The sequence below is a fragment of the Sorex araneus genome, chromosome 8 (assembly GCF_027595985.1).
Source record: "Sorex araneus isolate mSorAra2 chromosome 8, mSorAra2.pri, whole genome shotgun sequence".
NCBI classification, from domain to species: domain Eukaryota; kingdom Metazoa; phylum Chordata; class Mammalia; order Eulipotyphla; family Soricidae; genus Sorex; species Sorex araneus.
Genome location: NC_073309.1, coordinates 12,302,682 through 12,443,240, shown reverse-complemented (window position 1 = coordinate 12,443,240; position 140,559 = coordinate 12,302,682). Strand labels below are relative to the sequence as shown.

At 54.6% G+C, this 140,559-nt stretch overlaps 2 protein-coding genes and 1 long non-coding RNA gene across 3 annotated transcripts; 2 read left to right on the top strand and 1 right to left on the bottom strand.

Moving 5' to 3' along the window:
• Positions 1-20,176: 20,176 nt before the first annotated feature.
• Positions 20,177-33,914, bottom strand: LOC129406749 (uncharacterized). Its single transcript, XR_008631205.1, has 4 exons — positions 33,604-33,914; positions 24,241-24,357; positions 20,480-20,631; positions 20,177-20,380 (listed from the first exon to the last, which is right to left on the bottom strand). It is a non-coding gene; the product is annotated as an uncharacterized LOC129406749 (long non-coding RNA).
• A 220-nt stretch (positions 33,915-34,134) lies between these two features.
• On the top strand, positions 34,135-48,678 carry ZFP90 (ZFP90 zinc finger protein). Its single transcript, XM_004600572.2, has 4 exons — positions 34,135-34,462; positions 38,453-38,579; positions 38,811-38,906; positions 45,974-48,678. The coding sequence occupies exons 1-4, from the start codon at positions 34,430-34,432 to the stop codon at positions 47,605-47,607; spliced, it is 1,890 nt and encodes a 629-aa protein (XP_004600629.2). The 5' UTR covers positions 34,135-34,429; the 3' UTR covers positions 47,608-48,678.
• A 29,860-nt stretch (positions 48,679-78,538) lies between these two features.
• CDH3 (cadherin 3) lies at positions 78,539-130,955 on the top strand. The gene is made up of 19 exons (XM_055145608.1): positions 78,539-78,622; positions 78,969-79,100; positions 94,802-94,852; positions 95,227-95,472; positions 95,574-95,679; positions 116,319-116,404; positions 116,857-116,982; positions 117,154-117,309; positions 117,407-117,551; positions 118,513-118,688; positions 119,029-119,157; positions 119,983-120,168; positions 122,875-123,116; positions 123,303-123,448; positions 124,560-124,784; positions 126,854-127,060; positions 127,952-128,082; positions 128,645-128,791; positions 130,225-130,955. Exons 1-19 carry the CDS (start codon positions 78,539-78,541, stop codon positions 130,432-130,434), a joined length of 2,931 nt encoding a protein of 976 aa, XP_055001583.1. The 3' UTR covers positions 130,435-130,955.
• Positions 130,956-140,559: the final 9,604 nt, after the last annotated feature.

Below are 140,559 nucleotides of genomic sequence, written 5' to 3'. Positions count from 1 at the left end.
AGGGAGATAACTGAGGGGTAGTGCTCATACTTTATATGTGGGAATCCTGGGTTCAGAATCCAGCACTTTGTTCTCCAAACAGTTCCTGATCACTACTGTGTATGGCAGGTCTCACACAGACACAGACACACACACAGACACACACAGACACACACACACACATACAAAAGCATCCATTCATTTTGTTTTGAAAGGTACAATATGCCCAAATAGTATTTCAATGAAATGGCCACATAGCATTCCATTGTATATATGCTATAGCTTCTTTTAAAAAAAAAATTATTTGGGGGCTGGAGCGATAGCACAGCAGGTAGGGATTTTGCCTTGCATGCGGCTGACCCGGGTTCGAATCCCAGCATCTCATATGGTCTCCTGAGCACCGCCAGGAGTAATTCCTGAGTGTAGAACCAGGAGTAACCCCTGTGCATCGCCGGGTGTGACCCAAAAAGAAAAAAAATTATTTTAATTTTTAAATTTTTTTTTATTTTAATGAATCACCGTGAGATACAGTTACAGACTTACAAATTTTTGTGATTATGTTTCAGTCAAACAATGTTCGAGTACCCATCCCTCCACCAGTGCACATTCTAATGTCCCCCATGTCCCTCTCACCACCCCCTGCCTCTGTGGCAGGCAATTCCCTCTTACTCTCTCTCTCCTTTTGGGTATTATGGTTTGCAATATAGGCACTAAGCAGCCATCGTGTTTAGTTCATAGTCGCTATAGCTTCTTGATCCATCATGTTGATGGGCATTTAGGTTGATTCTGTTTGGGCTGCCATGAGTGAAGCTGCTGTGAGCATAGAGCTGCAAATGTCTTTTCCTGTGAGTGTGTTCACTATCTGTGTGTGCTGGCTCTCTGCCAATGAATGGTTTCGGGAAAACACGCGATGTGTTCACTTTCATTTATTTAACTTTTGGGTTTGGGGGCCACATCTAGTAGTGCTCGGGGACTACTCCCAGCAATGCTCAGGTGAACATGCAGTGGTGGGGCTGGAACTTAAGCTTTCCACATGCAAAGCACACACTCAAAGCATGTACTCAAAGCACGCACTCAAACATTGGAACTCTCTCTCCACCCCACTTTAATTTTTTTAAAAAGGAATCTCTGTACCATTTTCCACAGAGGCTATACTGGTGTTCATTCCCACCAGCATGCTATCAGGATTCCTTATCCTTCCAAGATGGTTTTCATTCTTTCAACAGTGCTCTCATGAATGTGAAGTAATGTCTTACTGTGGTTTTGATGTGCATTTCCCTCAGAATTAGTAACGTTTGGTATTTTCTCATGTGTCGGTGACCATCTGTATGTCTCCTTTGGAGAAGCATCTACTCAAGCCTTCTGCCCACTAAATTAAAAAAAATATTTGTTGGCTTCTTGCTTTATTTTCTGCTATTGAGTTTTATGAATTCTTCATTTATTTTGGCTATTAATGCCTTGTCAGAGTATGATGTGCAAATATCTTCTCTCAAATGTTAGATTTAGTGGTTTTGGTAGTTTATTTTTGTTCTCTTTGGAGGGGAGGGGACACTTGAGCACACTTGGCTGTGGCCAGGGCTGCTCCCAGCATGGTGCTCAGGGGTCTGTGTGGTGCCGGGGAGGGAACTTGCGAGCATGTGTGCAAGCCCGTGGAGCCGTCTCCCCAGCCCTTCTAATTTCAGAGAGTCCCATTTGTTTATTCTAGCTTCTCTTTTCATTACCACTGGAGCTTCGTCTCCAAACACATCTCTGATGGTGAGGGCCTGGAGTGTATCTCCTACTTTGGGTGCATGAATACATAGTCTCCTTCTTTGTGTGTTGTGATTTGGAGTCTCCCATCTAAGTCTCTTATGCATATTGAGTTACTTTTTGTGTATGGTGTTAGTAGTGGCCTATTATCAATTTTTTTTTGCATGGTACTGTCCAGTTTTTCTGGAGCGATAGCACAGCGGGTAGGGCATTTGCCTTGCTCATGGCCAACCCATATTCGATTCCTCTGTCCCTCTTGGAGAGCCCAGCAAGCTACCAGAATTATCCTGCCTGCACGGCAGAGCCTGGCAAGCTACCTGTGACGTATTCGATGTGCCAAAAACAGTAACAACAAGTCTCACAATGGAGATGTTACTGGTGCCCACTCGAGCAAATCGATGAACAACGGGATGACAGTGCTACAGTGCTACTGTCTAGTTTTCCCGGTGTCATTTGTTGAAGAGAATTTTTTTCTTCCTTCTATGATGCTGGCTCCTCTATTGGACATTAGATATTTGTGGGTTTATTTCTGGACCCCCTCTTCAATTGGTCTGTGTGCATCTTTTTCATTCCAGCACCTCACTGCTTAATTATTATTGCTTTGTGACATAGTTTGTAGCCATGGAGCATAATGTCTCCATTTATCTTCTTTTCTCTCAGCATTGCTTTTATTTTTGTGTGGTTCCATACAAACTTTAGAGTCGCCTTTCTGTTTCCTTGAAAAATCCCAGTGAGATTTTGTTTGTTTGTTTATAGTTTGGAGACTCCCAGTGCATGGAGTCTCCAGGGCACTTTCATTGGGGCTCAGGGACCATGTGGTGCAAGGGAGCACACGGGATCTGGTGCATCGGGTTTGCATCCTCCCTCTGTACTCTCCCTCTGGCACCTTCATTCTCACCCCCCTCAAGCAGTGCTGAGAAGGCCCAGTGGCCCCGCCAGTGATTCTCAGCCAGTCTGGCAGAGAGTTCAATGCAGAGGCTTGAGGATGTGGTTCTGCTCAGGCCCTGTGGTGCCAGAGATTATAGAACCTCCACGGTCACACCCGACAGTGCCTGGGGGCCTCTAGGACTGCATCCAGTGATGGTTGGGGGACCATGTTGTTCTGGGGTTCAGGTCTAGTGCATTCTAGGCATGTGACCTCATGCCTTTATTATCTTCTGGCCTCTCCACTGGTATTTGTTTGTTTGTTTTGGGGTCACACCCGGCTATGCTCAGGCTTACTCCTGGCTCTGTACTCAGGAATTACTCCTATTGGTGCTCAGATCATATGGGATACTGGGATCAAACCCAGGTCGGTCGTGTGCAAGGCGAGTACTCTTACCACTGTACAATGACTGTGGCCCCTCTGCTGATATTTTAATAGGGAATGCATTTAATTTGTAAATTTCTTTCAGTAATATTTTAATGTTTATGATAATGCTTATTATTTTAAGAATGTTTATTCTTCCATGCTAGGAACATGTTCTGCCTTTTTATTTCTTTGTGGCTTTTTAAATTTTATTTATTTTGGTTTTGGAGTCACACCTGACTGTGCTCAGAACTTACACCTGGCTCTGCGTGTAGGGATCATTCCTGGTGGACTCGGGAGACCATATGTGGTTCCAGGTATACTCATCCTGGGTTGGCTGCATGCCTTACTACCTGTACTATCTTCCCAGAACTGACTTCTTCTATTTCTTTTTCTTTTTGTTTTTTTTGGGTTACACCTGGTGAGGCACAGGAGTTACTCTTGGCTTTGCACTCAGAAATTATTTCTGGCAGTGCTCAAGGGACCATATGGGATGCTGGGAATCGAACCCGGGTGGGCCGAGTGCAAGGCAAACGCCCTACCCGCTGTGCTATCACTCCAGCCCCCTACTTCCTTTTATTGTTTTTTGGGGGGCACACCCGGTGATTACTCTTGGCTCTGCACTCAGAATTACACCTGGTGGTGTTTGGGGAACCATATGGGATGTTGGAGATCGAACCCATGTCTGCCGCATGCAGAGTAATTACCCTGCCCATTGTACCATCACTGCAGTTCAAATTTGTTACAGTAAAATGTCTAATAATTTTCAAAATGTGTCTTTCACCCCCATTGTTAGGATTATTTCCAGGTATTTTATCTTTCTTGATGCAATCACAAATGGTATTGTTTTTAAGCTTACCTTTCCATGGCGTCCGGAGCTACAGTACAATGGGTAGAGTGCTTGCGTTACACTAGGCCAACCCGGGTTTGATCCCCAACATCCCATATGGTCCCCTGAGCCCTCTAGGAGTAAGTCCTGAGCATAGAGCCAGAAGTAAGAAGTAAGCACTGAACACTACTGGGTGTGGCACCCCCCAAATTTCCCTTTCCTCAACTCATTGTTTGTGTATAGAAATGCAATAGATTTATGCGTATTGATTTTGTATCCTACCACTTTACTGAACTCATTAATTATTTCTACTGAACCTTTCTTGATTGACTATAAACTTTAGGATACAGTAAGAAAACAAAACAATAAAGAGAAAGGTTTTCAAAAGAAAATTAAAGATGAGAGAAATATGACAGTCCTTCAGAACGGAGGCCACCGGCTCTGCCCCCTGACAAACTGAAGCCCTGAAGCAGGTTCTTCTTGGGCGTAGGACAGGGAGGGACCAACAGTTCCCTGGAATCACTCCCTGAAATTAGTGTCCAGCTTGGCATCATGTTGGGAGGCTTGGTTGGCATTGCCACTGCCCCCGGGGCTGGAGGCATGAAACAGGACCCCAGCAAAGTCAACAAGGGGTGCCCCTAGGTCAGCACTGAGAAGACCCATCTGGATTAGAACAGGCTAAAGTCGCACAAATTATGTCCCAAATTCCACAGAAATGAAAAAAAAAAGTTGCACAGACAAATGACTTCAGTTGGCTCCACCCAGATGTGGGAGAAGACTGTTCCGGGCTAGCCCTGTTCTGACAGGTACCCCAGGAAGCGCCCTGGCACCCACGGCTGCCCAGCTCTCGGGACCACCCCGCTAGAAGGCAGCTGACCGAGGCACATTCTCTGTAGGAGCGCTCATGGAGCAGCACCAGGACGGGAGGACAGAGCCAGCGGGGAGGGCACTCACCTGGCATATGGCCGGCCTGGGTTAGATCCCTGGCATCCCACAAGGTCCCCCCGAGCACCACCAGAAGTGACTTCTGAGTGAAGAGCCAGGAGTAACCCCCGAGCAGCACTGGGTGTGGCCCCCAAAAAACAACAACAAAACCCCAACAAATCCAGGGTCTGTGTTCCTTTGGCCACCGCTGGGGCCTGACCTTTCTGGATCCTGCTGCTTTGAGCTGCCGTCACCGTGTGACGGGCTGCTTATTCATTCACTCACCAATGTCATCTAAGTGCTGCTTTAGAACTCATGGTGACTCGGGCAGGTTGGGAAACCCTGTAGTCCCCACCGAGGGATTTAGATGGAATGTATGGGAGGGACATGGATGGTGACCAGGTCGGGCTTATATGTTAGGTGTGGCAGCCAGCACAAGGATGCTTAGATCTAGCAGGCTTTCACCGTGGGCAGAAAGATGGTAAGAAAGGTCCAGTGGGCGGCATCATGGGAGGACCAGGGAGGGAGGGCTGTCGGGATGCTGGGCCAGGACCCGGCACATCTCATGGCTGCCCGCTCTTTCCCCTCGAGGTCTCGGTGACACTGCCCTCCCCAGTGTCCTCTGAGGAAGGAGGGAGGCAGAGACGTGGCTGTTAGGCTCAGCTGTTAGGCTGTTAGGCAGTGTCTACCCCTGACCAGCCTTTACCTCCCCCCTGAGCAGCCCTGTCCCCACTGAGGTGAGGATGGGGACCTCAGTGTCCTCCGAAATAGCAGGACATCACAGGCTCACAGCATGGACAAGCTCACATTATTGCCAGAGAAACAAGGTCCTGGGGTCCCTTCTCAATCAGCGAAGGGCTCCTCTTGACCTTAACTTTGTGCCTGGAAGACGGAAAGGACACAGTTTCTCACGGAAGGCGGGGAGGGAGGAAAGGGGAAGACAGACTGGTGGGAGGTCAAAGGTCTCGGTTGTTTGTTTTTTTTTTTTTTTTTTTTTTGCTTTTCGGGTCACACCTGGCCATGCACAGGGGTTACTCCTGGCTCTGCACTCAGGAATTATCCCTGGCGGTGCTCAGGGGACCATATGGGATGCTGGGAATTGAACCCGGGTCGGCCGCGTGCAAGGCAAATGCTCTACCCTCTATGCTATTGCTCCAGCCCCAAAGGTCTCGGTTTAATGCTGGCTGTGCTCCCTGAGAACTGGCATCCTGTGAGCTTTACCTGGACACACACCGTGACCAACAGTACCACCGGGCCACTTCTGTCGTCTAGCGTGACCTGCGGGAGCTCCTTCCCTGGGTGACCTCAGAGTGGCATTTGCTTCCCGTGAGTGTGCAGGGGCAAGGGAGAGGAAGGCTGGGTGGGCCCAGGGCAGAGCCACTGGATTTGTGTGATGGTGCAGGAAAGCATGTGTGTGATGACTGCAGGGCGGGGCAAGCCGGAGTCCTGGGTTCCACCCCCTGCCCGCCCCCGCTGGGCCACCATGAGTTGGCAGGGCCCCAATCATGAAGGCTGCAAGCTGGAGCCAGGATCTGTGTTTCCTGTGCCCTGCGAGGCTCCCGGCACCAGGCCCGGAACCCAGGAGCTGCAATGGAGAAAAGGGACCTGAGAGGTTCAGGGCAGCTGCCCCTGCTCAGTGGTGGCTTTTGACCACTTGCTGCCAAGGGCTTACCATAAGTGAGGCCCCCCCAGTCCGAACCGGAGGCCCTGCCCTGCCCACAGGTCCCAGCCAGGGCAGATTCGATTGGATCATGAGGCGTGGGCTCCTCTGGCCAGCGCTCCTGGCCTGGCCGCTGCTTCCTACTCTTTTGATTGTGAATCTCCAGAAATTCTAGTCTTAGTTTCAGAGCCGGGAGAGTGCTTGGAGGTGGTCACTCCACCCTTTGTGTGACCTCAAATGAAACGGAGGCCCACAGAGAGCGGGAAAGCACTGCAGCCCTGGCCAGGAGTGGCTGAGTTGGCCCAAGCGAGCCCCAGGAGTCCTGTGTGATGCCAGCTCTTAGCACGCTGAGCCACATGACCCAGGCGTCCAGTAGTGTGACTGGGATACATCTTGGCCCTCTGCCCCGTGCGCTGAGCCGAGGAGAGCAAAGAGCCTGCCTGGTCAGGCCGAGTCAGGGGCTGTGGCCTTCCTGCCCAGCAGGCTGTGACAGTGAAAGCAGCCGCCACACTGGGAAGACGGGCCCTGGGCGGAGTGGAGGCAGGAGGACTGGTGCCCGGTGGTACTGTTGGTGATGAGCCCACCAGCCCTGGACACTCACTGCAGCCAGGCCCGGAGGAGCCCTGAGAAGGAGGCTGGGTGAGGGGTGCTTGGCGCCAGGCCAGCTGGAACACGGAGGCACCCTTGGGCCCAGCGCATAACTTCCTGCCACTGCCTCAGAGCACTGGAGCAGAGGGGGCACCCCATAAATCTCCCGTGGCTCTGCTGGGAGGCCCCTGGGTGACTGCAGGGCTTGGGGTGAGTAGGAATGCGGAAGATGTGGGGTGCATGGAGCTGGGTTCTGCTCGGTCGGTAAACACTCCCGCGGGCCTCCTGGTGCCAGGTGGTGTGCAAAGTCCCGTACGCTGTCCCCTCGCTGAGGCGTGAGTCACCCCCTCAGCTTTCTCCTTTCTTCTCTGTGTACCGCCTGGCGGGGGGCAAGTAACCCCCTGCCACCCCCACCACACACACATAAACACAAACACACATCATGAATCAGGAGGAGAGAGGAGGGCAGGAGTGAGTTAGATGCACTCTTGGTCCCCAGATTTCCATGTGATATAGAGGAGGTAGTAGTAGGAATTTCACTTTCTTTTTCTTGGGTGGGGCAGGGGTGGGGGGAGGCGCCTAGTGGTGCCTGGGGGCTGCTCCCTGCAATGCTTAGAAAACTCAGTGGGGTGGGAGATCAAACCTGAGACCCCAGCATGGAAAATCCCTTTGAGTCTGTTCTCCAGCCCCTGAACTTGGCTTTCCCGAGGGCAACCCAACACTTTCGATAGCAAGAATCAGGTCCTTCTGGAGCGGAGACATAACTCAGCAGACCGTGTGCATGCTTTGCAGCTGGATTTGTCCCCAGCTTGGCATGGACCCCCTGCCCTTCCTCCCCCAAGCACCACCGGAAGCAGTTCCCAAGCACTGCACTGGCATGACCCCAAGTACAAAGAGTCCATTCCTCCCAGTGCAGGCAGACGCTGCCCCGCCCACTCCCCTCATGCCTTCCGACTCCTGGCTGGAACCCCCTGCTTCTGTTCCTTGAATATCCTTCCTGGGGCCCCAAACTTTCCCGGTCCCCTGCTCTAGCTCCATCCCTCAGCTCCTCAGGCAGCCTTCCCTGCTGCTCTGGCAGGGGGCCGGTGTGGCTGTCTCTGGAGGCGGAGGGAGGAGAACAAGGCTGGCGCTTTTGGGTCCAGATGGAGGCTGAAGGCTGCCAGGGCTCCTGGGAAAGGAGGCCTCAGGGGGGCTCATGTGTCTGGTCACTGGGCTGGATGGTCAGTGGAGTCCCCAAGAGAGCGCCAGCCCAGTGCAGCCAGAGAGGCTGTGGTCAGCGGAAGGGACCGGAAGCTGGGGGAAGGCCTGGGCCTAGGGCTGAGACTCTGGATGTAGAGACAAGGGCTCAGCCCAACCTTGGGACTTTTGGCGCTAGGAACAGGAAGCAGGGTGGGAAGATGGGACTTGAGTAGGTGTCCCCGAAGAGCCCACTTGGGTCTCCAGGCTCCCCCGGCACCTCTTTTCTGACAAGTTTGGAGGGAAGTTCTTGGGATCCCTGACATGGGCAGGTGTGCCCCATCCCTTACTCCCAGCCCTGCACCCTAAGGGGGCTAAGATTGAGTGTAGGTATTCTCAGCCCCAGCTGTCACAGCCTCGCCTGCGTCACCACCTGGCCTCATAGGGATCATCCTAGGGGTGACACTGAGCATGCTAGTCAGCACCCACTCATTTAAGGCAGAATGGGGTTCTGAGCAGAGACCTGAGCCCCTCTGGGTGCCCTCAGCACTTTGGGAGAGCAGGGTTTGCAAAAGGTTAAAAAATAATTTTTTAAGGACAAAACCAGGGTTAGAGAGATAGTTCAGGAGGTTAGGTACTTGCCTTTCACGTGGCCAACCCTGGTTCTATCCTGGCACCACATACGCTCTCCCCGCACTGCCAGGAGTGACTCCTGAGGAAGAAAAGGACAATACCAAGTGCTGGCCAGGGGGTCAGGGTGCAGAGCCATGAGAACTCCCAGCCCGGTGGAGGGAATACAGACGGCACAGCCGCTTGGGAGGGACTTGGGCGTCATCTTACCAAGCATACACATTTCAGACTACCCAGAAATCCCACTTCTAGATATTTACCCATGATAAATAAACTCAGACTCACACAAAATCCTACCTGCGAACATATATCGAGGCCTTATCTATGATCACCAGGGGTTGCCAGGGCCGAGGGATGCACCTCGGAGTGGCGGCATTGACTCCAGGTGGCACAGGGGACCTTCTGCAGTGGTGGAAATGTTTTGTATCTTCTTGTGATTGCATGGCTGGCACTTCTCCAGCCGTGGAGAGCGGCATATATTACAAAGGGTGGGTTTTATTGTATGTGGAGAATACGTCATTAAGCCCGGCTAGGAAGTGCTCATTCATCACAGGCCCGTCCCCTGCCCCTGCCAGGCCCTGCCCCAGGACTCTCTCGCATCCCTCCCCTCACCTGATCGCTCATCCAGCAAGCATCTATGGACACCGCCAGCAGGTGCAGCACCACATCTGGTTAATCCTCCCCGGAGCCTCCCAGCCACGGCAGGAAGAGGCGGAGCCCAGCCCTGGGGCCCGCAGCCAAGCGTGGAGGTTCTCTGCGGTGCCTTTCCACGGGGAGAATCGTTTCTCGCTTTGTCAGCCTTGCATGGGGCATCTGTGACCAATGCCAGGGGCAAGTGTTGGCCGGTGGCTGCTCAGGAGGGATCTGCGTCCCCTCCCCCAGCTCTAAGCACGGAGCTGGGCTGGGGTGGGGGTTCGGGACTCAGAGCCCAGGTACGTGTCCTGTTTTTTTTCGAGGGGACTGGTTCTCCCTTCCGGACTGTGTCTGAGTCTGCCCTGCTCCGCGGGGGTGGCTCTGGCTTCTCTGGTGAGACCCCAAGTGTGAGAGCCCCTCGCCAGATCAGTGCAGCATGGCTTCACACGCACAGCTCACTGATGAGCGGGAGAGGCGGGCGGAGCAGAGCTCGGTCCTAACGCATCTACCTGAAGACACTGTGGCGTAGAGATGAATGACAGGTTGGACGTTGTGTGATGCTATTTACGTGTTTGAAAGACACAAATGATGCCGTATGTTGTTTGGGCTACGAACTTAGGTCATAAAGATACAAAAGTGGGGCTGGACAGGCACCAGGCCGGAGTGCAGGTTTTGTATGCAGGAGCCCCAGGTTTGACTCCTGGCAACCTGTGTGTCCCCCGCCCCGGCACTGCCCAGAATGGTCCCCAGATACAACCCCAAAACAAAACAGAGTATCAAAACATAAACAAGAAAGAAACCTACTTGCTTCAGAACTGAGTCAGGTCCGAGGAGACATTAGCAAAAAGAAAAAGCAAATATGGCAAAAGGCCAACACATAGATTTAATAAATTAGAGATATATGAATTCAATAAAGGAGTATGTGACACTGGTTTTATGTGCTTTTGGTTTAAATATTTTATTTTAAAACAAGTCAGAGGGCCTGGAGTGATAGCACAGCGGGTAGGGGGTAGGGCGTTTGCCTTGCACACGGCCGACCCGAGTCCGATTCCCGACATTCCACATGGTCCCCTGAGCACTGCCAGGAGTGGTTCCTGAGTGCAGAGCCAGGAGTAACCCCTGTGCATTGCCAGGTGTGACCCAAGAAGCAAAAAAATTAAATTAAATTAAAAATAAAACAAGTCAGAGGGTCTAGAAAGACAGTACAGGGGTTAAGGTGCTTGTCTTGCACAGGGCTGACCCAGGTTTGATTCTTGGCATCACATATGGTCCCTTAAGCCCAGAGTAAGCCCTGAGCTCTGCTGGGTGTGGTCTAACTTCCCCACCCACAACACACACACACACACACACACACACACACACACACACACACACACACACACACACACACATACAAGTTAAAAACAAACCAGAGGGTTAAGAAGGTAGCTCAGGGGCTGGAGAGCTAGTACAGTGGGTAGGGCATTTGCCTTGCATGCAGCTGACTCAGGCTTGATCCCCAGCACCCCGTATGGTCCTAACCCTGAGCACTACCAGGAGTGCTTCATGAGTACTACCAGCTACGGTCCCCAAAATAAGCAAAGAAACAAAAGAATAATAATGAAGCTCAGCAGTCTTGGACTTGACCCAGCACCACAAAAATAATAATAACAATAACAGTGAGACTAAATTCTGAGAACTTTGTGCTAAGTTAAATAAACCAAATACAAGGGACAAGCATTGTATGAATCCACTTAGATGAGCTACCTAACTTAGAAATTCATAAAGTAGATGGCGGCTGCCCAGGATAGAGGGAAGGAGGAGGAGAGGCATGGAAAGTGGTCAAGTAAGAGTTTCAGTTTGGAAAGATGATAAAGTCTTGATGGTAGTTCGTAATGACAATTATGTATCAACATGCCTGCAATTAAGACACTCAACTAGGTGCTTAGAAATGGGTAGAGGAGCGGGCAGGAGCAATAGAATTAGCAGGTAGGACGCTTGCCTTGCACATGACCAACCCAGGTTTGATTCTCTATGGTTCCTCAAGCGTTGCTAGGTGTAATTCTTGAGTACAAAGCCAGGAGTAACCCCATGAGCATTGCTGGTTGTTTTCCAAAACAGAAGGGTAGGAGGGAGGCGGTTAGAGGGGCTTGAGAGAGCTGATGGGCTGCGTGCAACCTGGCACTGCAGGTTCCCTGTCCTGAATACTGCTGGGAGCAGCCTCTGAGCACTGACCCGGGAATAGCCCCTGAGCACCAATGTGTTAACCCAACCCCTCCCCTGCAGAAAAGGTTACATAGTAAAATTAATGCTAAATAAAAGAAACAAATAAAAGTCAGCACTATTCGGGGCTGGAGTGATAGCACAGCAGGTAGGGCATTTGCCTTGCACGCGGCTGATCCGGGTTGGAATCCCAGCATCGCATATGGTCCCCTGAGCACCGCCAGGAGTAACTCCTGAGTGCAGAGCCAGGAGTAACCCCTGTGCATCGCTGGGTGTGACCCAAAGAGCAAAAAAAAAAAAAAAAAAAAGTCAGCATTATTCACAGTAGCCAAAATCTGGAAGCAACCCAAGTGCTGGAAAACAGATGACTGGATAAAGAAACTTTGGGCTGTAGGGCCATGGCGTTTGTGGCTACCTGGGCAGGTAGGGAGAGTCTCACGCCTAGTGAAGACAATCAGGAGAGGGGCAGATACAGAATGCTCCCCCATGTGGGATATAAAGGAACGTAGCAAGGGAGTTGCAAGTGGCCAGAAGCTACAGAGTCTAAGCACTCGGCTAGAAACCCACCTGGGGGCGAGAGTAGTACAAGGGCGACCAATCTGTCATCCTGTATGTTCCCATGAACCCCACCAGAAATGCTCCCTGAGTGCAAAGCCAGGACTAAGCACTGAACACCAGGGGGGGAAAAAAGGTGGAGGGGGGAGCTGAGAAACTTTAAAAATGAACTTTTTTTTTAATTTTGCTTTTTGGATCACATCTGGCAATGCTCAGGAGTTACTTCTCAGGAATCACTCCTGGTGGTGCTTGGGGGACTATAGGGATGTCAGAGATCGAACCCGAGTAGGCCGTGTGCAAGGCAAAGGCCCTACCCGCTGTACTATCACTCTGACCCAAAAATGAACATTAAAAAAAATTTTCTTTTAACAAAAGCAACCGCTGTTGGAGAGGATGTGGGGAGAAAGGGACCCTTCTACACTGCTGGTGGGAATGCCGGCTAGTTCAGCCCTTTTGGAAAACAGTATGGACGATTCTCAGAAAACTAGAGGTTGAGCTCCCATTTGACCCAGCAATACCACTGCTGGGAATATATCCCAGAGAGGCAAAAAAGTACAATCGAAACAACATCTGCACATGTATGTTCATCGCAGCACTGTTTACAATAGCCAGAATCTGGAAAAAACCCGAATGCCCCAAAACGGATGACTGGTTGAGGAAACTTTGGTACGTCTATACAATGGAATACTATGCAGCTGTTAGAAAAAAGGAAGTCAAGAATTTTGTAGTTAAGTGGATGGGCATGAAAAGTTTCATGCTGAGTGAAATGAGTCAGAAAGAGAGAGACAGACATAGAAAGACTGCACTCATCTATGGTATATAGAATATCAGAGTGGGAGACTAATACCCAAGAACCGTAGAAATAAGTACCAGGAGGTTGACCCCATGGCTTCGCGGCTGGCCTCACGTTCCGGGGAAAGGGCAACTCAGAGAAGCGATCACCAACTACATTGTAGTTGAAGGCCATGTGGGGGAAGGGAGTTGCGGGCTGAATGAGGGCTAGAGACTGAGCACAGCGGCCACTCAACACCTTTATTGCAAACCACAACAGCTAATTAGAGAGAGAGAACAGAAGGGAATGCCCTGCCACAGTGGCAGGGTGGGGTGGGGGGGAGATGGGAGTGGGGAGGGTGGGAGGGACGCCGGGTTTACGGGTGGTGGAGAATGGGCACTGGTGAAGGGATGGGTTCCCGAACTTTGTATGAGGGAAGTATAAGCACAAAAGTGTATAAATCTGTAACTGTACCCTCACGGTGATTCTCTAATTAAAAATAAATAAATTATAAAAAAAAATTTCTTTTTTGACTTTTGGATCAGACCCAGCAACACTCAGGGGTGACTCTGGGCCCTGCGCTAGGAACTCCTGGTGGTGCTCAGGGAACCATATGGGATGATGGGGATCGAACCCACGTCAGCTGCGTACAAAGCAAAACACCCTCCCCACTGTACTATTGCTCTGGGCCCCTCCAAAAATAACTTAGTTTTAAAAAACCACTTTACCGTGGACGGTAGAGGATAGGCTGCAGGGGGGACACGGGTGGAGGGTGTGGTGCCAGCACTGTTGGACACTGTGTACATGCGTGTCATCCTCTGAGCACCAGAAAAACCAGGGCTGCCTCAATTAAAAGTAAATAAACAAAACAAGCTGAATAGGCAAATCTTTGGAGAGAGAAACCAAGTAGTGATCTAGCGCCGGGTGGGGAATGCGGAACGTGGGGGCTCAGAGCCGAGGGGCGCAGGGTTTCCTTTGAGGTGATGACAGTTTTCTCAAGGGGCTTGTGGTCAGGGCTGCGCACTCTGCAGCTCTGTGAGAAGCCGAGCCCCTGGGGGCTCATCTCTGCGTTTGCACAGAAGTGCTGAGGAGGCCAGGAGACTGCTCAGAGGGCTGACGTGCCCGTTTCGCTGCAGACACCCCCGGTCCCTCAAGCACGGCTGGGAGTGACCCCCTTAGCACTGAGCCTGGAGTAGCTCCATGAGCACTGCTGAGTGTGGCCCAAGATCCAAACCCGAAACCAAGCTGAGCGGGCGGGGAACGCCTGTCCGTGAGGGTGCCTGCGGTATGTCCATTCTGAACCCGGCTCTCGGGCCTGCCTGGAGCGCTGCCAGCCTGGCTCCTGGGGCCGGAAACGTTGCCACATCCGCGCGGCTCTCGGAGGGAAGCAGTCTAGCCTCTGCAGAACGAGGTTAATGAGAATCAGCCGCAGGCTCCAGGGGTTTTCAGCCTTAATTAATACTTGCAGGGCCCCGGGTGATTGCAAAATCAGAGGTTCTGTAAATCGGCGCAGCAGTGGCCTTATTAGTACCAGCGCATTACGCTTGCGTGAGAAAGGACCCCGCCCTCTGTCACCTACTGAGCTCCCTGGGGCTGGTCCCGGGAGCCCAGACAAGGCCAACGCTCTCTCCCGCCGCCCCTGGTCTTGCCTGGCCTACTTGTCCCAGCCTCTCTCTGGGGTCTTCGGAGTCCAGCAGTCGGAGCCCTGTGGCTGTCTCGGTTATCCCTGCACAGAAGGCTGAGGCGTCTCCTTTCTTTCAGGAGTCTCAGGCCCCTGTCACAGCTGCCCCCATGGAGACTCCGGTTCTGCCTTTTGTCCCTGGAACCATCCCCCCCCCCCTCCCGTGCCTCTGCTTAAACCTTTCCTGCCTGAGGGCTCCGTCCCGGCCTGCTCTGGCACCATGGCCACAAACCACTCTCCTGGCTCCTTCCTTGCTCCTCTGGGTCTCTGCTCAGGAAGGCAGAGAAGCGAGGAGCAGCCCCCACGACTGTGCGTGCCCGATCTCTGAGCTGGTGACAGCTGGACTTACGGATGCTGCATAGGCATAACGAACTTGAGGCTCGTTGCCCAGGTGACCTGTGACCTCGGACATTCTCAACCCAGAGAACACAGACCCCCCCCTCGACTCTTGCTGACTCTGGCCCCTTCTGGGGTGTGGAAGCCTTGAAGCGGCCCTGTCATGGGTACCCCGAGCAGGAGCTGCCAGCCTCTCCCCACAGGGGATCTCGTTTCTGGGCCCTCTGTGTTCCTCCAGAGACGTGGCGTCCTCACGGGGGCAGCTCTTGATCCCTGCCAGACAGCCCTGAATGTGACGGTCCTGGGGTCTGGCTCCTGGGGTGCTTCCCTCTTCTCTCCCTTCCTGAGCCTTCCCCTCACCTCCTCCCAGCTTCCTGTCAGGCTTGAGCAGTGCCAGGGGGTCATGGAGCCCCTCCCTTGGCCAGGACAGTCCCCCTGGCGGCTGAGGCACTCCTGTGTCCTGTGAGACCTCGGGCAGGTGGGCCACGGCTGCACAAGCGTGGGACGGAGTGAGCGGGTGGAGGAGTCCTGGCCTGGTAGAGGCCAGTGCCCGCGCAGCCTCAGCTGACCGCTTCTTATGAGCCTGGATGTTGTGGTTCACATTGAAGAAAACATCCTGACTGGGCGACCAGCACCTGAGAACAGCTCGGGTGACCCCACCCCAGCCTGCTCCAGCCGCCCACCCCACAGGCGCCAGAATTCCTTCCCCCAGTGCGTGTGTGTCCAGCCCCACTGACCACCCCACCCGAGATCCAGCCGCCTCTCGGCGCTCCCAGTAGCTTAATGAGGGGGTGCGGGTCAGACCAACCCCGGCCGCCCGGACAGCCAGCTTTCTTCTATTTATAGTTCAACTTCTCTGCCATTACGGCAGCTCTAATTTGAGAGCTCTTTTATTATGTTCGCTTTATGTTCTCTCCATGTGACGAGTGGAAAAAGAAATGAAAGGAGGGATCGTGGTGTGGGCTTAGGAAAAACCGGCTGGGGTGGGGTTGAGGGGGCTGGCAGGCTGCGCAGCCACGCTTGCTGCCTTAGTGACGTGGCTGGGGGTCCCAGGGCCTGCCTTGGCTGTGCTGGTGGGGTGCTCACGGTGCGGGGTGCTGCCGCCTGGCTCTGCCATTTGCCTCCTGGCTGTCCCTGGACAGGTCCTGCCTTGCCAGACCCCATCGTCCTGACCGTTCTTTTTTTTTTTTTTTTTTTGCTTTTTAGGTCACACCCGGCGATGCACAGGGGTTACTCCTGGCTCTGCACTCAGGAATTACTCCTGGCGGTGCTCAGGGGACCATATGGGATGCTGGGAATCGAACCTGGGTTGGCCGCGTGCAATGCAAACGCCCTACCCGCTATGCTATCGCTCCAGCCCCCATCCTGACCGTTCTGATGGGACAAAAGCTGGTTGTGCTTCTTGGCGGGCTAAAGTTAGAGCCTCTTCTTTCTGTTTGTTTGTTTGGGGGCCATACCCAAAGGTGTTACTCCTGGCTCTGTGCTCAGATAACTCCTGGCAGTGCTCAGGGGGATCATACAGGATGTCAGAGATGGAACCCAGGCGGGTCACACACAAGATAAGCGCCCTACCCACTGTACCATTGCTCTGGCCCTGGCACAGCCCCTTGGAGGTGACAAAGGACAGTTTGCCAGAGCAGGGAGGCGGAGGCCCAGAGCTGGCCTGTTCCTGGTGCCCCCAATCCCTGTGTCCTGGCCCTGTGCAGCCCAGGGAGCCTCTGCCCCAACTCAGCCCGGAGGCAGGGGAGCCCGAGCGAGCGGGCCAGGAGGAGAACAGTTCTGTCTGGGGTGGGGCCCATCTGCTGCCCCCTCGGGAGAGGCAGGAGCCAGGCTGGTCGCACCCACACGAGCACCGTGTGGAGGGTGGCCTGGCACTGTCGCCGCTGAGCAAGCTGGGCTTATTTTACCCGGGTGGGACAAGGGTTTCTCTCTCCTTGTGGTCTGTGGCCTGCGCGTGTGGCGTGAGGCTGCGGTGGGTGGGACACCAGTGGGCCCTGCCATCCCCTCATCTGACCTCCGGGGCTCAGCAAGCTGCGGAGCTGCCTGTCATCCCCCAAAGGTCTGGCCGAGGGGACAGGGCAGGGCCAAACCTCAGCCCCTGCCTGAGGACTTGAACTCAGGCAGAGGCCAGAGGTTGGCCTGAGAGCCAAGGTCATACACAGGGGTTAGGGCAGAGTGGGGACTTTTGTGGAGGGACAGCATTTGCGGGCAGCATCGGTGGGTGAGATGTCCTGCAGTGACATGTGAACCCGACACCTGGGCTCAAGTCCAGCCCGGGACAGCTTAGCACTCCGTTCTTCTTGCTTGGCGATCGAATGTAGAGTGGGGACCGCCACCATGCCGCATACCAAGGGTCGGGGGCTCAGGGGGAGCTCAGGGGGAGCGTTCAAACTGGGCGTGGCCCTATGCCATCGCCTGTGGCCCCGCCCTGCCCTAGCCCTGCGCTCCACCTGAAAGCGTTTCGAGAAACCGCCCAAGAAACAGCTGGCGACTCTGGTGGATAGAAAGCAGCTCTAACCGCACTGCAGCCTGGGTCTACAGCCCAGAGCCCAGGCCTGCTGACCGGAGAGAATTCCAGAACAGCGGGGCCAGTGCCCTGCCTGCACCTCAGCCACCCCCAGACTCTAAAGTGAAAGAACCGCTTGCTTGAAGGCTGGCGCTAGTTGGGCTGGTTCTGCTGGAAGCCCACAGCATGCTGCCAGACCTCCCGGGAAGAGGAACCCCACATCAGCGTGCCAAGACCGAGGTTCAGGGCACGGAGGGGCCAGGGGGTCAGGGGCCCAGGACCAGGCAGTTGCTTGGTGACCCATGCAGGGAGCGACAGCTTTGCTTACCTAGCTGAGGGGGGGAGGGAGGGAGCCTCCCCAGGGTCCAGGGTCGGGGGTTGACAGAGGAGGCCCTGGTGCCCCCTACCCAGCCTCTCCCACCCTTGGTGCGGCCCCAGCTGACTGCTGAGTGCAGAGTGGGGTCCACTTCAGGGCATCCTCGCGGCTGCCACTTGGAAGCTAGAAGATGTGAGTAGGTGGGTGGGAAGGAGGCGGGTGATTATGCAGAGAAGAGAGTTTTCTTGATATTTTTCTGGAAATGTGCGTGGAGCAGAGGCAGCAGTGGGAGAGAGACAGGGAAGGGGGCATAGTCTGAACAGGAGGTGTCTGGAGGGGGTCTCGCCTGTTTCTCTGACCTCTTGTGGGGAGCACCTGTGACTTTGTGGGACCCTCCCCCCGGCTGTAGCCAAACTGAAGGACATCTTGGAGCTGGAGCGATAGCACAGCGGATAGGGCGTTTGCCTTGCATGCGGCTGACCCGGGTTCTAATCCCAGCATCCCATATGGTCCCTTGAGCACCGCCAGGGGTAATCCTGAGTGAAGAGCCAGGAGTAACCCCTGTGCATCACCAGGTGTGACCCAAAAACCAAAAAAAAAAAAAACCAAACTGAAGGACATCTTGGGAGTGATGAGTCCTCGTGTGTGCAGCACGTGGGCACTTACTTATCCATGGCAGAGATGCGGGGCACTCTGGCATTTCGCGTTTGGACTTTCCCTGCACCCAGGCCCTTCTTTCCAGCTTTCTGTCCCCTGTGGTATGGGCCCGCACCGCCCCGGGATCCTGCATCCTTCCCCAGGCTCTGAGAAGCAGCTTTGAGGTGGTGGATGGTAGATTCCATAACGACCCGGCTGTGAGTAAGCGGAACATTTCTTCAGGCTATTTCTGTCTAATTATAAATATTTGAGGATATTAAACTCCCAGGTTAGGCACCAAGGGTATTATTTGAGCAGTGGTTGGCCGCAGCACTGGGAAGGCAAACATCTTTTCATTCCTCGCACCCCCCTTGGCGCACTTAGAATATTTTATGGGATTCAAAAGAAAAAGTTTCAGTCGAGGAAAAAAATAAAAAAGCTAGAAGCAATGTCAGTTGCTAATATTTCTAAATACCTCTAAATCAGAAAAAAAAAGTGGGGGATGTGCCCACTTGACTTAATTGTGGTGGGTTTGTGATGCATTTTCTCTATGGGCCCGGAGAGCAATTACCCAACACCCCACCTGCTGCTCGTGGTGAGGAAACGCTCCCGCACCTTGGAAAGCACTTACTGCTTCCAGAACACGCTCACCGCCTCGCTTCCCGCCGAGAGCCCGGGACCCCTCCAAAGGGCTGGTCCTGGTGCAGGGGCATCTTAATGGAGCGGGCTCGCTTTGGTTGGGCTGTGGGGAAGGCCAGTGGCCTCCCGAGACCTGTCCAGCCGCCTGGCCCCACCCAGTACGTCCCCCACCCTATAATACAGCCATTTCCTAGAGACATATGTTCAGCCTCTCCATCCTGTTCTTTCTGTCCACACCCCCCGCCCTGGAGAGGGGGTCCCACATGTTCCAGACCACCCAAGGTCACGGTTGCTGTGCCCTTGAACACCACCCCTCCCACCGGCGCCCCCCACCCCCGTGCTGTCTGCTGAGCAGGGAGAACCTGCCATGGCTTTCCTCCTGCTCCCCTCGCCCTCCCCAGATCTGACGGGCCTCGTGAGAGGCCGGGGACGCCGTGGGACGCCCAGTGCTTCAGGGGAAGATCCAAGATTGCATTTTCTGGGCGATGCGGGCAGCCGGGCAGGGAAACTTCCAGAACCGACGGCTCCAAGTGCTCGCACTAAGGTGGCAGGCGACGGGCGATCCATCAGGGAAGCTTCGCTCCCAGATAAGGCGCAGATCACCCTCGCGGGGCCCGGCTCCGGCGCTCCCAGGCCTTGGGATGGTGGCGGAGGAAGATGCGCAACCGGCCTGGGGACCAGCCCAGGAGGCCCCGACCGCGCTCCCCGTCCCGCCGCTTGCGGACCCCGGGCGCCCCCTGGAGGCCATGGAGGCCACAGCACCGTCCCAGGAGGGGGCCGGGCACTGTCAATAGCAAAGTCGCCCCGGAAAAATAACGGTAAAGGGCAGGAACAGAAACGTTTGTTTATTTGTTTGTTTTTTGTTTGGGGGGCCGTATCCAGTAGTACTCAGGCCTTACTCCTGGCTCCAAGCTCAGGGGTCACTCCTGGCGGGCTTGAGGGACCGTATGAGGTGCTGGGGATCCGCTGCCAGGAAGGCAAGCTCCTTACCCACTGGACGGTCTCTCGAGTCCCCAGGAACAGAAACAGTTGAAAGGAGAAACAAATGACCACCGAAATATTGCACTGGTGTTTACTCAGGCTGGGCTGCTGTTAGCACACAGTTGCAACAACTCCTTGAAGTCTCTGGACCAGGGCACTGAGAGGGGTGCAGGGGGGCTGGGGGCGGTGTGGAGTGTTTCCGCCATGCAGATCTGACCACACAGTGAGACATGACCAGGATCCAGGCCCACGGTCTGGCCCTAGAGCTTCTGGCCTTACCACACGGGTCTGACTCTTGACCTGTGAAAAAAAATGATGTTCTAGTTAAAAACCAAAGTGCAAACCAAATCCACTTTTAAAAAATAATAATAATAATAATTTAGTTCACAAGTTGGATACCTGTTGTGAGCTGCGTGGTCCAGAACCTGAAGCCCAGGGCCAGGGAGGTGGCGTGAAGGGCTGGCGCACGTGCTTTGCCGTCTCGGATCCCCCGCCCCGCAGGGTCCCTCAGCGCCTACAGAACAGCTCCAAGCACTGCTAGGTGTGGAAAACTACAGACAATAAACAAATGTGAACAAACAGACAGGCATGGCGGCACGAGAAGCGCTGGGGTGGGGGGGGGCACGTTAATCAGGCGATGTGGACACAGGGAAGCTACTGAAATGAGTTGGTCAGGTGGGTGTCTAAGGACAGAACACCTGAGAGAAGGCGGCTGGTGATCCTGCAGGTGGTGCCAGGTGGGGGCAGGCCGACGGGAATCACTCCTGCACCATAGGGGGTGCCGGGGATCAAACCTGGGTGAGCCGCGGGCCGGGCTCTTTTGAGGACCACTCACGCCACCGCCATACGAAGGAGTGAGTTTGTTTTCCAGACACAAACACAGGCCAGACGGCCAAGGGGTCAGGTTCACTCCCGGGCCCCGGATTTCTCTTCTCCCCCACTCTCGGCTTCTCTCTCCCCACCAGTAGCCTCGCCCCTCCACTCGGAGTGTCCTTTGCCGTCTCCTGGCCTGTGTCCTGCTTTGGCTCTGCACATTCTGCTGCTCTCGCCACCGCCCGGCTTCTCCCTTCCCTCCTGCAGCCTCGAGGCTGGAGCTCCTCCTCCATGTCCCCAGGCCACTCTGGCAGAGCCACCGGCTCTCCTGGCCCATGGTCCTGGCCTGCTCCAGCCAGCAGGGCCCAGAGGAAGGGCACAAAGGCGGCTGGCAGGAGGCTGGCAGGAGGCTTGCCCGTCTCCGAGGGACCTGAGAGGAGCAGGCTCCTCCCAGAGACCGTCTTCACAGGTCTTTCCCTTTCTCCTCTTTGGCCAAGTTTGAGTTTCATCTGTGGACCCTTGTCATGCAAGCCTGGAGGTCTTCCAAGGGTCCCTAGAGAATCCTCAGGTGGGTGAGAGTCAGTTCGAGTTAAACAGTAAATCATTCCCTCCTCTCTCTTTAAGCTCACCTCTCATTTGCCAGAAAGAGAGGGACAGACATAGAAAGATTGCAGATTGCACTCATCTGTGGAATATAAAATGGCAGAGTAGGAGACTAATACCCAAGAATAGTAGTTTATAATACCAGGAGGTTGTCTCCATGGCTTGGAAACTAGCCTCACACGCTGGGGGAAAGTCATCTCAGATAGAGAAGGGAACACCAAGTAAAATGTGATTGGAAATCCCGAGCGGGGAGGGAGATGCACGCTGAAAGTAGACTAGAGACTGTACATGATGGCCACTCAATACCCCTATTGCCAACCACGACACCCAAAAGGAGAGAGAGAGAGAACAAATTGGAATGCTCTGCCACAGAGGCGGAGTGGGGTGGGGGGGATACTGGGTTCTTAAGTGGTGGAGAATGGACACTGGTGGAGGGATGGGCTCTCGAACATTGCATGAGGGTAAAACAAGCACGAAAATGTGTGAATCTGTAACTGTACCCTCACTGTGACTCACTAATTAAAAAATCAATAAATTATAAAAAAAAATCTCACCTCTTATTTTAAAAAAAGAGAGCGGGGAGAAGCATCTTTAATAAACATCATCCATTAGATGAGAGCAATGGTTTTGGAATATTGCATTTCTTCCAGAATCTCTCTCTCACTCTCTCTCTCTCATACACTCTCTCACTCTCTCTCACTCTCTCTCTCTCTCTCTCTCTCTCTCTCTCTCTCTCTGAAGAGCATGTGGTCAAGAGGAAATTGAATAAAATCCTTTGATCAGCCGCAGTAGTATTTGAATCACTTAATTTAGGATCTGACAGCCACAGAATACTTTATTTTTCAGGCCAGTTTTAGCTGACCAGAAGGGCTGGCCCAGCCCAGCTCATGTTTAATGAATCACCTCATGGCCTGACCATGGAAAGTTTAAGGAAACCATTTTTCTGGGGCTTTTCAAACACAATCAAAACCAATCTCCAGGGGCTGGAGCAATAGCACAGCGGGTAGGGTGTTTGCCTTGCACCTGGCCGACCTGGGTTCTATTCCCAGCATCCCATATGGTCCCCTGAGCACCGCCAGGAGTAATTCCTGAGTGCCGAGCCAGGAGTAACCCCTGTGCATTGTCGGGTGTGACCCAAAAAGAAAAAAAAACAATCTCCACACCCTGCACGCCCGGGGTGGGGCCCGGGGCCCGTCCTCGCAGGGCTCAGGGCTCCGGAGCGCCTGCAGGAGCTGGGTGCGAGAGGCCAGGAGCTGCCGCTCCCGCCTGTGCTGGTCATCCCGGGCTCCAGCTGTCCTGGCCAGGAAAAGGCGTCAGACCAGATTAGCTGGCAGACACGTGCGGCTGCTTCAGCGCCCGCTCTGCCGCCTCGGGCCTGCCCACACCCACAGAGGGGCAGAGGGAAGCGGAGCCCCTGATTGAAACGACCCCTGCACCCCCTGGATGCCATCTGTTCCAGGGCCACTTTTAATTGCCCGTGAAGTCCCAGGAAAGGGCCAACACGAGACCTCTCCTCTGGACCCTATCCAAGGTCGACTTCATCTGTCCCCTGGCAGGTTTCTCCCCCTGCCACCGGGCAGCTGTCGCTGGACTGAGCCCCCCATGGCGCGTCATTCTGGCCACCACAGGGGGCAGCCGTGTGTCTGCGTGAAGCCGCCAGTGCACTGCTGTCCACCTGCCAGAGGAGTGCCAGGAAGAGCAGCGGGAGAGGCTGTGGGCAAGGCAGGGCCTGAGCCCTCTTGGCCCTTTCGGAAGTGGCACTGGGAAGGCAGAACCTGGGGCCAGAGAGACAGTGCGGCAGGCCAGGCACAGCCTTTGCATGCGGGTGGCCCGGGTCCCATCCCCAGCGTCACGTGGTCCCTCAGCACAGAGCCAGGAGTAGCTCCAGAGGTGGTGGGAAATGTTCCTACTGAATCCAATCCCGAACACCCTTGTAGCTCATGTATCTCCTGGTGACTCAATTTTTTGTTTTTGGTTTTTTGGATCACCCCCGGCGATGCACAGGGGTTACCTCCTGGCTTTGCACTCAGGAGTTACTCCTGGTGGTGCTCAGGGGACCATATGGGATGCTGGGAATCGAACCCGGTTTGGCTGTGTGCAAGGCAAACGCCCTACCTGCTGTGCTATTGCTCCAGTCCCATGGTGACTCAATTTAAAACAAAGTAGCTCCCGAGCACCACCTGGTACCGCCCCCGCTCCCCCACCCCCCCAAAAAAAAGAGGAAAAGAAAAGAGGAAGGAAGATTCTGAGCTGGGCCAGTGCACAGAGGAATCATCCATTTTCCCCTGAATTCCAGTTTGGGGTTTCAGCAGCAGCATGTTGACGTCATGTCGGAACCATAACAGCCCTGGTTATTGGGGGAGGACATCCCTGGGGGTACAGGGAGGTCTTCGGGGGCACCAGACTGTCCCAGCCCAGGCTGCCTCTCCCTGCGCACACCTGTAGCTGCTCCCCTGACTCTTCCCCCCCCCCCCGACAAGCGAGCTTCCCCAAATCTGAACTCACACAAGCATGGCCTTCATTCACTGCTTCTGCTCATTACATGCAACCTAGTATTCGGAGAGTGACTATCGACACAAAAAAAAGATTCCCTTTTGTCACCTTTGTGGGGGTCTTTGGGCAGAGAGCCCCGTGCACCTTGTCAAAGTTGGGGCAGCCACAGGACTGTCGGGAGGCCCCATCTGGAATCTAAACACCTGCTGAATGGGACCCGGAGGGGCTGGTACAGGACAGAAGGCTCTCACCTTGCAGGTTTCCACATCCAGGACCCTGGTTCAAACCCCTGGCACCTCTCATGAGCAGCTCCAGGGTCAGCCCGTGCACAGAGCCAGGAATAACCCCCGAGACCTCCAGGTGTGACCCTAAACAAATAAAAATGAAAGGAATGGGAAGGAGGATATAATGTGTGGAGAGGCCACTGGAGGGCCCCCATCACCCCCTTGGCACTGTTTGCACCCCCTCCACCTCCTTCAGGTCTGGCTTCCTCTGTGTGCCCAGGGGCCCCTTGCTGCCCGCCTGGTCCTCCAGCCTGGACAGGGCCCACGTGCGTTCTCCTTCCAGGCTTGTTGTGAAAATGAATGAGAGAAGAGACTGGAGAGTAGAAGCTCTTTGGGAAATAATGACGCTAATAGATCTTTCTGACCTAGATTCAACTGGAGATCCCAGGAAATATAGAGGAGTGCGGACTGGAGATGTGGTCTGGTTGGAGGAAGATGAATCTGTTTTGAATTTACGAAATAATGAAGTACATTTCATTAGAGAAAAAATTAATAAGGTAATTTATGCATAGCCTGGTAAACATGACTCATAAAATAAGAACTCTCAGACAATTTGTCTTTGTCTCCCCTTGTCCTTTAAATGTTCCCTACAGAGCTACTTTGCCCCTGGTCCCTTTAGACAGCTGGTGCTCCAGGGCTGTCCGGGCCTTGTGCTGACAAGTGACCGTTGGTGATGCTCTGGGGTGGCACTTGAGCCGCCACATGCAAGACGAGTGCCTTGTCTCCTGTCCCCAAATCCTTGATGAAACCTAAGCTAAGCCCCAGTGATGTCTTCTCCCCTGCCAGCCTGAGCCATCCCCAGCCGGTTCTTCCCCTGACTCTGCTTCTCCTGACCTGTGGGTCAGGCTCTGAGACTGACCTTAGAGCCCTGTTTGGTTTTCATATCTGTGGCACTTTAAAGACTTTCTCAGGGGACCCATAGAGGAGAATCAGGAAGCTCCAAGTGGTCTCGGAAGACCTTGGTTCCTCCAAGGAGGTCTTGGTTCCTCCAAGCCAGGCTGAGAGGAAGAAGAAAAACTGAGCAGAGGAGGAGGCTGGAGGGAGAAGGCCAGAGCCTCCTTAGGAGAATGCTTAGGGCCTGAGGATCACCCCAGCCCAGGGGCAGAGTCGGGCTTCTGTGCTGGGTGGCCCAGGAACAGACAGATGGTCTCGAAGGCCAGTCAGGGCCCTGGGAATGTCCACGTCGCTGAGCCAATCTGAAAGGATTAAATGGCAACAGATAAATTTAACTGAACGTGAGTAATGGGGACACAAAGGGGAAGTGAAGAGAAACAGAATATTTCAGCAGCAGAAGGAAATGAGAAGAAAATGACTTCGCAGTGAAATGTCAAACTTCTGTGCCTGGAGGAGCCGTAATCTGGCTGTGGCAGGCTCTGGAGCGGGGGAGTCTGTGGTTCTCTGAAGCAAAGTTTCATTCACTCGAATAACATATGGCCAGACTTCTCTGGGACAATGTCGGGGACAGAACTGGCAGTCAGAGAATCCTGGTCCTTTGAGCAAGGGGCTGTTTCTGATTGTTGTTTTATAGGGAATACTGTGCTTATATTGTCTCCTATCATTCAGAGAAGTTGTTAAGGCTTGAGAATTATGGCTGGAGAGCTAGTCATAGGTTAGTACTTGCCTTGTACATGACCAGCCCCACTTAGATTCCTGGCACCAGATATGGTCCCCTGAGGACCACCAGAAGTGATCCCTGAGCACAGGGCCAGGAGTAAGACCTGAGCACTGCCTGGGTATGACTCCCCCAACAAAAAACAAAAGCTTGAGATTTTAAGAAAAAGAACAAAGAAGAGGGACTGACTGGGAAATGGTTTAGTGACACAAAGCACCTGCTTTGCCAGTGTGCATTCCGTGCCTGGGGTCACCCGCCTCCCCTGAGTGTGGTCCCAGCAGTTCTGCTGTCTGGGGCCCAGATCATCTCCAGTGCACAGCGACCAGATGTGTGTCAGCATCACTGCCCAAGTGCAAGACCCACCGCCGAGCACCGCGGCACAGAGATGCGCAGGCGTCATGGCCAGGACCCCTGGGCACACATGTCACACCAAAGTGAGCACTTGGGCCAGACTGTGTGTGAGCACAGCTCAGGGAGTGTGACCCCGGCAAGCACGTGTGCAAGTGTGGCAGCTACAGGCGTGCAACCAAGTGTTCAAGCACCAGCCTGCCAGCGCCAAGGCCAACTGTGCATGCACCAAGACCAAGCGTGTAAGTACCATGACTATGCAGGTAAGCACCGCAGCCGAGCCTGTGACTGGCCCCCTTGGCAATGACAAGGGGGAAAGGAAAAGGAAAAAGAAAAGACTGGGCTGTGCTTGCCCCTGTCCTCGGAGAGCCTGGTAAGCTGGGGAGAGACAGGAGGACAGAAAGGGGATGGGGTGTGAAGAGACAGGATGAGGGGGACCAGCCCCCCCCCTCAACACACACAGAGGCGCTGAAGACTGCACAGCTCACCTCAGCTTACTGCGGCAGGAATCGCCCGGACTCTGCTCCTCAGGAAGCCTTCAGTGTCCCCTTCTCCCGGGCATGCTCGGAGTACCCTGTGCATTCAGCCGTGTCTGTGTGGCTGGTCATCTCCCCACTGAGGCCGGGGTGCCCCGTCATGGCACCTGACACCAGTGTCTCCCCGGAGTCTGGCCAGGCCGGCCTGGCCCATCTGGGGAAGTAGCCCCAGAAGCTGAGGCTTCGAGGGGATCAGGGGATCCACATCACATCAGATACTGCACCCCAGAATCCGGAAGTTCCTTGGGCGAGACCCTTTCTAAAACCACAGGACCCTAGCCCGAAAGAGTGGTTTCGGGAGTGGTCTTGGGACTGGGGGGACAAAACCAGAGAAGGTGAACCGGCTAGAAGGATGTGGGGCAGGAGAGGGAGTGTTCGAAAGCCAAGGTCCTGGGCTGGGTCTAACAAAGGAGCCAAGAAGGACACAGCCGCGTCTAGGATCACGGAGCTGCCCACGGAAAAGGACGGAGCTGCAGGTGTCCTCTATGTCCGCTAGGGGGCTACAGAGGCCAAATCAGCGGGCGGTCGCCATGGTTACCAGGGAGCCAGTCTCTCCATCTCCAGGAGGTGGGACCAGGTGGAGAACTATCCGTGCGCTGCGTCCTGGATGCTAAGCAGGGGTCTGTGGCCCTCAGTGTAGGCAAAGGTCCAGACAAGGACAAAGTTGACTTTCACCCTGTGTTTTCTCACCTTCGTGCAGGTCACTTTTTCACCAGTACAGCCTGACAGGAAAATAAAAATAGAGTAGGGCTTTTGATGAACCAAACTAAATCCTTCCTTTTACCTTTAAAATAAAAACCCAAAAAAATAAAAACCCAGGGGGAAACACCAGGAAGAGCATTGTTGAATACTGTACAACGGTAGTCCTGGAAACACAGCTGAAACAATGGACGAGGAAGCTGATGACGCAAGCGATCAGAGTGACTCTGGTGCGGTCTTGTAATTTTCACCTGTTTTTTTCTTCTTTTGCCTTCAAAAAAGGACTATTTTAAAACTTAAATGGTTTAAAACCTCAAAACTCCCCTGATGAGTTTTGGGGTTTTTTGTTTGTTTGTTTTTAATGCTACAGCATATCCCCCTTCAACCGATCTCAGGTATCTTTTGCTTCCTGCATCATTTTCTTTCTTCTCCAAGAGGGTTTTGCCTCTTTGGGCTTCTGTTTCCTCGATAAGATGAAGATGCTGGGGGCTGGAGCGATAGCACAGCGGGTAGGGCGTTTGCCTGGCACGTGACCGACCCGGGTTCAGTTTCCAGCATTCCATATGGTCCCCTGAGCACCGCCAGGGGTAATTCCTGAGTGCAGAGCCAGGTGTGACCCAAAAATAAAAAAAAATGAAGATGCTGACCTTGCTGATCTCAAAACCTATTACTCAATAATAAATCAAAGCCCTTTTTGAACTCCGTGGTGCCACCGGGCATACAATTATTGGGCATGTAAGATTCTGTGGGCGGGAGAGACCACGTAGGTGTCAGATGTCTCTGTAGTTGGGCCCTGAGTGGCTCAGTCTGAGGGCACCCTAGCCAGAGCCCTCGTTTTCTTGTCTGGGTTGCGGTGTTGGACATGAGCTGTCAACAACAGCTGCCCCTTAGAGCCGCAGGAGGCCGAGTCGCCGGGAGGGGGCGCTCGAGCCCGAGCTCTGCTTTGGGTCTTCCGGGAAACTCCATTAGTGACCGGTGCTTGGTCTTAGGGTAAGGGACCTGGGCTGAGACTCGCTCCCCGGGGATGGACTCGCAGCTCGGCCTGGGTCTCGGTGGAGGATTGACGCTATGGTGCTCCCACTCTACCCCAGGCGTGTCCTCCCAGTCCCCGGGGTACACGGAGGAGCCTCTCCAGGGACGGAATTCCTTCGGGCTGATGGACGCAGAATGTGGGGGCTCAGCCAGTGACCTTGTCCATCGCCTGTCCCAGGTTCCCCTGTCCACGGGAGCATTTCAGGGACGCTGCAAGTAACTGGGACGGGCGGTACTCGTGGAGAATTCCCTGGCAGAAGACCCAAGAGGGAGTGAGAGAAGAGTTGAAGATGAAGATCAAAATCCGCTTTGTGAGGAAGAGGCCAAGTCCACGTGGATGGTAAAGACACGGAGATGATGGAGAAGGGTTTTCGTGAGCTAGAAATCCCGACTTTAGCCCCCTCTGGGAAGTGCTGTGGCACCGGCGGAGGGGTGGCCGCTGGCCCAGGATCAGTGGATAATGCTTTGGGCCACCACTCGGGCCTGGAGACCTGGGCTTGGTTCCCTGGCCCATCTCCTCGAGTCCTGCCAAACTGAATCTTGAAGCTGATCTGTTCTGCGGCGTAACTGACGCCCTGACAGTTGTCATGGAGACAGGCGAGCTAGGAGAGACTGTGCCTCCTGATTGGCTGACAGTTGTGTTAGCGCCCCGCCCATGGTATCAAGGAAAATCTACCACTAGGAAACAGTTCCTGAGCTGTCTGCATCTACTGGAGGACCCCACTCCACACCCCGACTCTCAGCTGCAGAGCCAGACCCCGAGGGGAGCCTCAGACCCTCCTGTTCAGAAGGCCAAGTGCAGCAGAGTGAGGGGTTTGCAGTAAATGTCATAGTCATTTGCTGCCCTGAGCCCATGAGAAAACAGGTTTTCCCTCAGTTAACGCCCTCTTTGCACCTTCAGATGCAGGCCAAAAATAAAAACAAGAAAGGAAGAAGAAAATGGACCACCCAAACCCACGTCCTGGGGCTCTTGCTCACACTTTTCTCCTTCACTACAGGGGAAATCTGGGGTTTCTTTCTTTCTTTCTTTCTTTCTTTCTTTCTTTTTTTTGGTTGGGTTGATTTGGTTTTGAGGGGCATGCCTGGCAGTGCTCAGGAAACACACCTGGTGGGCTCAGAAGACCATATGTGGTGCTGGGGATTGAACCAGGCTCAGCCACATGTAAGTCAAGCACCTTACCCTCTGTACTATCACTCTGTCCCTAGGAATCTGTTTTTATGTTAAGTGTCCCTTTATTTTCCCTTAAGGATTTTTCATCATCTTCATCAGTTCTGAAGTTTCTCCACTTTCATCCTTTCAAATATTACCTCAGTCCCCCAACTCTGCTTCCCCTCATGGTTTCCTTTTGTCCTTTTGTGGATGATTTCCTCCAGTTTGTCTTCATTTCACTGATTTTCTCTTCAGCTATATTTAATCTATTCTGTGTTAAGCTTTAACTTGCTATACTTTTTTTTATTTCTAAAAGTTCTATTTAACTAGTACTCAGCTCTGTTTTATAATAATTTTTGATAATTTTATCCATTCTACTGTAGTTCATTGAAACAAGGTTTGAAGTATATTAGACATATTATAAATGCAAAGAACTCCCTAATTTGAATCGATGAATCTAATTATGTCTTTTTTCTTACTGTCATACATGGTTCTTTATTTCCTAAGTCTTTTGGGGGGAGGCTCCTGAGCAGTACTTATAAGCCCCAAAAGCCTCCCCACCCCACACTTGGCAATTCTTGGCCAACTGGGCTGTTGGCTCAAAGCAAGGGTTTGAGGGTGTGATGTAACTCAGCTCCTCTAATACTGGCCACACACCCAGACAGTGTTAGGTGCCTTCAGGGCCACACCTGGCCACACCCAGCAGTCCTCTGAGACTTCCAGGACTGCCCCTAGCAATGCAAAGGGGACCCTGTGGTGCTGGGAATCCAACCCAGGTCTAGCACATGACAGACATGTGCCCTAAACGCTGCACCATCTCCCAGGCCCTTTTTCCTAAGACTTCTTATCATTTAAGTCTGAGGTTATATTTTGTGTGATCATATTTGGGGAAGTTCTTTGAAGCCTAGGCCAACCCGGGTCCAATCCCCAGCACTCCATATAGTACCCTGAGCTCTTCCAGGAGTGATCCCTGAGCACAGAGCCAGGAATAAGCCCTGAGCACAGAGCCAGGAGTAAGCCCTGAGCACCACCGGATGTGGCCCAAAAACAAATAAGCAAAAAAAGTTCTTTAAAGCCTAAGCTGAAAGTAGGTTACCCCCCACAGGATTTGTTTCTGCAAGAAACAGCACCATTAGGCTGGGATTGAGATAAACGAAATTCTCAGCTTACAGCTCTTTAGAGCACCCAGGGGCTGTGAATTTTCAAAGACATCAAGTTGTGGCTCCAAATTCTCGGGGGAGAGATATCCCCCTCTTCCACACTCCACCAAGGATTGAAATAGGCAATTCACCTTGCAGTTCCAAGAGTTATTGGCATTGTATGTCTTCTAGAAACCCTCCTTGGGATGGGACCTGGGTTTCGGTGGCTGGTTCTGAAGCTTTGAGGACTGAAAAACTGCTCATTTGGTAAAAGGTTCCCAGGTGACAGCTGGCTCTCAGGATTCCGGCTGCCATTCTAAGTCATCAATTTTGCTTTGGTTTTGAACCTCCTTACCATTGTTCCACCTCATCAATGCATTAACAAAAGAGTTTAAAAAATGATTTATCCAGCATTAACTCTGCTCAGCTACACAGCAGAAACGGAGAAGCATCTGTGGGTTCCTTAGAGGGAAACTGGGAGATCTCGCGTCAGCTGCTCCCAACCTCCTCAGCGCTTTCTCACGTGCAGTTCATTCCACTGCCCTTCACTGGTACAAGCTGTAACTTCTCCTCAGGGGCGAAAGCCCAGTAGTGTTTAATGCATCCACTTACTATGGAGAGGAGACCCCCAGCCCACTCTCCAACCTCCTGTCTCCATGCTTGGGGAGGCGCACAGGGACCCTGACCCTGCTGCTGTCAGGAAGTCTTCCTTTTCTTTTTTTTTTTTTCTTTTTGGGTCACACCCGGCAATGCCCAGGGGTCACTCCTGGCTCTGCACTCAGGAATTACCCCTGGCAGTGCTCAGGGGACCACATGGGATGCTGGGAATCGAACCCGGGTCGGCCGCGTGCAAGGCAAACACCCTACCCACTGTGCTATCGCTCCAGCCCCGGAAGTCTTCCTTTTCTTTTGCATCCTGCTAAGAGGGCCCTGATTGTGGGGACAGAGCAAATTTAGCACCCCTCATTTTTGTAAGACTTTTGAGTGTCTAGGAGCTGGAGAGACAGGACAGAGGGTAAGGTGCCTGCTTACACATGCCGACCCTGGTTCAATGCCCATGAACATATGTGGGGTGCCCCCCAGCACTGGGATCACTTCTGGGCACCGCTGGGTGTGGCCCAACCATGCCCTCAAAAGACTCTCAGATGTTATTTCTCAAATGTTATGTCTCTCCTGAGAAGTAGAACTTATCCTCAGTCGAGTCCCAGTTACTGAAAAGTTTCTCTTATGCCCTCAGGATGGCAGTGAGTGACTCTTTCATCGCAGAGTAAATTCTATCACTTAACAAAGGCTTCAACATCTTGCCCCTGGGCTGGACATGGTGGGAAGGGGCGTCTGCCTTGAACACGGCCAACCGGGTTTGAACACCAGCCTCAGCACCAAGAGGAGTGACCCCTGAGCAAAGAGCCAGGAGTAAGCGCTGAGCACAGCTGGGTGTGGCCCATAACCCCTCCCCCACCAAAAAGAAACCAACAACCTTGCTGCAACAAAGCCCCTCCTTACTTGCCCTCCCTCACTGCTCACACCTAGCCCCCCCACCACTCCACTGCAGTGACAGCAAGTACCTATTTCTTTTCTTTTTTCTTTGTTCTTGAGCCATACCCAGTGGTACTCCGGGGTTTCTCCTGGCTCTGCACTCAGGGGACCATATGGGATGCCAGGGTTCCACCTGGGTTGGCTGTATGCAAGGCAAACACCCTATGTCTCTGGCCCTGAGGACTAAGACACAGCCAGCTCTGCTCTATCTCAGGGACTTTTCCCCCTGAGACCCTCAGTCCCTCCAGCCTGGACATTTTCCTTAGGTTCCAGAATTGCCTATGCTAGTCTAACTACTATGTCACCACTTTGGGCAGGTCTGTGAGCCAGCTCATTCCTATTGCCCAGTTATACTTTTTGCTAGCTCCAGATGGGAAAATTAGGTGGTTTAAAAAAAAATTCTTTGGGGGCTGGAGTGATAGCACAGCGGGTAGGGCGTTTGCCTTGCACGCGGCCGACCCGGGTTCGAATCCCAGCATCCCATATGGTCCCCTGAGCACCGCCAGGGGTGATTCCTGAGTGCATGAGCCAGGAGTGACCCCTGTGCATCGCGGGGTGTGACCCAAAAAAAGCAAAAAAAAAAATTCTTTGGGGGGCATATCCATTGGTGCTCAAGGATTATTCCTGCTTCTGCTCAGGGAACACCCCTGGTGGCGCTCAGGGGACTAAATGAGGTGCCTGAGATCAAACCCTGGATGGCTGCTTGCAAGGCAAACGTTCTAGACCTCCAGTTCTACCCACTGTTCTAGGCCTCCAGTTCCAGTGGGGATTTTTTTTTTTTAATTTAATCTTGCTAAAGCAGTGTAACTGGCATTCTTTGGTTAAAATACACATTCTGCTATGTGATTGAGTAGTACTCTACACAGGTTGGTGAGGGGCGCTGGCAAGGGGCTTGGGCCACACCCATAGTACTCAGGGCTTACTCCTGGCTCTGTATTCCTCCATCACTCCTGGCAGTGCTGGGGAATCATATGTGGTGCCCAGCATGGAATCCTGGTTGGCTGCGTGCAACGCATGCACCTTACCCTGGACTATCCTTACCATTATACTACCCTTACTGTGTACGATTCTTACGGCCCAAGTCCAAGATTGTTTTTTATTACTTGTGATATGCAAACACAATTCTGTCATTTTAACAGTTGTACTTGTCTTTCATCTATCTGTGTCACTGACAAATGATCCACAAGTACAAAATCATGGACCCATGAAAGGAATGAAATAACATGGCATTCGCGCCATTCGCTTTTTGCACGCTACTCAGGAGACAACGGGTTTTACCTGGTTGCTTTCTCAACTCCTGTACGAGTACATATTTCACCAAGCATCTTAGGGAGGGTCCAGGTTGTCCGCATCCTGACCTTCCGACGTGATGCCAGGGTGAAATAGCGGAGACCACAGAAACTGGGCCAAGGAGCAACGTTTGCCCCACCGCTGTCGCCCTGAGAGCTGAAATCGTACCAGAGATCAACTTGTAAATACGGTCACGTTTTTATTGTGATCTCGTCCACGGGTGTCCTTGCCTGTCTGATCTGTCTCTGTCGCCCGTAGCAACATGCCTGTGGCACCGAGGGGCGCCCAAGAGCTTCTACTGGAACGAGCGAACAGAAGCACACCCGAAGCCCAGCCTCGTGCAGCGCCTTCAAACCCGCGGACCCGAGGGAGCCCCCGGTCCGGCGTTGGCGCGCGGGGGCCGCTGGGAAATGTAGTCCGCACGGGCGGGGCGAGGCGAGGCGCGCGCAGGCGCACTTCCGGCTCGGCGCGGCCGCTGCGGCCATTGTCCGGCCCCGGTGCACCTTAAAAGGCCGCGCTGGGCCGTCCCCTTCGTGCATCCGCCCTGGAGCGGCCCGAGCCTGCAGCGGGGGCGCCCGGAGCCGGCGGGGCCCTCGGGAGGCGGTGACACCCGGAGCGGCGCGAGCCGCCGCGGCACCGCCCCGGACCTTGCGTGCGTGCGGGAGGCCGCGCCCACCGTCCTGCGGGTGGGACTGGGCGTGGCCAGAGCCGGGGTCGGGGCGCCGCAGCCCGTCCGGCCCGGGGGGCGCGGCCGAGGGGGCGGGGCACCCCCTCTCTCCCGGCAGCCCGGGGGCCCGGCCCGCAGCGCGCAGGAATGGCCCCGAGGCCGCCGGCGGTCGCGCCCCAGGTGAGCCGCGTCCTCCCCCCCACACCCCCCGCCCCGGGCGAGGCGGGAGCACTCGTGGGGAGCAGTGGTTGTTCCCCGCCCCCCGCCGGTCCTCCGGGCCTGGCCAGATCCCGGCTAGCGGAGTTCCCCGGTGGGGGCACGCGGGGGAGAAGTGGGGGCCCGGGCGAGGTGGCCCCGGGGGGGAGGAGTGAGAGGCGGGAAGTGTCCGAGCGGGGCGTGCGATTCCTGGAATTCCGTCCCTGGGGAGAGGAAGGAAGCGGGAGGGCGGGGGCCGAGCCCCAGGCTGCGGAGGAGGAAGTGAGAGGGGACCCGGGCCGGGCGAGCGCGGGGCGCCGCCAGGAAACCCCCTTCCAGATTGCTTCCCCGGCAGATGCTCGCGCTCAGCTTTGTCTGCTCCGGGAGGACGTGTCCCGCGGCTCGCGGGGCGCTCGTCCTAGTGGCACCCCCCCCCCCCCGGAGTTAGGGAACTTTGCTGCGCGGTGGCCACAGACAGACCAGTGGACAAAATATTTGCAGGCCTGTTGGAAGAACAAAATGCGCTCCTGGAGCTTCCAGCCCCGAAGGAGGGTTTGGGAAAGATCCACTGAGTGAGGAGCGGCCCCGGGAGAGGGCGCGAAAGGGAGAGAGAGATGAGGGGCCGAGAGCGGGACACGAGGGAGGCTGGCTCTCTCTGAGATGCTCCCATCTGCAGGAGGGGGAGGGAGGGATGTTCGGAATCTTCGGGGCCAAGAGACCCGCGTAGAGCACACGCCTGGCCCGTGTGGGGGTCCTGGGTTTGGTTCCCCAGCACCACACACCCCGTCTGCCCCGTGCCCCTGGGGATGACCCTCCACCCCGGAGATGGAGCCCCTCCAACAATAGCAAGAGGGGCTGGAACGATAGCACAGCGGGTAGGGCGTTTGCCTTGCACGCGGCCAACGGGGTTCGATTCCCAGCATCCCATATGGTCCCCCAAGCACCGCCAGGAGTAATTATTGAGTGTATGAGCCAGGAGTAACCCCTGTGCATCGCCAGGTGTGACCCAAAAAAAAAAAAATAGCAAGAATTTTTTTTTTTCCTGAATAGGTAAAATAGATTTCTGTAAAAAATAATAGGGCCGAAGAGATAGTGCAGCAGAAGGCACAGTGCCGGGGCTCGTCCCCTGAGCACCGCTGGGTGTGGCCCCAAAGAAACAAAACAAAACAAACACATGAAATGAGTCCTTTTTTTTTTGTAGGGGACATGTTTGGGTGGTTTTTGTTTGTTTTTAATCTTGTTGACTTTAGAACATACAGGAAAAAGAAAGACTGAAAGATGAGGCCCAGGGACTGGAGCAATAGCACAGCGGGTAGAGCGTTTGCCTTGCACGCGACCGACCCGGGCTCGATTCCCAGCATCCCATATGGTCCCTCAAGCACCGCAAGGAATATTTCCTGAGTTCGAGAGCCAGGTGTAACCCCTGTGCAACGCTGAATGTAACCCAAAAAGAAAAAAAAAAAAAGATGAGGCCCAGCTTCCCAGGCTGGGATCAGGCAAAGGGTAGGTGAGAAACAACCACCAGCTGTAGTGTTTCCTTCCCTGTGCTCCCCCCAGTCCTTAGCTGTGCTGTTCGCCCACCCAGCTGACCCAGCTGCTACTGATCTGGTGTCCTAGAGCTGCAAGGAGGGAGGAAAAGGCCATGATGGAGCCAGTTACATTCAGAGGGCAATTAACTGCACTGTACTCATTAGATGCTGTTGTCTGGTCTTCGGCTTTGCAAGTTTTCTTAGTTAGAGTTTCCTGCGTCCACTTTGAGAGGATTTCTCCTCTAGAACTGGTGTATGTGAGCTGGAGGAAATCTCTGTATTGGCCACTAGGTTCTTGTACAAATGTCTGCTCTTGGAAAAGAACATGTTGGAAGTGTCCTTTCACCCTTGTCTTAAAACTCATTTCTGGCCAGAAAGATAGTATAGCGCATAGTGCTTGCATGCGGCCAACCCGGATTCAATCCCCAGTACCCCATGTGGTCCCCAGAGCCCCACCAGGAGTGAACCCCGAGTGCAGAGCCAGGAGTAAGCCCTGAGGACCACTGGTTGTAGCCTCTCCAAAATGACAATGGAGACTCATATCTTCAGGTGATTGTGTATTAGAGGAGGGAAAAGGGGACCCCTGAGATCCACCATTATCACAGGAGCTGAGATTGAACCTTCTCAGTTTAGTGTTTGCTGTTTCTGGCTGTTTACTTTGGGCTCCACTGTTTGGTCACTGTCTTTTTTTTATGGCAGCATGAGAAAGGGGAATATTTAATTCCTGCTTTTTTGAGCCATACCCGGTGATGGCCAGGCTGTGCTCAGGGATCCGCCCTGGCAGGGCTCAGATGCAATGCCAGGAATCGAACCCGGCTCAGCTCTGTGCAAGGCAGACACAGTCCCCACTGCTCTGTCTCTCCGGTCCCAGCTTCTGGTCAGTGTTGAAAAGGGAGAAGAGGTCTAGTTCCATCTGGAAGAAGGCGAGCAGTGCATGAGGCGTCGTGGATCCTTCGATCATGGTCCACGGTGTGACCAGAGTTGATCCTGACTTGGCACGCCCAGAAGTGATGGCGCGAACCCAGGGCTCGTGCGTGAAGCTTGTGCTCCAGCCCTTGGGAGCATCCCCCGGCCCTGGCAGGCCTTCAGTCTGGTGAGCCCCCAGACTCCCCGGCTGCCCTTCCTGTGCCAGGCACGTTCTACCTCTGGCGATCAGCAGGTGCCTAACACAGGGTCATGACCTTCCGAGCACACAGTGAGCAGGTGCCGTGACAGGTGTCCTGGGTTGAACGAGCCCCGGGAGGGCGGCTCAGGGGATGTGGGAGCACTCAACTGCGGTGGCCTGGCCAGACCCTGGGGCAGAATGGCGGGGAGCCCCCCGGGCATCTGCGCTGCAGAAGAGAAGGTGCCTGCGGCTCCAGGGGGCTGCACGCTTCCTGGCCCGGGCAGAAGCCAGAGCGGGACTGAGGCAGTCGGTGGGGGCGAGGTGGTGAAGGGCGCCAAAGCACACATGAAGGGATCTCCTTTTTATTTACTTTGTGGGGACACACCCAGCGGTGCTCAGGGCTTCCTCCTGACTCTGCACTCAGGGTTCACTCCTGGTGGTCTCGGGGAACCATATGGGGTGCTGGGGATGGAACCCGGGTCAGTCACTTGCAAGGTGAGTGCCCTCCCCACTGTACTATCACTCGGACCCAAGGAATCTTATGTTTTTAAACGTGAAAGAATTGGTGAAATGTTTACAGGCCACCTACCCTTAAGCCGGCCCGGCCTGATGTAGCCAATAGACTTGCTCTAAAGAAAATGCACCGCAGTCACAGCACTTGCCTTGTTAGTGGCCTGACCTGGGTTTGATCCCCGATACCTCATACAGTCCCTCACGCACCACCAGGAGTGACCCCGGAGCACAGAGTGTTGGGGCTTAGGGGACCGTATGGGATGGGATACTGTATGGGATGCCAGGAATCGGCTCCGGGTTGACTGTGTGCAAGGCCAGTGCCCTGCTGCTGAACCAGCTCCCCAGCTCCCTCTTCCCCAGTGATGCTTTGAGCCCCTCCCCATAGTTCTGGAAGGCTCCGGAGGGCTTGAGGTGGTATTCTGAGGACACCTGTGTTGGGAATCAGAGGCACGTGCGGGACCATTTGGGAAACACCCCAGTCCCACGTGCTGGTACTTCCTCTTCCCTTTCTTCTGTCCACGTTGTTACTGGGGTCACCAGGGACCTTATACACACACACACACACACACACGTGTGCAATGCACTCACGCAGAGATGCGAGTTTGTAGCGAGGGGAGGGGGTCACCCCTCAGCTTACAGTGCTAGCTCTGCCTTCCCACAGTGCTCGTAGGGGTGTCACCCGCCTTCACGTGCATTCTGACTGTGTTATCCTCACCGGAAGGCACTGTGGCGTTCTCAGGGCCTGTTGTCTCCGAACCCCAGCGCCATCGGGCCACACTTGGCACCTGGGCAGCAGCGGGCACTGAGGTCAGGGCCTTCTCCCTGCAGGAGTCCGTGACATTCAACGATGTGGCCGTGGACTTTACCCAGGAGGAGTGGGACCACGTGGCCCCCGAGCAGAGGCGCCTGTACAGGGAGGTCATGCTGGAGAACTACAGCCACCTGGTCGCGCTTGGTAAGCTCCTCCCTCAGCTGCTGGGGCCTCTGGAGGGGGTCGGGGTTGACTCATTGTCTGTGGGACCCTCTAGGAAGAAGGCCTTTGGCCGGCGGGCCGCTTGATTGCCTGACTCCTTAGGTTGCCCCCTTCTTCCCGTCAGCGTTCCCGAGGGCCTAGATGGCGTAGTGACTGCCGGGAGGGTTCTTTCTCCTCTTAGCAACCGCATCTTGTGTACTTGCCCCTGAGCAGGATACCAGGTTTCCAAGCCTGCGGTCATCTACAGGTTGGAGCAAGGAGAAGCGCCGTGGACGCCAGAGGAGGAAATCCAAAGATCTTTCTGTCCAGGTAAATATCTGAGTGAGCATCAGTCACGGCGGGTTAGTGCAGGCAGCGGCCCGCCCGGAAGGGGGCGCCCGAGAGCGGCTGCCCGCCCGGCTCTGCCAGATGCCTGGGGTCTCCCTGTGGTAGTGGGATGTGCTCCACCTGCTGAGGCCAGCGGGGAAGTTTCCTTTCCGAGACAGCCCCTGTCCCTCACTCAGGTACCGTCTCTCCCTCTAGGGAACCCTCCCTCCCGCTTTGCTCTCTCTCCGTCTGCCTTCCTTGGAGCGGGCGCCCTTTGACTTTTGACTTGTCTGCCTGTATCTCCTCTGCCTGGGCCGCCGCCTCTCACCCAGCCTGGAGCCAGTGCCCACCCGAGTCTCCCTCCGCTCATCACTCGGGCTTCCGGCTCCTTCCCACCACAGCAGGCCCCCCGCCCCCACCGCCCCCTCCTGCGTCCATCCTGGGCACTGGCCCCTGTGATTCACGACCTCCTGACCCGTGCCCTTCCCTGGCTTCCAGTGTCGCTCGCTGAGAGCTGCTGGACTTTAGGACTTTGGCTGCTGCCCCCCAGGGAATCTGCCTGTCCTTCCCCATAACCCTCGGCCCCTCGATGGGGCAGGTCTTTATCCTTCTCTGGAGACTCAGAAACTGTCCTTCCTTCCACTCTGGTCACTCTTTTGCATCCCACAGTATCTCTCCATGCCTAAACGCTCCATGAAGCATCTTTCCTCTCCCTTGCCCGTTGCCGTTTCTTCCCTGGACTTTACCCAGGAGGAGTGGGACCACGTGGCCCCCGAGCAGAGGCGCCTGTACAGGGAGGTCATGCTGTAATTTCCTAACAATTGTTAGAAATTGTTAGGAAATTTCTAACAATTTCTGTTAGAAATTGTTTTGCATTTCTCACCCCACAGCACGGACAGCTGTGGGGTCCCATCCTGTCCCGCAGGGAGGACCCTTCGTGGGGCTAAGGATGGGACGCAGCCGAATGAACAGACGCAGAGCCAGAAGGAGGAGGAGAGAAAGAGAGAGAGAGAGTTTATTCTACTGCAGTTACAATACTTATACCTCTTGGTGGGAGGGGGCGGTATGCATGCTTGGACCCCCATAGGAACAATAGTAAAATGCAGATCAGGCATGGGCGTTGGCTAGTGAGAGATGAATGGCGAACTGATAAGATCAGTAAGGTCAGCAGTGGTGACCTTGTTACAGGAATCCCAAGTAAGCCTCCCCTTGACTAGAGGATAAGAGCCAGCCTTGTAAAATGGCTCCCTACAGACAGCAGCATCGGTTTGGGCTTTCCATCCGGGGTATTTTCCTTTTTTGAGCATGTGTTAGATTTATCTGCTTTTAACTGCTCCCCCTCTCCCCCCGTGGAACCCTGAGCTGAGCCCCAGATTAGACCAGTCCTAGTCCCAGTCAGAGCTGCTCACACTTACCTTTTTTTATTTTTTCAGAGGTGCTCAGGGCTTGTTTCTGTTAATCATTGCTCTGCACTCAGGGATCACCCCTAGTGTGACTTGGGAGATCATATGGGGTGCTGAGGATGGAGCCCAGGCTGCCCTCCCCACTGTACTATCACTCCCGTTCTTTTCCTTTTATAAACCATCTTGGTTCTTTGTTCTGTTTTATTTTGGGGAGGATGGGCTGGAGCGATTGCACAGTGGGTAGAGCGTTCGCCTTGCATGCGGCTGACCCAGGTTCGATTCTTCCACCCCTCTCGGAAGAGCCCGGCAAGCTACTGAGAGTATCTAGCCCACACAGCAGAGCCTGGCAAGCTACCCGTGGTGTATTCAGTATGCCAAAAACAGTAACAAGTCTCACGATGGAGACGTTACTGGTGCCTGCTCTAGCAAATTGATGAGCAACAGGATGACAGTGATGATGATTTTGGGGAGGAGTTTAGGGATCAAGCCCAGTGGTACTCAGGGACTCTGTGTGTCCTGGGGATGCTCTGGGGACCATATTCAGTGCTGGGGATCGAACCAGGGTCGGCCGCGTGCAAGGCAAGCATCTTGACCCCTGTCCTGTCTCTTCGGGGCAGCGTTTTTGATCGTAGCTGTCCAGTCAGTGGCTCTCCTGCTGCGCAGAGAGCGTCGTCCTGCCTCGCCACTATCTCACTGACAGCCAGTTCATGGCCCAGAAAGGAGCTCCAGCTGCAGTGGCCACTCCTCTGTTCCCTGCTTGGCCCAGCCCTGACAGTCAGGAATCTGCTTTCATCTTGCTCGGGAACCTCATCTCTAAGTGAAATCATATCATTGCCTTTCGTAGCCAAATATGCCGAGTGACTTCTTTCACTCGGCATATTTTCAAGGTTCATTCATGTTGTAGCATATATCGCTACTTAATTCTCTTTTATTGTTCATTAATACTGCATTTCATGGATATATTATATTGGTTGTTCATCACTAGATGGCTCATAATGGAATTTTTTTTTTTTGCGGGGGAGGTGCACACCAGGAGTGCTCAGAGCTCATTCCTCACTCTGCACTCAGGGCTCACTCCTAGCAATGTTTGGGCGACTATATAGGGTCCCAGGATTGAACCCAGGTCAGCCTCGTGCAGGGCCGTGCTTCCCCTGTCGTGCCGTCTCCAGCCCTCCAGAAGGGATTTTAGCGCTTTAGCTCATAAACCACCACAAACCTTCCTGTTTTTCCCTTTTCCCAAGATGGAAAACAAATTCCCCTGATTTAAAGGTCCTTATTTTATTATTTAATCTAGTAATAGATTAAATAGATTAGAATTATTTGATGTTAGATATTCTAATGTCATTCCAGTAGCACTGCACTGTTGCACTGTCATCCCGTTGTTCATAGATTTGCTTGAGTGGGCACCAGTAACGTCTCCATTATGAGACTTGTTACTGTTTTTGGCATATCGAATACGCCATGGGGAACTTGCCAGGCTCTGCCATGCGGGCGGGATTCTCTTGGTAGCTTGCCAGGCTCTCCAAGAGGGGCAGAAGAATTGAACCCAGGTCAGCTGCGTGCAAGGCAAACGCCCTACCCGGTGTGCTATCACTCCAGTCCGTCATTCCAGTATTATTTTTATTTTGTTTGTTCCTGAGGTTGAATTTTCAATGTTTTCTGTGAGTCCCTTACCCTTTTCCTCATCAGATAATGCTTGTCCAGAGCCATCTGTTCTGTAGATTCAAGGTCTAAGAAGCCCAATTTAAACTGTTGTATGTATTTCTTCCTTCCCTGACCACACATGAATATCATCTCTACTATCCAAACTCTGATAAAACATAATCTGGTGGGGGTGTGCTGTTTGCTGTGTGGCAGATGCTTGAGTTATGTCTGTCTGTGGGCTTGCAGGCCCCTGGAAACAAGCCTGTGAGGGTTCGGGAGCCGCGTGCTGAGCCTGTGCTGATGAGCACGTACGGACCATCAGAAGCTGATCGGGTGTGCTGGGAGCAGAACTTATTAATTCATTCACATTGCTGAACTCTTCCTCACTGTCCCTCTGAGTTTTCTAAAAGATGGAAGGTATTCTCTGTTTCGAAGTAAGTCTTGGTCCAGGGTAAGGAATTTGGAGGTTTAAGCCCCTTCTTGCTGTTTTTCCTCTAACGCTTTACTATGAAAAAAATCTCACACACTTGAAACAAATGACAGTGGGCATCGCCTCCCTACCATCCGATTCTCTCATTATTGACACTGATTTATTTGGTGTTGGGGCCAGTCCTGGCGGTGCTCAGGGCTTACTCCTGGCAACACTCAGGGGACCACATGTGATGCTGGGGATCAGAGCTGGTAGACTATGTGCACCAAGCACAAGGCAAGCTCACTACCCACTATACTATCTCTCTTGCTCCTGTCTTTAGCTTTTTGGGGGGTGGAGGGTGGGGGACCACACCCGGCAGTGCTCAGGGTTACTCCTGGCTCTGAGTTTGGGGCTCAGGAATCGTGTGGGATGCCAGGGATTGAAAACAGGTGAGTCACGTGCACAGCAAGTGCCTTAGCCGCTGTACTATGGCTCTGGTCCCAGTAAACTGCCCTTTTGTTCTGCATATATTCTTTTTCTCTGGGTGGCCACACACAGTGGTACTTAGGGACTACTCCCAGCTCTGTGCTGGGGTGAGGGGTGCTTCTGGAGCTACTGAAAGGACTTCTTAATTGCTTCTTATTCATTATTTATATCATTTTGTAACCAACCACTTTGCTGTTTCCATTGTTTTCGAAAGCTTTTTAATGAAGTCTTAAGGGTTTTCTATGTATTATACCTCCTACAGACTGGAGCAATAGCACAGCGGGCAGGGTATTTGTCATGCATGCGGCCAACCCAGGTTCAATTCTTCTGTCCCTCTCGGAGAGCCTGGCAAGCTACCCATGGCATATTTGATATGCCAAAAACAGTAACAACAAGTCTCACAATGGAGACGTTACTGGTGCCTGCTCAAGCAAATCAGTAAACAACGGGACAACAGTGCTACAGTGCTATGTCACCTACACACAATTGTAATGGTTCTCACATTTATTCCAAGATCAATTTCTTTTATTCTTGTTATCTAATTGCTCTTGGGCTGGAGCGATAGCACAGTGGGTAGGGCATTTGTCTTGCACACAGCCAACCCGGGTTCAATTCCTCCGCCCCTCTCGGACATCCCAGCAAGCTACCAAGAGTATCTCGCCTGCATGGCAGAGCCTGGTAAGCTACCTGTGGTGTATTCAATGTGCCAAAAACAGTAACATCAAGTCTCACAATGGAGACGTTACTGGTGCCCACTCGAGCAAATAGATGAGCAATGGGATGACAGTGGTACAGTGAATTGCTCTTGCTGGCAGAAAGAGTATAGCAGGGAAGGAGCTTACCCAGTCTACCCAGATTCTTATTCCCGGTACTACATATGGCCCTCTGAGCTCTACCAGGAGTGATCCCTGAGCACAGAGCCAGGAGTAATTCCTAAGTACTGCCAGGGGTGGCCCAAAATTTAAAAAAAAAAAAAAGTAAAACAAAGGGGCGAAGAGATAATAAACTGCTTGCCTTGCAAGCAGCTGGCCAAGGTTCAATCCCCAGCATCCCTTATGATCTCCGTGTCCCACCAGGAGTAATTTCTGAGTGCAGAGCTGGGTGTGGCCCAAAAGTATTTTTTAAATTTAATTAAAGTAAAATTTTTCGTGCTAAAACCTCTAATACAAGTTTTAATACATATTATAGTGAACAGTCTTCTCTTGTTCCTGATTTTAAATAAAAAGTTTTGACTTTTCTCAACTGAGTATAATATTCATTGTGTATATAGTGTAGCACTATAGCATTGTAGCACTGTAGTCCCTTTGCTCATCGATTTGCACCAGTAATTAACATCTCCATTGTGAGACTTGTTACTGTTTTTGGCATATCAAATACACCCCAGGTAGCTTGCCAGGCCCTGCTGTGCAGGCGGGATACTCTGGGTAGCTTTGGGGGGGGGGCCTCCAAGAGGGATGGAGGAATCGAACCTGGGTTGTCCGTGTGCAAGTCAAATGCCCTACTCGCTGTGCTATCGCTCCAATTCGTATATAGTGTATAACCTTTTATTGTGTTAATATATTTTCCTTCTGTTACCATTTTATTGATTTTTATCAAAGAGGTCTTAATTTTTAAAGTATTTTTCAGCATCTAATATGGTATAATTTCGCTTTGCTTTTATTGATATATTGTATCACACTGATTTTTGTCTGTTGACCTTATGTGCCTTGAATAAACCCCACTTGTTTATGACATGTGATACTTTTGATACATTGCTGAATTTGATGTTAGTATTTTATTAGGAATTTACGCCTTCCATTCTTGAGAGAAATTTGTTTGTAACTTTCTTGTCTTGTGATGTCCTTCTCTGATCTCAATACAAGGATAATGTTGGCTTTATTAAAATGTTGGCCTTATAGAATATATGTGGGAGTATTTTGATTCTTCTTATAGCAGTTCAGGGGCCATAGAGATAGTACAGCTATAGGGCGCTTGCCTTGCACACAGCCAACTGGGGTTCGATTCCTGGTATCCCATATGGTTTCCTGAGCACTGCCAGGAGTGATTCCTGAGTTCAGAGCCAGGAGTAATACCTGAGCACTTCGTGGTGTACCCCAAAAAACAGGAAAAAAAAGAAACCAGTTCATACCAAAAATTGTATTTGCTTATATACCATCCTGATGGTTTTGATAAAGGTTTACCTGCCCAATCCAAACCTCTGTTGATATAGAATATTTTTATCACCCTCCAGAAAATTCCTTAACATGTTTTTAAAGGTTGCAACTCTTATAACCTAGAAATATTCTGCTATTCTGGTTAGACAGGTGTTGGAAGATCAATTTAATAACAGGTTGAATCCCTTTTGGTCATTAGGGGTGATTAGTGTGACCCAGCACTCAAATAGACTTAAAACCCACTCCCAGTTATAAGGGCAAGGATTTGCCTCCTGAAATACTGCTTTTCCTCAGCTTATGAAGGATCATCCTGCATCTTCAAGCTCATTGAAGAATTGCTTTAGGGGCTAGAGTGATAGCACAGCAGGTAAGGCATTTGCCTTGCATGCGGCCAATTCGGGTTCGATTCCCAGCATTCCATATGGTCCCCCAAGCACTGCCAGGAGTAATTCCCGAGTGCATGAGCCAGGAGTAACCCCTGTGCATCGCCAGGTGTGACCCAAAAAGAAGAAAAAAAAAAAAAGAATTGCTTTAGTTAAATTATTGGTTGCAGATTTGCTCTCCAGGATTTAGAGCCCTGGATCCCCAGACATGTCTTTTGAGAAATTCTAAATGAATTCTGTTCAGAAATGTGGTGCTTGTGAGTCACAGGAAACCTGGGGAGCAGGTAGGATTCTGTATGGTGGGCTCCAGCCCCGCTCCATTCGTCTTTCCATCTCCCACCTCATTCTTGGCCCCAGTTCTCCTCCGGGCTTCCTCCCCCTGCACTTGACCAAGGCCTTGTGGACCTTCAGTCCACACTACCCTCACGCTTCACTTGCTTTGCTTCATTTTGATCTTTTCTTCAAACTCTACCACCAATTCAAAGCAGAATCCTATATAGTCTTTGTCTTTGTCACGCCTTCCTTCACCTCTCGCAATTTGTTTGAATAAGAGTGACTAGTGGAGTTTTGTACTTTGGATTTCTTTCAGACCGGAAGGCCAGGCCCTACGCCAAGTCCTCAGATCAGCAGCAGAGCGTATTTGGTGTATCCTGTAGCGCAGGTGCGCCCGTGGCGAGAGATGCTTGGACTGTTACTAGCCAGTTCGAGAGGTGCCAGGAGAGCTGGAAATGGTACCTGGGGCCAGTCGCCACCCTCCAGAAGATAATCACCCCGGAGGGGAATCTGGAACGCAGCAAAAACGGTGAAAACTCTAGCTCGAACACCGAGCTGGTTGCACAATCGAACACGCCTTCCGAGTCTGCCGAGCGTGGGACCCTTGGCACCTCGGACCCACTCAACCCGAGTAACAGCCTTGCCAAAAAGAAACCTTACAAGTGTAATAAATGCAGAAAAGCCTTCATCCACCGCTCGTCGCTCACCAAACACGAGAAAACTCACAAGGGCGAGGACGCCTTCCCCAACGGGGCGGACCCGGGCCTTTATCCCGGGAAGAAGCACCACGCGTGCACGGACTGCGGGAAGACGTTCCTGTGGAAGACCCAGCTCACCGAGCACCAGCGGATCCACACCGGGGAGAAGCCCTTCGAGTGCGCGGTGTGCGGGAAGGCCTTCCGCCACAGCTCGTCGCTGGGCCAGCACGAGAACGCGCACACGGGCGAGAAGCCGTACCGCTGCAGCCTGTGCGGGAAGGCCTTCCAGCGCAGCTCGTCGCTGGTGCAGCACCAGCGCATCCACACGGGCGAGAAGCCGTACCGCTGCAACCTGTGCGGCAGGTCCTTCCGGCACGGCACGTCGCTCACGCAGCACGAGGTCACGCACAGCGGGGAGAAGCCCTTCCAGTGCAAGGAGTGCGGCAAGGCCTTCAGCCGCTGCTCCTCGCTCGTGCAGCACGAGCGCACGCACACCGGGGAGAAGCCGTTCGAGTGCAGCATCTGCGGGCGCGCCTTCGGCCAGAGCCCGTCGCTCTACAAGCACATGCGGATCCACAAGCGCGGCAAACCTTACCAGAGCCTGGACTTCGGCCTGGATTTGAGGCCCGGCCCGTCTCCGGCGCCAGACGGGAGCCCCCCGGCCGACGACTGCCAACCCAGCAGCGGCGGCGGCGGCCGAGGGGACGACGCCAGCCCCGCCACCCACTCGCCCGACGGCCCCGACGGCTTGCCCGGGCCGGGCCCCCCGGACGGCGACGGCGAGCCCGCGTTCGGCCAGCCCCCCGCGGCCCACCCCGGGGAGAAGCCCTACCAGTGCAACGTGTGCGGCAAAGCTTTCAAGCGGAGCACGAGCTTCATCGAGCACCACCGCATCCACACCGGGGAGAAGCCCTATGAGTGCAACGAGTGCGGGGAGGCCTTCAGCCGGCGCTCGTCGCTCACGCAGCACGAGAGGACGCACACCGGGGAGAAGCCCTACGAGTGCATCGACTGCGGCAAGGCCTTCAGCCAGAGCTCCTCCCTCATCCAGCACGAGCGGACGCACACCGGCGAGAAGCCCTACGAGTGCGGCCAGTGCGGCCGCGCCTTCCGCAAGAAAACCAACCTGCACGACCACCAGCGCATCCACACCGGGGAGAAGCCCTACGCCTGCAAGGAGTGCGGGAAGAACTTCAGCCGCAGCTCGGCGCTGACCAAGCACCAGAGAATTCATATGCGAAACAAGCTCTAGGAACCTGGGAGTGGACGAGTGTCAGAGGCTTCTTAGCCGAGAGAATGCTTAAGATGTAGTGAGTGTGAGCATGTGTGTGAGTGTGTGTGTGTGTGTGTGTGTGTGTGTGTGTGTGTGTGTATTGTTTGGGGAGGAAAGAATTACAAACATAGTGTATAACCAGCTGGAGATGGTATGCCTATATATTGAACTTTATAAATCTTTTTTTTTTTGAGGGGGGTCACACCTGGCGATGCTCAGGGGTTACTCCTGGTTCATGCACTCAGGAATCACTCCTGGCGGTGTTCGGGGGACCACATGGGATGCTGGGAATTGAACCCGGGTTGGCCGCGTGCAAGGCAAACGCCCTACCGCTCCAGCCCTGAACTTTATAAATCTTTTAAATGTGTGTGTGTGTGTGTGTGTGTGTGTGTGTGTGTGTGTGTGTGTGAAGAGATCACCAACTTTGAAAAGTTGAACTTGTGACTCTGTTTACAGCCTTTTTTGAAACAAATACAACTCCTACAGTAATGACCAAAACTCATTTTTAAAGTTGCTCGACCATTGCATTCACCTGCAACTCTTAGATCAAACTGACCTTGGAAACCAGCTCCACCTCCTCGAATTCATCTTTCAGAGTGAGAGCAGCTGGTCCCACCACTTCAGTGTACAGATGAGGAAACGGAAAGCCAAAGATGTGAAGTGGTTTGCACAGCGCGATGCAGCTTAGAATGACAAAACTGGGGGACAGTGCAGGTTCCTGTACTCTCGGCTTTGTGATGCTTTTAAATAAATTATATAAACCAAACTATGCACAAGCATTTAATGAATACTGCTGAGAACTTTGGGGAGTTTGCGAAAAAATCAGAGGTGGCAAAGCATGCAAATTTCTCACAAATTCATTTCAAACAACTGTGTTGGAAACTCATAAACCAAAATGTTCACAGAAACTATAAATGACTGAACTGGTGGGGTTTTTACTTTTACTAAGCAGTCTGATTATACTTTCAGTTGACACACATCAGTTCCCTAAAAACATTAGATCCTCTCTGTGCTTTTTTATAATACTTCCAGGAAAAAGCACTGACCCAGTCTTCTTTCTTATCAATGGGAAAATGACACAAGACTAAGAGGGAAAAATTCCTGAAATTAGTTTTACTGCAAAGAGTTTTAAATTCAGTCACTGCCAATAAATCAGTATTGAGAACCAGCACGCAAAGCCTCATTCTGTGTGCCGAGAAAACATTTCCCCATGAAAGGTTAACATCTTAAGCTTTATGTTCTTTTCCATCAGTAAAAACTATTGAACCCAAATATTCTACTCCAAATGCCCCAAATGCCCCAAATGCCTCTGATGGGCGCTACCAAAAGACTTTTCAGAATCTTTGTTGGTTCATTGACTCCTACAGTGCAGATAAGTTTGAAATCAACCATGGCTATTGGCCTTTCGCATGTCTCCAGTAAGTTCCCCAGACATCACAATATTGTGGTAAAATAGTCCGTGCGGATGAATCTTGGACAGGGGGGTGGGGGTAATGGTGATGGTGACGCTTCCTACTGACTTCTTGGCTTGCCAGGTAGCAGAATCCATCGTGCCTGTCTCATTCGGCCCAACAAAGCAACTCGCAGACTGACTTTGATTTTTTTTTTTTTTTTTTTTTGTGGAATTGTGTGTGGTGTGGGAGCTGAAACAGGAGTTCAAGCTCATTAATTACCCAACTCGAAACACTTAGTTTCCACGCTCCACGCTCAGAACACACACAGTGCAAAGGCCAGGCTTGTGTTGTCTGATCCTGGTTGGCCAATGGGTTATTCTACTCAGACCCACCCTCCTAGAATGCCCAGAAGGAACCCATTTTGCTGATGATTATTTAGGGTTCTCCAGAGTATACTATGCAAGAAAGCCATGAATCGTAACACTACCCCCCACACACACATGGAAGTGTTTATACTCTGTTTGAACTTGAACCTGACACACATCCAACCAGTTTCTGGATCTCGGCACATCTTCACCCTCAGGGAAGGAGCCCAAGATAAGTTTGAGTAATTGGTAGAGCCGAAAATGCTCCTGGCCCTCTACGCACACGCCATGCACTCAGGAACACCCAGCGCTCTGCACAGTGTAAAATGCGTCCTTGTAACGTTATCATACGAGTTCAAAAAAGAGCTTTAGTGAAGGGGAGTGAGTCTTTTTCAATCTTGAGCACGTGACGGAGATCCAGAAATGGTGCATCCGGGAAGAGGAGCCGACGGCTGAGTTCTCTGCAGAGCTGGGTAAGTGACGAATAGCTGTTTCACATCAATTGCTGCGTTTAATCCTCGCAGCACCCGCATTCTGGCTCTGCCCTTTCCAGCTCTTTCCCCCTCCTTCCTCTTGTGACAACAGGCCCTGCTTGTGCTGGCCACAGGAGCACTGGGACACAGCGACAGTTCTGGCAGCAGGCACGTGCCCTGGTTGAATTAGCCAAGGCCCTTTGCCAGCACCTTCGCACAGCAGACTTGGCAAGGAGATAACTTTGGGGTTGCCAGGCTGGAAAGGGAAGAGAGGTCTCGGTGGAGGAGAGAAGGAAGCTGCATGATAGTTGTCTTATTTCCTTTTTTTTTTTTTTTGGTTTTGTTTGAGGCCACACCTGGCAGTGCTTAGTACTTATTCCTGGCTCTGCATTAAGGGATCGCTTCTGGTGGAGCTTGGACCATCTGGGGTGCTGGGGATCGAACTTGGGTCAGCTGCAGGCAAGGCAAGCTCCCTGCCGCTGTGCTGTCTCTCCTGCCCCATGTTCTTGTTTCTAAGTCCCGAGGGACCTTGGCTTTGGGCCTCAGTGGGCTCCCCGCTGTCTAATGACTCGCTGTGTTGCGTCAAGCTAGATTAGGTTTCAGTTGCTTATACTGAAGAAAAGACAGACCTGAGAGGTGACACAGCAGCTTCGCCTGCAGGAGTCCCAGGTTCAACCCGGCATTGTCTCCCTGGCACCATCAACCCTTGAACACGGCTGGGTGTCGCCCAGAATTGAAAAAGGAGACTAAACCGAGAAAAAAAAAACGAATCCAAACTCAGTTGGCCACGTGTCAAGTCAGTGCCCTACCCCCTGAACTATCTCTCTGGCCCAGGGGTCAGGAAATGTTTACCCTATATTCAATTCTCCAAATTCACACCAAGCCCTCACACCCCAAGTATGTCATTTCCTTTCATATTTTAAAGAAATTCTTGTATCTTTAAAAAATCTTCATCATGACAGGGTAGATAGTACAGCAGGTAAGGCGCTTGCCTGGTACATGGCTGACCCTGGTTTGATCTTTGGCGCCCCTTAATGGTCCCCCAAATATCACCAGGAGTGAGCCCTGAGCACCAACTGCTGCATGTGGCAAAAACACATTTGCCAAAAACAGTAACAAGTCTCACAATGGAGACGTTACTGGTGCCCGCTCAAGCAAATTGATGAGCAATGGGATGACAGTGACATATTGCTACATTGAACAAGACCCTACTCTTGTGATAATGTTTAAATGGTTGATGGTATTAGTTCTTATAGTTCCATTGAAAACTTGCATCTTTTGAAGTGCTCTCCTTTTTCTTTCTAGAGAGTCTTAAAAGAGCCAGAATGGGGGCTGGAGACATAGTACAGTAGGTAAGCAGCTTACCTGGTGTGTGACCAACCCAGGTGTAATCCCCAGAACTGCATATGGTCCCCTGAGTACCACTGGGTGTGGCTCCCTCCCCCCCAAAAAAAATCCAAAATGAGATTAAATATTTAAGAGGAGGTTATTCACGCAGCTTGACTGCCCAATGGCAAAACTAATCCAAGAATAAACTGGCTGTGGGGATGGAGAGGATGCAGTAGATAAGATGCTTGCTTGCTTTGCAGGCAGACAACCCAGTTTCATCCCCAGCTCCCTATGTGGCGATCCCTAAGCTCAGAGCCAGGAGTAGCCCCTGAGCATCGCCTGGTGTGTGCCAGCACCCACAGCCCTCCCCCCCCAAAAAAAGATAGATGCAATAACAATGCAGGTGTCTCAAAATTGCAAAACAAAGCCAGAGAAAACTGTTTTGCACTTGGGTGTGTGTGATGAAGGCCCCAAGGTGGAAGTTACTGTTCCACCCAAGTCTCTGGCTCACCTCTGGGCCAGGTGGGCAGCAGGAAAACACTTCTCTGGCTAGTAGGTGTGTTGGTGGCAGCAAAGCTCAGCTCTTAGGACTGCCGTGGGCTTTGCACACCACTCAAGTGAACGCTTGCTCCTCTCCTAGGATGCAGTCTGCTCTACACCAATTAAGTTGGTCTCCCTTATTTACAAAATGTTATTAATGATGGTGCTGGGAGAGCGTACAGTGGGTAAGTCCTTGGTGTTCAGCACTTACTCCTGATGAGGCTTGAGGGACCATATGGGGTGCTGCGGATCTTTATTATCAATTTTTTCCCCTTTGGCAGTAGCCCCGCTGCTCTGGGCACAGTATTGGACTGGGAAATGCAGCATGAGCTGTGCAGGTCCTATATGAATTCTCTGACCTGCAGTTGTCTTTAAAAATAAGCGCTTCAGGGGCTGGAGCGATAGCACAGCGGGTAGGGCGTTTGCCTTGCACGCGGCCGATCCAGGTTCAAATCCCAGCATCCCATATGGTCCCCTGAGCACGGCCAGGGGTGATTCCTGAGTGCAGAGCCAGGAGTAACCCCTGTGCATCGCCAGGTGTGACCCAAAAAGCCAAAAAAAAAAAAAAAAGCGCGGGGCCGGAGCGATAGCACAGCGGGTAGGGCGTTTGCCTTGCATGCGGCCGACCCGGGTTCGATCCCCGGCATCCCATATGGTCCCCCAAGCACCGCCAGGAGTAATTCCTGAGTGCAAAGCCAGGAGTAACCCCTGAGCATCGCTGGGTGTGACCCAAAAAGAAAAAAAAAAAAAGCGCTTCAGGGGCTGGAGCGATAGCACAGCTGATGTGAGGAGTGAACTGAGTTCTTTGCACCTAGCCAGGCTTAATAAACTGTACCTTGATGACAAGTCCCAGGATGGAGGGGCGCGGTCTGCCGACCTCTGGCCTGCCCTGGAGGCTGGTCCTTCCCCTGGGAGAGCTGTTGAACCTGTCTGGGGTCCCGCGTCATTCATGAGAGTGGCCACCAGGGGGCGGTGCGGGACCACAGGCAGTACCTGGGAGCTCATGAAGCCCTGTTCTCTTTCTGCTCTCCGGGAAAGGATGCTGGAGTTCACTGGTACAGAAATGACGGTCTAAACTCTCAGAGCCTCCACCACAGCTTCATGCTTCCAGTGGGCAAAGCGCTGGGACACTGACCACATATAGGGGAGATACACAAATCCCAGGCATCCTGATGGCAGAAGATACCAGAAACTTCTCCAGGGCAAAATGAGTTTTTCAAAAATAAGAAACTGGGCCTGGAGCGATAGCACAGTGGGTAGGGCTTGCATGCGGCCGACCCGGGTTCAATTCCCAGCATCCCATATGGTCCCCTGAGCACCTCCAGGGGTAATTCCTGAGTGCAGAATCAGGAGTGACCCCTGTGCATCATCGGGTGTGACCCTAAAAGCAAAAACAAAACAAAACAAAAAACACAAAAATGGGGGCTGGAGCAATAGCACAGTGGGTAGGGCATTTGCCTTGCACGCGGCCAACCCAGGTTCTATTCCCAGCATCCCATATGGTCCCCTGAGCACCGCCAGGAGTAATTCTTGAGTGCAGAGCCAGGAGTAACCCCTGAGCATCGTTGGGTGTGACCCAAAAAGGAAAAAAAAATTAGAAAAAAACCCACAAAAATAAGAAACTCGGGGCTGGAGTGATAGCACAGCAGGTAGGGCATTTGCCTTGCACGTGGCCGACCTGGGTTCATTTCCCAGCATCCCATATGGTCCCCCAAGCACCGCCAGGAGTAATTCCTGAGTGCATGAATCAGAAATAACCCCTGTGCAATGCTGGGTGTGACCCAAAAAGAAAAAAAATCAAAAATAAGAAACAAAAACAAATTCAAGCCAGGGATTGGAGAGATAGTGCCAGAGTAAGGTGCTTACCTTTCCTCAGCCAACCCAGCTCAACCCTGAGCACCCCAACTGGTCCCCCAAGTCCCACCAGAAGTTATCTCTGAACACAGAGCCAGAATGCAGCCTTGCTCACAGCCAGGTGTAACCTCAAAACAGAAACAAAACTTCCGAAGGAGATATTTTTAAAACTACTATCCACAGACCCAGAAATTGTTTGAATTTGGATTAACCAGTTGCCATTACACTATCATTTATATACAAGCACACATATTTTTCTTGCTTTTTATTGGGGTGGGGGGAGGTACTGTATGGAAAGGACAAGGCTATTCTCCCAGGCTTCTCCCCCGCGCAGCCGTTCGGCCATTAACAGCTAAGAAATTCAACACTGGTATATGCTTCAAAGTGCAATTTCCCCAGTTTCTCTTGTATGATTGTAGGTCATTCTGTGACCTGAATTGAGTCAGTGTTTTTGGTTTTTGTTTTCCGGGTTTTGGGGTCATACCCAACGATGCTCAAAGGTTACTCTTGGCTCTGCACTCAGGAACCACTCCTGATGATGCTTGGGGTACCATATGGGATGCTGGGGACTGAATCTGGGTTGGCCACATACAAGGCAAACACCCCACCCACTGTACTATGGCTCGGCCCTGGATCCAGCCAGTGTTAATCATTTTTGTTTCTTTCACTTCTGTTTATATTCCCTCCATCTTCCCTTCATAGTTTCTTCGTATGTTTTGTTTGTTTCGGGGCCATGCTCAGTGGTGCTCATGGGACCTTGTGGTGCCGAGGACCGAACCCCAGTCTCCTGCGTGTAAAACTCCTGCACTGGCCCCGATCTCCCGACCCCCATCGTGTGACTGATGATGTTATGATGACCAGAGGTCCTACGTCCCTGGCCGAGGTGCTCACACGTTCAGTTGTGTTTGCAAGGCTGGGGAGGGGGGTGGCGGGCACATCACCTGTGGCACTTGCATGCAGCTCTGGGGGGCTCCCCGAGGTTCACACTCCTTTAGTTCCCGGGCTTCCACGTGTGAGCGTTTGGTTGCGTGTGCTTGGGGTTTCCGTGCTACTTGCACATATGCCCACCAGGGGTCGCACTTCCTGCTCTTGGCGCTCCCTCATCTTTTCAGCTGCGGTGCTTGCAGGGAATGGACCCTTTGGTGGTCCCTGGGCCGGGCCGCGGTACACTGAGTGTCTGAGTCACTCTGCTGAGAGTGGCCTCAGCACTTTTGTTCTTTTTTAGTCTCTTCACTTTAAAAAGTATCTCTCTCGGGGCTGGAGCAATAGCACAGCGGGTAGGGCGTTTGCCTTGCACGCGGCCGACCCGGGTTCGATTCCCAGCATCCCATATGGTCCCCTGAGCACCGCCAGGAGTAATTCCTGAGTGCAGAGCCAGGAGTAACCCCTGTGCATCGCCAGGTGTGACCCAAAGAAGCAAAAAAAAAAAAAAGTATCTCTCTCTCCCTCTCCCTCCCCTCTTTTCTCCACCCCCGCAGCCCTGCCTGCTCTGTTGCTCCCTGCTCCCCGCATGGGCACCCGGGGCGGGGGCAGCTGAGCTCAGCCTGTTGGAGCAACAGTCCCCACCTGGCAGAGCTTCTGAAGAGTGACGGAAACGCTCCGCAATCACAAGGCCCGAGCCCACAGGGTGTGTTTTAGAGAAAGGCGAGTTTGATTCTCCCGGTGCTGCCCCGAGGGTGCTGGCTGGGCTGGCACTGAGCACCCTTTGTCTGGAGAGGAGGAAGAGGCGGGAGGGGCGGGCACGGTTGGGGGTGTGGGGGGACCGCGAGGCCCTTTCCCAAGCCGGTTCTGCAGCCCCCCGCGCCCCTCCCCCCAGGCCAGCGCCCCAGCGCCCAGAGACCCTGCGGGTCAGCCGAGAACTGAAGGCCTTGACTGGGGGGGCTGCAGGCTTGTGATCTTGGACAAGGAACCGGTTTTCTCGGTCTGTCCCTCTCCCTGGAGGGGGCGGGGAGGAACCCGAGCTCCGTCAGTCGCAGCGGGGGCTGGGGGGGGGTGCAGGGCCGCGCGGCCCTTTCATGAACTCCCTCATTGATTTATTTCCTTTGACTCCCGGTTTCCCCGCCTGTGCCCCTCGGGGCCCCACACGGTTTAATAAATACCTTCGGATTTGAATGCTTGAATGCGGCTTTATGAAATGCGTAGTGTTGTTTCATGTGAACGGAATTAACTTTTTTTAATTAACTTTTTTTGCTTTTGATTTGGGGCTGCACCAAGCTGGGTGTGGGGCACTCCTGGCCCTGCCCGCAGACTGGACTCGGGGTCTCTGGCCCCACCTTCTGTCTCCTACCCTGGCATCAGCTCCCAGAATGCGCCCCCACCCAGGATTTCCTAGGATTCTTTTTATTTGGGGGCCACAGCCAGTGGTGCTTAGGGCTTGCCCCAAGCTCTGTGCTCAGGGCTGGCTCCTGGCGACTGCATACAGGGATCTAGCCTGTGCTGCTGGCCGTGTGCAAGAGCTTTACCCTGAGAACCGTTTCTGGCCCAGCTCCGGGACCCTCCCCACACGCATGCGCTCTGAGGGGGTGCATTGGCTACAGCAAGGCTCCTCTGGCTTCCTCCTAGGTCTAGACCCACCCTCAGGGAAACAGCGCCCCCAGCCTCCTGCCCAGTTAGCACCAGCCTGGCACCCAGGTAAGGGACCCGGCTGGAAAGATTCTCCTGGAGCCCCCAGATAAGCTTAACTCACGAGGGACCCCAGTCCAGAGTCCGTCCCGAACTCCCAGCCCACGGACACTGGGAGATGTCAAACAGCTGGATTGGGACGGCTCGTAGGGAGGGAGGTGCTGCCCGCGAGCACCACCAGGGGTCGCTCCTGAGCTCAGGCGGGGCCCGGAGTCCCGCGGAGCACCGCAAGGTGTGGCCCAACGCCGCCTCCCGCGACCAGAGAAAGATGCTCAGGGGGTTTTGATTTTGTCTTTAGTTTGGAGTTGGGTTTTGTGGGGGGCGGTCATTTGTTCCAAGGGCTCGGGTCATTGGTGCCATTTCCCCCCTATTCAGCTGTGTGGTTTGTAAATCTACCCATTTTTTCGTGTGGGACTTGGACAGCAAATCCCAACCCCAGCCCCAATCCAGTAGCTAAGAATGTCTCCTGGGCCCAGGTGGAAACGCCGTTCCCAGCCGAGCAGGCCAGGCCGGCCGGACTGGGGGTGAGGGGGGGGAGCCCCGAGGGGGCGGGCCTTCTCCAGCTGCCTGAGGAGGCCCAGTTTAATGAAGGCACTTTGACACGTATGTGCTAGAAACTTCAAACACCTGCGTGCCCTTTGACTCATTTGCACATTCCCCAGGAGCCCCAGGAATTTGTCCTCAAGGGGAACTGGTCAAAGAGAGAGAAAACTGTCTGTCTGTTTGTTTTTGTTTCCCTGGGGGGGAGGAGTATCAAAGGGGCTGGATCTCTACATGTGCTTTAAGAAGAACTTCTCATGCTGCGGGAAGATGTTTAGAATTCCCTTAAGCCGGGTGGAAGATCCACTTTTTTTTTTTTTTTTTGCTTTTTGGGTCACACCCGGCAATGCACAGGGGTCATTCCTGGCTCTGCACTCAGGAATTACCCCTGGCGATGTTCAGGGGACCATATGGGATGCTGAGAATCGAACCCGGGTTGGCTGCGTGCAAGGCAAATGCCCTACCCGCTATGCTATCGCTCCAGCCCCAGAGATCCACTTTTGTTTTGTTTTGTTTTGTTTTGGGGCCACACCTGGCGATGCACAGGGGTTACTCCTGGCTCTTCACTCAGGAATTACCCCTGGCGGTGCTCAGGGGACCATATGGGATGCTGGGATTAGAACCCGGGTCAGCCGAGTGCAAGGCAAATGCCCTACCCGCTGTGCTATCGCTCCAGCCCCCCCAGAGATCCACTTTATAAAACAGAATGATGCCATGTTTAAGGTGAAGGAGTCCTTGGAGAGACACGTGTGGGTGCCCGCTGGGGGACCAGCCTGAGGTTGCGCCCATCTCACACATGAAGAGACTGAGCTCAGGGCACAGAGAAGCGGCACAGTAGTTCCGACCCACTTTGATTCCTGGTGCCACTGGACCAACCAACATGGCCAGACGTGGTTCTGGAGGTCCTTGAACACTTCTGGGGTGGCCCTGGCGGTCCCCATCAACTTGGACCCGGGCACTGTCCCACCATGTTGGCCTGGTGTCACTGGGGACAGTCCCTGGGGCCCCCAAGCATGCATGGAGGCTGCCCTTCCCCCCAGATACACCAAGGTCAGTAGGTGCATCAGCTGCCCAGGCTCCCACTGGTGTCAGTGACGGAGCCAGGCCTGGGTCCCGCTCCCTGGACCTAGAGCCCCGCCTCTTCCCACCCCTCAAAGACTCCTACGGTCACCCTCAAACATAATACAGAAGGAAGATCTTGGATGACTCTTCTTTTATCTGTCATTTCTGATTTCTTGTGCAATTAGCATTTTTGGTCTTGTTTGGGGGTCACAGCCCGTGGTGCTCAGGACGCACCCCTTGCTCTGCGTCCAGAGATCACTCCTATCGGGCTCGGGGACCATATCAGGCTCAGGGGATTGAATCCCGGTTGTCTGCACGCAAGGCAACCCCCACCTGCTGTCCTAGTGCTCCGGCCCCTTCCTCCCCCTTGAGCTCTGAGCAACAGTGCTCCTGTCACCTGGAGGGGCCATCCCATGGCCCCGCGTCCTCCTGGGGAGGCTGCTCGGGCGTGGAGCCTCTGGCTCAGACAGGAATCGTGCTCGCTCCTGACGTTCTTTGCTTTTGTTTTTGTTTGGGGCCACCCCCAGCAGTGCTCAGGGATGACTCCATGCTCAGTGCTTGGTGTTGCTCCTGGTGGTGCTCAGGGGACCAAGCCCAGGTCTCCTGCATACAAAGTCCACCCCCCACCCCATGGAATAAACTCTCAGCCCCATGCATGATTTTACTTTGTATTTCGGAGTCTTGGGCCAGACCTGATCCTAAGCACAGAACCAGGAGTAGGCCCTGGGCGCTGCTGGGTCTGCCCCCAAACAAATAAACAATTCTTCCAGGGCCAGGAGAGAGCCCGGCACTAGAGCACATGCCAGCACTCAGAAGGCCCGAGTGCGATGCCAGGCATGGAATGGGCCCCCGGGTGCCCCCTCTCAGCAGCAGGCCAGGCCAAACCCCCCAGGTGTAGCCCTGGGTCCCCTGTCAGATGTGGTCCCTGTTTTATTTAATATTGTTTTTTTTGGGGGGGACACACCCAGCCAGTGCTCACGATTTATTTTTTAAGTGCTCGTGGGCCCTTGGGCTGGGCCTTGCAGTTGTCTGGGGGCTCGGTGGGTGTGTGCTGACTCGGGCTTCGGGGCAGCAGGATTTCAACCTGGCCAGGAGCTGAAGCATCGAGGACTGTGGACCCACTTCTGGGCCCAGTTTCCAGGTGGGAAGCCGGGTCCCGCGGGAGGGCTCCGGCTCGTGCCAGCTGCGGGGGGCACCGAGGCCCTGGCTCCCGCCCACTGCCCGGCGCCCGGCGCCCACCATCCAGCTCGGGTGTCTGCAGAGTGGCGAGTCTTGGCAGAGCACTTTGATGGTGGTTACTCAGCCGGAGCCCCGGCTCCTCCCGACGCCTAATAAAACCAAGCCCAGAAGCGCCTTTGATGTCTCCATCCCCAGCCTGCAGCCTGGCTTCCTCCTCACACTTTGAACGCAGAGGCCCCTCCCCTCTCCGCCCCTCAGTCAGCTCTCCTGGGGGAAGGAGGGTGGTCTGGGGGCTCTGGTCCCCTTCCCACCCTCAGTGCCTTCAGCAGGCCCCTGTGAGGGTTCTGGGGCTCCCCCCAGTTGGCATCTGTGGAGGTGGCCAGGGGAAGCTCCTGCCCGGCTTCTCTGGAGATGCTGCTGGAGGCTCCTCAGATGTGAGACAGAGAATCCCCATGTGCGCCCCCAGCTCCGCGCCCTGCACACACCCGAGAGTGGGGAACCTCCGTGTCCACACAGCGGTGTCATTCTGAACAGCAGAGGCAGCAGGGTGCAGCCCAGCACCAATGAGGACAGGTGGCAGGCGGCAGAGCTGGAGAGCAATCCCCTCCCGACCCAAAGCTTAAAACCATTACGCGGGCTGGAGCTATAGCACAGCGGGTAGGGAGTTTGCCTTGCACATGGCCAACTCAGGTTCGATCCCCAGCATCCCATATGGTCCCCCGAGCACCGCCAGGAGTAATTCCTGAGTTCAGAGCCAGGAGTAACCCCTGAGTACTGCCGGGTGTGAACCAAAAAGCTAAAAAAAAAAAAAAAATTATGCAGGGCCGGAGCAATAGCACAGCAGGTCCGGTGCTTGCCTTGCACACTTCTGACCCAGGTTCTATCCCTGGCATCCCACATTGGTCCCCCAAGCATTGCCAGGAGTGATTTCTGAGTGCAGAGCCAGGAGTAACCCCTGAACATTGCAGGGTGTAGTCCCTCTTGCCCCCCAAAAACAAACAAAAAACCCATTATGTGGAGGCCAGAGCAATAGTACAGTGGGTAGGACATTTGCCTTGCATGTCGCCAACCCAGGTTCAACCCCTCGTGTCCCATATGGTCCCCCTCTGTACCGCAGAAGTAATTCCTGAATGCAGAGCCAGGAGTAACCCCCTGAGCATCGCTGGGTGTGACCCAAAATGAACAAAACATTATGAGAAGGGAAAAAAGACAGACACCAATAGGCCCCGTGAGGCGGCCTTCCATCTCTACGAAACGTCTAGAATAACTGGCCCTGCAGGGCAAGAGGCAGTGAGTGGTGGTCTGGGGCAGGGCAGGGACTGGAGAGTGATTCGAGTGGCCGCAAGGGCCCTTCCCAACAGGGGGATGGAAATGTTCGACATGGATTGTAGTGATGATTGCACAACTCGGTGGCGGTAACCATGAACTGCATGCTTAACATGGTGAGTTTATGGTATGTAAATCGTGCCTCAAGAAAGCTAGTTTTTGTAATGCTCAAAAACCAGTGCATAATGGGTGATTTATCTGAGTGGATGGAGCCGCTTAAACAGGGACACCTGGATCTCTTGCTCACCCTGGCCTTGGATAAGACAGTGAGCTCTTGGGGGCTCAGTTTGCCCCTCTGTAAAACGGGGACAGTACCTGTCTTTCACAGTGGATATGACAAACAAATCCTAATGGCACATGCTGAGTCTTGAATTGGATCGTTATTAGGTAAGGAGCGATGTCTGTTTCGTTTTCCCCATTATTTTGTTTTGCTTTGTTTGGGGACCACACCCAGTGGCGCTCAGGGCTTCCTCCTGTTGGGTTCAGGGAACCATATGTGGTATGGGGAGATCCAGCCTGGGTCAGCGGTGTGCAAGGCCAGCGCCCGACCGCTGGTCTATGCTCCAGCCCACCATGGTTATTGCTCCGTGGGGTTTCCAGACACCCCCCTTTGGGTTTGGTTTTGCTCAGGTGTCGGGGCTGCCCGGCAGCTCAGTGTTCAGGGGTCACTCCCAGAGCGCTGGAGGAAACCATCCGATACGGGGGGGGGGGGGGGGCGGGGATTGAACCAGGGCTCCGGAAGGCCACGCATGCGCCCCAGCCCTTTGCGCTGTCTCCTGCCCGGCATGCCTCTTGGAAAGACGCTCCAGGTGTCACTACAATCAGACAAATTGGGTCATAAGACCTGATCCAGCTTGATGCCACTTTCCTCCCCAGAGACTCTTGCCTGCACATCCTTGTTTTTTTGTTGGTTTTTTTTTTGGTTTTGTTTTTGCTTTTTGGGTCACACCCGGCGATGCACAGGGGTTACTCCTGGCTCTTCACTCAGGAATTACTCTTGATGGTGCTCGGGGGACCATATGGGATGCTGGGAATTGAACCCGGGTCGGCCGCGTGCAAGGCAAACGCCCTCCCCGCTGTGCTATCACTCCAGCCCCTTGCCTGCACATCCCTAGATTTCCACTGCTGGAGCTGGAGCGATAGGACAGCAGGGAAGGCATTTGCCTTGCGGGCAGCGGACCCGGGTTCTAACCCCAGCATCCCATATGGTCCTCTGAGCACTGGCAGGAGTAATTCCTAAGTGCAGAGCCAGGAGTAACCCCTGAGCATCACCGGGTGTGACCCAAAAAAGCAAAACAAACAAAAAACAGATGGTCCGCAGGTGTGGGGCCTCTGCAGGATTTCCCAGCTCCAGCCTCCGGTGCTCCCTCCAGCAGCCTTACAGCAGGGCTGGCTGCCTCCTCTGCCCCAGAGAGGCCAGGGTTTGTTTGGGGGTCACACCTGGTGGTGCTCACTCAGCTGCTACTCCCAACTCTGTGCTCAGGGGTCTCTCCCAGCATTGCTTAGGGGACCACAGATGCCGGGGATCAAACCTGGGCCTCCCACATGCAAAGCACGAACTCCAGCCCCCACTGCTGCCTCCCTGGCCCGTGGAGAGGCTTCCCCAAGAGCACACAGCCGCTTCCTGGCCAGACGGTGCAGGGACCAAGCTCCTGTGCCCTCCAGTCACTGCGCTGCTCTCCGCACTGTGTCGTAGCAGACACTCCACGCTGTGTGACTATATCAATAAATACCATATGAGGGGGGGGCTGGAGCAATAGCACAGTGGGTAGGGCATTTGCCTTGCACGCGGCCGACCCAGGTTCAATTCCCAGCATCCCATATGGTCCCCTGAGCACCGGCAGGAGTAATTCCTGAGTGCAGAGCCAGGAGTAACCCCTGTGCATCGCCGGGTGTGACCAAAAAACAAAAGATAGATAAATAAATAAATAAATAGCATATGAGGGGAACGAATGTATAAGCTGCCTCTTAATATGTTCTGGCATCTAGAAAGTGCTGTCAGGGCTGGAGTGACAGTATGGCAGGTCGGGAGGGCTCTTGCCTTGCATGCGGCAACCCCAGGCTCAATTCTCAGCAACCCTTATGATACCCAAACACCAGGGGGGATCCCTGAGTGCAGAGTCAGGAGTAAGCCCTGAGTACTACTGGGTATGGCTGCCACTAAAGCAGAACAAAACAATAAAAACCCCAAAGTTTTCTCAATGATTGATAGTAGTGGTGAACATTTACCCCTCATTTCTTTGTGATAAGCCCAGCATTGTTTTAAGTGTTGTAATCACGTAGTGCATTATATTCTCATTACACGAACACATTTAGAGCCTTATTCAGAGTATTACAACAGGTGGCATACACACCGTTACCGTTCTGCAGATAGGGAAACTGAGACGCCAGGCCGTGAGGTCCTTTGCCCAAGATCACAGAGCTAGCAAGGGTTAGATTCCAGATTGAGCTCACGGCAGGGGAGCGTTGAGGATTGTGCTTTATCTGCTACCCTGTGCCACTGCGTGCTCACCCAGGTGTTCTTGGTGGGGTGGTTTATAACACAGAGAAATGGAGAACAAGCCACAACCCCAGCAACGGGCACTGGCGGATAAAGTATGGTGTTACTTTTGAACAAAAGACTTATTATATTCAGTGTGAAGCTACAGAACTTTCAGTGACATCGAAGAGGGTTTGGACCGGAGAGATAGTCCAGTGGGTAAGGTGCTTGCCTTACATGAGCCCAACCCCGGTTCAGTCCCTGCCACCACCGCATATGGTCCCCCGAGCATAGCCAGAGTGATCCCTGAGTGCAGAGCCAGGAGTAGGCCCTGAACGCTACTGGCTGTGGCCTCCTCCCCACAAAAAAAAAAAAGGTTTCAGGGCCAGAGCCATAGCATAGCAGGTAGGGTCAACCCGGGTTCGAGCCCCATCATCCCATATGGTCCCCCAAGCACTGCCAGGAGTAATTCCTGAGTGCAGAGCCAGGAGTAACCCCTGAGTATCCCAGGTGTGACCCAAACCTCCACCCCCAGATAAAAAAGACCAAAAAAAAAAAGGATTCATAACATTTTAATTGGAAAAGCCAGATTCAAAAATAAAATTAGGGGCTGGGGATGTGGCCAGGTACAAGCTGTACATGCATGAGGCCCTGAGTGACCCTTAACACCGCTAAAAGATCGCAAAAAAGTAAAGAATGACTTGCTGTTCACAACCATGTGCATTAGGGATACAGTTTGCCTGAACAAATCTCTGCTGTCAAAGGGAACATGTGCTCACCCCTGGGTGGGGGCTGCACGTGACAGCGGGCGTAGGACACTTCTGGGCAGGTCATCCTGTCCTTCCTGCTGGGTGTCAGCCGCATTCAGGTCACGTATCTGTCACTTTTCTGTATGTGTGCCATACATCAACAGAAAGTTTAAAAACAGATGCACTCAATGTTCTTGATTTTTGAAATATTTATAAATATATATATGGATGAAAGAATGGAGGGACCCTAAGTTGGAGTTCATTTTATAAAATAACTTACTTGTATCATCAGAATTGTCCAGATCAAGAAAGATCTCAGGAAGAACTGAGATGCTCTTCTAACTTGAAGCAAGCTATGAGAGTATAAAAACTAAATATAAAGCAGGATCCTGGAATAGCTCCTAGACTTGGGGGGAATATGTATATATGTATATATATGATATATGCACATATAATATTACATATTTTATTACATATACACTATATTATTATAGTGCATATCTAATATAATATTACATATACACTATATACAATGATATATATTATATACATGCTTATGTGTTATATACAAACTGTGCAGAAGATATCTGTATAGAGTATATACATATATATGCATATATGTGTGTACACACACACACACACACACACACACACGGGTGTAACTCAGGAATCACTCCTGGCAGGGCTCGGAGGACCATAGAGAAGATGCCGAGGACTAAACCTGGTGGGCCTCGTGCAAGGTCAGTGCCCTGCCAGCTGTACTATGTCTCCAGCCCCTGATTTATTTATTTTTATTGATTCAGAGTCTGGCAAGCTACCTGTGGCGTATTCAATATGCCAAAAACAGTAACAAGTCTTGAAATGGAGATGTTACTGGTGCCCGCTTGAGCAAATCAATGAGATGACATCGAGGGATGACAGTGACAGTGACATATTTTTACTTTCTGGGTCACGCCCAGTGGTGTTTAGGTTCTACTCCCAGCTCTGTGCTGAGAGCCAAGCCCAGACATACACTCCACCCATTGAGCATCTCTTTAGCTACCCTGCTCCATACCATTCTTTTGGTTTTGTTTTGGGGGGTCACACCCAGCTGTGCTCAGGGCTTACTCCTGGCTCTCAGGAATTACTCCTAGCAATGCGATGGGGTCCATATGGGATGTCGGGATTGATCCTGGGTTGACTGTGTGCAAGGCAAGTGTCCTACCCGCTGTAATATCTCTCCAACCAACACCTCCACACACCACACTTTTTTTGGGGTTTTTTTGTGTGTTTTGGTTTGGGTTTTTTTTTGCTTTTTTGGGTCACATCCGGCACTGCACAGGGGTTACTCCTGGCTCTGCACTCAGGAATTACTCCTGGCGGTGCTCAGGGGACCATATGGGATGCTGGGGATCGATTGAACCCGGATCGGCCGCGTGCAAGGCAAACACCCTACCCGCTGACCTTTTTGTTTTTTTAAATTGAGATAGGATTGACGTAGAACATCAGCTTCATTGCCAACGTACAACATACAGAATCCCTATATGCTGAGAAAGGAGCACCCCAGGAAATTTAGTTGGCATCTGCTATCACCCAGTTGTCAGTTATTTCCTTATAAAAACTTTTAAGACCACTCTTTGGGCCAGATAGTATAATGGGAAATGCACTTGCCTTGCACAAAGCCGACCCCAGTTCAAACCCCCAGCACTGCATATGATCCCCTGAGCACCACCAGGAGTGATCCCTGAGTCCAGGGCCAGGAGTAAGCCCTGAGCCCTGCAGGGTATAAACTCCCTACCCCACCACCACCACTAATTAAGAGAAAAAAATTCTACTCTTTTAGTGACTTTCAAATATGCAGTACAGTATTGTTAATTATAGTTGCACATAGCACCCTGACATTAAATCTGAACCTTCTGACCCCCTTCTGGCACTCTCCACACCCCCTGTCTGGCAACCACCAATCTGCTCTGTATCTGTGAGTCTTGCTTCTCCCTTTTTTCAGATTCCGCGTCTAAGCAAGAATCCGCGGCTGTCCTCTGGCTTAGACACTTCAGCCTGAGTGTTTTTCCACACCCGCAAAGTGAACACAAGGTAATTTTATAATCAGCGCAAAACCAAAACCTGAAATAAAAGTTGTTACCATTTCCTAGCAGCGGCAGGGAGCCACCATTGCAGCTGGACTTCCCCTCCCCTGCTCCCCCACCCCTGCCCACCAGGTTGCATTCCTCACCTCTTCCCCAAGAGCCGTAATTAAACTCTTACTCTGTAATTGCCACTTCATGTCTGCAGCAGGCAGGATGCGGCAGAGCCCATGGGCCTCGTGCCCTGTGTAGTGATCTCAGGCTCCAAATACCCCACGCGCACATGTGTGTATGTGTCTGTCTGTGTGTCTGTATGTGTGTGTTTATCTGTGTTCTGTATGTGTGTGTGTCTGTATGTGTGTATCTGTGTGTGCATATGTCTTATGTGTGCATGTCTATGTGTGTGTCTGTTTATGTGTGTGTATGTATCTGTGTGTCTGTGTGTATCTGTGTGTGTGCATATGTCTTATGTGTGCATGTCTATGTGTGTGTCTGTTTATGTGTGTGTGTATCTGTGTGTCTGTATATGTGTATCTGTGTGTGTGCATATGTCTTATGTGTGCATGTCTATGTGTGTGTCTGTTTATGTGTGTGTCTGTATGTCTCTGTATCCATGTGTGCATGTATGTCTGTATGGTTTGTATGTGTCTGTGTGTATTTGTGTGTAGACATGTGTCTGTGTGTGTGCATGTCTGTGTCTATGTGTATCTGTGTGTGCATGTGTGTCTATGTGTGTATGTCTCTGTGTGTCTATATATGTGTGTGTCTGTATGTATATATCTGTCTTATGTGTGCGTGTTTCTGTGTGTCTGTTTGTGTGTGTATGTCTGTATATTGGTGTGTGTGTCAGTGTATGTCTGTGTATTCACGTGTGTGTCTGTGTGTATATCTGTGTATGTTATGTTTGTATGTGTGTGTCTGTGAGTGTCTGTGTGTGTCTATGCATGCACATTGTGTATCTGTATGTGTGTATCCGTGTATATGCATGTCTGTGTGTCTATGTGTGTGTCAATATGTGTATGTGTGTGCATGTGTGTGTATCTATATGTGTGTATCTCTGTCTGTATGTGTGTGTTCACGCGTGTGTGCATGTGTTTCCCTGCTCCTACATCTCCTCTTTCAATCCTCACCATAACTTAGGAGGAAACTGGGGCCCAGGGAGGTCGAGTCACCCGGACACTGCCAGGTGTGTTAGAGCTGACATTTGAATCTAGAGGGGCCTAACACTGTGTCCTCAGTGTCGTATTGGAACCCCCTCCAAGGTTCTCACCGTAGTTGGCTGTCAAAAACCAGACAACCCTGCAGTCGGAGCGATAGTACAGCAGGTAGGGTGCTGGCCTTGCATGTGACTGGCCTGGCTCGATCCCGGGCCCTGCATGTGGTCCCCTGAGTCCTGCCTGGAGTGATCCCTGAGTGCAGAGCCAGGCAGAAGGCCTGAATGTTGCCGGGTGTGGCCCCAAAACAAAAACAAAAGCCTGCACAAGCTGGGGTGGGAGGGACAGAGCATCGGGGGTGGCGCTTGCCTTGTACTCAGCCAACCCAAGTTTGACCTCCGTTCCCTGCCTCCCCAGTGATTCCTGAGCACAGAACCAGGAGAAAGGGACTGAGAGATTGGACGGTGGGGAGGGCGCTTGCCTTGCACACAGCTGACCCACGATCAATCCCCGGTATCCCATATGGTCCCTTGAGCACTGCCAGAAGCAATTCCTGAGCACAAAGCCAGGAGTAACTCCTGAGCATCACCAGGTGTGGCCTCAAAACAAACCCCCCCCTCAAAAAAAAGAACCAAGAGTAACCCCAGAGCACTGCCACATGTGGCCCCAAATCAAAAACAAAAACCTCGACAAGTTTATCGGCCTCTGCACTCACCCTTTATATAAGTCAGCAGCTCCCCTGTCTAATCCCTGGCCGCTGGTTCTGGCTCAGCCCTTTCTGGGCAGCAGAAGGCCGGGGGTGGGGGTGCACCCCCTCCTGGGCCCCAAGACACCTTGTACACCTGTGCCATATAAACAGGCCCGGGGCCCTGGAGCCTCCAGGCCCAGCCGCCCAGGGGCTCAGGCGAGAGTCAGCCCGAGGCCGAGCCCGGCTAAGCACAGCCAGCCTCACGCAGACTTGCGCCTCCGTTTGAAGGCTTGTGTGCTTTACTATAGAGACTCACAGTGCAGCCGCTGAGAGGGGGCAGGGCTGGGAGCACAGGTGCCACCCGTGGCAGGACCAGCTTGTTCCTGCACTGCAAGGTCCCTCAAGCACTGAGCCGGGAGCAGACCTCAGGCACGGCCCAAAACCCAAAACAAGTTCTAAACAAGTGAAGATCATCTTCAGGGGGCCGGAGACATAGTACAGCGGGAAGGGCGTTTGCCTTGCATGTGGCTGACCCAGGTTCTGATCCTCAGCATCCTGTATGGTCCCCTGAGCACCACCAGGAGTAATTCCTGAGTGCAGAGGCAGGAGTAACCTCTGAGCGTCTCTGGGTATGACCCAAAAGGCAAAAAAAAAAAAAAAAAAAATCTTAGCTGATGAGCTATATCAGAACTTTTTTTTTCTCTCTCTCTCTCTCATTTGGTTTTCGGACCACACTCGGAGGTGCTCAGGGCTCATGCCCAGTTCTGAGCTCAGGGATCACCCCTGGTGGGCTCAGGGGACTATATAAGGTGCTGGGGATCAAACCCACTTTGCATGCAAGGGAAGCACCTTCCCCACTGTACTATCGATTCAGTCCCTCTATCAAAAATTCTTAAACATTTCCCATTCACAAGCGCTATTTGCCTTGAATATATATATATATGTATATATATATATATATATATATATATATATATATATATATATATTCGCTTTTTGGGTCACACCCGGTGATGCTCAGGGGTCACTCCTGGCTCTGCACTCAGGAATTACCCCTGGCAGTGTTCAGGGGACCATATGGGATGCTGGAAATTGAACCCGGGTTGGCCACGTGCAAGGCAAACGCCCTCCCTGCTGTGCTAGTGCTCCAATCCCAGCCTTGAACATTTTTTTTGTTTTTACTTTTTGGGTCACACCCAGCGATGCACAGGGGTTACTCCTGGCTCTGCACTCAGGAATTACCCCTGGCGGTGCTCAGGGGACCATATGGGATGCTGGGAATCGAACCCGGGTCGCCCGCGTGCAAGGCAAACACCCTACCCGCTGTGCTATCGCTCCAGCCCCAGCCTTGAACATTTTTATGTGACCGCAGGTAAATGGGCATATAAAATAGATCTGCAGATCAGACGCTAATAACAAGTCAGAAGGGAATGAGTGAATGCGTGCACTGATTTGTGGTCCCGAGGTCACACGTGGCAGTGCTCACGGCCTAACTGCACCCAGTGTGGCGCTTGGCGCTTGCTCCTGGACACGGGACCGTCGGGGCCTCCTGCCTGCAGGCCCTGGCCGCTGTGTGCTGAGCCACACCCGCACCCTGCTCTGGACCCCCGTGTCCGGATTCTTCTGCTGAGCACAGTGCTCGGGAGATCCGCGCAGACTGCGGCGGGTCGGTCCTCGCTCCTGAGAGATTCTAGCGGGTGGTTCCGGCCTTTCTCCCTTGGTGCCCCGCAGGGTGTGCCCCACCCCCCTGAGATATAGATTTGGACTCTGGCAGCTGGGGAGATAGCACAACAGGCTGTGAACTTTTTTTTTTTTTTCTCATGCAGGAGGCCCCGGGTCCGGGATGGATCCCCAGCACAGCCTCGGGAGCAGCCCCTGAGGGCCAGGCAAGGCCCCCGACCAATGAGAACCACCTTTCCGTGGCAGGGAAGATGGCACAGGGCTTGAGGCTCCTGCCCTGCTTGCGCCCAACCCCGGTCCAAACCTTGGTACCACATGGCTCCCCAGACCCTGCCGGGTGAAGCCCTGGAGCCCACCCCCACCCCCGACGTCACAGACTGAAGCAATGCAGCGGCAGCCTCAGCCCCCGGTGAGCCGAGTGTCCCCAGAGTCACCCTAAGCCCCACCTGCAAGCCCCCCCCACCCTAACTAGGCTTTCGAGAATCTTGTGAATCAGCCGGCTTGATGCTACCAGCCGACAAGCCCTCTAGGGAAACGGCGCATGCGCGTGGATTTTCATTTCCTTTTTCTTCTCTCTGGAGGCCCAACAATGCCCGGGGGTCCCTGGCGCCCAGGATCGAACCCTGAGCCCCACCCATGCGAGGCACCGGATCCCTCTCCTGGCCTTTGTTTCGGTTGTGGGGAGGTCGTTTGGGGGCCACTCCTGGCAGAGCTCTGACGCTACCCCCAGATCCACACATGGGGGCTGCCCCCAGCGGTGCTCAGAAACGGTTTTGACCCCAGGCTCCCGCCTGCAGAGCATCCGCTCAGCCCGTCGGGCTCTCTCTGGCTCAGGTCTGTCTGTCACACTACATAAAATCACCTATTATTTTCTGTTCTTTGTGTGTGTGTGGGGGGGGGGGGGCGTTTGACCATATCCAGTGGTGCTCAGGGTTTATTCCTGGCTCGGTGCTCAGGGATCACTCTTGGTGGTGCTGGGGGATGAGGGAGAGCCGATGCAGTGCCAGGAACTGAACTGGGGTCGTCAGCATGTGGAATAAAGGCCTTAACCCCTGCACCAGCTCTCCAGCCCTGATTGTCCGTTCATACCAAGAGAGCGTGAGGCGTGAGGCAGGGCGTTTGGGGCTCTACGCTACGGATGAAGTAACTGAGGCCCCGAGAGTTTGCATCACTTGCTCAAGGTCACACAGCCGGTCGTCTTCCTGCTCTAGCGGGCCTCCCAGGGTTCTTAGGAAGGGCTTAGCAAGGAGGCCTCCTGGGTGGAGGAGAGACCGAGGGGAAGAGACCAGAAGGGGTCAGAGATGACAGAGGACACTCGGAGGTCGACCGAGTGGAAAAATATTCGTCAGTCAAGGAGTGCTGAGTTACGGGCAGAAGGTTCGAGCCAAAGGAGTGAATAACACGTGATGGAACTGGGCGCATCGACCCATGGCAGAGCAAGTCCGTAAGTGCATTTCCTGCGAGCCGGCCCTGCCCTGAGCCCCTGCCGCCCCTTCGCAAGTCGGCATTTTCCAGAGGGGAAAAAAAAAAATTCCACCCCACCCGTCTGGGCAAGTGGTGCGCTCCTCTGGGCACTTAGGGCCTTCTGCGTCAGCAGCTCCTACACCCGGGGCTCCGTGCGGCCTGATTGATTGACCAGGCTTAAAAGGCCGGCGTTTGAATTTGAGAGCTCAGGCCCCCAGCCTCTCTAGGTCATCAGCAAAGACCAAAAGGCCTGGCAGGAACGCAGGGTTATTATTTACTCGAGAAGACATTATAAACCACAAGAACACAAGGCCAGCAGGCAGGCACGGCCACCTGGTCCCCTGGGCACGGCACGCTGTGTCCTCAGAGATCCTGCTGGCCAGTGTGACTCATCACTCAGTCTGCGGCGGGCGGAGCAAACTAACATTTTATGTAAACTGGTGTTAGGGAAACATTTTGCATGCAATTTCTTTCTCTTGCGGGGGGATGGAGGGGTGAGGGGGAGCACAGCCAGCGATGCTCAGGGGTTATTACTGGCAGTGCTTGGGGCATCTCATGGAATGCCAGGGATTTAACTCGGATCGATCACATGCAAGGCAAACACCCTACCCACTGTACTAATGCTCTAGTCTCCCGAAAATACTGTTTTATTTAAACATTTTGGAGTACCAGAATTTGAAATACTTGAGATACCTCAAGTCAGGGACTGGAGCAATAGCACAGCAGGTAGGGCGTTTGCCTTGCATGCGGCCGACCCAGGTTCAATTCCTCCATTCCTCTCAGAGAGCCTGGCAAGCTACTGAGAGTATCCTGCCCACACGAGAACCTGGCAAGCTACCAGTGGTGTATTCAATATGCCAAAAACAGTAACAAGTCTCACAAGGGAGACGTTACTGGTGCCCGCTCGAGCAAATTGATGAAGAATGGGATGACAGTGCTACCTCAAGTCAGGACTGTTCCTTCTGGGGCCAGAGCAATAGTACAGTGGGGAGAGCGTTTGCCTTGCACATGGCCGACCTGGGTTCGATCCCCAGCATCCCATATGGTCCCCTGAGCAATGCCAGGAGTAATTCCTGTGTGCAGAGCCAGGAGTAACCCTTGAGCATTCTGGGTCAAAAAAAGACTGTTACTTTGTTACTTCTGGGGCCAGAAAGGTAATACTGTGGGTAGGATGCTTACTTTGCACACAACTGACCCAGGTTTGATCTCTGCCATCCCATATGGTCCCCCAAGACCCCCAAATCCGCCAGGAATGATTCCTGAGCGCAGGGCCAGGAGTAAGCTCTGATCAATTCTAACTGTGCCCCCCTACCCCCAATTTTTTTCCAGAAAACCCCTCACATACATACTTACAAGTGATGTTTACCAGCCATCAGACACCCCTTAGCCCAATGAAGATGACGGACAAAATTAACTGTCACACTAGGTAAGGGATAGGTTTGAGGACTGTGGCACGGGAGAGTCATGCCACACCTCAGGCCGTGTAGACTTCAGGGCAGGAAATCACTGGGCGTGTGGGGAGGTGACTTCATGGGTGCGAGTACTGCCAGCCCTGCACAGTGCCCTGAACACAGGAGAGGGAGGGAGGGAGGGAGGGAGGGAAAAAGGAAGGAAAGAAGGAAGGAAGGAAGGAAGGAAGGAAGGAAGGAAGGAAGGAAGGAAGGAAGGAAGGAAGGAAGGAAGGGAGGAAGGGAGGGAGAGAGGGAGGGAGGGGAGAGGGAAAGAAGGAAGGAGGGAAGGTGGGAAGGAGGAATAAAGGAAGGAAGAAAGGATGCAGGAGAAAGGAAGGAAGGAAGGGTGAAGAAGAAAATCCTGGAAGAAAAAGAATTCAATGAAAATCAAAGGTTGTGCAACCAATTAGAGCCACTTACGCTGAATTCCACTCAGATGTGTGTTTTGGCGGTTCGTAACAGGTGTCTGGCCGCCCTCATGAGAGAAACGCCAATAAAGCAACAAGGTGCAGCTTTTCACTACTGAAGAGGCAGAGCCCAAAGGAGCTAGAAGGTTCTGTGTTGGTGGGACTGTCATTAAGCCCTGGGCCATGGAGTGACACCAAGCTCTGAGCCTGGAGCGGCCCCTCCCCAGCGCTGTTGGAGAACCCCAAAACCAAACCAAACCAAAACTCTGGTTTGGTCCCCCAGCATCAGCAGGAGTGATCCCTGAGTTCAGAGCCAGGAGTAAGCCCTGAGCACACTGGGCATGACCCCTAAAAATAAGAGATTAAAATAAATAAAAGTATTATTCAGGAACCAGAGAAATTACAGGGGTTAAGGCACTTGCCTTGCATGTACCGCGATTCGATGGTCCCTTTTGCGTATATATGTGGATAGATGAGATAATTCAGGGCCAGGGATAGCCCACGGGTGAGCGCACGCTTGGCAGGTAGGAGTCCTAGGGTTCAACCCCCAAATACCAGCAGGAGCAACCCCGAGCACGGAGCTGGGAGTAACCCCAAGAACCTCTGGGTGTGGCCCCCAAACAAAATTAATTTATGATATGAAGAAAACATTCAGGGGGCTGAGCCCTGGCTTTGCATGTGGGGGGCCCCCATTCAGTCCCTCACACCACCTGGTCCCGAGTGCCACCAGGAGCCTGTGGGCTCTGCTGGTTACAACCCAGGATCAAACCCTTCAGTCTGCTCCTCCTTGGCCGCACTCCACGGCCATTGCCTCGACATCGTCGTTCCGGTCACCCCCGATCCTGTCGCCTTACTTCCTCACTTCCCTCTTTGTGTAGCTTCAGGTCCACGTGGCTTCTCCCTCTGCACCCGCAGCTTCCAGCCCTTTACCGTTCTCATCTGGGATGGAGCACTCTCTTTTATTCTTTTTTTTTTTTTTTGCTTTTTGGGTCACACCCGGCGATGCACAGGGGTTACTCCTGGCTCATGCACTCAGGAATCACTCCTGGCGGTGCTCAGGGGACCATATGGGATGCTGGGAATCGAACCCGGGTCTTCCACGTGCAAGGCAAATGCCCTACCCACTGTGCTATCGCTCCAGCCCTTGAAGCACTCTTTTTTTTTTTTTTCAACTGAATCACCATGAGATACAGTTACAAAGCTTTCACGGTTGAGTTTCAGTCATACAACGATTGAACACCGACCAGTGCACATTCTGCACTACCAATGTCCCCAGTATTACCCCCCTTTCCACCCCTCCCTCTCCCCTATGGCAGATAATTTCCCCCCTACTTTCTCTCTACTTTGGCGCATTATGGTTTGCAATGTAGATACTGAGAGGCCATCATGTTTGGTCCTTTGTCTACTTTCAGCACACATCTCCCATCCCGAACGATTCCTCCAACCGTCATTGACTTAGTGACCCCTTCTCTATCCCATCTGCCTTCTCCCCCAGCTCATGAGGCAGGCTTCCAACTATGGAGCAATGTTCTTGGTCCTTGTGTCTACTGTCCTTGGATCTCAGTCTCATATTATGTCATTTTATATTCCATAAGCGAGAGCAGTCATTCTATATCTGTCCCTCTCTTTCTGACTCATTTCATTTAGCATGATACTCTCCATGACCATCCACTTATAAGCAAATGCCCTGACTTCATCTTTCCTAACAGCTGCATAGTATTCCATTGTGTGGTTAGAGCACTCTTACACCAGCTCCTGAGTTCTGCGGCCCTTCCCCACCCCCCCCCCCATGCCGATGGAAGAAACTCAGAAGCCCGCCGACTGTTTCAATCGCCTGACTTTTTTTTTTTTCCTTTTTGGGTCACACCTGGCGATGCACAGGGGTTACTCCTGGCCCTGCACTCAGGAATTACCCCTGGCAGTGCTCAGCGGACCATATGGGATGATGGGACTCAAACCCGGGTCAGCCAAGTGTAAGGCAAACGCCCTACCTGCTGTGCTATTGCTCCAGCCCCTCAAACGCCTGACCTTTAATTCCGGGCGGATGCCCCAGGCTTGCTTGCCCACCTTCCGCCCATTGGCTCTCCCCCTCTTACCTCTCACAGTTCTCTCCCTGACGAACACTTCCTCCACCACCCCTGCTCAGTCTTTGCTGGTGATTTCACCTGCCCCGTGTGCACCTGTGTCCCCACTTCCAGACTGGCACGCCTTCTTCATTGCTGTCTCTGTGACTGGCCTGTGTGAGCCCCCAGTTAGCGCCAGACCCTCACTCAGCCTAGATCCTAGCCCCCCTGCTGCCATGCCCGCCCACATCCGCTTCATCAAGCCAGTCCACCCACTCTCCCCCCGCAGCTTCCAAGGCACAATGTCCCCTTCAGCGTTAGAGAGAGCCCGCAGACCTATCTGAGGGCCGGGTGGTGGGTGCAAATAACAACCTGAGCACCGGGAATGTTTGTGGTGGAATCCAAGGCGGCAAGTCTAGGTATTCACTAGAAAGTTCAACTTTTTGGTTTGTTTGAACATTTCTTGTTTGTTTTGGAGCCACACGTGGCAGTGCTTAATGGAGACTCCTGGTGGTGCTTGTGGGACCATGTGGGATGCTGGGGGTGAAACCCAGGTCAGCTGTGTGCAAGGCAAATGCCCTGCCTGCTGTACTTTCGCTCTGGCCCTCCCTTATTTGTTTGTTCTCTACCCCAGCAGGTGGATCTCTCGGAAAGCTTGCTTGGGAAGAGGCTTCCGAGCGTCACTTTCCGTTCTTTCTCGTGCCCACCCGGATCCCAACCCTCCCAACCCCTTCCCTTTGCTGCCGCAGTGCTCAGGGCTCTGCCCTTGGCCGTGATGCTCACGCCCGCCCTCGGTGGCTGCCATCCTGTTGACACCGGCGGCCTCATAGCGCTGGAACCGCTCTGGGCCCTGCAGGGGATGCTCGGCCTGGATCCCGTTTTCCGTCCTGCAGAACGGGCCTGCTCCATGCTGAGCCCCTCCCCGGCCCTCTGGTCGAGTCTGTGCCCATGGCAGGCTGCCAGCACATCTCCAGGAAGGAGCTGCCCACCTTAGAAGGGAGACGGACGTTTCTTACTCACATTGACTCAGTTGATCGCCAGAGGGACTTGCCCGGTTATTCATTCTTCGTGCCTTACAAGACTTTCTTGAATTCTGGGATGACACCTGCATTTCCTCCTCCCTCAGAGGCTTCAAAACCTATTAAACGTTTTTCTCTACACCCCCTCCCTCTGTCATCAGCTACGTTTTCGCGGGTTTAACTACTATCGATTATCCCCCTCTTTCTGAATCCCTCTCATCTGTTTCTTAATTAATTTTTATGGAGGCATCATGGTTTGCAACGCTGTTGGAGTCAGTGTTTTATGGCGGCTGCCCCCCCAGTCCCTCCACCAGGGGAGCCCGCCCTCTTGTCCAGCCCTGTGCCTGGGCGCCAGACAGATGCCCCAAGTCCAGCATGTCCACAGGCCAATTCCTGGTCCTTCTTATACTCACAGTCCCCACAACTCAGACCTCCCGTGCGACCTTGCCCTTTGCCGGCTAAGCTTGAGTTTCTTCATCCCCTTGAACCTGCCCTGGCCCAGGGTCTTGCTTTGATCAATGGAGAGGGGCAGAGTGGGCCCAGTGGGGAAGAGCCTTTCTTTCTTTCTTTTTTTTTTTTTTTTTTTTGCTTTTTGGGTCACACCCAAAGCACAGGGATTACTTCTGGCTCATGCGCTCAGGAATTACTCCTGGCTGCGTTCGGGGAACCATATGGGATGCTGGGAATCGAACCCGGGTCAGCCGCGAGTTCTAGCCCCCACTCTACTCCACGTGCCAAGTCTTACCCTGGCACCACTGCCATTGTGATCCCTGGTGCCACGACAAACATGCTTGTGATCTGATCTCCATGCCACCCAGTGAGCACCACCCCAACCGTGCAGCCCCTGGGGATAATAGCACCACAGGGAGAGAAGGAGTGAAAGAAATGATGGGGTGGGGGTGGCTGGAGGGATAATACAGCCGATAGGGCAGGGCGTTTGCTTTGCACGTGGCTGACCCAGGTTTGATCCCCGGCACCCCATGGGGTCCCCCAGCCCGCAGGAGTGATTCCTGAGTACAGAGCCAGGAGTCAGCCCTGAGCACTGCTGGGAGTTGTCTCCCTGCAAAAAGAAATGGAGATTATTTTTGTTTGTATGTTTTTGGGTCACACCCGGCGATGCTCAGGGGTTACTCCTGGCTTATGCACTCAGGAATTACTCTTGGCGGTGCTCAGGGGACCATATAGGATGCTGGAAATCGAACCCAGGTCAGCCACGTGCAAGGCAACCGCCCTACCTACTGAACTATCGCTCCAGCCCCAGAAATGAAGATGTTTTAGGAACCAAATTTTGGAATGCTTTGTACCACAGTGGTAATGGATACATACAAAGGCACCACAATTTTCTCTTTTATGAGCTTTATATGAAGAAATTTACTAGGTTTCTCCCCAAATTTGACCACCTAACTATTTTTGTTTGTGGTGCCGAGGAGCAAACCCAGGGCCTTGCCCATGCGCAGGTAGGGCAGCTGCTTCTCCACAGAGCTACGTCCCAGCTCCACAGTCTGCTCATTTTTAATACTAAAAGGTTTGCGTTTTAATATAAAATTTTACTCATCAAAAATGAGAATGTGGGGCTGGAGTGATAGCATAGCGGGTAGAGCGTTTGCCTTGCACGCGGCCGACCCGGGTTCTAATCCCAGCATCCCATATGGTCCCCTGAGCACTCCCAGGAGTAATTCCTGAGTGCAGAGCAAGGAATGACCCCTGTGCATCGCCGGGTGTGACCCAAAAAGCAAAAAAAAAAAGAAAGAATGAAACTTTTTTGCTGGGGGGACCCCCCTGCCGCCCTGCTATCAGGGATCAGCTGGGATTGACCATATCCAGGCAAGTTCCTTTATCCCTGTATCAGCTCAATGGCCCCAGCATTTTTTAAGCATATTTTGATTTGGGGGTCACACCCCACAGTACTCAGAGTTTACCCCTGGCAGGCTCAGGGACTATACATAGTGCTGAGGGTCAAACCAGTGTTGACACATGAGTGCCTTAACCCTTGTACTGTCTCTCCAATCCCCTAAACCTGTTTTTTTGTTTTGTTTGTTTTTTTGTTTTGTTTTGTTTTGTTTTTAGCACACGCTACGGTGCTTGTCCAGGAGCTGTGCTGGCAGAACTCTTCTCGGGAAGCAGGTCACAGCCTGACATTGAGACCCCTCTCAGACCACGAGTGATTCTAGCTAATAACGCTGGGCGTGCCAGATCACACGCCGGTCACATGGAGCCAGATCATGGGAGCTGGGCTGACTGAGATCTCCCCGCCGCACGGCAGCCTCTGACTCCAGACCTCAGCTCTGTCTTATGATGCTCAGCATCAGCTTCCTCCTCTGTGAAACGGAGAGGAGACCCACCCCAGAGGGCGCTGGACCAGAGGCGGGGAACGGCGTTGGTGGAACAGTTACGAGGTAAAGGAGCAGTCAAGCCAGCACTGCCCTTAAAGTCCAGTCTGCAGAGCTCAGCATTACACTTCCCACCAGAAAAGTGCTCATGAGACAAAATAAACTCTGAGGATAATGACAGAGAAATTTGGGGCCGGAGAGATAGGACAGTGATCACCAGGAGTGATCTCTGGGTGCAGAGCCAGGAATAAGCCCTGAGCACAGCTGGTGAGCTGTCTCCTGGGGAGAGACAGAGAGAGAGGGAGGGAGAGAGAGGGAGACAGAGACAGAGACAGAGACAGAGGAGAGAGAGAAGAGAAGGAGGGAGGGAGGGAGAGATTGAAAATTGGAATGTTGTGGCTTATAGACAAAGCAAGGTGACTTTGGGAGACCTGCTTGGCCCACACCAGGTTTTTCCCCGACAGTCACAGCCTAAAGAACTGGCCTGCGAGCCTCGCCTCCTCCTAGACGGGCTGATCCACGCTTCCAGACCCTTCTAGGAGAACATTGCAGCTAAGAAGCTGGAGTTTTTGATGAAAAGCCAGGACAGGAAATGGCACTGCTCGCTAAGGCATGCTCTGAGACCAGGAGCTAGAAAAGGACCCCACAGCAGGAGAGATTACAGTGGGGAATCCCGGGAATGCAGGATCGTTCCAGCAGCAGAAAACCTAACTGCGCCTTCGACCATGCTTTATGGCTCCAGGAGGAAAAAATGGTCCTCACAGTACCCTGCAGGGGAGAGAAGCTGACAGAACTCAGTAGTCATTTCCAGGGAAATATTAGGAAAGCAGAAGGAAAGGGAAACTCCTGATCTGTATCTATGTATTCTCATGCTTTTCTTTTCCACCCTGAACAAACATTATTCTGTGGAGGGCCCCGGCTCGCTCAGTGGCTGAGCCCCCGACCTTGAAGGCTTCGGGGCACAAGTTCAACCCCGGACACTGCTCTCCGTGCAGGGCACGACCCTGGGGGCTCGCCTTCTCGTGAGCCCCAGCACCACACTCGCACCCCCGGTCAGGACAACAACAAAGAAAGGGAGATTTCAGTGGACGTTTCTGTGTCATTTACAGGCATCACTGCAGCTGGTGAGGCGCTCACTGTCCTCTCGCCAGCAGGGCTGGGAGCTCACCTTGGTGACTACCATGTACAAGAGCTTCCCTGCGTCCTGCTTGGTCTGGGTCTTGCTGGCCCTGACGGCCAGGGTGAGCGCGAATGTGTTGCTGTCTTCCGTCTACCCTGTGGCCGACTCAGGGGTGAGAGGGAGCTGGGTGAGGGCACAGCAGGCAGACTCGTTTCCCCGGGGTATGTGTGTGTCTGTGTGTGCACGTGTGTGTCTCTGTGTGTCTGTGAGTGTGTGTATGTGTCTGTGTGTGTCTGTGTCGGTGTGTCTGTGTATACATGTCTGTGTCTGTGTGTCTGTGTGTGTCTGTGTGTCTGTGTATGTGTCTGTGCCTGTCTGTCTGTGTGTGGATCTCTGTCTCTGTGTGTATGTGTCTGTGTCTATGTGTGTGTTCTCTGTGTGTATATGTGTCTGTATCTGTCTGTGTGTGTCTGTGACTATGTGTGTCAGTGTCTGTCTGTGTGTCTGTGTGTCTGTGTATCTGTGTTTGTGTCTGTGTCTGTGCGTGTGTGTGTGTGTGTGTGTGTGTGTGTGTGTGTGTGTTGGGACCATTGAGACTCTTCCCTGCAGAGCTGCAAGATCTCAGCCGTCACTACGGGGGATTGGGGGACGCTGTGCTGACCCTGGGGACACCCCCGAGCTCTGCTCAACTGTCCTCCACCAGAACTTGGGCTCCTGCTTTGGGCGGGGCGGGGGTTTGGTTCTCTCCCTCAGTGCCATTCGCCTATAAAGGGTTTTCTTGACTGGCGCTCTTTCCTTTCCCTTTTCTTTTTCTTTTTTTTTTGGCTTTTTGGGTCACACCCGGCGATACTCAGGGGTTACTCCAGGCTCTGCACTCAGGAATTACTCCCAGCAGAGCTCAGAGGACCATAGGGGATGGCAGAAATCAAACCCAGGTTGGCCGTGTACTCTCACTCTGGCGCCTTGCCTGGCACTCTTCATGGTGGCAATATCCCAACCAGGAGCATGGCGAGGATGCGGGTATCATCCTTACCATTTGATGCTATTGTCATTGTCAATAAATTTCCAACAGGGTCCCAACGCCATTGGCGCCTACACACAAGAATGAAAGCTGGGGGGCTGGACCGATAGCACAACGGGTAGGGTGTTTGCCTTGCACTCGGCGGACCCGGGTTTGATTCCCAGCATCCCATATGGTCCCCTGAGCACCTCCAGGGGTGATTCCTGAGTGCAGAGCCAGGAGTAACCCCTGTGCATCGCTGGGTGTGACCCCCCCAAAAAAAGAATGAAAGCTGGGGGGCGGGAGCAATAGCATAGCAGGTAGGGTGTTTGCCTTGCACGTGCCCGACCTGGGTTCAATTCCCAGCATCCCATATGGTCCCCTGAGCACCACCAGGAGTAATTCCTGAGTGCAGAGCCAGGAGTAACCCCAGTGCATCACCCAAAATCGAAAAAAAATAAAAGAATGAAAGCTGGATCCTTCTCTCACACAGTATAAACAAAGAACCCCAAAGGGATCAAAGATATAAGCAAGAGCTAAAATGACAAAACTCTTAGAAGAAAATTGTCGAGTGAATCTTCACAGTCTTCAGCTGGGCCACAGTATCTTTAGATATGATCAGATCAGCAGTGGGCTGGAGAGATGGTACAGAGGGGCGGGTGCTTTCCTTGCATGGTTGCTGACTAGGGGGTGCACCCTGAAACTTCATATGTTCACCTAAGCCCACCAGGAGTGATCCCTGAGCACAGAGCCAGGAGTAAGCCTTGAGCACCATCGGGCATGGCCCCAAAACAAAACCAAAAAGTATGAGAAACTTCTGGGGAAATTGTTTTTAATGGGGAGGGGAAATTTAAAAATGTTTGTGCTTCAAAGGGCATTATTGAAAAAGTGGAAAGACAGCCTGTAGAAAATAAATAAATGCACATCATTGATCTGCTACAGGCTTAGCTTCCAGAATGCATGAAGTACTCTCACGGCTCCATAAAAAGACAACTCCCTTTTAAATTGCACAAATGAATTGAATAGATAATTCAAAGGCATGCAAATATTTCTTAAGCACATGAAAAGATATACAACATCATTAGTCATTAGGGAGATGCCAATAAAATCACAGTGAAACACCACTTCACACTCATTAGGTTGTCTATAATTCTTTCTCCTTTCTTTCTTTCTTTCTTTCTTTCTTTTTTTTTTTGTGAGGGTCACACCCCATGATACATAGAGGTTACTCCTAAATCTGCTCAGACATCACTCCTGGATGAGTTTGGGGACCATATGAAGTACCTGTAGCCAAATCCCAGTTGGCTGTCTGCCAGCAAGGACCTTAACTGCTGTACTATTGTTCCAGCACACATATATGTGTGTATATGTGTGTGTTTGTGTGAAGATATATATATGTATATTTATGTATATTTATATGTAAATATATGCATATATATATTTCTCTTTGATGGGGGTGGTCACACCCAGCAATGCTCAGAGCTTACACCTAATCCTAAGCTTAGGTATCACTCTTAGCAGTGCTGAGGATCAGCCCCTAGTCAGAGGCATGCAAGACCAGCTCCTTACGTGCTCTGCTATCTCCCCAACTCTCAAGTAACTAAGAACAATTTTGGGGGGTTTGATTTTGGGCCTCACTGTGTATGCTCAAGGCTCACCCCTTGTTCTGTGCCCAGGGATCACCCCTGGTGGTGCTCAGAGGGATGCATGTGATGCCTGGGACCAGGTGAGCAAGTGCCCTACCCCCGTGCTATCTCTCTGGCCCCTAATTCAATTTTTTTGAGGGCACATCCAGTGATATGCTCAGGGTTTACTCCTGCCTCTGTGCTCAGGGGACCATATGGAATGTCGGGATTGAACCCAGTCAGCCACATGCAAGACAAGCACTCTCCTGTACTATTGCTCCAGCCCCAATAATTCATATTTTTTAAAGGAAAATATCAAGTATTGGCAAGAATATGAAGAAACTATAAACTTTCAAGCATTGCTGGTAGAAATGTAAAAATGGTTCAACCACCATGAAAAATAATTTTCCAGTTCTTCATAAAGTTTAACATAGTATTATTCTACACAGAACTCAAAACACGTGATTATACAAAAATTTGTGCTTGAATGTTCATGGAAGCATTATTCACAATAGCCAAAGAGCAGCAACATCTCAAAAGTTTGTTAACTAATAAATGGATAATTAAAAAATATAATTTGTGACAAGATTGATAGTACAGTGGGTAAGGCACGTCTTTTGCACACAGCTGACCTGGGTTTGATGCCTGGTACCCTATATGGTCCCCCGAGCCCACCAGGAGTGATTCCTGAGCACAGGGCCAGGAGTAAGCCCTGAGCACTGCCAGGTGTGGTCTGAAACCCCACACTACTAATAAGCATAGGATGTGCAAGTAAGGCCAGAGAGCTAAGTCAGCTAGCACATGTGTTGCATGCAGGATGCCCATGTTCAATCCTGGGTACCATCTGAGCCCCTGAGCACCACTGGGAAAAACCACTGAGCATAAGTACCAAGTCAGGAGTAGCTTTTCAGCTCTACCAGTTGTGGCCAAAAAACAAACAAACAAAAAAGGTTATATTTCAGGGCCAGGGAATTACACAAGTTATAGCACACATGCCTAGCATGTAACTAGCCCCTAGTTTGTTTAAAGTAATACGTAAAAGATAAACGATGTGGACCTAAAGGTATGTCCCAATACTGGCTAACTTGCAAAGTTGGGCGGGAATGTGGTTGTCGATTTCTTCTGGGTTCTTTCCTCCCCCAACCCCAAGTTCCTGCATTAAGTTCATCACAGTGGGTTGGTGCCTCGCTTTTCTGCAGCATCCGCATGGGAACCTGGCCTTCTGGGGACAGCTGACACCTGGCTTGTCACAGGCAGGCTTTGCCCGGGCATACCTGGCACCTGGCACAACAATCGGGCCCTCCCTGCCAGGCCCCCCCATGCCCTCCAGCACCTGTGTTCCTGCCAAAGCTTCAGATCGCAGGCTTTGATCTGAACATCCCTGCGTGTTTCACTCCTGTGAATACAAGGAGGTGCCCCATCCTCCGACTCCTCCAGCTGGGGGCCGGGCACAGGGACGGGGGTGGAGGGGTGCTTGTCCCGAAGGTGGTGTCTGGAGCGGGGAGCAGAGAGGCACTTGCCAGAGGGGGTTTCCTTCCGCAGCAGCTGTTGGATGGAGGATGCTGTCGGGAGGTGTAAATTTTTAAAGACTTTTGTCAGTGATGTTTTGTTTCGTCGTCGCTATTTTATTGAAAAGGATGGACAACTCGGCTTTGGTGTCCTTAACTATTGTGTAAGAGGGTGTGAAAGCCGAGGCTGTTACATGGGCCTACAAAATACAGATTACTACGCGCTGGGCCCTTGGCCAGGACCCCGTAAGGGGAATCGTTCACATCCTAACAGAGCTGTCGCTGAATTCTGACCGGCACTTCTCTCGGGCCCTGATGTTTTTCTTCCTGGGTGTGTATTGTTGTTGCTTATTAGTTGTGAGGGGGTGGTGGACATGTGTCAGGGAGTGGACCCAGGGCCTCACACATCCGAGGTGTGTGCAGAACCACTTGAACCATATCCCCAACCCCTTTCTTGTTTTGATCACTACGTCTTGGTTTAGGCGCTTTGAGAAATTAGGGTTCAGAGAAAACTGAGTTTTGATGCATAACTAACACACGTTCCTTACAGAAAACAACTAGAGGGGCCGAAGCGATAGTTCAACGGGTAGGGTGCTTGCCTGGCACACGGCTGATCTAGGTTTGATCCCTGGCATCCCATATGGCCAGGAGTGATCCCTGAGCACAGAGCCAGGAGTACACCCTGAGCTCTACTGACTGTGACCCAGAACCAAAACCAAAACAAAAATTAAATAAAATATACAGATAAGTCTAGCAAGAAAGAGAACGCTCCCATGCCAGGGCACTGGGCGAGGCGGGCAGGGGGTCCGGAGCGCCGGGGCATGAAGCCCGTGTGGACCCAGCCTTTGTTTCTTCTGCTTAAAGCTTGACGCTGCTCTTCTTTCTGAAAGCTGGGTTAGAGTTCTGGGACGTTGTGTGAGCCTTGGTGCAGCACAGTCCCCTGAGTCCCACAGGAATGACCCTGCGCACTGCCGTGGGTGGCCTCCAAACCCCAAATTAAGCAAAACAGAGCAAAACTTAATCTCAGCTTTTCCACAGCCAGCTCCCTCCTTCCCAGCCTGCAGGTCTTGCCTTGCTTGTCACCTGCTGAGAGCATTTACTGGGCCCATTCTCTCAAGAAAGGGCTGCCCCAGTGACATCTTACTACTTCCTGCCTCAACACTGGCGATGATGATAATAATCTGGTTTGTTGACATCTCTACCTGCTCATTTTAGATGCCATAAAAATGTCCTCAATCATTTGAGGCACTGGCCTCCTGTTTGGCCAGTGCCCCAAATAGCCTCTGGCCCAGTCGAAGCCCTTAGAGGCATCTGGAGATGTTCTAGAGGTGCCTGTGTGTGTGTGTGGGGGGGGGGGTGCTGGGGGGGCAGGGAGGGGCGCAAGACAAGGAAGGACCTTGCCAGAGCGCAGTGGGAAGGCTGATGCGTCGTGACCAGGCTCGGAAGTTTATGAGCTGGGGAGGTAGCTCAAAGGGCTGGCACATACGCTTCATGCTGGAGGCCTCGATTTCACCTCCCATGCATGGCCAGAAGCACTAAATCAGGAGGACCCCCCAGAAAACCACCAGCTGTGACCCCCAAAACCAAACAGGCAAACAAAAATTCTGAAGTTGTACAAGACCGAGCTGCTGATAATGCCAAGGCAGCCGTGGCAGCACTCAGCCAGGTTTTGCAGGAGAGCAGGAGAAAGGCTAGAGGAGCCGTGGCAAGGGCCAGAGGGACAGGCCGTGGGGAGGGCGTTTGCCGTGCATGTGGCCGATTTGAGTTCCATCCCTAGGAGCCCACAGGGTCCCCCAAGCACTGTCGGGAGTGATTACTGAGTGCAGAATCAGGAGTAACCCCTGAACATCACTGGGTGTGCCCCCAACCCCCCCAAAAAATACCCCAGAAAACTGGCATAAGATGCACCAAGTTCCTCACTTAATGACATAGGAGGAGAAGTGTCACTCCCCGGGGAGCAGCTGGCAGTGAGCCTGCAGATTCCCTGGCGTTTGCTGCCTCCAGACTCCTGCTCCCTGCTGTTTTCCTCCTCGGGCCAGTTCACCTGTGTTTGGTGGTGTTGTGTTCCTCTTTGCTTCATCCCTCTGTGTCCCCTTTTATTGCCCTTCACCCTGTCATTTGGGAGGACAGAATTTTGTGGGAAGTGTTTTTCCTTAGCTAAGTGATGTTACCCAGTCCCTCTGAACTCGGTTTTCATCTCCTGTGAAATGAGGACCTTTATCTCTGTCCTGTACACTCACCACTCACCCGGGGATAACTGCACAGAAAATGTGTTCACTGTGCAAGAAAAAGCGTTACTCTGGGGCTGGAGAAATATAGCAGGTAGGACATTTGCCTCGCATACCACTGACCCGGGTTCAATCCCTGGCAGCCCCTATGGTCCCCCAGCCCATCCAGGAGTGAGCCCTGAGCACTGCTGGGTGTGGCCCTAAAACTGAAAAAGAAAGGAAGAAAGGAAGGAAGGAGAGAGAGAGGAGAGAGAAAGAAAGAGAGAGAGAAAGAGAGAGAGGAGAGAGAGAGAGAGAGAGAGAGAGAGAGAGAGAGAGAGAGAGAGAGAGAGAGAGCGCATTACTGCCATTTCCTTCACATAACCTTCGTTAAGCCCCTGCTATATTCCAGGCACGACTGTCAGGTAAAGGGCAGTGAGGTGAGCAGGTAGAGACAAAAATAAAATCCAATTCTTAGGAGATTTATAAAAGTCTGTTCTAATCTGGGCTTTGGGAGTTCAATCCTATTTTCCCAATATCAGATCCCCTGGAACAAAGGGGTCCAAACCCCTATTAGAAAAAAACAAATTCTTGGGGCTAGAGCAATAGCACAGTGGGTAGGGCATTTGCCTTGCATGCGGCCAACTCGAGTTCGATTCCCAGCAACCCATATGGTCCCTTGAGCACCACCAGGAGTAATTCCTGAGTGCAGAGCCAGGAGTAACTCTATGCATTGCTGGGTGTGACCCAAAAAAAAGCCAAAAAAAAAGAAAAAAACAGATTCTTGGCTCCCCTCTGGACTTGATCAGAAGGAGGAAGGCAGAATGTGGGAAGGTCAGTCACCTCCCTACAGTTATCCCGAAGAAGAGATGGAGCCACTCTAACGGCCCCCCAAACACTGATCAGCCACTCAGTAATTCTGCATCCACGTCTGCTTACATACCGAATTTTCCAAAACAGTCCTGATAAAAAGAGGCTTCAGATGGCCCCGGGAGGAGCAAGTCCAAACATCAGGGCCAGCCGGGTGACCTTGAAGGCGGCAGGAGGAGAAAGTGGCGTCCTTGGCACCGCTCACATTCCCGGCCTGGGCCTGGGTGTCCTCATCGCCGACCGAGGTCAGCCCCAGCTCGCAGAGGGCTGTCGGGTTTGCTGCGTCCAAGATGACACGTTCGGAGTCCACAGGCTGCCACCCCCTTTGCTTTTCCATCTGCTTCCCGGGGAGTCGGGGGATTGTTGATATGCTTCCCAGTTTGGGGAGACGGAACTCTGTGCCTGAAGCAATGGTGAGGGGCTGGAACGATAGCACAGTGGGTAGGGCATTTGCCTTGCATGCGGCCGACTAGGGTTCAATTCCCAGCACCCCATAGGGTCCCCCGAGCACCGCCAGGAATAATTCCTGAGTGCAAAGCCAGGAGTAACCCCCATGCATCACTGGGTGTGACCCAAAAAGCAGCAAAAAAAAGAAAAAAAAGAACTCTGAAGCAATGGTGAATGTCAAATTAATGCTTATACCTAAGGACAGAGTCTGGCCCCTAGTCTCGTGGAAGTCTGAACTCTCCTACCATGAGGGCTCGGTCAGGAAGACCAAACCCCGAGCTGCTTGAAGCAGAAGGGCTAGCGTGGAGGGGAGGGGTGGGCTGAGGGAGCTGGAAGCCCTCCACCCCTCTGCCAGGGCAAGGCCAGGGAAGGCTGGGGGCCCTAGACCCCGGGCTGAACAGAGATCCACAGCCAGAGCAGGCGCTGCAGACCAGAAGCAGCCACTGCAGGGGAGGAAATGCTCTGCTCTTGCCCTGTCCCACCGCCAGCCTCCTGCCCGTGCCTCCCGCTGGCTGGCCCTAGAAGGAAGTGACCCCTCAGCGAGCCTGGGAAGCCACATGCATGCGCCGGGCCCCGGCTGAGGAAGTGAGGGCCCCGAGGACAGCTGTCCGGTGCTCTGTGCTGGCGGCCCTTTCCTCTAGGGTTCCCTCCCCTGCCGTCTCCGAGTGTCTAGATCCCAGCCAAGCACGGGCTGCAGGGCCCCGTGAGTGCTTATTGATTAATCGATTCCTCTCCCTCGACATACACGCATACATAAATGCTCGGCCTCTGGTCTCTGGAAAGTGACAGCTCAGGCCTTTGCGAACATCACCAGGATGGAAGGCCGCGAGCGCAGGGCTGGAGGCAGCGGGGCTGGGGCCAGGCTTCTCAGCGGGCAGCAGCTGCTCCAGCACCTCCCAGGACGCACAGGACGGCCAGAGCAGCCGCTCGCATCCCGGGGCAGAAGGGAGGGTCCCGGGCAGCGCTGGGGAACAGAAACAAAGAAGTCACACGGGGAGGCCTTGGTAGATACGGGCCAGGGGAGGGGCCGGAAACAGTTTCCAGGCGGCTTCCTAGAAGAGGCTGGAAGACACCCCACTTGCCTTGGGGGTGCCGGCCCTGCGCTCTGTGGGAGCAAAGCGCTGGGAATTGTGCTACCAAAAATGGGCAGAAAGAATTCAGCCTTGGACCAGACGCAAGTATGTTTAGGGTGAGAGGTTCTTGGATATTGCGGATTCCTGCTAACATGCCAAAAACCTGCGCCCCGCATTCATTCTCTCAGCAAACGTGTACGGGAAGCAGGTTGGCAACTGACTCTCGAGCTCCGGAGGGAGGCGATTTGGACTGAGGTTTGGGTTGTGTAGTGGCTGTGCCTCTGCCCTGCCAGTGAGGCTTAGGTGTGGGCTTGAACCTCAACTTCCTCGTCCATGAAATGGAAATACGATGAGCCATGGCAGAGTTGTGAGAATCAGGATGAGATCACGCACGGAGGCGCTTCCAGAAAGTCTGTAACCAGTGGTACAGGAAATGGTAGGAGTTCACTTTAATTTTTATAAGGGCCACACCCACGATACTGGGGGCCTCACAATGCTTGGGCCAGAGGCCAGGTCGGGGGTGGTGCAAGCGGTACCAATGATCCAACATATTGGACATGCACTCCACCACTCGCACTCTCTCCAGCCCCCAAGGACTCATTTTATTACAATTTCGATTCTTTTGCATTCGGGGGTCACACCTGACCATTCTTGAGGAACCATGTGGTGTCATGGATCAAACCTGGGGCTCCGGCCTGCAAGGCAAGGTCTTCAGGCCTTTGAGCCATCTCCCTGTTCCCGTAACTCTTTCGTTTTTGTTCTTGTTTTGTTGGGGGTGGGGTGGGGCTGGCTTTACTCCAGGCTCCATGCTCAGGAGTCACTTCTGGTGATGCTCAGGGGACCATCTGTGGTGCTAGGAGTCAGTAGAGTGTAAGACAGGACGTTGACCCCAATCCTGTCTCTTCCCGTCTCTCCCAGAACTTGTACAATTAGTACTTTGCAAACTCCTTTTGCCTTTCTAAGCTCTTGCGTCTCATGTCAGCTTCGAGAGCGGGCGGGGTGCCCCACAGATTCTGCTTCTTAGCATCTTGGCCCTGCCCTGCACGCAGTGACTTACCCTGTGGATTTCGTTCATTCCATAGACACCTGAGTATCCAGTTTGTGTTGCGGGCGTAGCCATGATCACAGGACAACCCTGTCTTGTCTCCACTCCGGGGAGGAGAGAGGTAAAGAATGCAGGGCACTGGCCCTGAGCCCTCAGGTGCGTTACAGACGTTACCTCACAGCCTGGGGCCGTTGGGGGAGGGATTACCTTACCGTGCGTCTCCCATTTTACAGATGGGGACATCGAGGCACAAGGAAATGGAAAGCCACTCGTCCTAGGTCTCCAGGCTGTTTGGGACTCTGGATTCAAAGCCAGACAGTGTGACTCCAGAGGCCTGCCCTTAATCATCACTGTGTGTGTGACCTCTCAAAAAATAAATTATATATGTACGAATGAATTGGAGGGTGCTGAGAAGCCAGCGCAGGGGTGATGGGGGAAGGAGCCCTCTGTGTGCGGGTGTCTGCAAAGGCGGCCTCGGGGAGGAGGGGGCTGTGTGCCAGGTGGGGGGACAGGCCCACACCTAGAGTGCGGGCAGTGCTTCAGGGAGGAGGACAGGGACCCTCTGTGAGTGGGTGCCGCAGTTTTCTCTGGTGAAGAGCAGTCTTTCCCCCAGGGGGAAGGACAGGGGTTCTCTTGGGGATCCTTCTCCTCATCTAGGGGGTGCTCCGAGGTGAGTTAGCGCCTCCCCCGGGATCCAGGCAGTTGTCTTCACAGGCAGAAGCCCAGGAATCTATCTTTCAGGGTTCTCCAGGCTTGAATGCCATGGGGGTAAGGGCGGGACCTCTGGGGAAGGTCTGTTCTGACCACCCGACCCCTAGCCCCATGGAGGGAGCTTTCCAGCAGGGAGGAAGCGGAGATGTGAGCAGGGAAGGAGCCGCACCAGCCATGCAGCAGGAGTTAAGGGAGAAACATGGGCTGGGGGACGTGCCCAGCCACAGAGCACGTGTGAGGCCCTGGGTTTGATTCTTCCCACCCTAAATAAAGGAATATACAAGAAACGCTGACAGAAAGCAAATGGAAGGTGCATTTTCTTTCCTTCTTTTTTTGTCTTATTTATTTTGGTTTTGGGTTTTTTGTTTTGTTTTGTTTTTGTTTTTGGGTCACACCGGCGATGCACAGGGGTTACTCCTGGCTCTTCACTCAGGAATTACCCCTGGCGGTGCTCAGGGGACCATATGGGATGCTGGGATTAGAACCCAGGTCGGCCACATGCAAGGCAAACGCCCTACCCGCTGTGCTAACGCTCCAGCCCCTGTCTTGTTTATTTTGGGGCCCCATGTAGTATTGCTCAGGGTTTTCTCCTGGCTTTGCGCGCAGGGGTCCCTTCTGGCGGTGCCTGGAGGACCTCACGGCATGCCAGAGGATGAGCCTGGGTCAGCCCTGTGCTAGGCAAGGTTGACTCTTACCCTCAGTACAACTTCTCCAGCCCGTTTGCAGGGGTCTGGGATGGGTGGGTTTGGACCACACCCCGTAGTTCTCAAGCCTTACTTTCAGCCCCATGCTTGGTGCTCAGAGGTTGTCCTGGCAGCGTGGGGACCACGCCTGCAGTCCAGTCCTTTGAGTCATCTCTCCAGGCCCAGAATTTCTTAGTTTTTTTTTTTTCTTATTTTTTTGCAGCGTCAGGGCTCAAGTTCAGGGCCTCATACGTGTGCTTGCCTTTTTCTTTTTTTCCTGTTTTTGGGCCACACCCAGCGGTGTTCAGGGCTTGCCCCTGGCTCTGCACTCAGGGATCACTCCTGGCAGGCAAAGGGGACCCCAGGGGATGCTGGAGATCAAACTGTGTTTGCTGTGTGAAAGGCAAACCCCCCTACCCACTGTGCTATCCCTCTGACCCTGCCTTTTCTTTTCAAACTTTCTTCCTTTCTGTCTCTCTGTTTTTTCTTTCTTACTCTTTATTTCTCTCTCTTTCTTTTCATTTCTTTTCTTGTTTGTGTTTTTGTTTTGAGGCCACAGGTGGTGGTGTTCAGGGCTCATTCCTGGCTGGGCTCAGGGGATGATATAGAAAGCGGGGGTCGAACCCGGGTTAGCCGGGCTCAAGACAGGCACCCTACCTGCTGTGCTATCATTACTCTGGCCCCTCTCTCTTTCTTTCTGTCCTTTCTTTTCTCTCTCTCTCTCTCTCTCTCTCTCTCTCTCTCTATCTCTCTTTTTTCCTCTTTCTCTTCTCTCTTTCTCTCCCGAGGTCCCAGAACCACCCACGCAGGGCATGACTTCAGCCCAGGTCCTCCGGGTGCTTTCTCCCCAGTCCCAGGGGCAGGATGGGGAAGCAAGATGCCCGCGCTGGTGCTCATTGGCTGCGCCGGGAAGTGATCTCCTGGGCACTTCCCTGGAAGCTTCCTTGGAGGCTGCAGAGGGACTCCTGCTGCAGGCGCAGGCTGCTAGGACACAGCGCAGAGCAGCCAGGGAGGGGGCCCACGGGCTCAGGGGATCTGAGGGGCACCCAGTGTCCTTCCCCAGGCTCAGGAGCTGGCACGGCCACGCTGCTGGCTGCTCAGGGCCCAGATCCAAACCTTCAGCCACTCTTGCCCGCAGCACCCACAGAACTGAACCCAGAATCTATCACTTCCTCTTGTAAAAGGTTTTTTTTTTAAATTGTGGTAAATAGATATAACATGCAGCCCAGTGGCATTAAGTAGATCCACTGGCCTCTTTACTGCTTGCAAAGCCAGGAGTGTTACCAGTTAAAGCATTCACTTTATCCACTCATCCACTAAGGATACCCAGCCACCTCTGCTTCTTTTTGTTTTTGTTTTGTTTGGGAGGGGCTACACCTGGCAGTGCTCAGGGCTTACTCCTGGCTCTGAGCTCAGGGATCCCTCCAGACAGGTGGGATGGGGGTGACAGGGAGGGACTATATGGGGTACCAAGGATCAAACCCAGCTAGATTCTGGGAAACGCCCTTCCCATTGTCCTATCACTCTGACCACTACTTTTTGTTTTCCACACCCAACAGGACTCTTGGCTCTGGTTTGCTCCTGGCTCTGCACTCAGGAATTACTCCTGGAGGGCTGGGGGGACCCTATGGGGTGCCAGGGATTGAAACCCCGGTCGATTGGCCTGCAAGGGAAGCGTCTTACCCGCCATACTATCCCTCTAGCCCCAACGCCCCCCCCCATCTTCTTCTTCTTCTTTTTTTTTTTTGCTTTTTTTGGGTCACACCCAGCGATGCTCAGGGGTTACTCCTGGCTTTGCACTCAGGAATTACTCCTGGCAGTGCTTGGGAGACCATATGGGATGCCGGGGATTGAACCCGGGTCGGCCGCGTGCAAGGCAAACACCCTACCCGCTGTGCTATCGCTCCGGCCCTCCATCTGCTTCTTGACCACTGTGCGAGATACTCTTAGAGCACAGCTGTACGGCTCTCCTGCTGAGTCTGCACTCAGTTCTTTGGGGTCTTTCCCCGGGAGTGGCCTTGAAAGGTTAAATGATCTTAAGCCCCCTCCTCCCAGCTTTCTCGGTGGCTGCACCAGGTGACAGTCCCACAGGCTGCGCACGCATTGCAGGGTTTCGAGTCTCGCCTGTTTTCTGTTTTCAGCCAAATCCCTTTGCATCCTCCCCGTGATGGTGACAGCTCTGACCCAAGCCTGTCCCGGCAGGATGACTGAAACAATCCCGGAATCCCGCTTACCTGACCACTCCTGCCTGTCTGCCCCGTGGACTCCCGACTCCCCTTCTCTGCCTGCCAGTCAAGTTTCTACCAGGAGTCAGAGCTCCTTACAGCAAAGCTCCAGGCCTCTGGGGCTGGGCAAGATGCGCTCCCCATCCCGACTGACTCATTTCCTACTAGCTCACTCTCCTCCAGGCCCACTGCAGTTTCCTGTTCCCTCACTGCCTCAGGGCCTTTGCCCAGGCTTCTCTGCCTGGCTCCTCTCTTATCGGGAGCCTTAACTTGCTCCTTTATTCCGCCCAGGTTTTGTTCAGATCTCTAGCTCCCTTGTCAGCCACTTTCTGCCCTGCTCTGTGCCTGGGGCCAAGGACCCCAGTACACCCCACCTGCTGGGCTTTCCTGGGCTCCTGTCTGGGAAAGGCAAAGGGAGAAGTTGGAACCTCTGTTCCTCGAACCCTCCCTGTCCTGGCTTGCCCGTGGCCCTTCTTAGACCAAAGCTTCATCTGGGAGGGGCGGTCCTCCTCTCTCTGGATCGGCCCCCAACTCCCTGACTTCTGAAAACACCACTTTCACATTTTTTCCCTTCGGTCCTTAGTATTTTCTGCTGTAGCTGATTCCCCCCAAGGCCTCAGCACCCCTGTTTGGAGCCTTGCCTCTTCCTCCAGTCCCTCCACTAAGACTTGAACCCCAGGGGCTGGAGCGATAGCACAGTGGGTAGGGCTTTTGCCTTGCACGCGGCCGACCCGGTTTGATTCCCGGCATCCCATATGGTCCCCCAAGCACCGCCAGGAGTAGGCACTGCTGGATGTGTCCCTGCAAATAAGATTTGAACCCCAGAAGCTGAATGCAGCCTCCTGCCAGGACCCAGGCGGAAACATTAGCAGGATCACACTTGGTTGGCAATTCCCACCCGATCGATCTTTATTCAGGTGCATCACCTCTCCCATTCTGTCTCTGATTTTCCACACAGCACAGAGGGTCATCTGACATGTTATTTTCCAGCCCTCCCCCCGCCCCTTTGGGATGGAAGATCTAAGGATGCCCACGGATGTGTCTTTGGTTTGCTGCTATATCTCCAGTGCTGGGCCGCGCGGACAGCCGCAGCAAATATTTGTCGAATGAATGAACGACCAAGCAGGGAAGCTGGGGAGAAGCCAGCGAGCGCGGTCCAAGCCGCAGACAGAAGAGCTGACTCTCAGTTTCTCTGCTCTCCCCGCCCGCGCGGGGAACTCTGAGAGCCAGGAGGCGGAAATGAGCGCGCTCTACAGCCCTCCAGCCGGGTGTTTACTTAATTAGGGCCTGGATCCCGAGGCTCGTTGGTGTTTAACTGTCCGCTTAATGACTTCATCTGGCTCCGAGCGGGCGCTGGGGAGCTGGAGAGGCGAGCAGAGGCGGGGCCACCGGGCACCGCCAGGGGCTTGCGCTGCCACGCACCGTGCACCCGGGAGCGGGTGTCTAAACCCCCCGAGGCGCGCAGATTGCCCCCGGCGGGTGCGGGGAGCGGGGGTGCCGCAGCGGGACACAGAGGTCGCTGAGCCACCTTGGGCTTTCCCTGTGCGCCACAAAGCCCTCATCTCCGGGACCGCGCGCCCGGGCACACCGAGCGCTCCCGGCACACCAGGTGCCCATCGCCCGCTCTCCCCTCCACCGTGTGAAAAGATCCCAGCATTTCCTCGGTTTCTCTCGCTTGCGGAATGTCGGGGCTCCGCGGAGGAAAGAGTTTGCGAGGCAGAGGCGAAATGAGCCGCATCCCCAAGCCAGATAGTACCAGGCGGCCCGGGGGCAGCTCGCCCTGTGCCAGAAAGTGCCCCGAGCGTGTTCGCAGTGCTGATTTGCTCGCGCTGGCCCGTGTGTGTACCCGCTCCCTCGTCCTCGCACTGCGAAGGCAGATGTTCGATCTGCCCGGTTTGACGCAGGCAGAACCGAGGACGGGCTGGGGGGTGGGGTGGTGGGGTGGTGGGTGAGGCCACAGCGAGGGAGGTGGAGCAGGGTTAAATCCAGTGGGTGCCCAACTGGAAGGGGGACGTCCACAGTCGCAGGGCTGAAGCCGGCCTCCTCTTGGCTTAAGCACGGGTTGGACCAGGGGGACGCAGGGCACCAGGTTAGCCCCGGGACCGCAGCATCCGTAGGAGAATCCCCCAGTCTCTGCATCTGAGCTGCAGAGTGGCGGGCGTGCTCCGGGGGTCCTGGGGGCGGCTTGGGGAGGAGCGCGCGGGGGTGGGGGTGGGTGTCCCTCGTGTGCCGACGTTGTAACACCCACACAACCCGGCCTCAAACTTCCTTTATTGACTTCCCTCTCGTAAAGGGGGAAGTCGTTTATTATTTCTCCTTGGCGGCGGGGAGGGGCTTGCTGGAGACGCTGGGGGCTGGGGACCACCCCCACCCCTTCCCTCGCACCCCTAGGCGCCAGCGGGCTTCTGAACTCGTCCCTCCTCTCTAGGTTGGGGTGTGCGAGGGAAGTTACGGTTCTGCCGCGGGTGTAGCAGAGATGGTAACGAGGTCCCGGGGGACACAGCTGAGTTTGACTCTTTTACCTGGCAGCCTCGGAGAGGGTTGGCGTGGGAAGGGGGAGCCCCCTACGGTAGCCCCGGCCCAAGCTTTGGATACAGCGCGCCTTGGGGACAGCCCGAACCCCGGTGTCCAGCGGGGCGCACACGCGGCTCCCCATTGTCCGCGGTAACCGCGAGGCACCGGAACCTTTTTCCTCGAGGGCTGCGCGGGCTGAAGGCTTGGGGCGGGGTTTGGGTGGGGGATGGTGTTGATGCTCCCTCCTCGGAACCCTCGAACCCGCGAGTCCGGGCCTGGGGTCCCAGCACGGGACCGGCCCAGAAACCCCGAGAGGTCCCCGCCGGGCCCGGGCCCCAGCCCCGCCCGCCGCGGCCCCACCTGCGAGGGGGCGTGGCCTGGCGGCGCGGGCCAATCAGCGCGCACCTGCGCTCACCTGGGCCCGCGCGGGCGGCCGCGAGCCGCGCTGCTCACTACCACTCCGAGGGCCCCGCGAGCCTGGCGCGCCCGCCGTCGCGGCCGCCGCCACCGCTGTCTCCGGCCATGGGGCTCCCCGCGAACGTGCCTCTTGCGTCCCTCCTCGCCCGCCTCTTCCTCCTGCTGCAGGTACGCCGCCCCCCCGCTCGCTCCCGGGGGGCACGCGCCCGGAGAGGGGTGCAAGCCGGGCCCCGCCGTGACCCCGACCCTCCTCTGCCCTCTCCCCGCAGGCGCAGCAGGTTTGCTGGCCGCCCCGCTGGGCGGGCTTCGCCGAGGCCGAAGTGACCTTGCCGGCGGGAGGCGCGGAGCTGGACCCCCTCCAGGAGCGGGGCCACGGTGAGACCCCCGGGGAGGGGGCGCGGGCCGGGGCGGGGACCAGCGCACATGGTCTGCGCGCGGAGAGCTGGCGCGGGGGGCATCCCGGCTGGGTCCTTGGAAGGGGCCCCTCCGCGGAGCTGCCAGGCCGGCCGGGACGTTGGAAGTTCGCCCCCGCGGCGGAATGCGCCGCCCTCCCTCCTCCCTCACCCCCCGTGCAGGTGTGGGGATGCGCCGAGCCCCCCGGCGGCCCCCTCGCCCCTCTCGGGCCCCTTTGTCCACGGGGCTTTGTGTCTCCGACAGACAGACCAGGTCTGTTTCTCTTCTTCGCGCGGCGCTCCCCCGCCGCCCCCCTTCTCCCCCGGCAGCTGGAATGCACTCTTAACCCTGCCCTTCCCGGAGTGCCGCCGTCCCAGTGCCGGGCCTGGCACACCTGGGCTGCGGCCGTCACGCACGCCGCACGCCCCCCACTCACATACCCAGGCCGCTTCCCCGCCTCCGCACGCCCCGCGCCTTGGAGCTGGAATGTTAGGGTGCCTGGGGAGGGGGGTGGGCGCCGGGTGGAGGCCAGGCGCATTTCTGGTCTTGGACTTCCCAAGTATTTGCCCCCTTGAGCACGGTAGTTAGTGACTTGGGTGCGGAGAATCCTTATGTTCTGAGACCTAGGAGCTCTTAGGGGTCCTTTCCCTCCTTCCAGGACTTGGGGGGAGATCAGCGCAAGCCGGTGTTTGTATTTTATTTTGGAAACACATCCGGCAGTGCTCAGGGATCACTCCTGGCTCCCGGAGTGGGAGTGGGAGTGGGAGACCATATGAGGTGCCAGGGCTGAATTCCGGTTGGTAGAGTAGGGGTGCAGGGCCCGCCCTGCCATCTCTTGGGCCTTACCGGGTTTTCTTAACTGGAGCCTGGTGTGAGGTGTGCATGTCGCTCAGTGTACCTGGCTTTGGGGACAAATGAGCCCTTTGCTAGCATTTCCCTCCTTGGGGACTGAACACCCCACCTTTGTTTCTCCCAAAGCCTATTGGGGGGCCTTTGAGTGTGTGGAGGCTTTTTTCTTTCTTCCTCTTCCTTTCCTAAATACTCTGCAGGTTGACAAAAACAATTAACACCCAGGCTAGGCTGAGCTCCTTAAACTCTTGGCTGCAGGGAGCTGGGGAGAGGCATTAAGAGGCCATGCCTCATAAATTTGAAATTCCTACACAGGGGTTTATTACTGACTGGCTAACGAACTGAAACTCAGCCAACCTGTAAAAATGTTAACTTGGGCAAGGCCCCAGATTCAATTCCGGCTCCCCGAGGACGCTTTATTGCCGATCCAACCCCTGCCAGATCAAGACCCCTCGCACTCACTGTCAAGTTCCCCCCATGGCAGCCTCCGCCTTAGCTTTCCCCTGAGAAGCGGCAGATTAACTGTCACTAACTAAAGCTGAGGTGGTGGAGGGGACTCGGGGATCAGGTATTTTCATTTTCACGGTCCGGTTGGCGAGTGCTTCCTGGTGACGTCAGGAAGGCATTTCGAGGCTTTCTGAGAAAATTCTGCTTGCTCTCAGATGTGTCTGGTTTATGCTGGTGAAAGGGTGGGTTCATGCCAGCAGCCCACCTGGATTGTAGAGCTGAGGGTGGGCTGAAGTGCCTGGCCGGCCTGCGGCTTCCTGACCACATGACGGGCAGGAAGGCAGAGCCGAGCAGAATCCTCTGAAGGAGGCGTCAGCCTTCTTATTAAACTGAGTGCGAGGGGGGCCTGAGTGATGGTGGTACAGCGGGGAGGGTGCTGGCCTTGCACAGGCCCGACCCAAGTTTGATCCCTGACACCCGATAGGTCCCCTGAGGCCCTACCAGAAGAGATCCCTGAGTGCAGAGCCAGAATTGAGTGGCTGTGTGGCCCAAAAGAAACAAAAAAATAAAGTGCAAGTTTCTGGACCCAGGGGCCAGAGCAATAGCACAGCGGGTAGGGTGGTTGCCTTGCACGTGGCTGACCCAGGTTTAATCCCCGGCATCCTGTATGGTACCCCAAGCACCGCCTGGAGTCATTCCTGAGTGCAGAGCCAGGAGTAACCCGTGGGCATTGTTGGGTATGACCCAAAAAAGAAAAAAACAAAGTTTCCGGACCCAGTTGGTTCTAATAAATTACCCCGCCCGCACCCCAAATTCTGGCATTGCTTTCCTTAATCCTCAGCGAGCCCCAACATCTTCCTCCCTCCATCCCAGCTCTCATCTCCCCTCAGCACCCAGCATGGGTCCAGCACGTTGAAAGGGTTATCCTGAGGGTACATGTGCACTCACAAGTTTGGCCAAGCAGACAACAGTTTCCATATTGCAAAAGAGAAGCTGGCTCTGTTGGCCCTGGGTTATGAATATCACAGGTGTCTGTGAAGTTGAGCTCAAGGAAATTATCTGATATAATTAATACCTTGTTTGTATGTGCACTTTGCTCTTCAAAGCCCTGCCACAGCTCTGAGCTTGCTTTATCCTCCTGACATTCTCTTGAAGCTGGGAAGGTAAATATTAAAACAACTTGAGCTCTTAATCTCTGATTTGGGACTTCAGAAACCCTGTAACCCAGCCCTGCTGGGGGTTATAAAGGTGGAGCAACAGAGGAAGAGCTTAAAAGATTCCCTTCCCTCCGCTCAAAGGCCCTGGTACTGCTCTCAGAGTTGCAGACAAGACTTTTCCCTCTGGGTATCAGCCCGGTGCCCCGGCTTGACCGGAATCCTAGTCCGTCCTTAGTGGTGTGAATCACAGCCACCCTGGGAGGTTCTGCCACCTGGCAGGTGATGAAACACAGAGCCGGTTTCATGCAGTCCTCGAAGGAGTGTCCCGCTGGGCCCCCAAGGGCAATTTCCAACTGCCAGTTTCCTGCCTGGTATATTTACTTCCAGGAAACGGGAGGTGGGGAGAGTGAGATGGAAGGTGGGGGCCCTGAATCCCCCGGCCACCAGTAACAGCTCCCTGGCCCCAGAGCAGTTAGCCTTTGGTTCCTTTCCATCAGAGCGTTTTTCCAGCAACACATCCAGAGGATATGGATGTAGCCCGTGTCCTAGTGATGGGCCCAGGGAGATGGAGAGTGAGTCGTTCCTGTGGAGGAGGCCGGGGCAGAACCCCACCGCTGTCAGGGGATCCCACTTCCCCAGAGGTGGGAGGAGGCGGGATAGGGGGCGGGGGCTAGACCTCCTGCATGCAGGGAGCCTGCTGTAAAACCACTCTGGCCCTCCATTAGGGCCCTCGAGGAGGCTCAGTCACCCTGCGCTGAGCTGAGATTAAAGCCAACCCTCATTAGCTTTGGGAGGGAACTTCAAAATTCACTGAGGACTCTGAGGGTGAGGTAACTTCAAGACAGTTTTGCCAACTTTAACTTGTGTAAAAATTACCTGTAATTTTGGAGGCCCTGGGATCAGGGATGTAGCTCAGCCGTAGAGCACTTGCCTTACATGTGCGAGGTCCTGGGTTCCATCCCTGGCACAAAAACAACAACAACAAAAAAACCGAGCCCCCTTATTTCAGTAAACATATTTGCATTGGCCTCTGTCGGGCACTGTTCAAGAACTGCAGCTGAAGTGTGACCAAAACAAAATCTTTGCCCTTGGGCAAATTTTGGTCTAATCTCAATATTTTTTGGGGGAGTTGGGGCCTTAAGCCACACTTCAGCTGTGCTTAAAGCTTACTCCTGGCTTGCTCAGGGAGCATTCCTGGCAAGGCTTGTGGACCTTATGGGGTGCCAGGGATCAAATCTGGGGGGTCAGTCTTGTGCAAAGCAAGCGCCTCACCTGCTGTACTATTGCTTGGGCCCCTAATCTCAATTTTTGTGTCTAGGATTGTCCAGAGAGCAAGTGGTGGTAACTGCCCGGTCCCGTTACCCTCGAATGGCGGTAAATTGATGCGAGGCTCCTGGGCAGTCGGGAGTGAAGGCCCAGCCCTCTGCCTGGCCCCAGTGCCTGATGGATCTGCCTTGGGGCAGTGACTGTTTGGGAACTGGAGCTTGGAGGTGCCGGCAGCCTTGTCCATCCCTGTTGGCAGCCCTCACCCCTCTGGCCCGACACTCCTCCCTTGGCACAGCATCCTGCTTCTCAGTACCATCGAGTCTCTGCAGGCGCAGAGGCAGAGCCGAGGGCAGAGGGGCAGGAGCTAGAGAAGGGTCACCCCGCCCGAGTTGGGCGTCCATCCACACACCGGCAAAAGGAAGGGCAGGCGGAGACAGGATGAGGGCACAGCTCCCTGGGCCTCACATGCTGAAGCTCCACATCCCCTCAGAGCCCCCTTCCCTAGCCCACCCCAGAAACCCTCTCTCCCACCTGGTGGCAGATGGAGGCTCCTGGAAGGAGGCCCCAGAGGAAGAGCGTCCCCAGAGCGGGCTTCGAAGTTCCTACTCCTCTCTCGGGGTGTAGCCATTAGGGGATCTGTGTGTGTGTGTGTGTGTGTGTGTGTCTGGGTGTAGTAGCCATCAGGGGATCTGTGTGTGTGTGTGTGTGTGTGTGTGTGGTTGTAGCCATCAAGAGATATGTGTGTATGTGTGTTGTGTGTGTGTCTGGGTGTAGCCATCAAGGAATCTGTGTTGTGTGTGTGTGTCTTTGTGTCTGAGTGTAGCCACTGAGGAATCTCTGTGTGTGTCTGGGTATAGCTGTCGAGGAATCTGTGTGTGTGTGTGTGTGTGTTCACTGCAGGGTAGTACCCACCCTCCTGTCAACAGGCGTTTTGAGTTTGTTTGTTGGCTGCTGTGAACGTGGTTGTCTCCGCCCTGACCTGCGAGGTGCGTGGCTGGGAGTGTGATTGCCGGTCGCTGTGATTACTCTGGACTGGAAACTGTAACTGTGGTGGGTACCGAGAGTTACCTTCTCTGTGTTGAACTTAGCGGAATCTTTTGGATTCGCCCCTGGCCTCGTGCTGAGACTTTTGGGTGAGGGGAGAAACACTTTCCTCTGTCTTCAGGCCAGTCAGTGCTGGTTACTTTGCCCCACCGCTGGGGTCCCTGAATTTTGAAGGTGGGGACATTTTCCTGGAAGGAGACTTTGGTCCTGGTCAGTATCAGGGGCCGCTGGGTACTGTTCTGGGACAGGGAATACATCAGTGACAAAACCCGCACAAAACCCAGGCTCAGGGAAGGAGCCACTTTGCAGCTGGTGGAGGGGCCGGACAAATGTGTTTTCATTGTGGTTGTTGTTTTGCGGGGATGGGGGGGACCACACTGGTGGTACACAGGGCTTACTCCTGGCTCTGGAATCGCTCTTGGCAGGGCTAGAAGGACCAGTGGTCCCGAGAGTCGGTCCCAGGTCCACTGCAGGTCAGTGTACAGCCCCTGGACAAATCAGTGTTTGTTTTTTTCCAGTAGCTGCTTATTGTAGTGGCATCACACCAGGAGATGCTGGGGGTTGGGAGGTGCTCCCCTGCATGGGATTGAACCCAGGGCCCCACACATGTGAGATCAGTGCCCTCCCACCTGAACCCCAGCCCCCCCGTACCTCTCAGTCCCCCTTCCCAGTTTGCCCCATTTTTTTTTTTTGCTTTTTGCTGAGTAACCCCAGCGATGCTCAGGGGTTACTCCTGGCTTTGCATTCAGGAATTACTTCTGGCAGTGCTTGGGGGACCATCTAAGATGCCGGGGATTGAACCCGGGTCGGCCGCGTGCAAGGCAAACACCCTACCCGCTGTGCTATTGCTCCGGCCCCCTGTGCTGAATTTTCACCCTCTTCCGGTTAGTTAGCTGGCTTTGCCAGCCTGGGCGCAGGACTGGCAGGGGTGGGCTTTCAAACCACACAGCCCAGTGCATTTCCTGAGAGCTTGCTGGGTGGTTGCAGTCACGCGTGCCCAGAAGCCCCTTCTTAGCTGTCCCGGTGACTGGGTGGGAGGCTGAGGTGGCCGCTCTGCTGACGGTAGCCTTAGGGTCTGAACCCAGGTGGGCGTCCGGTGAGTGAGTCCGAGGACTGGAAAGGGTTAACTTCTGCCCCCAGAGCCTGACCCCGGATTCCTGTTCCCTCCACAGACCTCTGCTAATCACTGGGCGCTGGCTGGCGTGGGGGCAGGGGGCAGGGCGCTTATATCCAGGACCCCCAGGCGTCTAAGATGCAGGGGAGGGCTCAGATCCCAGGCCTGATAGCAGCCTACTGAAGAATCTGCTTCTGGCTGCCCTGCGTCCTGCCCCCGCCTTGCTCTCAGCTTCTGGGGGCCCTCCCCACCCCCACCTCTGGGCGCCCTGGCCATGCCTGAGTCAGGCTGGCCGGAGCCCCGCCAGGCCCACAGTGCCCATAACCCCGAACAAGGCCTCCCGTTTCCTGGAAGTAAATATACCAGTCGGGCTGCTGTTGGCTCAGGGACCCCAAGTGCCCCGTGCTGGGCAAGAACCCCCAGTGATCTCTTGAGCTGGTGGGGCCCAGAGGTGTTGGGGGGCACTGCTTCCCCCTGGAGAGCCTCTCTGGGTACCCTGAGTCAGAGCTATTCTCCCCCAGGAGTGTTGGGGGGGGCACTGCTTCCCCCTGGAGAGCCTCTCTGGGTACCCCGAGTCAGAGCTATTCTCCCCCAGGACGGACCCCCGCAAGGACTGAGATTGGGGGTGGTCTTTCGCCTCCATTCCATAACCCTCTCCAGCTGCCCCTCCCCCCGGCCGCGGCAGGCTGACCGGGAGTTGCGGGCCCTGGGGACTGCAGATGGGCTCCGCGCTGGGCGCCCCCACCCTGGTTATGCTTGAGTGCAGCGCTATTCCCCCGGTGTAGCGATAGTAAACTTATCCTTGGCCGTCTCTGGGGCTGCTTGGGGACCGTGCGCCCCCCCCGCCCCGCCCCGTTCTGAACGCAGCCGTCTGGCCCCGTTCTCAGCTCCTCAGGCTCACCCTGCCCGGGCAGTGAGAACAGGCCCGAGGGCACGGTCCTGCCACGGGCTTCTCTTGTCCCCCCCCAGCTGTGTGTCCCCGTGCGGATGGCCCTGGTCCCTGCCTTTGGGCCATGTTTCCCCAGTCCTGGAGCTGAGACAGGGTGGGCTGCTGCCTGGTCAGCAGGGGCGGGGGGGGCGCGGCCCCCATCCTGGGTGATTGCCGAGGGCTGGCTGCCTTCTCCAACGAGCCCGGTCTTGTTGTAGCTTTAGGCAGGGGAAAAGAGGCTCTTGCGGGCTTTCCACACACAAGCCAGAACAGGACCCCAGCCCGCTCCCGCCTTCTCCCCGTGGAGTCGGCCGCAGCCGGCGCTTCCCACCAGGGCTCCAGGACCTGCTGTTTTCTTGTCTTTTATGGGCTCTCTCTGCTTCCAGAATTCTGCATTCCCGGCTGGGACGCCGCCACGCTCCGATGCACTGATCATTGCCCTTGGCCTCTGGGCCGGTCCTGTATCAGCCTGGCTGAGGATCCCAATGGCTGAGGGAGCTTTTGATTTGTTAACCTCCCCACCCCCCCCACACACACCCCCACTATGGCTCTGAGGCTATGTTGTTTTCACCTGGAGAGGAGGTTATGTTGTTTGTGTAGGGTTAAGCGTGTTGGCTGGAGATTTACTGCGATGTGAAAGCAGCAAATTCTCATTTAAAAATCAGTAAATTCTCATTTAATGGCTCAGTAACGTGATTTAGAACAAAACCGACCTGACCAGAAGCATACATAACAGAGTTAAGTGTCTTATATTTCTGGTCACAAAAACATCACCAAACTTGGAATAAAGGGGCTGGAGCGGCAGTTCAGGGGGTAGGGCACTTGCCTTGCATGTGGCCAGCGCTGGGTTGATACCTGGGAACCCAGAGGGTCCCTGAGTCCTGCCAGGAGGAAGCCCTGAGCATTGCTGGGTGTGGCCCAGGAAGCAAAATACAGAAAACAAAACTCGACTAAAGCCCCCTTCCCTCTAGTCGGGCGCAGGTGCTCGTAATTCATCCCTCTGTGTCTCTTCCGACCTGCTGGTTCCGGCTGCACACAGGCCACTCCTCCATCGTGTGCCCGTCACCCCTACGCTCACACAACAGGAGGCATGCCGCAAGCCTGACCGCACACCTCCGTGCTGTGGGGGTGACGGGAGGGTGGCCTTGGGCGTGGGGAGAATGTGTGAACACTTTGGACAGTGTTCCTGGCTGGGAACTGGTGCCCCCGCCCCTCTTCAGGGGTTCGTAGTATTCTAATTTCACAGGGGAGGAACCTGAATTTAAACCCTCACCCAAGCCACAGCATCACTCCAAACTCATTGCAAACCGTCTCACTCCAGTTAGGGCTGGAGAAGTAGTACAGCGGGTAGGTATCAAGGAAGATCCCTGTGGTCTCCAGGAGGGGTCCCTGAGAACAGCTGGGTGTGACCCAGAAACAAAACAAAAGGAGCATTTGAGTCACCAAAATAAGCAAATTGAAAAAAATTCAGGCCTGGGGTGGGGAGTGGTTTGGAGGGGACCCTGGGACAGTGGCGGGGGTGGGGGCTGGGGGAGGGGAGGGTGTGGTGTTGAAAGGTCGTACACATGAAACCCTGTCATTAACACTGTTGTAAATCATGGTGCTGCACTAGACTAAAACAAAGCCCAAAAAGTTCCAGGGCTGGGATGTGGCTCAGCGGTAAAGCACATGCCTCATGCATGAAGCCCTGTGTTTAGTCCCTGATATCAGAAACGTTTCTTTTTAAGTCATAACTCAAGTTTACTAGCTGTAACAGTATTTCCCTTGGGTGAACCTGAGAATGTGGCATTCAGTCAAGGCAGAAGTGCATTTACAAAGTTTTCTTCTGATTTCAAAAACCTAGTTAATGAATATTTTGCTGAAAACTTTTTTTCCATTCTTAAAGAGGACGCATTTCTGAGCTTTTTCCCCAAAAGCGATTTTGCATTTTTTTTTAAAACCAAATACTGCTGCAATAAACATTGTTGTACAGGGCGGTTGCATTGATGTAAAGGGTATATTCTTGAGAAACCTCAAAATAATTCCTAACTGCCATGATTCATTCCTTATGTTCGTATGTGAACATATGTGAAATGTATATACGTGGACAAGGGAGCTGGGGAAACGCTTATAATTCACTGGTCTCCCCAGCTTGTGGAAGTGATGGGGCTTTTTCACTTTTAACTTGAATTTGCATTTCTTCATTACATGCAAAGTGAGTGAGACATTAATATTTATGGCACCGTTTCAAGCATACACAATTGTTTGCATAAAACACGCCTTCCAGTGTCCGTAGTGCTGAGCTGGTGATTCTCTCAGAGCTCCATGTCTGGCCCCGTCTGTTCTCCTGCATGCTGTGGGATCTTGGGTGAGTTGCTTAATCTCTGTGCCATAGTTTCCTCAACTGTGAAAAAGGAATAACACGGTCACGTTAGGTTGTTGTGAGGGTTAAATGACTTAGTGTGTGAAAAAGGCGTGTAACACTGGGGCTTAGCTCAGAGAGAAAATGCCTCCTTTAAATGTATGAGCTCTGGGTTCCATCCCCAACATCAAAAGGGAAAAAAAGCATGTTAGATGTTAGTGGTGGGAATAATCGCAGCTTTATTAAAGCCGGACTAAGTTACATATATGCTTCTTTAGAAATCATTCCTTAGGCTGGAGAGACAGGTCAACAGGCTGTGCGCATGCTTTGCGCATGGGTGGCCCGGGTTTGAGCCTCAGAACTGACTAGTCCCAGGCCGGACAGATAGTATTGTGGGTAGGGCACTTGCCATGCACAATATCTATTCAGTTATTGACCATCTGCCTCCTACTCTGAGCAGTGATTAGTACTAGGGTACAGTGATAAGAAAACTGGAACATAGTCTTTTTCTGGTGTAGACAGGGCTACACCCAGCGGTGTTCAGGGCCTACTACTGACTCTGCACTCAGAAATTATTCCTGGGGGCTGGAGCGATAACACAGTGGGTAGGGCGTTTGCCTTGCACGCGGCCGACCTGGGTTCGATTCCCAGCATCCCATATGGTCCCCTGAGCACCGCCAGGAGTAATTCCTGAGTGCAGAGCCAGGAGTAACCCCTGTGCATTGCCAGGTGTGACCCCAAAAGCAAAAAAATTTAAAAAAATTATTCCTGGTGGTGCTCAGGGGGCCATATCGATGCCGGAGATTGAACCTGGGTTGGCTGCGTGCATGGGCTTTAAGACCCACTCTTTTCTTCTTTTTGGGTGTGCGGGGGAGTTTCAGGTGGTGTTCAAGGGGACCCCAGGGCCACTCCCAGCAATTCTCCGCCAACTGGGCTGGTCGTTCAATGTGAGGGTCCTCTGGTACCGGGACCACCAGACTACACGTGGCAGTGCTGGGGGTGTCCAGGACTCCACCTGTTGATGGGGGTGGGGCTTGTGGTAGGGAGTTGGGCCTGGCCCTGGTCCACTTTTAGCTTAACGCCTACTTCAGGATTCTCAATTACTTGTACCTTCCTGCTCCGTGCGTGCGTGTGTGTATATGGGGTGGGTAGTTTGGGGCCACACCCTGCAGTGCTGGCACTGGCTCCCCATGGTGTTCAGGGAACCATGCATTGTGGGGGATTGGACCCAGGCTTCTTCTCATAATGGGCTCCGGCCCTTTGAGCTATCTCCCTGATTTTTGCTTCTTTTGTTTGTTTGTTTGTTTTTGTTTTTGTTTTTGGGTCACACCCGGCGATGCACAGGGGTTACTCCTGGCTCTTCACTCAGGAATTACCCCTGATGGTGCTCAGGGGACCATATGGGATGCTGGGATTAGAATCCGGGTCGGCCGCGTGCAAGGCAAATGCCCTACCCGCTGTGCTATCGCTCCAGCCCCTGATTTTTGCTTCTTAAAATTCTTTGTTGCACTTTTCAAAGCACAGCCTTTCCTGTTTGGTCCCAACCCACGCCTGGAGATATGCATGTGCCCACTCTGGAGAACGGAAGTGGATCCAGGCTTACATTTATCCTCCTGAGCAGTTTAAAAACAGAGGGCCTTGCCCCACTCTGCAGGGCCAACCGCGTGCAGCTCTCAGCCGTGGCCCTTTGGCTATCTCCCGGGCCCGGGGTGATCACTGTGCTCTCTGCTCGGGGCTGTTCCCGTCCAGGGGATGGGAATCACCGAGACCACCAGCACTCCTGCAGCCGAGCTGGGGTCAGCCCTGTTCCCAAACCCCTGAGTGCTGTGGGTGGAGTCTGGCCCAGCCTGGGTTTCTCTGGGGATCCTAAGGGGAGAATGCAGCCCGCAAGGGTAGGGAGGGAACCCTGAAACTCACCACATAATGGTCACATCCTGTTTTTAAGTAATACTGGAACTTGAGGCAGTGGAACTTGAGGCTTCACTTAATGGACATGTCCCCCACTTTTAAAAAAAATTTAAGGGCCACAGCAATAGTACAGCTGGTAGGGCGTTACCTCCAACCCTTTTACCCCTGCTACCCCGTATGGTCCCCCAGCACCACCGAGTGATTCTTGAGTGCAGAGCCGGGAGTAAGCCCTGAGCACAGCTGGGTTGACCTGAAAGCAAAATTTTTACTTGGGGGAGGTTTGAGGGCGACATCCCAGGGTGCTTAGGGCTGCTCTTGGCTCTGTGCTCTGGAGTGACTCCTGGCGATGCTTTGGGGACCATATGCAGTACCTGGGTTTCAAACCTGAGTCAGTGTGGAAGGCCTCAGTCACTATCTCTCTGGCCCATATTCCACTTGTTGATGATGTTGTTTTGGGGCCACACACAGTGGTGCTCAGGGCTTACCACTGGGTCTGGCTCAGGGTTATATATGTGTGTGTATATATATACTTATGTGTGTGTGTGTATGTATGTATATATATATATATATATATATAATTATGGCTGGAGCAATAGCACAGTGGGTAGGGCGTTTGCCTTGCATGCAGCTGACCTGGGTTCTATTTCTCTACCCCTCTTGGAGAGCCCAAAAAGCTACCAAGAGTATCTCGCCCGAACGGCAGAGCCTGGCAAGCTACCCGTGGCGTATTTGATATGCCAAAAATAGTAACAATAAGTCTCACAACGGAGACATTACTGGTGCCCGCTCGAGCAAATTGATGAATAACAGGATGATAGTGATACAGTGATACATAATTATAACATATAATATATACATACACACACTTTAGCTTCTCTTCAGTACCATGGGTTATCATAAAACTTTTGTACTCAGAGTGGGGGGGAATCACATTCATTAGGACCGCAAGTCAAAAAGGTTGACAAACAAAACGCAAGTCCACCAGTCCTAGAGCAAAAAGGACTTTTGTTGTTTTAAAGTAACATTGTCAGTCACTTCTAAGATGTGTTTCCCTAACCAAGCCTTTGTCAAAGGTCTGATCTGAGGGATGGGGCCCGAGTCCGAGTGTTTCACTGTAGTGTAGCCCTGTTTCCCTAACTGTCCGGCCTTCTCTTCCACTTCGGAGGGTCCGTGAAGGCCTCTATCTAGAGTTTCTCGAATATCTTTGGCAGCCCCTCTGCCGGAAGGGCCAGGCTCGTGGCATCCCCCAGTTGCTTTGCAAACTCGCTGCTGCCCTGGTTAGCTGGAGACTCCCTTACCGCCAAATGCTGCAGACCTGGCACAGTACTGGACTCCTCAGACCCCGAACACGGTGGAAAACCTCCACGGTGCTGGGGGTACTTACTTGGGGCTCAACTTTAAGAAAGGAAAGCCTGGCACATGGCTGCAGCTGGAGTACTGTGTGCATGCCAAGGGACGTTTCTGGAACCAATCGGAGGGCCCGAAGCCCTGCCCATTGCATCCCATCGTGCCCCGCCCCTTCAGCCTCCCCACACCCGGTCCTGCTTACCTGCCCCTCTGCTGGGGGTTCATTTTGCCTGGAAGGTCGTTGGTTTGTGGAGAGCTGGTTGCCTTCCCGGTACTAAGGCACAGCTCCATCCATCTCTCACTCTTCTAACAAATATGAGAAGATTAATATTTTATGTTATAATTGTCGGGCTCATAAACTATAAATGGCTATTTTGCGACCTGTTCTCTCTGCCCCCCTGTAGAGCACAATTTCTTCTTTGTTAATTTTCCTTTGCAGCATTTAAGGCTAGGGACAGACATTTGAGAGATGGAAACATACATAATTATTTTGTTGAAAGTATTTTGTTGCTTTGAGAAATTTTTTTCTTTAAGTAATAATCCTAAAGTTGGGAGATAGAGCTGCTGACTATAATTGCCGATACAGTAGTTTGGTCACATTCAAGATGATTTCTGGCATGATTTCTGGATGTTAAAGGGGTTTGTTGAATTGCTTTTTTTTTTTTTTCTTTTCGGGTCACACCCACTGATGCACAGGGGTTATTCCTGGCTCTGTACTCAGGAATTACCCCTGGCAGTGCTCAGGGGCAGTGCTCAGGGGACCGTATGGGATGCTGGGAACCGAACCCAGGTCAGCCGCATGCAAGGCAAACCTGCTGTGCTATCACTCCAGCCCCCGAATTGCGTCTTAATTAATTGCAAAAGGTGGGATGTCAGTTGGGATGCCTCAGTTTCAACCCTCCGCTTGCCAGCAATGTAGAGCAGTGCCCGTTTCCCAAGTATTCCATGTGCTGCCCGTTAAGTGCAAAGTGAGCTTCATCTTCATAGTTTTACTAAGATAAATTCCAGAATCTTCTCTCAAGCCACCTCCACAGGCTTCACACTCATCCTTAGCCCAATTTCTTAACCCAAAGCAGTGATAGCTAGGGCGTAGCTAGAAGGTTGGTTTGCTCTGGGACCTAGATGGGTCCCTAAAACGAGCCACAGGAGACTTCCCCCTTCCTGAAAAAGCTGCCTTTTGGCCACAACACTTTCAAACTGACAGTACTTTCCCCCTCAAATGCACAAAGATCAGCAGGAAAATCAGCCAAGATTGATCATTTGAAGGATATTATGTCCCAAACAGATGGCTGGTTTTATTTTGCTAGAACATCAAGTAAGGTTGAACATCAGGAAGACACAGCATCTCCTTATCATGGCTGAGAAGGAAAACTCCTGACCTTCAAACTCCTTACCTTGGGAGTTTGGGGGGTATCTGGTAATTGGGGACTGAAAGCAGGCAAGACTGGATGTAGTTCAGTGATCAAGTGCATGCATATATATGTAATAAAAATGTGTGAGATGTGTGATTCAGATGGTAGAGCCACAGTTCCTGACATGTGTTAGACCTTGCGTTTGACTGCTGACACTGTATCCATACCCCCCTCCAGCTCTGCTGGACCCCCGGTACTGCCAGAAATGAACCCCACAACAATAACAAAGTGGGCCAAGGATGTAGCTCAGTGATAAAGTGACTGTCTTGCTGGGTGAGGCCCTTGGTTGATCTCTTAGTATTACACACACACACATCTCTCTCTCTCTCTCTCTCTCTCTCTCTCTCTCTCTCTCTCTCTCTCTCTCTCTCTCTCTCTCTCTCTCCCTCCCTCTCCCCCTCCCTCCCTCCCTCCCTCTCTCTCTCTCCCTCCTTCCCTCCCTCTCTCTCGCTCTCTTTCTCTCTCCCTTCCTCCCTCTCTCTCTCCCCTCCCCCCTTCCAAGGGAGAAAAAGAAGGAAGAAGATGACATAATTTGGGTCAGAAGGAAAGGAGAAAAAATAGGAAAGGGGCAGAGCGATAGTATAGCGGGCAGGGCATTTGTCTTGTACACAACTGACCTGGGTTTGATTCTTCCCGCTACCTCATATGGTCCCCCAAGCCCCTGCAGGAGTGATCCCTGAGTGCAGAGCCAGGAGTAAGCGCTAAGCACTGCCAGGTATAGCCCCCCAAATGCCCAAAATAAATTTAAAAAAAAAAAAAGAAGGAAGGAAGGAGGGAGGAAAGAAGGCAGGCCCGAGACGCAGCGAGGTCGTAGGGCAGTCTCCTGGTATGCTGAGACCTGGATTTACTCCCCGACACCACCAAAAGACAGTCCCAGCACACGGGGGGGGGGGGGGGGGGGGGGGGGGGAACGGGACGGGGAGAAAAGCCTGGGGCGAATTCTCAGCCCAGCTGCCGGCTGTTCTTTGAAGTCTCTTCAAAAATCTTTCTTTTTTTTCAGCATCTCCCCAAGCCCAGGATTGCTTGTGGCCCCAGGTCAGGTGGCAGGGTGGTCTTTTTGTTTGTTTGGAGGGTGGAGGCCCTCCCAGTGGTGCTCACGGCTTACTCCTGCCTGTCAACTCAGAGTTCACTCCTGGCGGGCTCTGGGACCATCTGGGGTGTCAGGGATGCCGCCCGGGTGGACCCACTGTCCTCTGCCCCGACCCGCAGGTGGCCTTTGGGGAGAGCAGAGCACATCCTCAGCCCCCATCCTGGCTCAGTCCCGTGCAGGTCAAGAGCCCCCTCCGGGCGGAGGCCCACACCCGCCTTCTCTGAACCCCCCCGCCCCCCCCCCCCCCCGCTTGGCGCGTGCGTGCTGCCCTGGTCTCGGCTTCAGTTCCGTTCTCTGGGAGAGTCCAGGCTGCTAGCACCCTTCCCCAGCAACGCTCCAGGAACCGTTCCAGCTGAGGCCTGAGAGCTTTCACTGTGTCTTGCTCCCGCGCTGACCTGCTCTGCTCCGTGACTGAGTCTCTGCGGGAGAAACTGAGTCTAAAGCCGTGACCTTGCCGAAGGCACGTGTGGAAGTCCGAGCTATTTTTAGGGCCCTCTTCCAGTCTCACCGTCTGAACCGTCGCCCCGTGAGCTCGTCAGCTTGCCCCAGAGAGTTTGCCACAAGCCCGTTCATGCACCAGCACTTGGCCGGGAGCCGGGGCCTTCTGGAGTCAGTGGTTGGAAGGTGGGGCAGGAGCAGAAGCTGCTGTGATGGACCTGGCTCCAGACCCAGTTCACTTTGAAACCAGTGATGCCAGCCAGTGGTGCCAGGAAGAACCTGGGAGGAAGTGGTAATGCCCACCCCGGGGCGTACCATTTACCAGCCGTGCCGTGACTCATGGCTCACAGGGAAGCTGGTCGTGTTCCTACTGGTGCCTCGGCAAGTTTCCTGGGCAGCTCAGTGCCCGCCTGCACCCCCTTCAGAGTATCCCTCCCGAATGTGGGTTGGGGCTCCCTGCACGGCCGTCCGGCCTGAGAGCCCCCTCCCCACAGAGCGGCTGCTCCTTCCCCGTGTTCCTTCCCCAGGTCGATGGCTTCTCTGAGGTGGAGACACGGGCCTGAACTCAAAGTCAAGAACATTAGTTGGAACTGGAGTGATAGCACAACGGGAAGGGCGTTTGCCTTGCATGCGGCCAACCCGGGTTCGATTCTTAGCATCGCATATGGTCCCCCGAGCACGGCCAGGGGGTAATTCCTGAATGCAGAGCCAGGAGTGACCCCTGTGCTTTGCCGGTGTGACTCAAAAAGAAAAAAAAAAGAAACATCGGTCGATGGGGAGGGTATGTAAAGCGTTTGCTGACTAGGCTAAAGGTATGATTCATGGACAGTTTGGGGAGGGTCTGGCCCTGGGCCTTTAGCTCTGCCACCTCAGGAGGCAGGCCCTGCCTTTTCCCACAGGAGGACACGGCTTCCCAGTGCCCCTGCCGTCGGGATTGGAACCCAGCCCCCAGCCCCGGCTGCTCCCCGTCTTGTTCCCCGGACTCAAAAGCCAAGCCTGCGGCTCCCTCGCTGTGGTCCCTGCTTCCCTGACCTGTTTCCCAGGTGGGAAGTATGAAGGTGCGACCCTCACGTGTTGTTTGGGGGTCTGGGAGCCTGGCCCCGCCGGCTTGGCCCGTGCCCCTTGATACCGCGCCTCCAGCCGGGCTGGGCTAGACTCCTGGGCCCCTCCCTGTCGCAGCAGACACCTGGCTCTGTCCGTGTCTTCTCGGCGTTGCTCGGCCCCCCGCCTCTAGTGTGGGCGAACAGCCTGAACCTTGGGCTGCCGGTGTTTGGAGCTAGGTCAGAGCAGATACTGGCAAAGTACACGGTGCATTCCTGTGGGGGCGGAGCTCAGAGAAGAGGCTTCTCGGCTCCTGGCAGCTCTCAGAGTTTGGGGGGTGAAGGCTTCTGAGTAAGAGGGGTGTCATCCGTTGCCCTCCTCTCCTGCTGGGTGGCTGGTGAGGGCTTGCTCACTCAGGGAGATGGCTGGCACTTCCCTGGCAGGAGCTGGTTGCTGAGGAGGAAGAGGACCAGGCAGAGCCGTGGGCAGCGCACTTGCTGTGCCTCCAGCCTGGGTCAGTCCCAGACACCACATAGGGTGCCCTGAGCCCTGCCAGGGGTAAGACCTGAGCACCCCTGGGTATGACCCGCAAAACCTAAATAACTAATTAAATAGGAAGAGGGCTGTTTTTAAAATGGGGGCGGGGGCTGGTGTGATAGCACAAGGGTAGGGTGTTTGAATTGCACGCGGCCAAGCCAGGTTCAATCCCCAGCATGCCATATGGTCCCCCGAGCACCACCAGGAGTAATTCCTGAGTGCAGAGCCAGGAGTAACCCCTGTGCATCGCTGGGTGTGACCCAAAAAGCAAAATAAAATAAAATGGGGGCAAGTCCCTATTCTTAAGAATTCTCTCAGGGAGGCCAGAGCGACAGCACAGTGGGTCAGGTGTTTACCTTGCACACAGTCGACTGGGGTTCAATCCCAGGCACCTCATCTGGTCCCCTGAGCCTGCCAGGAGTGATCCCTGAACACTGCCAAGTCTGGCCCCAAAACAAACAAAAGAATTTTCCCATTAACAATCACTCTCCTAAATTAAGCAGCCTGAGGTGGTCTCACTAGTCCCTTGGCCTGGAAAACCCCTAAATGATGCCAATCAAGAGGTTCCTGGCCGGAGAGGTGGTACAGCCCTGCATGTGGCTGGCCTGGGCTCCATCCCTGGTACCACAGATGGTCTCCCCAGCCCTGCCAGGAATGTTTCCTGGGCACAGAGCGGGTCGGGGAGGGGGGAACATATCTTATGTGCTCAGGACTTACTCCTGACCCTAAGCTCAGCCTTGCCCTGGGCAGGGTTGGCTCCAGTGGCAGTGAAACACCCGCCTTGCATCCTGAGTTCCATCCCAGCCCTGCCCACATGCTCCCAGTGCTTGCCTCTGGGACACCTGGCAGGCAGCGGGCAGGCAGCTGTTCGAGAGCGCCATGGCCACGAGTGTAGAAAGCAAAGGGAAAGGGGATTCTGAAAAATAAATGTAAACAGGGCCAGAGCTGAGTAATACAGTGGAGAGGGCATTTGCCTTGCATGGAGCTGACCTGGGTTCCACCCTGACATCCCTCAGGTACCACCAGGTTTAAGTCCTGAGTGCAGAGCCAGGAGTAACCCCTGAGCATCACCGGGTTTGGCCCAAACACCAAAATAAATAAACGTAAATTTCATCATACTAGCGTAGAGTACATTTATCTGTAATTTGGGGGCCACACCAAGCAGTGCTCAGGGGCTGCTCCTGGCTCAGTGCTCAGGCTTGCTCCTGGTGCTGCTCAGGAAACCATAAGTGAAGAGTATGGGCAGAGGCTGGGAAGAGCATGATCCCATGGTGCTCATTGCAGAGTCAGCCTCGGGCCAGATGTCAACAGCACGAGGTGTTTGCCTGGCACATGTGCCACAGATGATCTCCTGAGCACTGTTGGGTAGGGCCCTAAAAACCAAGGGAAAAGGGAAAGAACAAACTCTTGGTGGAAAGGGGCTGCAGCGATAGCACAGCGGGTAGAGCGTTTGCCTTGCACGCGGCCGACCCGGGTTCGATTTCCAGCATCCCATATTGTCCCCTGAGCACCGCCAGGGGTAATTCCTGAGTGCAGAGCCAGGAGTAACCCCTGTGCATTGCCAGGTGTGACCCAAAAAGCAAAAAAATAAATAAAAATAAAAACAAACTCTTGGTGGAAGATGCGGTCCTAGTCCCAGGGGCGGCCCCTGCTTGCTCCTCACCGAGCCACGAGCCAGTGCAGCCTGCCAGAGCCGCAGACCTGAGGCCAAGCACAGTGACTTTCACCGGCTTCAGGGGAGAAAGTGTGAGCCTGCTTGGTGAGAGGCAACAAAGAAATAGCGTGAAAGTGAAAGAACCCATTAGAGCACCTTCCTGGACCAGCAGGACGCAGAGAACCTCCTGGAAATCCCCACTGGGTGATGGAGTGAGGCAGAAGGAGGCGAGCCAGCCCCTGAGGTCTCGGGGGAGGCTTGGAGCCCCCTCTCCCTCTTCCACTCTCCGATCCGCCCCCGCCCCACCCCAGGTAGGGTAAGATCTTACCTTTTTTTTTTTCTTTGTTTTTTTTTTTGTTTTGTTTTGGGGCCAAACCCAGTGCAGTGCTCAGGGCTTACCCCTGGCTCTGCTCAGGGATCACTGCCAGCAGGACTCAGCGACAATGTGGGATGCCAGGGGTCCAACCATGGTCAGTCTCCTGCAAAGCAAACGCCCTACCTGCTGTGCTATGGCTCAAGTCCTTCTTTCACCCAGATTGGTTTTGCCCGGTTTGGAACCTCGTGTCCATGGCAGCCTCTCAATGAAAGCGTTTGTACTAACCTGTGTCTTTAGGAGACATCCGGCCGTTCACATGTTCTTGGGGCTGATTCACCTTGTTTTGTTTTGGTTTTGGGGTGGCACAACTAGCGATGCTCAGGTGACACCTGGCTCTGTACTCAGGATCATTCCTGGCAGACTTAGGGGGCCATCTGGGATGCTGGGGATCGAACCCAGGTTGTCCGCATCTAAGTCAGGTGCCCTACTCTTCCTACTCTGGCTCAGCCCCTGATTCACTTTGCGGTATAGACTGCAGACCCATGTTCTCTCCACTCTGCTGGATTTTGGGGGGAAATGTGCATAATCCATAAATTCTGTCAAATGGTGTTGCAAGGCAACTATCCCAATTTACACTCCTTTGTCACGCCTGTACTTTGAAAAGTGTATATTACTGTGGCAAAATATTAAGTGCTTCTACATTGGGGCTGGAGCAATAGCACAGCGGGTAGCGTGTTTGCCTTGCACGTGGCCGACCCCAGCATCCCATATGGTCCCCTGAGCACCGCCAGGAGTAATTCCTGAGTGCAGAGCCAGGAGTAACCCCTGTGTATCACCAGGTATGACCCAAAAAGCAAAAAAAAAAAAAAAAAGTGCTTCTATGTTGTTGTCCAACTATCACCATTATCTGTCTCAGGATCCTCCTATGGTCCCAAACAGAAACTCCCATCTAGTAGCAGAACTCTGCCCCTCCCTACTCTCGCCCAGCACAACCTCTGTTTTACTTTCTCCATAAATCTGGTGGAGCTCGGCCATGCAGTACTTGTTTGTCCTGTTTTCAAGGCTTCTCCATATTGTAGCATGCGTCAGAGCTTTGTTCCTTTAAAGGGTGACTAACTCTGTTCGGAGCGCGTGCCAGATTCTTTTTGTTCGCCTCTTGACGGACTGGGGTGGTTTCCGTCTTTTGGCTGTTGTGCGTAATGAGGCAGTGGGAATTGGTGTACAAGTGTCTCTGGCTATCTTCCTATTTGCAAGTAGCCCCCCAGCTCCCCAACAAGGTCGCCCTCCTGTGTGTGAAGTGTCAGCGTGTTATGATTGGATTTGCATCATGTACTCGGTGCCTAATGACCTGGTGGGGGGGGGGGGTTGTGTGTGTGTGTGTGTGACTAGTGGCAGGAGCAAGTTCAGGGCCACGTCCAGCAGTGCTCAGGGCTTACTCCTGGCCCTCTTGCCCATTCCTAGCGAGCTCTGGGGACCGAAAGCACCAAGGGTCAAACTTCCTTCATCCCTGGCTCCTGAGACCTCTGTGACCTTGGTCTCAGCCCACACACCCACAGTTCCACTGGCCTGCCGGCCTTAAAGGCCAGCTTGAGCCAGCTCTCCACGCCCCTCAGCCTGCATGGCACGCACCTAGGCACGGGGCTGGTCAGGGCACCAGTTGAGTTTTGTTCCTCCTGGGGAAGCCTGGCCGGGAGCTGCCAGCCCACCTACCTAACCTCTCTTCTCTCCACAGTGGCTTATGCAGGATGCTCAGAGCAGAAGCCCACCCTCCCTGAGACCAGCCCCCGCTTCAGTGAGCTGAACCGCAGAGCAGTCCAGGTAAAACGTCAGCTCACCGGCAGGGAGCAGGAAGACTGTGCTCTGTGCAGGTCCAGATGGCTACTGCCCAGTGGCCAGCCTGAGCCAAGTCCCCATTCCTGGGCAGCCTCAGGCAGGCCTGGAGCCCTCAGCTGGCCTGGGTGAGGCTCTAAGTAGTGTAGTGCCGCCAGATTCCCCAGGTGGGGGCGCCAGAGAGTCAGCCAGCTGGGTTTGGGGCGTGGTGAGGGGGTGCGCCTGGATCCCTTATCCCACCTCCCTTTCCTTCTTTCCCATATTATCCGGTATCACCAGTCTGGTGCAGAACCCAAAACAGAAAAGGTTGGGGGACAGGGAGGGAGACTGCTGCGGGTACGGCTCTTGCCTTGTCTGGGGTGATCCCCCCCCACTAGACTAGAGTGTGTTGGAGGAGTCCGTCATGGCCCCTCTGCCTGACACATCCACTCTCCTTGCAGGACAGAGAAGCTTCGCCGCCCTCCCTCACCAGCCGGGTCTTACGACGACGCAAGAGGGAGTGGGTGGTGCCCCCGATCTCTGTCTCCGAGAATGGCAAAGGGCCCTTCCCCCAGAGGCTGAATCAGGTACGCCAGGGCCAGGACGCTGCGGACACCCTCATGCAGAGGGTGGACACGGGACGGGGGGGGTCCCCGGGGAGCACGGGACTGCCAAGGCAAGGCCCCACCCGGGGTGCCCTGCGCCCCCTGCTGTGAGTAGTAGGTCCCCGAGTCAGTTCCGTGTCCACCCGCTTCCAGCTCAAGTCCAACAAGGACAGGGGCACCAAGATCTTCTACAGCATCACGGGGCCCGGGGCGGACAGCCCCCCTGAGGGCGTCTTCACCATCGAGAAGGAGACAGGCTGGCTGCTGCTGAACAAGCCTCTGGACCGGGAGAAGATCGCCAAGTATGAGGTGAGTCACCCACGAGGAGCAGGCCCTGGGGGCAGGCGGGGTGGGGCGGGGGCAGGGGTCGTTGTGCCGGGCTGACCCCTGACCTCTGCACCCGCAGCTCTTTGGCCACGCCGTGTCGGAAAACGGGGCCTCCGTGGAAGAGCCCATGAACATCTCCGTCATCGTCACAGACCAGAACGACCACAAGCCCCAGTTCACCCAGGAGGTCTTCCGAGGGGGCGTTTCCGAGGGGGTATTGCCTGGTACGAGGACAGCCGGACACACGTCTCACCGTGGGGCGCACTCTTGGACCCGGGGCTGGAGCCGTAGGACAGTGGGCAGGGCGCTGGCCTTAGTGCACCGCTGTGGCCGAGATCCGGCTCCAGCCCTGGCACGCCATGTGGTCTCCGGGGCACGGATCGAGGAAGGGCTCACGAGCACTGGACCAAATCACCTCCCCCCTGGGGCCGGAGCAATAGTATGCATGTAGACCTTTCGCCTCGAAGGCGAGCCAGGTTTGATCCCTGGCCCCGTATGTTCCTCCGAGCACCGCCAGGAGTGACCCCTGAGCACAGAGCCTGGGGCAGCCCTGTGCATCACTGTGCACCTGTCCAAAAAACAATGAAAAAGGGCTGGAGCAATAGCACAGCGGGTAGGGCATTTGCCTTGCACGCGGCCAACCCGGTTTCGATTCCCAGCATCCCATATGGTCCCCTGAACACCGCCAGGAGTAATTCCTGAGTGCAGAGCCAGGAGTAACCCCTGTGCATTGCCAGGTGTGACCCAAAAAGCAAAAAAAAAAAAAAAAGAAAGAAAAAGAAAATTAATCAGTAATTTATATTTTTGTATAGAACCGGGTGGCTCAGTACTTTAGACAGCTCCTTTTCTCATTAGGCTCGGAAACCTCGGGTGCTGCACCCCAGCGTCAGGGTCCGTCTGTCCTTGCCCTGTGCTTGGCTCCGCCCAAGCTCCCCTGGTGGTTTTGCCAGCGCCCTTGTCACTGGGAGGTGGGTGATCGGGACATGGCCTGCAGGCTGTCAGGGTTCAGTCCCACGGCCTGAGGGGCCCCCGTCGGGCCTGGACCCCACCTCCAGTGCAGGGTCTAAGGCAGGGCTCTGGCTCCCGTCTATGTCACGAGGCAGGAGATGACACCGAGTGTGTGAGCAGGGGAAGGGGGAGGCGGGGGGCGGAGGGCGCCTCATGCATCCCCTCGCCTCCCCACAGGCACCTCTGTGATGCAGGTGACGGCCACGGACGAGGACGATGCCATCCACACCTACAACGGGGTGGTCGCTTACTCCATCCACAGCCAGGAGCCCAAGGACCCCCATGCCCTCATGTTCACCGTGCACCGGAGCACGGGCACCATCAGCGTCATCTCCAGTGGCCTGGACCGGGAGGTGGGTGGCCCCAGGCACAGGTGCCCCGCCTCCCCAGGCTCCTCCCCCTCCCCCGCCCCAAGCCCTGCACCATGCAGTGGGGGCCCAGGTCAGCCAGGAGTGAGGGGCAGGCGGCAGGCCGCCTCATTGCTAGCTGATGCCTTCACCCAAACTGGTCCTTGGGGGCCAGTACCAGGCCCAGGGGGTCCCCACAGTCCCCCTCTCCCCGCGCCCCTCCCCCTCGAGCACTGAGTGGAAGCATCACGGCTGACGGGAGAGACAGGGGCGGTCCCTTCCCCAGCACCCCTCCCGAGGCCGAGAACCCCGGCTCGGACTCCCAGTGACCCCCACCCCTCCACAGAGAGTCCCCGAGTACACGCTGACCGTGCAGGCCACAGACATGGACGGCAACGGCTCCACCACCACCGCCGTGGCCATCGTGGAGGTCCTCGACGCCAACGATAACCCTCCCATGTTCGAGCCCCAGGAGGTAAGGCCCCGTTCTCCCCGGGCGATGAACCGCCAAGGTCTTCCCTGGCCTGTGAGACCCCGAAACCAGCCTGCCTGCCTTCAAGCACCAGTGCCACCCCTCTTTAGCTGTGTTCCCTTACTCAGACTGCTTGCCCTCTCTGTGCCCCACTTCCTAATCTGTAAAGTAGAGATTATAATTAAAAAGAAAAGGCAGCTTTTTGGCAAAGTTTTTGGTGGGGGGCACACGTGGCTATGCTCAGGGGATCACGCAGTCTGGGCATCGAACCTGGACCTCTTAGGTTCAACTTAACACCATCCTGGCGCCATAGTGCGTGCCTGATAGAGAAGTCACTTCAAGGGGCCGGAGTGATAGCACAGCGGGTAGGGCATTTGCCTTGCACACGGCCGACCCGGGTTCGATTCCCAGCATCTCATATGGTCCCCTGAGCACCGCCAGGAGTAATTCCTGAGTGCAGAGCCAGGAGTAACCCCTGTGCATCGCTGGATGTGACCCAAAAAGAAAAAAAAAAAAAACAAACCCAGAAGTCACTTCAATAAGCAGCAGAGGGCCAGAGAGCATGTGCAGAGGGGAGGCTTCTGCCTTGCACTAGTTCAGTTCCAGTTTGACCTCCAGCACCCTGCTTGGTGCCCTGAGCCCTGCCAGGAGTGAGTCCTGAAAGCGGCCCCACCAGGGCATGGTCTGTGCCCCGTGGTGGGCCAGAAGCCAGTGACGTGGGCCAGGTGGTCTCGCCCCAGAGAGGAGGAGGGGCAGCGGCTCCCTGGAGCTGATGGGCGAGTGGCCTGCCTCGGGTCTGACCACACTCTGGCCCTCTCCCTCCCCCAGTACGAGGCTCACGTGCCCGAGAACACCGTGGGTCAGGAGGTGCAGAGGCTGACGGTGACCGATCTGGACATCCCCAACTCTCCGGCGTGGCGCGCCACCTACCGCATCGTGGGTGGTGACGATGAGGGCCACTTCTCCATCACCACCGACCCTGAGAGCAACCAGGGGGTCCTGACAACCAGCAAGGTGAGTCCTTGGGCGCCCCCTCCTGGGCCCCTAGCACTTTCCATCTTCCTTGTTTGGGGCTTCCCTTAGTTCACACCTGACCCCTCATCAAGTAGGCGAGTCTCGGATATATCGGAGCATTCCGCACCCCCACCTCGGGTCTGTGGCTGCCTCCTGTCAGCCTTTCCACACAGAGAGCCGCTGTTGCCTTGCTCCACAGCTCAGTGATGTGTCTGAGTGCAAAATGCGTTACCTTGCCTAGAGGGACAGGCGGAAGCCAGAGTCGGCAGGTAAAGGGCTTGCCTTGCACTCGGCCAGCCCGGGTCCCACCGCCAGCATCCCAGGTCCCCCAAGCACCGCCAGGAGTGATCCCTGAGCTTAGAGCCACGAGTAAGTCCTGAGCACTGCGGGGTGTGATCCCAGAACCAAATAAATAACTCAATGGTAAGATCCCATTGTCTTTGCATAAAATTGGTGCTCTAGGAAGACAAGTCTATCTCTGATTTATTTTGCCTCCTTCCAACTTACCGTGAAAAATGGCCTAGTTTAAGAAGCAGTTTATAACTTTATTGTTTTGTTTTGGGACCACCTTGGCTCTGTGCTCAAGGGTAGCCCCTAATGGTGCTCTGAGAAGCATGCAGTGCCAGAGTCAAGCCTGGGTGTTTAACTGCAGGTTTTGTCTTGTTGTTGTTTTGCGGTGCCAGCAGTTGAATTCAGGGCCTCCCACATGTGTTCTGATGGTGCTACATTTTATTCAAGATTGTATTTAAGATTGTCTTCTATTTAAAGAGCATTGTGGGGGGGGGGGGCAGAGAGCTAGTGCCATGGGGAAGGCACTGGCCTTAAACATAGTTCAATCCCAGGGGCTGGAGCAATAGTACAGCAGGTAGGGCGTTTGCCTTGCACACAGCCAACCCGGGTTCGATTTCCAGCATCCCATATGGTCCCCTGAGCACCGCTAGGGGTGATTTCTGAGTGCAGAGCCAGGAGTAACCCCTGTGCATCACCAGGTGTGACCCAAAACCAAAACAAAGCAGAACAAACTAAGTATTTGAGGTGATTAGATAGTATAGGGGTTCGGGTGCTTGCTTTGCATCCCAACATCCGACCCCAGTTTGGTCCCCAGAACTGCATGTGGTCCCCTGAGCACCACCAGGGGTTACTTCCAAGCAAAGAGTCAGGAATGGCCCCTGAGCACCACTGGATATGACCCAGTCCCACCTACTCCTGCCAATAAATAAAATTCAAATCACGGGAGCATTTTAAAGGTTGTCTTCGGTTCTTAGGAATCGTACAGGGGTTAAGAGGTTTGCCTTATATGAGATTGACCCAAGGTTAAGCCCCATCACCACATGGTCCCCTGAGCACTGCCGGGAGTAACCCTAAGCAGAACTGGGAGAATCCCCCCAAACCCATCAGTATGGTCCAGCCTCCCCAAAACATTTTTTTAAAGACATGGATATTCAGGGTTGGAACGATAGCAGGTAGGGCATTTGCCTTGCACATGGTCTACCCGGGTTCGATTCCCAGCATCCCATATGGTCCCCTGAGCACTACCAAGAGTAATTCCTGAGTGCAGAGCTAGGAGTAATCCTGGTGCATCGCCGGGTGTGACCCAAAAAGCAAAAAAAAAAAAATGGATAGTCTTTTTTCATGCAACAAATTCTTTGTATAATTTTTCCCCTTTCACTTTATGAAATAAAATTTGCTTATAACTAACCTAACTTCTATGTAATTCAGGGGAGGGGCACACACAGTGGTCAGGGGTTGCTCCTGCCTCTGAAATCTGGGGTCACTCCCGGCTGGGCTTAGGGGACCACATGGGGTTCCGGGGCTCAAGCCAGATCAGCCACATGCCAGGCAAACGCCCTGCACACTGTGCTGCCTCTCCGGGCCCTCGCTCTAAAGAAATGGAGTGCACGCGGTGTAAAATAGAGGGGAAATGTGCTGGTTCTGTTTGTTTTTTTTGTTTTTTTGGGTTTTTTTTTGGTTTTTGGTTCACACCCGGCGATGCACAGGGGTTACTCCTGGCTCTGCACTCAGGAGTCACCCCTGGTGGTGCTCAAGGGACCATATGGGATGCTGGGAATTGAACCTGGGTCGGCCGCATGCAAGGCAAACACCCTACTCCACTGTGCTATTGCTCCAGCCCCGTGCTGGTTCTGTTTTTTAAAAAATTTTAAAGTTCCAGTCTGTAAACAGTTGGGCCAGCTCTGGCCGAAGATGTGCTGACAGGCCGGTGCGTGTGTCCAAACCCGAACGGACCGCAGCTGGCCCCGGCCCACCACACGTGCCCCACCACACCACACTGCGGTCTTTCCAGACGGCTCTTAGGAACAGGCACGAACAAATCAAATTAGGAGATCCCCTCAGAAGTCGAGTTCTTAGAAGATCCGGTTTATATTAAAACCACACCAGAAATGTGGGCGTGTAAGACGCATTCTAGACTAACGCTAAACAGACCTTCCACAACGAGAAGGGTGGCCGAGTCACGTGGGGAGCGGGACAGCCTGGCTGTCCCCGCCCAGACCCGCCAGTGCCACAGCCGCACTCCCGACAGTGCTCGGCCACCCCCGAGGGTGGAGTCACGTTTTGGGGTGATTGATGTCCCAGGGAAGAGGCCACAAGCTTGTTGTGGGGCTCGAGCCCTTGGTTCTCTCCCCCGTGCCCCGCCCGGGGCCCCCTCTCTGCTTGACCGCTCAGGGCCTTCCTCCTCTTTGCCCCCAGGGCTTGGACTTCGAGACCAAGAGCCAGTACAGCCTGTCCGTGGAGGTGACCAATGAGACCCCCTTCGTTGTGAAGCTCCCCACCTCCACGGCCACCGTCGTGGTCCTTGTGGACGACATGAACGAGGCCCCCGAGTTTGTGCCACCCTCCAGGGTGGTGGAAGTCGCGGAGGACGTGGGCCCTGGGGAGCCCGTGTGCGTCTACACTGCACAGGACCCGGATCGGGGGACTCAGAAAATCAGGTAGGCACCACGGGCATCGGGAAGGAGAGCGGGTCGGTGTGCCCACGCCCGCCCCCTCCCACTAGCCCCCTGCACTCTCCCCTGCGCTGGGCTGGGGGCGTTTCCTGGGACCCTGCTGGCAGACCCCCATGTTGTCTTCTGGCGGCATGAGGCGGCTTCTGACAGTTAATCACCGTTGCCTCCCAGTTACCGCATCCTGCGAGACCCGGCCGGGTGGCTCACGATGGACCCCGACAGCGGGCAGGTCACTGCTGCCGGCGGCCTGGACCGCGAGGATGAGCAGTTCGTGAGGGACAACATCTACCAAGTCACGGTCTTGGCCACAGATGACGGTATGAGCTTCCTCTGGGCCACCACACAGTACCACACAGGAACCACATGGGCACCTGTGGTTCTCCCAGTGACGTGACAGCACCTGATGTTTGTGGGGGCGGGAGGCCCTCTGCAAATTAATCTGGAAGATCAGAGGGATCTTCAGGAGACATTTTTGTTGTCATTGCTGTTGTTTTGGGTCACAGCTGGCAATACTCAGGGGTTACTCCTGGCTCTGCACTCAAGAATTACTCCTGGTGGTGCTCGGGGAACCATATAGGATGCCAGGGATCCAACTTGGGTCAACCGATGCAAGGCAAATGTCCTCCCTGCCGTACTATCAGTCCAGCCTTGGTTTTTTGTTTTTGTTTTGTTTTGGGGGCAGGGTGGTGCTCAGGGATCACTCTTGGCGGGGCTCATGGGACCATATTGGGCTTTGGGCATCCAACCCAGATTGTCCATGTCCAAGGCCAGGCCCCTACCCCAAGGGAGAGGGGGGTGTGTAGGGGCAGATGCACATAGGTGCATATGCGCTGCAGAACTTTACGTGGCGGGGGGTATGTTCACTGCTGAGCTGTTTCCCACGCTAGAAGAGTCTGTTTTGTTTTGAGTTTCGGGGGAGATTGTGTTTAGTTCGGAGGCCACATCCGATTGTGTTCAGGGGCTATTCTAAGACTGCCCCTGGGGGAGCCTGGGCAAGAGTACAGCAGGGAAGGTGCTTGCCTTGCGGGCAGCTGACCCAGGTCCGATCCCCAGCATCCCATATGGTCCCCCGGGTCCCTCCAGGAGTAACTCCTGAGTGCAGAGCCAGGACTAACCCTTGAGCACTGCCAGGTGTGGCAAAAAAAAAAAAAAGGACTCTTTACAGCCTAAGTCTATGGGTCCCCGAGCCTGGACGGGGCGTTTTCCCCACGCGTGAGTGGCTGAGCGCGCCCTGCCTGCCTTGGCCACACACTGCAGGGCCCGGAGGCCCCGCCAGGTTCGCGCCTGGGTCTCCGCCCTGCGCCGGGGACCGGGCGGGAAGTGGCCACTGGGCGGCGCTGACGAGCCCGCGGACCCGGCGAGGCCGAGCGGGCGGCACGCGGGGATCCGAACCCGGGGCTGAACCGGGCGCGCTTCGCCTGCTGACAGGGAGCCCCGCCACCACCGGCACCGGGACGCTCCTGCTGACGCTCATCGACGTCAACGACCACGGCCCGGTGCCCGAGCCCCGCCACATCACCATCTGCAACCGGGACCCCGCGCTGCAGGTGCTGAACATCACCGACCGCGACCTGGCGCCCCACACGGCGCCCTTCCGCGCGCGCCTGGCGCACGACTCCGACGTCTCCTGGAGCGCCGAGGTCAGCGACAGAGGTAACCGCGCCCGGCCTGGCCCCTGGAGCCCCCTCCCGGCCTCTCGGCCGCGCGGGTGGAGAAACTGAGGCCCCGGCGGGAGGGCGGGAGAGCCCGTGTCCCACAGAGAGCCTGGGGACCCAGCCGCCTGGGGACAACTGACTGCGGGCAGGTGTGGGCACCTGGGTCTCCAACACACACACACACTCGGGTCTCACACAGGTTCACACCTGAGTCGTCTTACACACACACACTCACACACAGGTCTCTCGCACACACCCCTGGGTCTCTCACACACTCACCCGGGTTTCTCCCATGGATTCACACCTGAGTCTCATACACACACCCCTGGGTCTCTCACAGATTCACACCTGTGTCTCTCACACACTCACACACAGGTCTCTCACACACACCCCTGGATCTCTCACACAGGTTCACACCTGGGTCTCACACACACTCGCACACAGGTCTCTCACACACACCCCTGGGTCTCTCACACAGGTTCACACCTGTGTCTCACACACACACACACACACACACACACAGGTCTCTCACACACACCCCTGGGTCTCTCACACAGGTTCACACCTAGGTCTCTCATACACCCCTGCTTCTCTCTCACACACACTCATAAACACCCAGGTCTTTTGCACAGATTCACACCTGGGTCTCACATACACTCGCACACAGGCATCTCACACACACCCCTGGGTCTGTCACACACTCACACTCTCTCACACACCCAAGTCTCTCACACAGGTCCACAGCTGGGTCTCTCACACAGGTCCACAGCTGGGTCTCTCACACACATCTGGGTCTCACACAGATTCATATCTGGATCTCACACACATACATTCGCATGTAAGTCTCTAACACACCCAGCTCTCTCTCTTTCTCTCACTCTCACACGCATACCCCACCCCAGCTCCAGGGGCACATGGGGAAACCAGGGCTCACAGAAGCTCCCGTCCAAGGTACCAGGCTTTGAGCCCAGCTCCCGGCCGCATCCCCCCTGTGTGCCGCTGCTTCTCCTCTTTCCTTATTGAACAGTTCCACACTCTCCTCTCAATCTATCCCTGTCGATGCTGAGGACGAGGCTTGGCGGGGGGGGCGGGTTACACTGAGCCACCAGGCATGAGAGGGCGCTGATGGGCATCAGGGAATGAGGGCCCGGGGCCCAGGCGGGTGAGGACGCAGGAGCAGCGTCCTGGAGAAACCGTGCGAACTGCGCTTCAGACAGCCGTGCCAGCTGCGGGGACGGACAGTCGGGGCTGAAGCGCGTGCTTTGTGGGGGAACCCCAGGTTCCACCTCAGCACCCCCAGGTTGGCCCAGGCAGCACCGCATCCTCTGGAGTTTGCATCTCCCTGGTGGCTGAGAATTGGCAGTGGGGGGTCCCACACTTCCTGAGCACCCTAAGTGGGTCCTCCACAAAGGAAAATGAAAAAACTTCAGAACTTTTTTTCTTGCTTTTCTTTTGGGGTCACACCTGGTGATGCACAGGGGTTAATCCTGGCTCTGCACTCAGGAATTACCCCTGGCGGTGCTCAGGGGACCATATGGGATGCTGGGAATCGAACCCGGGTTGGCTGCGTGCAAGGCAAATGCCCCACCCGCTGTGCTATCGCTCCAGCCCCAGAACTTTTATTTTTTGGCCATAGTGGAAAAAGCTGCAAGAGATATTGTATTCAAAGGGAGAACACAGGCTCAAAAGAGCAAGCCTATTTTTTTCCATTTTTGCTTTTGTCTTTGAGACACACCTGGTGGTGCTCAAGGGTCACTCCCAACAAGCTCTGGGGACAGTGTATGGTCAGGGGATTGAACTGGGGTTAGCTGCATGCAGGATAAGTGACTTAACTCTTGTACTGTTTCTCTGGCCTGGTTTTTGCTTAAAAAAAAAAAAGAAGACAATGTTGACCTAAAAAATTTTTTTTATCTCAATGATAAAAAAACCTTTCCACACTGATGGGTCCGGCTGTCTGCCTGTCGGCCCCTGGCCCAGGCATGCATCTGGACTCTCCTCGTGGGCCCTCGCGTCCCCGACTGTCGCCTCCTTGGATGCTCATGGTGTGTGGCCATCTGTACCCTGCAGGAGATGCTGTCGCCCTGTCCCTGAAGAAGTTCCTGAAGCAGGACACGTACGACGTGCACCTGGCCCTGTCCGATCATGGCGACAGGGAGCAGCTGACGGTGATCAGGGCCACCGTGTGCGACTGTCACGGCCACGTGGAGGAATGCCCCGACCACTGGAAAGGGGGCTTCCTCCTGCCCGTCCTGGGGGCCGTACTGGCTCTGCTCCGTGAGTCCTCACACCCCCTTCCCAGGGCTGGCCCCAGCGGGCGTGGTGTCTGCTCCTTGCGCCCTTCTCCTGAGAAGGTGCCAGGCTCGGGGGTAGAGTGTGGAGCTGGCAGGTGCGGCCTGGCCTCAGGTGTCGGGCAGTTCAGCCCTTGGGGACCCCAGGTGACTGCACCTGCGTGACCCAGCGCAGGCCCCGTTGGACTCATGCTCTCAGCAGAGCTGGCAGTCGAGATGTGGATCAGCCTTCCAGGGCTTCTGGGTGAACTCCAAGGAGTGAGTGTGGGTGAACTCCAAGGAGTGGGTATGCTGGGCACCCAGCATTTCAGGCTCTGGGCAGGTGCCTCTCCAGAGCTTCCCATCCCGTGCAGGGAGCAGATGACCTGAGCACAGAGCCAGGAGTAACCCCTGAGCATCACCCGGGGGTTGGCCCCAAAACAAAAAATTGAAAAAGAGGGCTGGAGCAATAGCATAGTGGGGAGAGTGCTTCCGTGCATGCAGCTGACCCAGGCTGCATCCCAGCTTCTTGTACATGGTCCCTGAGCACAGAGCCAAGAGTCAGCCCTGAGCACCACTGGGTATGGCCCAACGGTGCCACAGGAAAAAAAAACACTAAAGAAAAAAGTCGCACTTGCTGGGCGATTCCGTGGCAGGTTGCGTTCCCCACAGAGCTTAGCGGGGGTCTTGCACAGGCGCGAGGGGCCCTAGGTGGGGACGGGCGTGCCGTGGGGGCCGGGGGCCTGCCGGAGGGGCCCTGGGAGGGGGCTTCTGTGGTTTTTGCCGGCACTTGGGGCTCCTCTGGAGCCAAGGAGCCGAGAGAGCGTGCTGGGCGCTGGCAGCGTGGAGGGTGCGAAGGTGGGCCCCGGGGCCCGGCCTCACACCCGCCCTCCCGCAGTGCTCCTGCTCGTGCTGCTGCTGCTGGTGCGCAGGAAGCGGAAGGTCAAGGAGCCCCTGCTGCTCCCGGACGATGACACGCGCGACAACGTCTTCTACTACGGCGAAGAGGGGGGCGGCGAGGAGGACCAGGTGGGCAAACGGGGCCAGGGCCCAGGGGGGGTGCCGAGGAGGACCAGTTGGGCGCAGGGGCGAGGGCTTGGGACGGGGAGCCTGGGGTCGCCTCTCGGGCAGCTGCATCCACACACTCACCCCGTGAGCTCTGCTGACCAGCACCTGTCCTGACACTGTCCACTCACGATGGCCCTTCCGTACCCTTCCGAGAGACCTGACCCCGGTCTCTGTGGACCCAAGTGATTTGGGGTCTCCTGTTACTTTTGGGGTGTGGGTGTGTGCCGGTCAGGGCACTCAGAAATCTCAGACCTCTGGGACTAGAGAGAGAGCCATGCAGGTACAGCGTCTGCCTTGCCCCCGGCCAACCCCCGGCCTCTGTTCAGTCCCCAGCACCCCAATGGTTCCCCAAGGCCACCAGGAGTGCTCAAAGTGCAGAGCCAGGAGTAAGCCCTGAGCACTGCTAGTGTGGCCCTAAAACGGGGCAGGGGGGAACCAGAAATCTCTGACGTCGGTCCAGGGGATGGGTCGTGCCTAGCAAGCTCCCCGTCTCTCCTCACCGCACTCCTGCACTTGCCCACAGGACTATGACATCACGCAGCTGCACCGGGGCCTGGAGGCGCGCCCGGAGGTGGTTCTCCGCAACGACGTGGCGCCCACTTTCATCCCCACTCCCATGTACCGGCCCCGTCCGGCCAACCCTGACGAGATTGGCAACTTCATCATCGAGGTGAGGCGGCCCGGCCCAGCAGCCCCCGAGAGGCAGCACGGGACGGGCCTGCTGTGGGAGGGAAACTGCTGGCCTTGGTTCTGGTTACGTAAAACCCTGCCTCGAGGGGCCGGTGCGGTAGTGCAGCGGGCAGGGCTTTTGCCTTGCACGCGGCCGACCCAGGTTTGATCCCCAGCATCCCATGTCAAGCACCGCCAGGAATGATTCCTGAGTGCAGAGCCAGGAGTAAACCCTGAGCATCGCTGGATGTGCCCCCTCCACCAAAAACCGGAGAGATGGAATAGCGGGCTGGGCACATGCCTTGCCGGCCAGGGGCCTGAGTTTGAGCCCCAGCATCAAATGGTCCCCGCCAAGCACAAGGCCAGAAATAACTCCTGAACACCACTGGGTGCGGCCTAAAACCAAAAATGAAACCATCCCCACATTTGCAGAGGGCTTGAGAATAGGTGCGGGGGACCGGTGCCGCACTCGGGGCTCTTGCCTCTCGTCTGCTGAACGGAGCAGACATCTGTCCCTGCACCACATATAGTGCCGTGCGCAGAGCTAGACGTGGCCCCAGCCTCTCCCTCTCCCTGTCACAGAGGAAGGGGGAGAGAGAAAGGTGTGTTGACTGTTAACTCGGAAGGCTTCCAGTCAGCAGCCGATTCTTACTCATGAAGTGCATGTGTGTTTGGGGGAGCAGACAGTGGAGGAATCAAGAGTTACACTGAGAGGGGCTGGAGTGATAGCACAGCGGGTAGGGCGTTTGCCTTGCACACGGCCGACCCGGGTTCAAATCCCAGCATCCCATATGGTCCCCTGAGCACCGCCAGGAGTAATTCCTGAGTGCAGAGCCAGGAGTAACCCCTGTGCATTGCCAGGTGTGACCCAAAAACAAACAAACAAACAAAAAAGAGTTACACTGAGGGGTTAGACCAGTAGTACAGAGTACAGTGGCAAGGACGTTTGCCTTGCACGTGGTGGACCTGGGTTCAATGTCCGGCACTCTATATGGTCCCCCAAGCACCACCAGGAGTATTTCCTGAGTGCAGAGCCAGGAGTAACCTCCAAGTATTGCTGGGAATGACCCACAAAGAAAAAAAAATTATACTTGAGGGGGCCAGAGCGTTAGTACAGTGGGTAGGGCTTGCCTTGCCCGTAGCCAACCCAGGTCTAATCCCAGATGGTCCCGAGCCCTCTGGGATCGGTCCCTGAGCACAGAGCCAGGGTAAACCCTCAGCACTGTTGGGTGTGGCCCCAAAAACAAAAAGTTGCCATTGGCTTCTCAGCTGTAGGACGGAGGTTGGGGGGGGGGTCAGCACCTCCCCTTCTGGCCCACCGTGTAGGCCTGGTACCTCTCAGCCTCGCAGATCTGAGCAGGGGGGCAGGAGTCAGGCTCACCTGTGTACCCCTTTTCGCTCCTGGCCACCTCACCCTCCGCCCTGTCCCCTCAGAACCTGAAGGCAGCCAACACGGACCCCACGGCGCCGCCCTACGACTCCCTGCTGGTGTTCGATTACGAGGGCAGCGGCTCTGACGCGGCCTCCCTCAGCTCCCTCACGTCGTCCGCCTCGGACCAGGACCAGGACTACGACTACCTGAACGAGTGGGGCAGCCGCTTCCGCAAGCTGGCCGACATGTACGGGGGCGGCCAGGACGACTAGGCCCCCCGGCCCCGCCTCAGCCGAGGACTCGAGCTTGAGAAATGGCCCCGTCAACTGAGCAAGTCAAAGGGGGGAGGCCAGAGACTGGCGTCCTAGGGCTGGATTCTGAGCCTGTCTGATGGAGGGGACTGCGCCCCTCAGTGCCAGCTCGGCAGGACACCCGCCCCCCCCCAACAGGCTGCCCCAAAAACCTCCCCAGGGCCTCGCCGGAGTCCTGGGTCGGCACCGTGTGGACCGGCTTTCTGAGTGGACACACCCGCCTCCTGAGGGAAGCCTCTCGTCTCAGTCTGATTTTTATTTTTATTTTTAATACGTTTTTCAGAAACCTAAAGGTGAGTTCAAGCCAGCCCCCGGGGTCCCCCCTGGCGCAGGCGAGCATTGTCCCCCAGGCCCCACGCCCCTTTGGGAGGATCCCTGCGTCCTCATAGCCAGCGCATCTAGCCTGCCCTGTGTTTTTTATTTCCCCCACTGAGCTGTAGATAGATGAAGGGTGATGACAATCGTGTAAATGTACTAAGACTTTTTTTTATTAAAGAAACTTTTCCCAGAGATGCTGGGCTGTGAACGCTTCTTGTTCAGCAGCCGCCTGACTGCTGGAGCCTTGAGCCACAGATCAACCCCCCCCCCTTGGAAATGGGCCGTCCTGGAGGGGTTTTCACAGGGGCGCGCCCAGTGGGGAGATGCAACCCGCTCATACACTCACTCAGCTTGTGCTCCGACCTTGGGGCATCTCAGCATCCCTGCCCTTTCGGCCCAGCCTGGCTCCTAGCCCCCAGAGAGACCCGCTCAGGGTTGGGTCTGAGCCCGGGTGTGAGACTGCCCCCCCCCACCCCTCTCCCCCCGCAGCCTAGCCCTGGCGCTGGTCTGTTCCAGAAGGCAGGTGCCCCGGAGGCCAGCCCAGTCCCGTTGTTTCCTGGCAAGGCTGCCGCCCAATCCTTGCCTCGGATTTTTCACAGACCAACAGGGTGCTTTTTTCGTTTGTTTAGTTTAGGGGCTACTTGGTGCAGGGGGTGGGTCCTGGGGGTGCTCAGGGGACCGGGCGGTGGCAGGGATCGCACCCAGGCCTCTTGCATATGCAGAGCATGCCCTGGACTCTAGAGGCCACCACCAACCCCAGCCCAGAAAAAGGAGGTGTGTGGGCTGCCGTGACTCAGCAGAGGCCCCCTGCGGGGCTGGGACCGGGCTGTTGCGCCCCGCCCAGTGACCTCCCTGGAACAAATGTGCAGTCACGTGCACATGTGTAGGGTTTTTCAGATGACAACCACAAGTCATGCGTAGAACGGGCAAGCAGGCCCAGGATGGGGTAAAACGGGGACATTCCTGGGACGGCAGCGACAGTGCAGCAGGGGGCGGTGTTCTCCTTGCACACAGCCGGCCCGGGTTCGACATTCCATTGGCCTGCCAAGCACCACCAGGACTAATTCCTAGGCGCAGAGCCAGGAGTAAGCCCTGAGCACCGCCAGGTATAGCCAAAAAGCAAAAAGAAACCAGCATTCCTAACCAGGCAGGGCTGGAGGGTGGGGGTGGGGGGATGGGGACAGGAATAGGACAGGGGCCAACAGCAGAGCCGGGGAGAGCCTGTCTGCCCCTCTGCTCCAGGGAACTTCAACCTTTTCTTTCAAGGAGCCAAAAGAAAATGTAGGGAAGCCTACAGAAACCTGCCCCAAGGCGCTCACCTGATTTCTGTCTGTGGGGGGGAGGGGTGTGCCCTGCAGTACTCACTGTCCGTGCTCCAAGGACCACGCAGCACTGGGGCCTCCCGCACAGGCTCTCCCGTCCGGGCTCTTGACCCACAACGCGGTCCCTGCCCCAGCCAAACCTGAGCTCCCTCGGGACTCTGCTATCGGACACGCAGTCCAGGTGACTGCCAGTAGGGAAGTAGTCTGCAGGAGGCTGGCCGTGCCCTGAGCCCCAGAGGCTGGATGTCTGGGTGGTTTGCATACAGAGGACCCAAGTCTGGAGAAACCCTCCCTGCCCTCACACCCCTGGTCCCCCTGTGCCTTGCCCCTGCAGCTGCTGTTTCTGATAAGGTGCTAGGATTAGGTGGCAGCTCGCACCTGCCACCCCTTATCTCCCTCCACACGGGCTGAATCAAGCCCAAACACCATCTTCAGCTGAGCTGGGCCGTAGAGCTGAGCCACTCACTCTGGAGGGAAGGGACAGCTCTGAGAAGGAAACAGGCTCCCGGCCATGCCCCAGTCTCCCAGGTTGGTGACAATTCACGGAGAAGCCCGATTTCTGAGCTGGGAATGTTGGGGACCACGGTTCTCATTCCGGGCCCTCTTTCCATGCAACCCCGGGGCCTTTAGAACTTAAGCTGTCAGTGGCTGGAGCGATAGCACAGCGGGTAGGGCGTTTGTCTTGCATGTGGCTAACCCGGGTTCGATTCCCAGCATCCCATATGGTCCCCTGAGCACCGCCAGGAGTAATTCCTGAGTGCAGAGCCAGGAGTAACCCCTGTGCATCGCCGGGTGTGACCCAAGAAGAACTTGAGCTGTCAGGACCTAGAGTAAGCGTTTGTAGCTGGCGGGTCACTAGTGCGGCCCTCAAAGTGGTCACTAACCAGAAGTGACTCCTGAGGCCTCCACAGAGTGTGTCACCGTGGACCTGATTTCTGTCTTCAGCTGGTGAGTGTCCTGCTGTTGTCCCCAGGAGGAGCAGTTTGCAAACTCTTGTGCAGGACCTGTGCCTTCTGTCCTGCTCCCTGTGTGAGTGCGGCCGCCCCTCTGTGGACACGAATCCAGCATTTTGCTCCTCAAGAGTTTTCAACTCTTTGAAGAGGCCAGAGAGAGAGAGAGAGAGAGAGAGAGAGAGAGAGAGAGAGAGAGTACAGTGGTTAGAGAAGTTACCTTATGAAGTAGCTGACTTGGGTTCTACTCTGAGCACACTGCATGTGGTCTCCTGAGCCCCTCTGCCAGGCGTGATCCCTGGACACAGCTGGGTGTAGCTCCAAAACCAGTAAGTAAATTAATAAGCTCCCTGAGGCATCTGTGCCCAACCCCCCCCCTGTCCTTCCCAGCGGGGAGCAGGCTGGGGCCCAGGGTCTGGGTGGGATCAGGGCTACCCGGTGTGCTTGGGTTGGTGCTACAAGGAACTCAAGACTTCAAAACCCAACTCAGAAGCCAAATCCTGGCGCACAGAGATAGTGCAGTGGGCAGAGCACCTACTTGGCATGTGGCCCATTTCGGTTTGATCCTGAGCACCACCAGGAGTGACTCCTGAGCACCTCTGAGTGTGGTCCAAACTCCCTGGCCCTGACAACACTGATTCCTGAAAGCAGAGCCAAAAATAGCCTCTTCACATCCAAGGCAGCAAGCAAGGAGCAGAAGGCTGTGAAGGTCCCCAAACGCCTGTCCCCTGGCGCCCAGCAGAGGGCGCCGTTTCCTCGGCCACGGTCTGGTGCGAGGCGGCGCCAGGGAGGAGGCGGAGCGAGGACCCCGCTGAGTGCCAGGGGCTGCCCCAGGCCCTTAGATGCTGGGAGGGGCTGGGCAGCAACAGCAGCCAACATCCTGGCCGCAGTCGGGGGTTTTAGGTTCCCCTTTTCAAAGGAAATGGAGGTCAGTAACACTAAGGGCCATACACAGGAAGTGACCGTTTGGGAATCTGAGTGTGGGCTGCCCAAACGACCTCTTTTTACTGATAAGAATTTAGAAACTGGGGGGCTGGAGCCATAGCACAGGGGGTAGGGCGTTTGCTTTGCACCTGGCTGTCCCAGGTTCAATTCCTAGCATCCCATATGGTCCCCTGAGCCAGAAGTAATTCCTGAGTGCAGAGCCAGGAGTAACCTCTGCGCATTGCCAAGCGTAGCCCAAAAAGAAGAAAAAAAAAAAAGAATTTAGAAGCTGGGCCTGGAGACATAGGATAGCAGGCCGGCCGGGTGCTTGCCTCACACATGACCGACTCCGGTTCAACCCTTGATTCCTCATATCCTCCCGGAACCTGCCAGGAGTGAGCCCTAAGCACCACGGGGGATGGCCCCAAAATTTTGAACAATTTAAACATTGGGCTGGGGGCTGGAGCAATAGCACAGTGCGTAGGGCATTTGCCTTGCACGCAGCCAACCCGGGTTTGATTCCCAGCATCCCATATGGTCCCCTGAGCACCGCCAGGAGTAATTCCTGAGTGCATGAGCCTGGAGTAACCACTGTGCGTCGCCGGGTGTGACCCAAAAAGAAAACACTGGGTTGGGAGAGATAGTGTACAAGGTCAGGATGCTTGCCTTGCATTCCACCCACCTGGGCTCAATTCCCCTATGATCTCCCACCCACCAGGAGTCATCCCTGAGCACCACCAACTGACCAGAAAACAAAATTTTAAAAAGTGCATTTTTTGGGCTGGAGCAATAGCACAGCGGGTAGGGCGTTTGCCTTGCACGTGGCCAACCTGGTTTGATTCCCAGCATCCCATATGGTCCCCTGAGCACCACCAGGAGTAATTCCTGAGTGCAGAGCCAGGAGTAACCCCTGTGCATCGGCGGGTGTGACCCAAATAAGCAAAATAAATAAACAAAATTTTTTTAAAAAAGTAAAAACGGATTTAGAAACTGGTACTGAAGGGGTAGTATAGTGGTTAGGGCATTTTGCACGCGGAGGATCCCCAGTACCCCATGTGTTCCCCCAAGGCCCGCCAGGTGTAAGCCTTGAGCATCACTAGGTGTGGGTCCAAACCCAAACAAACCAGAAAGAATTTAGAAGTTCTGGGGTCAGAGAGTGAGACCAGCTAGCCTTGCCTTTACACTGCTCAAAGGGTCCATCCCCAGCACCACATGTGGGCCCCCGAGCACAGAGCCCGGAGTCAGCCCTGAGCACGGCCGGGATACTGCAGGCTGCAGGCTGGAGCACGTTCTACACCGGATCCCAGGGCTCTGCCCCTTGGTCTGGCTCCGGAACCTCTGGTGGCCCAAAACCAAAAAAAGAAAAAACAAGTTAGACCTGCTACGCTGAGAGTTTGGGGGACACTCGGACTGGGGAAGAGGTGACTCCTCCCTCAGCAGATAAATGGACCCTGGGGTGCTTGGAGAATGTGGGGTGCCATGCTACGGCTTTCTTAAAAAATACCATTTGGCAGTGATTCATGGGGCAGGGTCTGTTCCATAGACCGGCAGGGGTCATTCCTGAGTGACCGGCAGGGGTCATTCCTAAGCACAGAGCCAGGAATAGCCCCTTAATATCCCCAGATGAGGCCCCCAAAATTGGAAGGAAGGGAAGAAGGAGGGAGAAGAGGAGGAGGGCAGGGAAAGGCCAGGTGCTATTCCTTTTTCTGGACACCAGGGAGCCGGGGACCTCATACCCACAATCGACACTGACCATGTTCCACCAGGAGCGACTCCGGAGCACTGCTGAGTGTGGTCCAAACTCCCCTGCCCCCAAAGGAGCCCCAAACCCCACAAAATAGAAGTCAGCATGGTTTGGCTGGCTGAAGACAGATGGGGTGAGGGGCCCAGGGCCTGCCCTCCTGACCCCATCCAGCCCCGTTTCTCTTCACCACGGTCTCAGCTGCGGCCAGGGTGCGGTCAGGGCTCTGGACTCCCCGCCTGGGCCGGACTCTTGGGCCACACTGTGCACACGGTGGATCTCTGTCCCCTGCAGACGCTCCATCTGGGGACCCTGCACACTTGTCTTCCGTGTCACGCTCCGCAGCCAGGAGCAGAGCTGTGCGGACCCCCGGGCGGGTGGGGGCACCGCCCTGTATGCCGGGCTCCGAGGCCTGCGGGCCATAGCTGCGCTGTGAGCAGGCAGCAGGGTTTGGGGAGCCGCACTCGGGCATCCTGTGTGGTCAAGGGCGCAGGCCAGCTGGGCTGGAGGGGCCCCCACCCCTCCCGGCCTGAGCCCCGAGCAGGGCGGGTCCCCGACGCCCTGGGAAAAGGCCTGACGCGGCACCAGGCAGGAGCCGTGGAACCTGCTTGGGGTTGGCTGGGGAGGGACGGGCCTGTCCGGGCCTATCGCTGGCGGGGCCAGCGCTGGCCGCGGTGGCGTCACAGCATGTGCACGTGCTGGAGAGGGGCGGGCAGGGCCAGAGAGGAGCCCCAAGTCTGGGGTCGTAAGGCAGAAACCTGCGGGTCCCCAGGTCCGTCTCCCCCAGAGCCCCCTGGGAGAGCTCCCGGGTGCAGCTTGGGGCCCCAAGTGCTGAGGAGGGGGAGCACTGCCAGCCGGGGCAGGGGTCTCTCCGGGGCTGGTGCGGCTGGAGCAGGGACACCTCTCCCCAAGCCCTCTGTGGTTGCCCGGCCCAGGGAGTGCTCCCCTGTCCAGGCACTGTCCCTGGCGTTTTCCTGGCTCCTCCCGCAGTGCTCATCCACCAGCTGCAGCACCTGCCACCCCTCAAGGCAGGGCCTCGCCTCCCTAGCTGCCGCCTTGCTTTCTTCCCTTGAATCCCGCCCCCACACACACACACCTGCCAGATGCTCCCCAAATGTGCCGGGAGGGACCTGGTGGGCTTCCCCAGCAAGGGTGGAAGCTGACGCCCAGGAAGGGGGTGGGCGGGCAGAGTCCTGCAGAGAGAAAGGGGGGCCCCACCCAGTACTTCTGCTCGCCCGACGCTGCCTGTGACCTCCCCAGCCCATTGCACAGAGCAGTAAACTGAGGCGGGAGGGTGGTCTAGAGGGAGAACAGGGCAGCTGGCTCTGGGCTTTGGCGGGTGCTGCTGGCTAAAAGGTCGGGGGTTCCCTCAGAGGGAAGCAAGTCCCTTTCCAGGTGCCTGTGCGCCTTCCGCCTCCGCCCTCCGCCTTGGTCCTGGGCAAGTCCTAAAAGGTTTGTGTGTGAGCAGCCGAGGGACACGCTCTCTCCTCTCCGTGGTCCGGGAAGTGGCTTCTCTGACCCAAACTTGTTTTGTTTTGTTTTTTTCCACCAGATTGATCCCTGAGCCTACTGGGTGTGGCCCCCAAGCACAAAAATTGGCGGGGCTGGAGCAGAGAGGGCGCTTGCCCGGCCAGGGGCAGACTGTATTCGGGATTTCTGTCTGGCCCCCGTGTGGGCTCCTGAGCCCCGGCACCAGTGCTCCCTGTGAGCTGGAGCGCTGGAAGGGCTGAGCACAGGCTTTCTTATGTAGAAGGCCTGGGTCTCGACCCCAGTACCACACGGTCCCCAAGGCACCTCCAGGTGTGACCCCAGAGCACTGAGTTGGGAGTAGCTTCTGAGCTCGGCTGGGTGTGGCTCCAAAACAGAGAGAGAGAGAGAGAGAGGGAGAGAGAGAGATGGGGAGAGAGAGAGGGAGAGAGAGAGGGAGAGAGGGAGGGAGAGAGAGAGAGGGAGAGAGAGAGAGGGGGGAGAGAGAGGGAAAGAGAGAGAGAGGGAGAGAGAGAGAGGGAGAGAGAGAGGGAAAGAGAGAGAGAGAGGGAGAGAGAGAGATGGGGAGAGAAAGAGGGAGGGAGAAAAAGGGAGAGAGAGGGAAAGAGGGGGGAGAGAGAGGGAGAGAGAGGGGGGAGAGAGGGAGGGAGATAGAGAGAGAGAGGAAGAGAGAGAGAGGGAGAGAGAGAGAGAGAGGGAGGGAGGAGGGCCAGAGTACAACAGATAGGATGCTCGCCTTGCACCTGACAGACCCAGGTTTGATCCGTGGCATCCCATATGGTACTCTGAGCACTGCCAGGAGTAATTCTTGAGTATGAGGCAGGAGTAATCCCTAGAGGATCCCCAGGTGTGACTTAAAAACAAAACCAGAGGGGCTGGAGTGATAGCACAGCGGGTAGGGCGTTTGCCTTGCATGCGGTCGACCCGGTTTTGATTCCCAGCATCCCATATGGTCCCCTGAGCACCGCCAGGGATAATTCCTGAGTGCAGAGCCAGGAGTAACCCCTGTGCAGAGCCAGGTGTGACCCGAAAAGAAAAAAAAAAAAACAGAAAGAAAAAAAGTAAAAAAGAAAGAGTTGGTGCTATACTTTTCCTCCTAGGCTCTCAAACACTCACTGGGGACAGTTTCCATTCATATAGTCACTGTCACTGTTATCCCGTTGCTCATCGATTTGCTTGAGCGGGCAGCAGTAACATCTCCATTGTGAGACTTCTTGTTACTGTTTTTGGTATATCAAATCTGCCACAGGGAGCTTGCCAGGCTCTGCCCACGGGGACGAGATACTCTCAGTAGTTTGCCAGGCTTTCCGAGAGGGGCGAAGGAATCGAACCCGGGTCGGCGGTGTGCAAGGCAAACGCCCTACCCGCTGGGCTATCACTCTAGCCCATCATTCATACAGTAAAGGAAGAATTAAACACTGCTCTGAGGGGCTGGAGTGATAGCACAGTGGGTAGGGCATTCGCCTTGCATGCAGCCAACCCGGGTTCGATTCCCAGCATCCCATATGGTCCCCCAGCACCGCCAGGAGTAATTCATGAGTACAGAGCCAGGAGTAAACCCTGTGCATCACTGGGTGTGACCCAAAAAGCAAAAATGAGTTGCCTATAGTTCAGGGAACAGTGGGTGAGGGCAACTTTAGCGGCTGGAGAAATCTAGGAAAGCTACCTGGAGGAGAAAACCCTTTGAGTTGACCCTGAAGGACAGGCAGAAGCTGGAAAAGGAACTGAAAAGAGAAAAGCAGTTTCCCCCCCGTCAGGAGCGGCTGTTCCCTCGGGATTTGCCTCTCTGGCTCCCCTCAGCAAGGGCACCAGGGAGGTTCAGAAGGAAACTGCTAGAATACTCAGTGAAGGTTTTGGGGGCCTTTCCTGAGTCCCAAGCCCTGGGAAGGCCCCAAGAAGGGGATAGCCCCAGCTCCTTCCCCACACCCAGCTCTAAAGGGAGGAAACAAGCAGGGGTTCCAGCCTAACCAGGGTGCAGTCAGGGAGGGCTTCCCAGAAGAGGTGATACACAAGCCCAGCCCCGAGGGCTGTGCGGGAGCTTGTCAACTGAGGAAGACCTGGAGGAGCAGCAAGTGGTTAGCAGGGAGAGGGTGTGACCGAACTGCCACTCCAGAAAGATCCCTGTGGCATAACTCCTAGCTTTACGGGCAAAATTCCTGATGGAGGAGGACTTTCATCTTTGATGTCTTAAAAGAGACAAGAATTGGTAAGAGCCCTAGGCCTGGTGCCGGAGCGGCTGGAATCCTTCCCAAAGGCTAGCCAAGGAGGGAGCCTGATTCCCAACCGTGGCAAGACCCCCAAGGCATCTTCCCTAGGGCCAGAAAGGAGGTGAAGGGTAGAGAGTAGCCGGCTACCTTTTCAGTTGACAACAAAAAAAGCCCCAAAGTCCATTGTAAACAACCATGTAAATCACAGTTCCTAAATTAAAAAAATAATAATATGTTTAATGCCCCTCCCAAAGGGGTGGAGAGATAGTACAGTGGGTAGAGCGCTTGCCTTGCATGGGGTTCACCTGGGTTCAGTCCCGGGGTCCACAGAGCCCCACCAGGAGTGACCCCCGAATGCAGAGCCAGGAGTAAGCCCTGAGCACTGCCGGGGGTGGCCCAAAACAAAAACAACAGGGCAGGGAGGGGAGAGGGGAGAAGAGAAAAGAGTCTATTTGAATTTTTGAATTTTTTTTTTTTTTGCTTTTTGGGTCACACCTGGCAATGCACAGGGGTTACTCCTGACTTTGCACTCAGGAATTACCCCTGGCAGTGCTCAGGGGACCATATGAGATGCTGGGAATTGAACCCAGGTCAGCCGCGTGCAAGGCAAACGCCCTACCCACTGTGCTATTGCTTCAGCCCTCTATTTGAATTTTTATCTTGAATTTGCTGAGAGCTGGGGAGTTAGGTCACTGGCTGAGCACACCTTTGCCCACAGGAGGCCCAGGTTTGCTTCTTGGCACTTCATGGTCCCTGAGCACTGCAGGGAGCATGATCCTTGAGCACTAAGCTGAGAGTAACTCCTGAGCACCACCAGAGCGGGATCCAAAAGCAACAATTTGCTAAGGAAAATCTCCAGGACAGCACTGCCCGCAGCCCCTTCTCTGCGGACAGGCCGGCTGCTGACCAGTCCTCAGGCAGTGATCATCCAAATGGCGGCGGGGCTGAGGAGCCGAAGGGTTTCCTGTCCGTCTGTCTGTCTGTCTGTGGCTACAGGGCCTGTGGCCACAGGATCCAGGGCCTACGTCCTGTGGGAAGAAGGAGCAGTTTTCTTTCACTGATTTCCTATGCGGGATGTGGCTCAGTGGTACTAATAGTGATCATAATTTTCATCATTATTGTTGGTGTGAAAATGG

Coding starts and splice junctions, on each gene's coding strand:
- ZFP90 (XM_004600572.2), top strand. CDS start 34,430: ATGGCCCCGAGGCCGCCGGCGGTCGCGCCCCAG. Junction 38,580..38,810: donor CAGCCACCTGGTCGCGCTTG/GTAAGCTCCTCC, acceptor GCCCCTGAGCAG/GATACCAGGTTTCCAAGCCT. Junction 38,907..45,973: donor CCAAAGATCTTTCTGTCCAG/GTAAATATCTGA, acceptor GATTTCTTTCAG/ACCGGAAGGCCAGGCCCTAC.
- CDH3 (XM_055145608.1), top strand. CDS start 78,539: ATGCAGGATCGTTCCAGCAGCAGAAAACCTAACTGCGCCTTCGACCAT. Junction 117,552..118,512: donor TTCCGAGGGGGTATTGCCTG/GTACGAGGACAG, acceptor GCCTCCCCACAG/GCACCTCTGTGATGCAGGTG. Junction 119,158..119,982: donor CCATGTTCGAGCCCCAGGAG/GTAAGGCCCCGT, acceptor TCCCTCCCCCAG/TACGAGGCTCACGTGCCCGA.